This window comes from Sminthopsis crassicaudata, chromosome 1, assembly GCF_048593235.1.
Source record: "Sminthopsis crassicaudata isolate SCR6 chromosome 1, ASM4859323v1, whole genome shotgun sequence".
NCBI classification, from domain to species: domain Eukaryota; kingdom Metazoa; phylum Chordata; class Mammalia; order Dasyuromorphia; family Dasyuridae; genus Sminthopsis; species Sminthopsis crassicaudata.
The window spans coordinates 10,314,098-10,458,276 of NC_133617.1; the positions used below are offsets into that span (position 1 = coordinate 10,314,098).

A 144,179-nucleotide genomic window follows, 5' to 3' on the forward strand; every position below is an offset into this window, starting at 1 on the left:
AGACAGCTTGGTTGTAGCTGGAGAGTCTTAGAGAAGGAATTAGAGTGGTTGTAACTCTAGTAATGAGATTTAAGAGAGGGTTAATTATTTATGTAACTGCAAAGACTTAGATGATCCTGTGGGCTAATTTCCTTTTCTATACAATGAAAGGCTTGGATGTAAGATGACCTCTAAGGTCCTTCCACTATATCTTTAACCTTCTGTGTTCTGTATTCTAAGATCCAGACCTGAATTTCTCTGTCCTTAGGGCTGTCACAGTTGCATTTAATTTCTAGCTCTGTAAGGAAACTTCCAGATTCGATATCCCACGATGTTATGCTTCCTTCTTTCCTATGCTACCTTAAGCAACTTGCAGAAACAACAAATGACATGTTGCTAGAATCAATTAGAATAACTTTTGTTTCCTTACCCAGATACCATCTGGTAAAATGCTGCAAACATTATTCTATAAATAGAGAAAGGAAGAGAATAGGTTAACAGAGAGAACGAACCATTCAGATGAGAGCTGTCTAAATGAAATCTTTGGCTTTTTCCAACTCCCAAAAGAAAATTCTTTTCTTTTCCCAACTAACTTCACTCCTTTAGATTCCATTTGGATCCTTTTGGATCCCCCAGGAAGCTTATCATCATGAAAGATCACAACAGCCTCATTACTGTCCTCTGCCTCTGGGACCCATCTGATTCTAGGTAGAATGGATAGTTCCTCCAAAAGCCTTCACTTTCACTTAAGAAGGTGTCCAGTCCAGTCATCTTTTCATTTCCTATCTTTCACCCCTTTGGATTTCGTCATCATGTCCCTGTGCCTTCCTTTCCCACCCTCCCCTCTTCCTCCTCTGTAAGAGGCTCTGGACCTGAACCTCCTGGGGGAGAGTTGAGACGCCTTTGTGTCAGGACCCGCCGGAATCCTGATCTGTCGCTGTGGCAACTGCTGAGGTAGGATCTGGGTGGGTGCAGGGGAGGCACAGTGAGAACTGGCTCACCTTCGGGGAGGAATCAGGGAGGAGTCCAAACTCTAACGGGGAAATATGCAAAAAAAGATAAATGGGCTATAAAAGAGAGAGCAGCTCGGAGAGACACTGCTGACTTGTAACTCCAATAAACATCACTGTGTTCTATCCACCTCGGCTCTCTGTCTGGTGATTCCCTCCTCCCGTCTCCACGAGGAAGGCCGGAGACGTCCAAAGCCCCATCGGGTCGGGGAAGCTGGAAGAGGCAGTCACTGTTGAGGTTTCCTGTGAACGGTCCCGGCCCCTAACACTCCTCTTTTTGCTTTTTAGCTTTGTTTTGTGTTGTCTTTCTCCATTAGATTGTAAAGGGACTGCCTTTCTTTCCCCCCCCCCCCATATTTGTCTCCAGTTCTTAGCAGAGTGGAGGACACATAATAGATGCTTCATGTTTGACTAACCAACTTCAATAAAGTTAGCTTTTAGGTCCATTTTCTCACCCAGTCCAAACCCTTGATTCTCCATTATATTAGCTATCAGACAATAGAGTCCAATCAGCAGGCTACAATGGCAAGATTACTGAATTTGTTATCACCGGACCTGGGTTCAAATTCTTGCTCTGCCACTAATTGACTAGATGACCTTAGACAACTCACCAGTTCCCTCAATCTGTAAAATGGAGAGAGTGTGATTGGACTAGTGATATTTGAGATCCCTTCCAACTCAAGAAGTACAGTGATACCTTGGTCATCATTGTTTTTTTTTTTATTATTATTATGTTTATTTTTTATAATGTTTTATTTACAAGATATATGCATGGGTACTTTTTCAGCATTGACAATTGCAAAACCTTTTGTCCCAACTTTTCCCCTTCTTCCCCCCCTCCCCCACCCCTTCCCCCAGATGGCAGGTTGATATGGTCATCATTGTTAATTGATTCCAGAAGGCATAACCGGCGGTGAAAATAATGAATGCCCAATAAATTTTTGCCATAAGGAGTATATCTCCAGTGTGCTCCCAATTCTCCAAAAAGTAGAGGACCTTCAGCTGTAGGGAAACAAATCAGCTCAGTGCAGCCAGCTCTTCCCTTCTTGATCCAACTCACTTCTGAGAAGAATCATGGACTTTTATATTCTCCCCCTACCCAACATCGTCCAAACTTTGCCATCCCCTCCATTGCCAAAGTCTGGGCAGCTCCTGCTCCTGCTCTTCCTGAACATGACAGATGCTCCGTGTCCCTTCTAGTACTACTGTTTTGGGAGTTTGGAGACTATATTCTACCGCCCTACTCTTCAGCAGTAACTGCCCCTCAAGCTACCTATCAACAGGTACAAGCTCAGCCATGTGCGCCTCAACTTGGTAGCCCCGCCTTTTTTGGGGAGGAGCTGCCCACAGCTCAGGGCAATGGCTGTGGGTGCTGGGAAGTAACCTGGACAACCTCACACTCCTACTGCTCAACCAAGACAAGTGTCAAATGCTGAAACATTTTTCTTCACCAAAATTTGTCCAGTATCAAAGTGCTGAGGTATTACTGTACTGTCATCTCTGTATTACATTATTAATTGCCACAAGGCTTCTGATAACAATTTTTTGGGGGTTAACATGTTAACCCAATGAACATGTCCTCATGAAGTCAGAGCTAAGAATTCTTGTAATCAAATAGATTGAAATAACCCACACTAAAAATCGCTGAGGAAAATGGTACTTTTTAAGTACCAGATATGAAAGGAGACAGAATACACTTGAAAGAATCACAGCACATGGGGCAGCTAGGGGGCACAGTGGATAGAGCACCAGCCCTGAATTCAGGAGGACCCGAGTTCAAATCTGATCTCAGACACTTCACACTTCCTAGCTGTGTGACCCTGGGCAAGTCACTTAACCCCAGCCTCAGAGAAAAAAAAAAAAAAAAAAAAAAAAAAAGAATCAGAGTACAGTAGGTCCACAAGCCACTTATAGTGCTATACTTCACTACAAATCCAATGGTATTCTCCAGATGAAATCTTTTTCAAAGGGAATTCTATTCACATTGTAAAGAATCCCAGTGAGTCTCAGCCATGTCTGTTAGGTAACATTTTGCTGAGAACATGCTTGCAGTACCTGACAGAATGCCAGGAAGCAAAGGAAGCACTCTCCCCGTGCATTGATTAATAAATTCCTTTATTGTTGACCTATGTTTGACCTATATGCTGACCTATTTGCTTAAAAATCCAGCCAGTTTCCTGAGTAAATACAGTCCCCCTAAAAGAACGAACAAATATTCTCCTTGGTGGGTTCCTTGAGATGGAGCACCCTGCACCGGAAGGCTACTTCATCTCAGAGTCATGCATCAAGTGAGAATACATAGTGTAGTGCCTTCTTTGTTCTCAGCTTTAAAAAGCCCCTTCGTGGGAAAGGGACTTTGAGAATCTTACCCAGTGTTGGAATACACGGGAGTTGTTGGAATACATGGAAACCACCTGAAAGTGGCTGCTGGAGATCCAACCCAGATCTGCAGAATGGATCTCCTCATGTCAGAGGATGGTACAAGGAGATTGAGAGGCCACTGCATTGTCTGACCTCTCCCCTCTTCCCTCTGCTTCCAATTTATCTCATTCCCAGTCTGCAACACCCGTGTCAGCAAAGGCAGCCCCGCAACTCCTCAGATGCTATGATCCACAGCTGTGGAGGCTCTCGGAGAACTGACCTGCCCCTTAACAATTCCCCGTTTTTTGCTGTTATTTTCCCCCACAGCATAGTCCGCACACTGAAGAATGCAAGCAGCACTATCACTTTTGGATGGTTGTAGCAGGTGTTGATCTTGTGAGATATCATGGAGGCAAACTTTCCAATGGAGAAGAGGACTATAGTCAGAACAGGCATTTAAGTCTCTCATCAGTCTCCTGGCTCAGCCCTTGGATGTACTGGCCCATTTGATTATTCCAACTAAAAAAGTCTTACTGGGGCTCTTCTTCCTTTCCTTCCCAATTTGGTAATGAATGTTACCAAAGTCTCATGAAATACTGGGGATCCCTTGTACTCTACTGGCCAAACTACAACAATGAGCATTCAAAAAGCTAGAAGACATTTGTTATTAATGATGATATTGTCAAGTATGGTGAATGCCCAATAAATTTTTGCCATAAGGAGTATATCTCCAGAGTGCACCCTAGCATCCCTCTGCACCCAATTCTCCAAAAAGTAATGAGGGCCTTCAGCTCTAGGGAAACAAATCAGCTCAGTGCAGCCAGCTCTTCCCTTCTTGATCCAACTCACTTCTGAGAAGAATCATGGACTTTTATATTTTCCCCCTATCCAATACCGTCCAAACTTTGCCACTCCCTCCATTGCCAAAGTCTGGGCAGCTCCTGCTCCTGCTCTTCCTGAACATGACAGATGCTCTGTGTCCCCTCTAGTACTACTGTTTTGGGAGCCTGGAGACTATATGCTACAGCCCTACTGTTCTGCAATAACTGCCCCTCAAGCTACCTACCAACAGGTACAAGCTCAGCCTTGTGGGCCCCAACCTGATAGCTCTGCCTTTTTGGGGGAGGAGCTGCCCACAGCTCAGGGCAATGGCTCCAAAAGAAGAAAGGAACAGACTGAAGATGCATGAGACAAGAGATAATAAGGTTCTAATATCGATAAAAAAGGAACAGAATCACAGGAACAAGCAGAGGATTTCCCTTTAGTAAGGTGAGGGAACTCATATTCCTCTAGAATAGTAAAAAGAAAAAAAAAAAAAAAGGTGATTCTAAGAATTTTGGATGAATGGAACCAGAAGGAATGAGTTCCCTATAAGATGACCACAATTTTCTCAGTCAATAGTCTAAGATTTGTGTTATATATGAGTGGAGGAGGGAGAAATGAGGGAGGGAGGAAAGAAAGTTACTTGCAAACTAGAGAGAGAAAAAAGATTAGGAATAATTGCTAAACATTAGACAGGGATTGACTTTATCTACATGTTTTCCCTTCAATTTGCATTCTCTAATTTTTCAGCTAAATATAACTACTGATGGAAATATTTCTGCTATTTATAAGCCTTCATTCCAGTATGAATTTTCTGTAGTCAGCTAAAGTATAGAGTGTAATGGAAGGCCACCCTACCTTTATTATATTCAGGTTTCTTCTCATCTTCTCTGACGCTGAACAAGATGTATCCTTTGGCAGAAGGCCTTCCCACATTCATTACATTTATAAGATTTCTCTCCAGTATGAATTTTCTGATGTTCAGGAAGACCTATTCTCCATCAAAAGACCTTCCCACTTTCATTACACTCGTGAGGTTTCTTAGCAATATGAAATTTCTGATGTTAAATTAGTTCTGTGCTCTGACCGAAGGCCTTCTCACATTCTTCACATTCATGAGGTTTCTCTCCAGTATGAATTTTCTGATGTTGAGATCGAGTTGGGTGCTCCAGCAGAATATTCATTACATGCATGAAGTTTCTCTCCAGCATGAATTCTTTGAAATTGAAAAAGGGCAGAGCTATGACAAAAGGCTCTCCTACACTCATTACATTCATAAGAATTTTCTGCAATTCGAATCTTCTGACATTGGTTAAGTTTAGTATTCTGACAGAAAGTTTTTCCACATTCATTACATTCAAAAGTTTTCTTTCCAGTATGAATTCTCTGATGTTGAGTAAGAGAGATACTCTGGCAGAAAGCCTTCCCACATTCACTACATTCGTAAGGTTTCTCTCCAGTATGAGTTCTCAGATGACGAGCAAGGTGTGGCCTCTGAAGGATTTTCCACATTCATTACATATATAAATAAGGCTTCTCTCCTGAATGAATTCTCAGATGTTGAATAAATTCTTTGCTCTTGAAGAATATCTTCTCACATTCCATACACTGATAATATTTTTTTCCCGCCTGGAGACCAAGATCTGAGTTGTAACTGAAGTATTTTCCACATTTATTATATTTAGAAAATGTCCTCTATAAGCCAATTCTATTACCATGACTTAGATCTGAATAAAGTTAATGTTCTTTCTCTGGGCACAACATTTATGGAAACTCCTTCCTAGAGATGCTCCTTCTTAGGGAAAAAGTTCTATACTGAGTCTTTGTCCAAAATCATTAAATTCATGTCCACTGGGAATGTTTGTTTGGGTGATTTTTTACTATTCTAGAATGTTTTTCCTCATCAATCTGCTGCCTCATTAACTTCAAGCCATATTTTACCAACTTAGAGACATGAGGACCATCCTTTGTCAGTATTTCCAGGAGTAATTTTTCCATAGATATGCCCAAATTTTGAGTCAACTTCATGTTCTCAAACTTTGTCTTCCAATCTGAAAGAAATGAAATATGTCAATTTCCCTGTTTTCTCTGAATTGAATTTAGCCTCCTCTTCTATCTTTCCTATTAAGAAAAATAATCATCAAATTTTAAGAGATAGAACAAAAGACAACAATAACAAATAACAACACTATCTTTTTATGTATAGAAGCAATATGACATGATGGATATAGTGTTGAGCTTGGAAGCATCATATCTCAATTCTGATACTAACTATGTGACTTTTCCTTCAAGTCATAGTCATATGTTTATGGCACCATTTATATATGTTTATGTGTATAAACATATATAAGTATATGTTTTATTCTTTAAAAGGTTTTAGTCCTGGATCAGCAAGATGGAATAACAGTTGCTTTTTTTGTTTTTTGTTTTTTTTACTAAATCTTTTTATTTTCAAAATACATGCATGAATAATTTTTTTAACATTAATCCTTGCAAAACCTTGTGTTCCAAATTTTCCTCCCTTTCTCTTTCCCCCTCCCCTAGATGGCAAGTAATCCAATATATGTTAATCATATAACAGTTGTTTTTAACATAAAGTGCCTACCCTAACTGTTAGGTACTTACAACTTATAAGGTACTTATACACTGAGTTCATACCTTTAAAGGAGCTCACTCATTGATTCACACATCAGACTTCATACCTTTAAGAGAGCATACTCTTAAGGAGCTCCCACAAGCCCAGGGAGTACCCACAAGCCCATTCTCAGGGAGGATATAAAAGCCCACTCTCTGGGAGTCTGGGGTCAGTCAATGGGAAGCTGGAGGAGATTCAGAAGCCAGGATTCAGTGGATTTGCAAGTCCAGCAGATTCACAAGTCTAAAGGAAAAGCCGGCTCATGGACTTCCAGGAGATTCACAACTAGGAATGACTTCTGGAAAACCCACAATCCCACACTCTTGGAGGCGGAGTCTGATTCATTCCCACGTCTACCTTCGTGCTGGCTGGAGGCTTTGGATTCAGAGGGAGCTAGAGATTGAAGCTGGCTGGAGACATTCTGACTGGAAGATTCAAGACTTTGAAAGATCTGGACTTTAACTCCTGGCTGCATTTTGGGATTATTGAACTGAAACTAAAACTAAGGCTGGCTCCAGAAGCTCCCCAAGAGATCTGCCCCCAGAGAATGATTACAATCTAGAGATGACAGAACATTATAGTAAACCATTCTAGTACCTTAGCCAAGAAAACTCCATAATGGATTCACAAAGAGTGGGACATCATTAAACAGCTAACAGCAAGAGGCCTATTTACTTTCAACACACATTCCCTGACTCCCAGGAATCCAAAAAGTGTGAAAAAAGTGGAGTTAAGAGAAACAGAATGATTAATACCGTAAAAAAAAAAAAATTCCCCACCTTAGAAGACTGGACACTAAACGCTGTTGATTTGACATCAGCTTTCTCTTTATCCATGAGTAGAAGGCTTTTGTCATCCACAAGGTTTACATATTTGCCAGTTGTTACATGCCATAATCTGAATGGCTGACCCCATCTGATGTGGCTCCCACTCCATCTAATTAGAAAAGTTAAGAGTAATTTCTTTTTTTTTTTTTTTTATTTTTTAAATTAATTTAATAATTATAACATTTTTTAACAGTACATATGCATAGGTAATTTTTTACAACATTATCCCTTGTACTCCCTTCTGTTCCGAATTTTTCCCCTCCTTCCCTCCACCTCCTCCCCTAGATGGCAGGCATTCATTAAGAGCAATTTCTAAAACTAAGTTATTGTGCATTACTTTAACCTCTAAAAGTCAAACCTATAAAAATATGACTTGTATAGTGAAATTTTTTTGAGACAAGTATTTTGAGATAGCTTCTTTTTATTAATTGCATTTTCATACATACACAAGCCAATACTAAAAATATCCTAATCAATACCTGATCATTAATTGGATCATATACATTGAAAATATGCATAAGATGTTGGACCCTACTTCATTTTCCCAGAAGTTTTTCTAATAGAAAGAAGAAAATGCCCAAATCTATAGTAAATAAAGGCAACAAGACAAGACAAAAACCTTTCCACTAAAGGAATGCCTTCTGAAGTAGTGGCAGAGGTGAACTACATAAAGTTCCTACCCCTTCCTCAACCACTCAGAACTACAGAACCATTATCTCATCAATTCCACCGAGTTAATATCTTGTCCTTGTTAATATCTCCAGAGTTCCAACCCTCTACAACCACATTCCCTTTTCCTCTGAGAGAAGGGTTAAGCTGTGGATGGACACAATGGCCTCTGTTAGTAATGGGCAGATCTTATTGGCTAACTTGTCTATTCAGTAAACTCAAGTCATTCCTGACTGCCTCCAGGGTCAAACGCAGCATCCTCTGCTTGGCCTTCCAAGCCTTCCATAACCAGCCTTACTCCCTTCCAGACTTCTCCCACTTTACTCCCTTCTACATACTCTGCCCTGGTTTTCTGGTCTCCTTGCTGTTCATCAAACCCGCCACTTCATCTGCTGCCTCAGCATTTTCACTACCTGTCCCCTAGGTCTGAATTACTCCCTCTCTTCCTTTTCACATCCTAGCTTCCCTGGTTCTCTTCAAGGCTCAGTTAAAATCCCATCTACTACAAGAAGTCTTCTTCAATTCCCCCTCAATGTTGGTGATTTTGAACTATTCTTGTATATTTCAGAGTTGTTTTTTTCCCAATAGACTGACAGCTCCCTGGGAGCAGAAAGTGGGCATATTCTGGCCTTTGTATCCCCAACACTTAGCACAACACTTTGGCACTTAATAAATGCTTTTTCACTTGCTGTAGGTCCCACCTCTCTCTAACCTGCCACAGTGACCATTCTATAACTCCTCTATCTCCCTATTACCTCTAGAATTAAGTAAATTCTTTTTTAGTATTTAAAATCCTTCACTACTTTTCTAGAGCTACTACACAATATTTCCCTTTACAAACATACTATGGGACAGCTGGATTGGCCTGCTTGCTGCTTTTCATTTATGTGTCTCCTGAACTTCTCCACCTCCCTCTAAGAGAATTCCTAATTCCTGTATGGGCCAAAATGTTTGTGGCAACTCTTTTTGTTGTAGCTAGAAACTGGAAGTTGAATGGATGTCCATCAATTGGAGAATGGTTGGGTAAATTATGGTATATGAAGGTTATGGAATATTATTGCTCGGTAAGAAATGACCAGCAGGAGGAATATAGAGAGGCTTGGAGAGACTTACATCAACTGATGCTGAGTGAAATGAGCAGAACCAGAAGATCGCTGTACTCTTCAATGCTATATGAAGAGGTATTCTGATGGAAGTGGAAATCTTCAACATAAAGAAGATCCAACTCACTTCCAGTTGATCAATGATGGACAGAAACAACTACACCCAGAGAAGGAACACTGGGAAGTGAATGTAAATTGTTAGCACTACTGTCTATCTACCCAGGTTATCTATACCTTCGGAAGCTAATAATTAATGTGCAACAAGAAAATGGTATTTACACACATGTATTGTATCTAGCTTATATTGTAACACATGTAAAATGTATGGGATTGCCTGTCATCGGGGGGAGGGAGTGGAGGGAGGGAGGGATAATTTGGAAAAATGAATTAAAAAAAAGATAAATAAATAAATAAAAGAAATTCCTTGAAACAGAAAAAAAAAAAAAAAAAAAAAAAAAAGAGAATTCCTAATTTCCCACAAGGTTAAAGTCAAATCTCACTATCTACATGGAAGATATTCCTGATAGCCCATAACACTCAGACCCTAGTGACTGTCCTCTTGACACATATTCATTTAAAATTTCTACTAATGGATCACAATTTCGCTGAGGGCCGGACTATTTGATTTTTGTCTCTCTACACTAAATACTTGGCATAATATCCAGCACAAGGTAAGTGTTTAGTAAATGATTGTAAGGTTTGATGGATTAGAATTAAGGGGAGTTGTGTGAAAGAAAATACTGTGGAAATAGGAATTTATGCAGCTGCTCAACAGAAACAGCAGAGTGTTCACAGACAGAGGAAAGAAAGGTAGATGGAAACACAACAGAGTCTAAGAGCTGGAGACTTTATGAGAAATAAAGGAGGAGGAAAGGCAGAAAAGAGGGCAGACATGTGACAGCAGAGCACCAGCATCATGGGACAGACAAGAAGAACTGGTTAATGAAAAGCAAGAGGAAAAGTAAGGGAGACGTAAGAGAGAGAAGAGATATGACAATGAGGAGGAAGAAAGAACCTGGAAGGGGAGGGGGGAGGGAAATGACAGGCGAGGAATGAGAAAAGAAATTCTTTCCAAGGTGAGAAGGGTGAGGCTAAGAGGAAAGGTGCAGAAAGCGCCAGAAGGGAGGTGGGGAGGGCCAGGAACACGACGGGATGGAAAGAACGGAAGGAGGGAGAACTGAGACCGGGAGACTAAAGGGAAAGGAAGGGCACGGGCAAAGAGGGAAGGGAGAGGGCGGAAGAGGCATCCCGAGCAAGGGCAGCATCGGGCTCAAGCCAAGAGAAAATGTACAAGAGGGAACCATGGACAGAGATTAATGTCAAGTCTTAGGAAGGTGCAAGGAGAAAATTCACCACCAGAGGGAGGAGGCGGCACGAGGGCATAGCCAGAGTGCGCGTGCGCCACGGCTGCTCCAGAACCACTAGCCCAAGAAAGTGCGCCTGTGCAAAACTACAGTACGACGAGTGGAAAGGCATGAGGGAGTGGCTGCGCCTGCGCAGACAAGGCCGACAAAGTCCTTAATAGGCTTCCTCTGGGGAAAGGAGGCTGAGAAATATGGTGTCGAAGGCTTCATCCCCACCCCCGCTGTCCATTAACCGTAACTTTCCCGGTCTCACCTCTCCGCGCTTGAACAGATCCCAGCACACTGCAAACAAGGCGAGGATAGCAGAGCCAGGCAAGGGTTTGAGTCCGGGGGCGAACGTGAATCTCGTGGCACGAACCGAACTCTCCTCCTGGGTCGGCAGCCTTCTGGGAAACGTAGTTCTAAAGCCTACGGGTTGTGCGCATGCTCAGGAAATCCCCATCTCATGCCCTATACCCGGAAACGCTCTCTCTAGGTCTGGGTGTTCCTGACCTAAATACGTTTACATATAGACCCACATTTACATATATATATTTATATACATACACACAGTACATATAAACATTGAAATATATAAATATACGCACGTGTCACTATATCGTATATATAACTAGTTCTTTCCAGTTGGATTCCTACATGGTTTTATTTTAATTTTTGTTTTGTTGTATACATTTAAAAACAGGAGTCTGAAAAAGGTTCCATCCACCGGCTTCATCAGACCTCCAATATAAGAGGTGTGAGGTGGTTCCTCAGAGATGTTTTAATTTGCATTTCTCTTAATCAATAGCGATTTAGAGCATTTTTTCATATGGCTGTAGATAGGTTTTAATTTCATCATATGAAAATTGTCCATCTCCTTTGACCATTTGTCAATTGGGGAAAGACCTGTATTCTCACAAATTTGACACCGTTTTTCATATATTATAGAAACGAGACCTTTTTCAGAAACTGTAAATATTTCCCTTTTAATCTTGTTAGTGTTAATTTTGTTTATGCAAGAACTTTTTAATGTAATCAAAAGTCCATTTTGCATTCTATAATGTTCTCTAATTCTTTAATAAAATAATAATTTAATAATAAATATAATCATATATTTTATAATATGTATTACTAAAGTATTATTTAATAACATTTAAAACAATGTTTTCTAATAAAACATAATTATTCAATAAATATATTTTTAAAAGAAATACAAATTAAAAAAAAAATCCTGTCCATGTTTCTTTTAGTTTTAAGGCAGTATAAACACAGCTGTGTGTGTGTGTGTGTTTCCCCAATATGAATCCTATTTCTACTCTCAAGGAATTTTTTCTCAAATGTGTACATTTATATTTTTTCTCCAGTTTGAATTTACTGATATTGAATAACTGTTTTACTATCCAGGAAGACACTTCATTTATGAGATTTCTATCAAGTAAGCCCTTAAATGACATTAACATTCTCTATGATGGAAGGCTCTACAAGATATAACTGAGGGGTAGAATATTAATCAAATGAGGGATACTGGTGATTATGGAAGAAAAAATACTTTCATTTTGATGAAGTTGCAAGGCTTTTTCATAGACTCATGTTTAAGTTATAAGAGGGTTGAGTGAATAATTCATAAGATACGTGAAGAGAAAGAGGACAAAGGCTTAGGAAAAATCTTAGACCTTATTCCAATTTCTCAAAAAGTTGAAAAAGAGAATATAGACAACTACTGATTTATATGCCTACTTTTTCATTGATATAAAATACATTTTCTTAAGAATTTCAGACACAGAAATCATTTTAAAAGAGCCTCTGAATCACTACTGATCAAAGAGATGCTTATTAAACAACTCTGAGGTACCATCTCACACCTATCAAAATGGCTAATATGACAAAAGGGGAAATGTTGGATTTTAGAGGGGATATGAGAAAACTGGGACATTAATGCACCGTTGGTAGAGTTGTGAAATGATCCAACCATTACGGAGGGCAATTTGAAACTAAGCCCAAGGGTTATAAAATTGTGCAGACTCTTTATTCCAGTAATAGCACTGCTAGGTCTATATCCCAAAGATAGCCTCCAAAAGGGAAAAGGACCCATTTCTACCAAAATATTTATAGCAGTTTTTTTGTGATGGCTAAGAATTGTGAATCAGAGAGATGCCTATCAATTGGAGAATGGCTAAACAAGCTGTGGTACTTCAGTTGATCAATGATGGACAGAAACAACTCCACCCAGAGAAGGAACACTGGGAAGTGAATGTAAATTGTTAGCACTACTGTCTATCTACCCAGGTTACTTATACCTTCGGAATTTAATACTTAAAGTGCAACAAGAAAATTGGATTTACACACATATATTGTATCTAGGTTATACTGTAACACATGTAAAATGTATGGGATTGCCTGTCATCTAGGGGAGGGAATAGAGGAAGGGAGGGGAAAATTTGGAAAAATGAATACAAGAGATAATGTTATAAAAAAAATTACTCATATATATATGTACTGTCAAAAAATTTTATAATTATAAAATTAAAAAAAAACAAGCTGTGGTATATAGTTGTGATGAGATATTATTGTTCTATAAGAAATAAGCAGGATGATTTCAGAAAAATCTAGACTGATATACAATGGATTGAACAGAACCAGGAGAACCATCATACACAGTAGCAGCAATATTGTACGATAATCAACTGTGAATGACTTAGCTATTCTCAGCAATTGAATGATCCAAGACAACCGCAAAGAGCTAATGATGAATACTGTCCACCTCTAGAGAAAGAAAATATTGAATACAGACTGAACCACATTATTTTTTCACTTTTTTTTCTTTTATTTGAGTTTCCTTGTACAAAATGACTGTTATGGAAATGTTTTACATAATTGCACATGTATAACCTATATCTGATTGCTTATTGTCTCAGGGAGGGGGAAGGAGAGGAAGGGATAGAATTTGGAAATCAAAACTTCAAACACATTCTTCATAAAAGTATTACTGAGGAAATAAAACAAAACACTCCTAGAGATCTTAGAATTTTTGACGGATTTCAGTATTCCCCTAATCCAGATGACTTGCAAAACTTAATGTCCCTTCACTACCACAAATCTGACAAATAGTTTCATTTTGGCAAAAACATTCAGTTAGGCAAGACTGATCACTTTTTTCAAGACAACCCATTTTACTTTTGGACAGCTCAAATTGTTAGGCTTTCCCTAACAACAAACTTTTATTTACCTCTTTACAACTTGCTCCTCATTCTACCCATTTTACAATGCATAATGTTTTAGTAAACGATTATGGAAGGTGGATAATCGGGATCGGTGGTGATACATTTGCTGCCCAATATAATATTCCTCTATATCAAATTTTTCATACCCCTGGTTTGACACTTCAAATTTTTCCTCTTAAGGCGAATTATTAGAATTCAATTTTATGCTACTTGTGCAGCATAAAGAGATTTTCTTTCAATTTAAGTTTTCAAATTTTCTGTGTGTTTATTGGCTAAAATACTATCCATGTTCCTTCGTTTTGAAGTTGATATCTAGTACAATAATCTCCAGTGTCTATCCTGTTTGTTCTCAAGGAATACCTTCTTTCTTCTCAGTATCTATTAACCTAGGCACCCATTCTTGCAAGAATGTAAATAAATCTTTCCTGCATCCATCAGTGAGTCAGGGAGTTCTTGCCTTCTGAACACAAGCAGACTGACTCAGAAAAATCAACATGATACAAAACTTGATGAATTTTATTTCCTAGGAACATTTAATATGGACTTTCTCCTCATGATGAACCTGAGTGTATGGATGCTCCTGTGACAACCACAAATTTGCCTGTTTCCATCATCGATGCCAGTATAGACATATTGAAGTATACGCAGAAAGAGATGGATGTGGTTGTAGAAAAAGTCAAAGTTAAAAAAAAACAATTAAAAATTCAAGAACTGGAAAAAAATATGCAAAATTCCAGGTAGAATATTCAGATATGAGAAAAATTGTGGAAGAATATGAAGGAATAATAATTCAGCTGGTGGCGTATATCAGAAACTGAAGGAAGTTACAAAGGCTAAAATCTAGAAGGTTTTATCAGAAAAACAGCAAATTACAACAGACCTGAATTCCAAGGAAAAGTGTTTCTCTGATATCTTCAAGCTACTAGAAAAACAAGTTTTAGAATATCGAAAAAAATTTAAAAGAATTGGAGAAATATGTTGAAGTTTAAGTACTAAGAATTGAAAAGAAAGAAAGGAGGTACCAAGCAATCAAGAGATATGCAGAAGGGAAGTTAAATCTAGCAAATGAAGAAATTGCCCAGGTTCAAAGCTGAGCAAAAGCTGAGTCTAATTTTACAAGCAAATTTGTGAAAGGAGCCCAGTCACTAGAGAAAAGACTGGAACAAAAAACTAAAGAAAATCATAATGTAACCAAAATCTGTAATGAGTTGATTTCAAAGATGGAAAAGAATTTTTAATTGTTTTACTTTTTGTTCACCCTAATTTATCCTTGTTTCAATGTTGTCACTTATGTGTATGTAATGTTTGGTTATCATGTGAATTTTCTTAATCTTCATTTTTTCCATGTTGTAAATATATTAAAGTGTAACTTTTTTAACTTAGAAAATTGAACTGTTTTTTAAAAATGTTCTTGAATAAAATTTAATAATTTTTCCAAAAAAAGGAATACCTTCTCAAGTTTGTAATAGTCATATACTTTTTTTCCCAACTTGAATCTACTGATACAGAATAAAATTCACCATTTAGAAAAACTCTCCCTCATTTCTAATTTTTCTATGAAAGACTTCGGTAATAAACTTTTGTATATTTGTATATTTGCAACCATTATATTTGTACAGCAGTCCAGCATAAAATTTCTAATACTATTTTGCACTATTGGAAGGTTATATGCATTATATTCATTAATTTCATCATCAGCTAGATGGAGCAGTAGATAGAACACCAATCCTGAAGTCAGGAGGGCCTGAGTTCAAATATGGTCTCAGACATTTAACACTTCCTAGCTGTGTGATCCTGGGCAAGTCATTTAACCCCAATTGCCTCAGGGGAAAAATCATTTTTGATATAAAATCTGTAATGTTCAATAAGTTTTGACTTCCAATGGTTGACAACCCAAGATATATTACATTCACAAAGGTTTCCTTTTGTATGACTTCTTTGATATTCCATAAGATCTACCTCCTTCACAAAGCCCTTCCGACAACTATTTATATAAAGCTAGCATTTATAGTGTTTTAAGGCTTGCAAAAGGAACTACATATTTTATTTCTTTGGACTTTCAAATGAACTCTACTATTATCCCTCATTTACAGATTGGGAAACTAAAGTTGAAAGAGATTAATTGACTTGCCAAGAGTCACATAACTACTGTCTTAGGCAGAGTTTGAACTCGGGTCTTCCTCACTCCAAATCTAATATTCTTATATATTTTATTATCTAAATGCCTTATCACTGTATAAGGTTCCTCTTTAGTAATTTTTAATGTTCAATAAGTATCTTTTTCCAACTGAAGATTTTCCTGAAATTATTAAGTTTCTCTCTAGTATAGATTATTATTTTGAGCAAGTTCTAAGTTCCCCTGGCTTGCTGTCCCAAATTCATTAAGTTTCCTCCCATTTCTAAGATTTAATAGGATACAATTTAATAATAATTTAATACAATAAGGTTTAATAATATGTCTTCTCTGCTAAAAGAGCTTCATTATATTCCAAAAGTTTCTCTCCTATATTAAATTTCTGATATTCAAGTGTTGTCTTCCAACTGAAGGCCTTCCTACATTCTGACAAAATCTTTCCCTGGTGGATTTTCTGATGTTCAGTAAGAATTGTCTTCCTACTAAAAGCCTTCCCACACTGATTACATCGATATGGTTTTTCTCCAGTATGAATTTTCTGATGTTGAGTAAGACTTGTCTTTTCTCTGAAAGCTTTCCCACATTCGTTACATTCATATGGTTTCTCTCCTGTATGAATTTTCTGATGTCGAGTAAGCCTTGTCCTCCTGCTGAAGGCTTTCCCACATTGATTACATTGAAATGGTTTCTCTCCAGTATGACATTTCTGATGTTTACTAAGTCCTGTCTTCTGACCAAAAGCTTTCCCACATTCGTTACATTCATAAGGCTTCTCTCCAGTATGAATATTCTGATGTTCAGTAAGTGTTCTCTTCTGACTGAAGGCTTTCCCACATTCTTTGCATTCATAAGGTTTCTCTCCAGTGTGAATATACTGGTGTTTAGTAAGTCTTTTCTTCTGATTAAAAGCTTTCCCACATTCATTACATTCATAAGGTTTTTCTCCAGTATGAATATTCTGGTGTTCAGTAAGGGTGTTCTTTTGATTGAAAGCCTTCCCACATTCATTACATTCATAAGGTTTTTCCCCAGTATGAATATTTCGATGTTCAGTAAGTGTTCGCTTCTGATTGAAGGCCTTTCCACATTCATTACATTGATATGGTTTCTCTCCAGTATGAATTTTTTGATGCCTCGTAAGTCCTGTCTTCTGACTGAAGGCTTTCCCACAATTATTACATTCATAAGGTTTCTTTCCAGTATGAATATTCTGATGGCAGGTAAGTCCTATTTTCTGACTGAAGGCTTTCCCACATTCACTACATTTATAAGGCTTCTCTCCAGTATGTATTTTTTGATGTTGAGTAAGGATTGTCCTCCTGGTGAAGGCTTTCCCACATTCGTTACACTGATAAGGTTTCTCTCCAGTATGACTTTTCTGATGGTCAGTAAGAACAGATTTCCTACTGAAAGCCTTACCACATTTATTACATTCATATGGTTTCTCTCCAGTATGAATTTTCTCATGGCAGGTAAGTCCTGCCTTGTGACTGAAGGCCTTCCCACATTCATTACATTGATATGGCTTCTCTCCAGAATGAATTTTCTGATGACTCTTAAGTCCTATCTTCTTATGGAAGACTTTCCCACATTCGTTACATTCAAAAAGTTTCTCTCCAGTATGAATTCTCAGATGATAGACAAGTCCTGCCTTCTGACTGAAGTTCTTTCCACATTCATTACATTTATAAGTATTATTTCCAGTATGAATGTTCTGATGTCCATTAAGTCCTGCTTTCTGACTGAAGGTCTTCCCACATTCATTGCATTCATATGGTTTCTTGACGTTAAGAATATTTTGATTGTCAGTAAATGTTCTCTTCAGCCTGAAAGTCTTTTCACAATCATTACTTTCATCAAGTTTTTCTCCAGTATGAATTCTATTATGGATAGTAATGTCAGCTTTCTGTGGATAAATCTTTTTATACTCATTACATGAATAAGGTTTTTCTCTAGTATGAATTCTCTGATGTTGTATAAGCTCTGACTTCTGACTAAAAACTTTTCTACATTTGTTAGATTCATAATATTTTTCTACAATACGAATTCTTTGGTTCAGAGAGAAAGTCTGACCACATTCATTTCCTAAATGTGCTTTCTCTTCATTCTGTTTGCTATGATTCTTATTAAGGTCTGAATCAAAATTAAGTAATTTTTCATCTTCATTATACCTAGAAAACATCTTCTTCAAGGAAATTCTCTTCTGTTTATTCAGGTACGAATATAATCTGACTCTTCTTTGCTCTGTGTCACAATGATGAAGATTCTTTCCAAGAGACAACTTATCTTGTGGAAAATGGATTGTTCCTTGGCAAAAGCCTCCATTATATTTTTTACATGCGTGTTCACTACCTTGATTGGGAGTCATTTCAAATATTTGTATATGTCCAAAAAGTTTTTCCTCACTGCTCTGCTGTTTTTCTAATAAACCACAAAATTCCTTGGCTTTGCCAAACTTGGACACATGAAGACTGCCTGCATAAATTCTTTCTTGGAATGATTCTTCCATGGAAAGGCCACTTTTTGGACAGGATTCCCTAGTTTCAGGTCTAGTGTCCCAATCTGAAAGAAATTTTTAATAATATAAACATCCCTTGTTGCCCATGCGTTATACTTAGCCCAAATTCCCTCTCCTTCATCAAAAATATTGTTCTCACCTACTTTTTCAGATTAATTACACATTTCTTCCTTTCAAAGACCATATATGGTCTAGAAAAAGTGGACTCCAAAAGCTATCCCCCATATCTCAATTGTAGCCCTTCTTCACTTCTGCTTCTTCAAAATTCTGATTTCATCTGAAAGGATGACTTCCTACATAAGGCCTTTTGCAGTGCCTCAGAAATTAGCATCTCTGCCTCAGGAAATACCATGCTTTATGTATATTTTCAAATTACTGTTATGTGTACACATTTTTTCTTTTTAAAGAATGGGAGAGATCCTTAACAAATGCTTGCTTGACTCTGTAGGCTATTTTCACATAGTTGACTTGTAAAAGGCAAGTCTACCGTTAGATTCAAACCAAGGTTTTTTGAATTCACATTTTGGGTTCTTTCTGTTTTGACTGTCAGTAGAGTAACCAATTCTGTTTAACATTAAATAGCAGACCTAGGAGCAATGAACAGAAACTGTAGGAAACAGCTTTGAACATGTACAAAAAGTATTTTGACAAACAGTTGGGCTAAATCAGATAGTTTGCCTTAAAAAATTATCAGGCTTGGAAAAGACCTTAGAGATTATATTCTGCAATTACCTCACTTATTAGGCATCTGTGTTGCAAAGAGTTTGTTAAAAGTATTGCTTAAGTCACAAATCTAATTACTAGCAAGTAGAGTAAGTTGGTTTTCTCACCTCATAATTTGAACACCATTTCCCCCCCTCCCCTCCTGAGGCTGGGGTTAAGTGACTTGCCCAGGGTCACACAGCTAGGAAGTGTTATTATTATTTTTTTTCCCCCTGAGGCTGGGGTTAAATGACTTGCCCACAGTCACACAGCTAGGAAGTGTTAAGTGTCTGAGACCAGATTTGAACTTGTGTCCTCCTGAATTCAGGACTGGTGCTCTATCCACTGTGCCACCTAGCTGCCCCTCACCTCATAATTTGAACCTGAACATAAATGTACTCATCTCTCAGAGAAAACAGACTATAGGATATATCCCTTTTCTCATCATCAACACAAATTCTGTTTCCATATACAAAAAAAAAAAAAAAAAAAAAAAAAATATTGGTAGAAATCGCCAGAACCCAAGGCAAATGTGAAACAATTTTAACAAAAATCAAGGAATAAAGTTATGCATGCTCCATGGCTAGGTAGAAAATATAAAGTAAAAATAACTATTACCAGAAATTACTTGTTATATTTATTAAATATGTGGGACCTCTTTTTATGGGAATACCTACCATTCAAGCACAAATTTCTATTATTCTATTATTTCACAGATAAATCCTACAGACTTCCCTGAGCCACAGAAATGTTAACTAACATCAGAAAAAACCCGCCAATCAAGGGAAACATTAATGACAACCACATTAATGGAACACTCAACAATAAAGTAAACTAAATGAAAGTTGGGAGATTATCATAACCAAGTTGGGTTCTAAAAAAAAAAATAACAAGAGGCTTGAATCAAGAATCAGATCTGCATTCAGTCCCTGCCTCAGTCATATATGACTAAAGTAACTATGAATTAGTCACTTGGAGGGATAATGTTGTAAAAAAAAAAAAAAATTACCTATGCATATGTAATGTCAAAGAATATGTTATAATTATAAAAATTAATAAAAAATAAAATTAAAACAAAAACAAAACAAAACAAAAAAAGAATTAGTCACTTGGACTTTCTAAACCTCCATTTCATCATCTGTACAATGAGAGGCTTGGATCAGATCAACTCTGGGGTCCATTTTACCTTTATCTTAGATTCAGTGACATTCTTTCTTTGCAAAGATGAGAGACTACAGATGTTGAATACTACATTACAGAACTGTTTGTTTTCTCTTTATTATTCTTTGTTAAAATGGTTAGACTGTCTTGGAGGGAAATGGGAAGACTTTGCTGCGAAATTCAGGTGATATTAAAGAAAATTTACCAATAAAAAGATCAACAGGCATTATTGACACTCTCTAGTAATAAGAAAAACAAAAATAAAATCAAGCCTGGGTCAGTCACTACCTTATACTTAGAAGGAGATAAAATCTCCATAGTGACATAGCTGTGGAGAAACAAAAGGCTGTTATTCTGCCGAAGAAACGGGTACAAACAAGCCACGATGAACAGGAAATCATCAAAAGAGAAAAGATGCTAGAATTAAGAGGGCTAGGAAAGAATTATTGTAGAACATGGGATATTATCTGAGATGTGAAGAAAGCTGAGAAACTATGAGGAAGAAGATACTGCTCTAAAGGAACATGAAAATATACATAATAGATTCAAAGCAATTTCAACAGACTTGAGATGGAAAATGCCATCCACATCCAGAGAGAGAACTCTGGAGACTGACTACAGATTGAAGCTAATGTTTTCACTGTTTGTTTTCTTTCTCCTGGTTTTTTCCCTTTTGTTCTGATTTTTCTTGTACAAGATGACATATATACAAATATATTTAAAAGAATCGCACATATTTAACCTCTATCAGATTACCTGCTGTCCTGGGGAGGAGGGAGAAAAATTTGGAACACAAAGTCTCACAAAAAACAAATGTTGGAAATGATCTTTATATGTATTTGGAAAATAAAATATGATTGAAAAATTAAAAAAAAAAACCTTTAGTTGGAAGTCCTTATGGGAAAAAAAAAAAGAAATATAAAGTTGTTCATAACCACTCTCTTCAGGATCTCTACTAAGAACAGATTCTATCTACAAGGAGCAACACCTTCTTCTATTAAAGTACTCATAACAGCTATCAGTAAGTTAATATGCATTTACTAAAGAAGTAAAATGATCCCTGGACAAGTACAAGGAAGAGAAGGCAAAAGAAAAACAGACCGTTTTGAGAAGCTCACAGATGAATGGGAGAGCCGACACTCAGATAAACAGGCACAAACAAGCCACAATGAACAGGAAATGATCAAAAGAGGAAAGGGGCTAGAATTAAGAGCGGCTGGAAAAGGATTCCTGTAGAACATGAAGAAAGCTGAAAAGCTCCAGGCAAAGATGAGGAGGGACAACATTTCAGGCATGAAAGTCAGCCAGAGAAAATACCTGGATCTGAGAGATGGAGAACAACATGAAGGCCAGTGCCGTTATATCAAAGAGTGGCTGCAGGTGTGTAAATATATAAAGATGGCTGGACTATGAAGCTCTTTGACTGCCAAAAAGGTGATTCTGATATCTGAGTTAGAGGTGACAGAGGGATAGACCTGTACTTGAGGAAAGTCATGAGTGACAGAATGACATGGAGTAGGAAGGGGCTTGAGGCAAGCAGACTCCCCCAACAGCTACTACAATCACCAAGTGATGAGGGGATGAGGGCCCACAGGCCCACAGCAGGATGGGGGCAGTGTCAGGGACAGAAGGGGGTGTATTTGAGAGAGATTTCGACCGTGAAATCAACAGGTGGTGATAGAAAACTGAATATGGGGGGAGGGAAGAGAAATAGTGGAGAGGCAAGGATGACAAATGAGTTGTGAGTCAAAGGACAATCAGGAAGGGAAGAGTCTAAGGGCAGAAGATAAGAGGAAAAAGTTAATGAACTCAGTTTAAGAGCTAACCTACCTCCTGGATATCCATTCTGAAATGTCTGCTTAGGCAGTTGGCGAGAAGAAGGCTGGATAATCACAGGCATAGAGATGATAATTAAATCCAAAGAAATGGATGAGACCACAAGAGAACTAGTATAAGAGAGAAATGTGTAGGGACAAGTGATCAGATACAGAAGGGGATGACTAAGAGAGAGCAGTTTCCTAAAATCAAAAGAAAAAAAAAAAAGTGAAGGAAAAAAAGTGAGCAATAGCATCAAAAGGTACAGAGAGAAAAGGCAACTGGATTTGGCAACGAAGAGATCAGTGAATAGGCTGGAGAGAACATTTTTGGTTGAATGATCAAGCAGAAGCCAGATGATCGAGAACAAGACAAATGAAGGAGCCCACGGCCTCCTCAAGAGCTTGACCACAAAGGGCAGACAAGATATGGGATCACAGAGAGCAGACACAGAAGACCCCAAGGAGAGTTTGGGGAGGAGTCTGTAGACAGCGGAGACTGAAAAGCAGTGAGACAGTAAGAGACCGGAGGGGGAGCTTCTCCTAGATAGAAGGGAGGAAAGGAGATCATGTCTGAAGGGAGAGCAGCCCACTTTGGCAGGAGGGAGGTAATGACCAAAGACAGGAAATAACAAATGTTTCCAATGACTCTGTTGTAACTAAAAAAGTTTGGGTTCTTCAGAAATAAAATCTAATGACTCAAATAAATATGGGAAGCCATTAAAAAGAACAAAAAGTTAACTTATTTTTAAAAAATAACAGGCGAAAGATGAGTTTTAAAAAACATGGGATAAAAAGCAGGAGCAGCTAGGTGGCTCAGTGGATAGTGTCAGTGGCTCATCTTCTGGAATTCAAATCTGACCTCAAGCCCCTCCTGGTTGTGTGACCCTGGACAAGTCACTTTACCCTATTTGTCTCCCTTTCCTTATTCATAAAATAAGCTAAAGCAAACCCAAATGGGTGACAAAGTGTCAGACATGACTAAAGAACAAGGAATCCAAAGGGGACATCACAACAAATGAGCTGGGTCCAGTCCTGACTTTACTCCAAATAACATCCACATAACAACAGACAAGGAAGCAATGTTCATGAGAGGAGAAGCCGAAGGGCTAATGAAGATCAGGCAAGACACTAAAATGGCAAAAAAAGAAAACTCTCCTTTCTCAACCCCTTCCTCTGAAACTGGAGGGACAAAACAACAGGAGAGATGTGCAGAGAACACTTGGCTGAACTGAAGATCAGGCTCTTGGGAGCAGTTCATCCCAGAGAGTCTCAGCTCGGAGCCTCAGGAGCTGGGAGAAATCCCTGGCAAGACTGACAAGGTCCTTTCTCCCAACAGCCAGCTGTGATGTTGCTGGTAAGGACTTACCTGCTTCTCACCTACTCACTCACCTGAACAGATGCTTCTTGGGCCATCTCCCTCTGAAATCCAAACTACTTTCCCTCGCTCCAACTGGCTGATCACATCTGGTTTGGAAATCGCTAGTCCTGAACATTGGAAATGCAAAGACTCTGGTTCAGAATGTGATCTGTCCCTCACAGGGAAAACTGGAAATGCCAGGAAATGTCCCCTTCTAAAGAGAGGGAACCTGCCCTGCTCTTAGGAAGTACATGAGAACGCATCAGGAAGTAAAGCTGGCTCAGAAAGGACCCTCCAACACCAGGGAACCGTTCATGTCTCCAGTCTCTACAGTGGAACTTCAGGGAACAATCTCAGACTTGAAGAGAAAGGGACCAATGGAGAAAGAACCTCGGGGGGGCACATTTTCCCACAATTTCCACTTGTACAAACCCAAATTCTTTCAGTTGGACAGAGGCAGATGTGTCCTGTGACACGGCCACAAAAGGAAGAGCAGCTCATGTTGACAAACTTTTGCTGGCAAACACTGGGAAAATTCCCCAGTGTTTATTTATTTAATTTTTTTATACATTTCTTTTTTTTTTTCTTTTTCTTTTTTTTTTTTTGAGGCTGGGGTTAAGTGACTTGCCCAGGGTCATACCGCTAGGAAGTGTTAAGTGCCTGAGACCAGATTTGAACCCAGGTCCTCCTGAATTCAGGGTTGGTGCTCTATCCACTGCGCCACCTGGCTGCCCCCCCAGTGTTTATTTTTAAGGGAAGAAGCCACAATCCTACGGTGAGAAGTCTCGGTTAGCAGGGGAGGCCTTACCCAGGCAGACCAGGTTGTGGTAGTTCTCCAGCATCACATCCCTGTACAGCTCCTTCTGAGACGGGCCCAAGTGTCCCCACTCCTCCAAGCTGAAGTCCACAGCCACATCCTCGAAAGTCACCGATTCCTAAAATATCAAAGACATTTCTGCATCTTCAGGTTCCCTTCCCAATGTGGCCCCAAGAGGACAACGCTGGTCTTCACAAAACTCAAATGAGAGAGAAGGGTCCTCCAAGGCCGACCCACACCTGATAAAGGGCTGGAGCCAGCACTTCCCCAGTAGATGGCAAGGCAGCCCAAGATGGATTGCCAGAGCTTAGGACTTTTGAGAGACATTAGGATTAAAGTCAGGCAGCTCTTCCAACTACACACCAGTAGAGCAACACCCAAAATCAGAACTTTGCACTGCTCCTCTTAATTCAACACTACAGAGCTTTATTTGGTGACTCTGAAGTTCAAGGCAAAGGACACACAAATAAATGACTGATGAGCTTTTCCTTCAAGGGCCTCAATTTTATGTCAGATAAAAAGAAATGCAATGCGGATGTAGGCAAGAAAAAGCGGGATCATTTGAGGAAACCATGCACTAATGGTCAAAAGGAGGTGGCAGATGACCTGAGCCTTACAGGACAACAGAGGATATAAGGGATAAAAGGCCACAAATGGACCTCCCCCAAAGCAGGCCCTGAACTGTACACTGTAAAGGGCTAGAACTGAGCAATGCACTTGGATGATGAAGCACATGAGACAAAGAGAGGGAAGTGACTTGTGTGGGAGGAGCAAGAGAAACTTGGGTGGTGGAACTCACGCTCACTTGCACTCATGATCTGGCGTTGGAGGCGACGGTAAAGATCTAGAATAAAGACGTTTAGTGATCCTGACTCCTGCTGATTTCTGGAAAGATAGAGTTCCAGCAGTACACTAAGGATACAAAGACAAGCGACATGGTCCCTGCCCTCAGGGAGCTGATACTTTAGTAAGGAGAGACAACACGGGGAGAGGTGACGAGGAAAGAAGTTTGGGGGATCATTCAGAAATGGTAACAGCTAAGATGCTACACATTCCCTCGATCCATGACAGATCATTAGTGACAATGTGAACTGCGGCTTGGGGAGGGTTACAGTGAGCGTGTATTCCTGACTCGTTCACCAGTGAGTAGAAATGATTTGGATAAAGGGCCATCTGTTCAAATGTGACCTCAGACACTTACTGTGACCCTGTGTGACCTGTGTGTGTGTGTTTGAGTTTCCCTCAGTTTCTTCATCTGTAAAATGGGCTGGAGAAGGAAATGGCAACCCCCTCCAGGATCTTTGCAAGAAAATCCCAAAAGTGGTCACAAAGAGTCGGATATAGCTGAAACGACTGCCCGACAACAGCATATGACAGAGTGACAAATGACATATGAGTTGGGGGGGGAGGGGGGGACAGAGGAAGGCCATGGTCTCTGGAGGTCAGGTCCATAGTGTGAGGACAAAGATGTGATTTCAGGAACTCAACAAGCTCACATACCTGGTGATCCTTGCTGGGCAGGAGTACAGGAGCCATTCTTCTGCTACCGCTGCCCACGAGAGCACTGAGCCCTCAAAAAATCGGAGCTGGAGAAGAAAAGGAAAGCATAAGCAGGAGGAGTGGCTCTCTTGTAACCTCCCAACCATATGCAAGAGTTGCCCCTCCACCACCCTGCTGAGTCTGAGATCTCAGGGCTGTTCCTTACAATCATGGCAGACCAGTTGATATTAGCTGAGCACTTGAGGAAAATGAATTCTGGGAGCCCGAAGTAATGAGAATATATCAGGTGAGCGCTATTGAGAATGGAGATGAGGATGAATTATTGAATTATATGCAAGCAAGGGGATGGAAGGCTTCCCTTAAAAGGGAGCTAGTCGTTTAGGTCTGTATATAGTCTAAAGTTCTTTCTGGAAATATTATGTTGGGGCAGCTAGGTGGCGCAGTGGATAGAGGATCAGCCCTAAAGTCAGGAGGACCCGAGTTCAAATCTGGTCTCAGACACTTAACACTTCCTGGCTGTGTGACCCTGGGCAAGTCACTTAACTCCAGTTGCCTCAGCACCAAAAAAAAAAAAAAAAAAAAAAAAAAAAATTATGTTAATGAACAACACTTTTGGGTTCTACATAGATTGGGATTCAATGTCTATTAATGGGGATAAAGTCTGGATAGATTGAGGGGAGCCAGAGAAAAATGGGCCTCGAACACCAGGCTGAGAAACTTGTACTCCCAAGGAGCTGCTAAATGTCTGGGAGTACAATCAGATTCACTCCAAGGCCTTAGGAAGGCTCTTTTGAGGCTCTCAGCAGACTGAGAAGTAGAAGCAGGTAAGTCAGGTAGGAAGCAGCATGAACAAGTGACACAACACAAAGGCCTCGACCAAAGTCCTGGCTGTGGGATGAAATAAGAGGAGGATGGGAGAGATGGCAGAAAGGTGCCCCGCCCCCCTCAGGCCCAGATGGTCACCCTCTCTGTCATCCCTGCCCATTCATTCACCCTGCTCTCACAAACCCCATCAGCTGCCAAGTCTTAGAGATGATTATTCTACACCCTGGGGCACCACTTTTCAGTCTGCCTTTACCCCCTCATCGCATCTCCTCTTCATTTGCCCCTGCAATAGCCCAAGGTTTTTCTCTTCCAGTGTGGGTCTGACCATGTTACATCCCAAATGCAGTAAACTCCAGAGGTTTCTTTACTGTTGAATGGTTTCTTTCGTGTCTGACTGTGTGACCCATTTGGAGTTTTGGCAGAAATCTGGAGGGAGTGACCATTTCCTTCTCCAGCTCATTTTATTGATGAGGAAACTGAGGCAGACAAGGTGAAGTGCCCAGGAACTATCTGAGGCCAGACTCGACTCAAGAAAATCAGCCTTCTCGATTCTGAGCCCGGCTCTGTTCACACTGCCACTCGGAGGGAGTTCCTTACTGCTTCAAATATCAAATAGTTCCCTCTGTCTGGTGTTTGAAGCTCCTTAAAATGTGACACCCCACCCCACCCTTCAGTCTTCTTATACCTTACTCATACACACTCCACCTTTCAGGACCTTTGCTCCTTGCTGTGACCCCACCCAGCAGACCATCTGCCAACCAGCTGCCCCGTGCCTAGAAGAACTTCACCGAACAGCCACAAGTGTCTCCTCTCTCTAACCTGTCTTCTCCATGGACAAATCTAAATGCTAATTCTAAGGCTCCTGTCCTTCCCTTTCACCTCCAGGATTAGATAAATTCACAGGCCAGCTGAACACCCTGCTGGCTTCCTCGTCTGGGACAATCCTGTCAGCCTGAGTTCCTTCTTTCTTTCTTCCTTTCTAGCTTCCGGCGAGGCTCAAAGTCAACATGCTTATTAGTCTGTGAAAAGCTGCATGATCCCTCTGAAACCCGGAGTCCGGGCCTGCCCCGTTCACATAAGAGATACTTTTTACTCCGTTCCACTTTTCTAGTGACACATGCATGTACGTGATGGATCCCGGCATAAACCAGAGTTCTGTCAGGGCAGAGATGGCTTATTTTTGCATATCGTGCACCTGCATAATGATTGCACAGGAGAAGCATTTAATAAAGAATTGTTTGATGGCTGCACATTGAGGAGACATCACTCCCTGAATGGGGGCTCGGGTGGGAGATAAAAAGCTGAAGGAAAGAAGAAGAGACAAGGACCATCCTGAGGTCAGAAACCGAGGCAGAAGGGCTGTGCTATCGGTTCCAAGGCAGAGAAGAGAATGATGGGAGAATGATTTCTTTAGAAATGAGGATCAAAAACAAGGTGGGGAGGGGAGAGGAGAGAAAGACGGGTGGGAAGGACGGCGGAATGGAGGAATTGCAAGTAAGGGGAATAATAGGAAAAGTGGAGAAGCGCAGATACAGGACAGCGGAGCAGGACCATCAGCCAGCGGGCCAGAGGAGGGAGTGGTCGGAGGGACTAAGGGAGGGATGAGGGGGAGACCAAGAAGAGAAAGATGGGACAAAGAGGAGCGAGAGGGAGCCTAGAGGAAGGCAGGGAAAGGGAAGGGGCAAGGGGAGGAAAATTACAGGAGAGAAAGGAGATGAAGAGGGAGGGAAACCGTTGTGTTCCCTTTAAGGAACTATTTCCTTTTGATCTGTGATTCCTTTGGAGTCCCAGCCCCTCCTGGGGAAGACATATTCCCCCCCCCCCATAAGTTATCTTTGTGGGATGCCAGAGCCTTTGATTGGATTAGAAGTCCTGGTCAACAAGCCCCCCTTGGAAGTGCTGTTAATCTGGGCTGAAAACGGCTAAGACTCTAAGCCCAGAACCTTGGCTCCTGAAGCTCCCAGACTCCTTAAAAAGGGCGGTATCTGGACTAGCTCCTTGCAGGTGGCCCTGGGTAGCTTGCTCAGCCGCCAGGACTCTTCTGCCCGAAGAGGAAGCATTTCATTTCCCACAGATCTTTGCCACTTGGAAGTCAGTCCCTCAGCAAACTGGTTTCTATCCAACAATTACACTTTCATTTTGCAATTAATGACTCGGGAATGACTGCGGCCGATCCACAGGGGATATTAACACTCTCTTGTTGTCAGTAACCTTGACCACTAGGAATTGAGAGCATTCAAACCGCATCAAAGCCAGAGAAGGAAAGAGGAAATGGGCAGAAAGGTCAAAAGGGGAACTGGGAAGCCACAAGTGAGGGGAGGGCCAGAAACAGATCAGTGGAGAGGGGAAGAAAGGGGGGACAACAGATGGGAGACAGGAGGGAAGGTGAGGATCTGGGGGAGGAGGATGGAGAAGAAGAGGGAAGAGGAGGAAAAGGGAGGAGGGTGAGAATTAGGGGAGGAGGGAGAAGATAGGAAGGGAAAGGACAGGAGGACTCCCAGGAGATAAAGAAGCAGTTCAAACCCAGAACCTGCACTGGAATCGCGGCCAGGGGTGGACCCAGAGAAGTAAGAAGAGAATTCCAAAAGGAAATTGACCACCATAGAAAGGAGGAGGGGCTGGCCAGGAGAGGACAAGAGGGCTGCGCGTGCGCCAGGACCTGTGAAACAGTGCCAATACAGCAGTGCGCATGCGCCGTGTCCCAAGGCGGGGCAGAGAAGGGAATCGGAAAGAGAACGACTGCGCAGACGCAGATCCACTAGCAGGCGACAGAACAGCGTACCTTCTCCCCAGAGTCACCTCAGGAAAGGAGAATATAGAGAGGCATGGCTCCGCGCCTTCTCCCGACTCTCTTTGCCCATTCACTCTGCGTCGATCTCTACCGGGTTGCTTGAAGAAGGAGGGTTCCACATCCCCTAGTGCCCTCACTCAAGGCGAACTACGGAAGCCTGGAGACCTCCGAAAATGGTTGACTTCCGGGAGAAAGCGTAGCCAAGTGGGGCAAAAGTGCCCGCCCCCTCCATTAGGGAGGCAGCGCATTCTGGGAAATGTAGTTCAGGAGAAAGGAAATTGTGCCCAGGCTAGAGAAAACTTACTTAGAGGCCAGATGTTTGAGTGAAAACATCGCTTAGGGCCAGAGGTCGTCCGCCGCGTCGCCGTGACCTTTCTACGTATGAGTTTTCGTTTATCTGATAGGTAGCTAGATCCACGTCCAGGGACAGAAGGACAGTGACTCCTCTCGGTGCCGTCCTTTGGTGGGCAGGGCCCATAGGGACTTGTAGAACCTCGGAGCCGCGTCCTCCTGCACCAAACTGAGCAAGCCCCAAAGTCAGTGCCCTTTAGTTACAGTGAGCCAGGCGGAGGAGGCTGGTAACCACGGGCTCGCCAGTGAAAAACACGGCCGCCTTCTGAGCTACAGCTCTGCGCCTGAGGCTGTCTCCGGCCCGTTTATTTTAGAACACCGTGTGCACGGAATGTAGGAGAAACCTCTGTGAGCTACTTTTAGTGTTTTAGGCCTTACACTCCTGAACAATGAGGAAGCCCCGGCGCGCCAAGGCAAAGTTCCTTTACAGCCAAGGAAGGATGTTCGTCTGACTAGAGACGCGCTTCTAAGTGTCGGCGTTCACGCGCGACCCCCACGGGTCCCGGCAGGTTGCCAGGTGGCTCAAAGGGCTGTGACCCGGCTCCAAGTCAAGGGCCAAGTTCATCAGTACCCACGGAAGCAGGCCAAGCTCCACAAGAATTTCTCCAAGAACCGGGAGCACGAAGATAAAGTTATGGGGGGGGAAAGACGAGGCGTTTGCTGCCTCAGGCCGACAAGGAGTGTGGAGCCCGCCCTTCCCAGTGGGACAGACTGAGGGGGAGACGGTGACAGAACCGGGGAGATGGTCTCAGAATCGGGTAGATTCAAGTTAATAAGTAGTTGGAATTTCATGGTTTAGAAGCAAAGCTTACAAGAGTATTAGAAATGCAGGGGTCAAAGACAGTCAAACAAGAACAACAAATGAAGTTGGCGTTAGGGCTGCAGTCGCCGGGTATCCCAGAGGAAGACGGGGGAGGGGAGAGATGAGGCTCCCATGAATTTCTCCCGCCAGCCGGTGTTTTCTAGGATCCTCCCAGGACAAAGCTCAACCCTCTGAGGTGTTGATGTACATATAGCGGGGGGTTTCGGCCAGAGCACAGACGCCACCGCTAGGGGCAGGAGTGCAGTCCGAGGCCGACGGTTGTTTAAAACCACGTAGGCGAGATTTCTCTGGGCGAGCGTGCGGTTTTGGCGGCCAGGTGGTTGATTATGGCAGCCATGTAACAACCCAGGAAACTAGCACTGCGGGCCTTTCCTCAAGTACAAAGAACGGTTCCCCCAATCCCTGACTTTGTGTCTCAGAGGGAGGAGGGCAGACAGTGGCAACATACACAGTGAGGACTGCTCAGGTGGCCCAGGCTGCGAGCACCCCAATGTTAAGTGTGAAGCGCTGGGCAGAGAGGATGACGGGCAGAATGCAGAGGGGAGTCTCAATGCCTCAGCCACGCCTGGGTTATTTGAGAAATGAAGGTTGTGCCTTTGTTGCTCTGTAAAGAGCGGGGTGGGTCAAACCGAGGTATGGTCTCCTCTAGCAGAAATTTAGCCTTCTCAGGTCTGCAAGGGGAGGCTTTTACGCAAATTGGTAAAGTGCCAACAAAAATCAAAAGCAGTTTGAAGCCTCGACGAGGGGGCAGATGTGTAAAATCTATTTGCCCGTCCTCCCCTGGGGATGTACTCCTCCTCTGGGTGGGTTTCAAGATGGGGGGGGGGAGGAATTAACAACTCCTTTAGGATTTACCTGGACACAAACCCAGAAGACCTAATTGTTTCTCCCTGCTTGTGATAGTGAAAATAGCTTTCACAAGGGATTGGAGGACCTTTCCTCATTCTAAAGCTCAGGCCAGGGCAAGGAGTTCGATCCTCGGGGCAGAGACTCCAGGGGGATTGGCTTAGCCTCCAAGGGGCTATGGAGGCTCACCACAGAGTAGCCTACCTTCCTTTCCCCATTTTCAAGAAACTGAACCCATCAGTAACCATTCATCGACTGGGTTGTGAGAGGAATGTTCCTCAAGTCAGGCCGACTGGAGAAGATGAAATCTAAAGCTTCCTCACAGTGGTGAATGAGGTCCCTCGACTGAGAGCAGGGCTGAAAGTGTGGTCTACCTGGATAATCAAGCCAGGGGGTCTAACAGGGGAGCCTGATACAAGCAAGCCACTGGTGACCCTCAGCTTCCAAGATTTTCTTAATCTGGTGGGGGGTTAGACCCCCAGTATGAGTTTGGAGACTTCCTCTATTAGAAGAGCCACTGATCTAAGGCAGGAGGGACACCCTAAGGACAAGAGTCAAGTTGCTTTCAGAAGTAAGCAACAGGCCTGGGATGGGGGCAAGTAATTGAGTCAAGACCCTTAAGGTGTCTTTCATCAACATACAGAGTAAAAGGCTTTTCTAAATTAGGCAGGGCTACTGCTGGGGCAGAAGTCAGTTTTGCTTTCAAGATCATAAAAGCCGTAGTCTGATCAGGACCCCGATGGAGCCTTGAATATCAACAAAATCTAGCCAGGAAAGTTGTTTCTTTTTTTATTATTATTAAAGTTTTTTTTTTTTTCAAAACATGTGCATCCATAATTTTTCAACATTGTACCTTGCAAAACCTTGTGTTCCAAATTTTCCCTTTCTTCCCCCCGCCCTCCCTTAGGTGGCAAGTAATCCAATATATGTTATACATGTTAAAATATATGTTAAATCCAATATATGTAATCATTTATATAATTGTCTTGCTGCACAAAAAAAAGTCAAATCAAAAAGGAAAAAACGAAAAACAACAAAAAGACTGAAAATGTTATGTTGTAGTCCACACTCAGTTCCCACAGTCCTCTCTCAGGGTTCAGATGGCTTTCTCTATCACAAGGTCATTGGAATTGGCCTCAATCATAGCATTGTTGAAAAGAGTCAATTGATTAGAATTGATCATTGTGAAATGGACAAACGACTGACCCCCTCATCCTTGGGTCAAGGGGCCTCAGGCTTATAGGAAAATGTTGCTTAAACTAAATTAAGGGAAGTGTTTACAAAGTGCTTGCTCAACTATGTTCAGAAAGAATACTTGCCTAACAATGTCAGACATCCTGTAAGCCCCTTATTTTAACCCTTGTAAGCGGAAAGTCGAGTCACTGTAACCGCAAGGCTGAACAAGGATGCTTATAAGGCTTTCGGGGCGGTACTCTACTGAGAGTCCTTGCAGGCCAGTAAATAAACACTCTAAATTACAAACACCTTGGCTGTCCTGAATTTTATTGCCTGGGCTATCTCAGAAAAGGAATCAAAATGATTTACAGAATAAACAGGGAGCAATAGGATATCAAGAAAAGATGTATCCACTGTTCTTTTAAGGGTTGGGGTGAGTAAGGAAAAAAGTGATGAAATACCTAATTCCAAGCAATATCAGATGTACAAAAAGCAAGGGCCAGCGGAAGAGACTGGAAGAATGGGGACGTGAAAATAATCTCTCCCTCCTCCCACCTTCCCCTTATCCCACCTTAGAACATATCAAGGAAGATTAGGATGCTGGCCAAGTCTCCTCACAAATTCAGGAAGTACAGAGGTGTGAAACTTGTTCTATACTGGAAAAATGGCTCAACTACCACTCCTAAGGCCTTAATTAACCCTGGGGCAGAGGCCACCCTTATATATGGAAATCCCACTAAATTTAAAAATGGGACCCCAATTATTATAACCCATTTGGGTGGGAAGGAAATACCTATCAAGCAGATTAAATTGATACTGAAAATTGGACAATTATCTAGGAAAGAATATCTGGTGGTCATGGTCCCCATCCTTGAGCATATAATTGGTATAAACATATTAAGAGGAATAACTGATATCAAACTGTGCATAGCCTTTGATCCAGCGGTGTTTCTATTGGGCTTATATCCCAAAGTGATCTTAAAGGAGGGAAAGGGACCCACATGTGCAAAAATGTCTGTGCCCTCTTTGTAGGGACAAGGATCTGGAAACTGAGTGGATGCCCATCAATTGGAGAATGGCTGAATAAGTTGTGGTATATGAATGTTATGGAATATTATTGTTCTATAAGAAACAATCAGCAGGAAGATTTCAGAACAGCATAGAGAGACTTACAGGAACTGATGCTGAGGGAAGTGAGCAGGACCAGGAGATCATTGTACACAGCAACAACAAAACTATACAATGATCAATTCTGACAGACTCGGCTCTTCAACAATGAGATGATTCAAACCAGTTCCAGTTGTTCAGTGACGAAGAGAGTCAGCTACACCCAGAGAAAGAACTACGAGAAATGAGGGTGGACCACAACAGAGCATTCTCACTCTTTCTGTTATTACTTACGTTTTTTGTTTTCCTTCTCAGGTTTTTTTTTTTTTTCCTTTCTAGATCTGATTTTTCTTGTGCAGCAAGATAACTGTATAAATATGTATACATATATTGGATTTAACATATTTAACATGTATTGGACTACCTGCCATCTAACCGAGGGGGTGGGAAGGAGGAAAAATTTTGGAACAGAAGGTTTTGAAAAGGTTCAATGTTGAAAAAATTACCCATGCATATGTTTTGTAAATAAAAAGATATTTAAAAAAAAAAAAAAAAAAAAAAAGAGGAATAACTGACCCTGCATCTACTCGAGGGGAAATACCAATTTGCAGTCAGGAAATTTGAAGTACAGATGATGTTGGTAGGGGAAGTGTATGTTCTTCCCCTCCCCCCCTTACCCTATCTAAGCTTTTTCAAACCATTGCAATGAAGCAGTATAGGATTGGGGGGAGGGGAGGAACAAGAGGAAATTACAACTACTATAAAAGGATACATGGAGGCTGAAGTTCTGATCCCTCCTAATGAATGGCCCATTATGGCCTGAATGTCCAGTATGGCCTGTTAGAAAACCATGGAGCATGACTGTGGATTGAAAGCTTTCGCTGCCAAACCAGACACAATTACCCTAATAGAAAGGGTATAAACCTATGCTGGCTATTGGTATACATTCCTAGATTTTGTAAATGCCTTTTTTACTATTCCTATTATATTAGATTCCCGAGCATGTCCTAGTCACACATTTGGGTTAAATATAGAAATTCTTATATCAAGTTACTAAGAAGAAATATTAATTTTCTTGGGGAAATCGTTCCAGGAAGCTAAGGCTGCAATCCAGACAGCCTTGGATTTATGGCCTATGCAGGATGGCCCAGTGGATTTGCAAGAATCCACCCTAGGACAAGTATACAAATTGGAGCCTCTGGCAAAAGTGGCGGGGAAAAAATGTACCATTAGTATTCTGGTCAAGGAAGTTTCCCCCGAACTGGGACAAATTATACCCCCTTTGAATAACAGCTACCGGCTGCTTATTGGGCATTAGTTGAAACTGAACAGTTTACTTTAAATCATGAAGTTATTATGAGCTCACAAATACCCATTATGAGATAGATAATGGACTAATTTTAATTTTAAATTTTTTTATTCGAGCTTTTTATTTTCCAAAACATATGCATGGACAATTCTTCATCATTATCCCTTGCAAAGCCCTGTGTTCCAATTCCCCCCACCCCTTCTCCCATACCCTTCCCTAGATGGCAAGTTTACTCATACTTTAGCTGATTGCACAAATTGTGATCGTGGACTTGTATGTGGAATAGTCATGCTACAGACAGGGCCCTCTCTATTAAGCCATTCCATAAATGTGATCTTACTCTGTATCCCATGTCCAGTTTCTCTATGTTATATGAAGTATCTGTTCAATCTATGTGCCTAGTCTCTAATACTCAAACTGATTAAAACGTGTAGGGCAAGTACTCCCATTTGCTTGTTGCATACTAAATGTGTTTTCTCCATTTTCAGGGTGATTATTCCTACTTTTCCCCTGACATAGTGGATGATGTTTATCTGTCTTGGGTACTCAGACTATTACTTCTGCCTTATATGTATTTATCTTTGGAACCTTTAATTTTTATTCTAAGTTCTAAATTGCAGCTATTTTAGAGAAAAACCAAAGAGCTCTTAATGATCAAATACAAACTCATATTGTTGCTGAGAAATTGATAGAGACTTCTCATGTAGTTACTTGTGAGACTAACCATCCTTGGTATGACTTTCTATTTAGATCTGCTTTATGCAGAAATACTTTTTCTGTAATAATTCACCCCATGTTAATTTTTATTACCCTGCTTATTATATTATGCATATGTAATTGTTACATGTTCTTCCAAATGAAAAATATATACACTAAATCGATCCCTAAAGTCTCCATGGCTTTTAATACGTCAGAACCTAAGGCCAAACGAAGGCCCTGCATGTAGGTTGTGTCCTCAGGGTGAACCCAGATCTTGAAGACATGCTAACTCCTACACAAACACGGAACATCTGCTGCTTTGGGAACCTAGCCGGTTCTCAGAGAATGAACATCGCACGTGAACTCCATCGTGAGCTTTGGCTAGCCTCTTGATGGATGACACATGGGATGGCTGATATTTAGCTCTTTGTTGTCAGTCAGTCTCCTTTGTTTGGAAGGTTTGTTAGGTCTCTGTTCAAGGAGAACTTTGGAATCTCACCCATGGAGAGGATGTTCCCAATCTGGACCTTGAAAGCTGTATTCCAGGATTCCCCAGTTGGAGAAACTTGGGAGTTGGTGCTTCCTTGGATTGTGTTTTCTATTAACTCCTAGATCTAAATTGGTATTGCTATAATCATCTAGTACTGGGATTATTAGTTACCATCGTCACAAACTGTGCCTTCACCGTTTCTGTAAATCAATGAAATATTTAGCTTCTTAAGTGTGTCTTATTTAAGTGTGAATATGAACCACACTTTCCTTAGTCATACTCTTTTTAGGAGAGGGAATTGAAGCCTTCAGAGAGGAGGGACTTCCCCAGAGCCGGAGTGGAGATCTCAGCCAGCCCCACATGGGGCCTTGTTTGCCTTGCCTAGTGTCCATCGCCTCTCCATTCCCGTGGCCATTTGCTCATCTGGGACAGGATTCAGAACTCAGAACTATGCCTGACCTCTGAGGAATACAGAAGAAATGTGAATACAACAGCAACAGCAAACACTGATGAGATATAAAACATCAGTCTTCAATCAACATTTATTAAGCACCTCCTCCCCCCATGTGCCAGGCACAGTGCTGAGTGCCAGGAACACAAACAAAAGCAAAACACAGTCTTCAACCTCAAGAAACTAATGATGGAGATTAGAGGCAAACAAACCTTTTCAATACAAGTTGTGTGCAGGAGGAAACAGAAATATTTAAGGGAAGGAAGGCTCTGGAAATAAGAGGGGTTAGAGAAGGTTTTCGGTAGAAAGTGGGATTTAACTGGGAAGTGCAGGAAGCCAACTAGGTCAGTGGTCAGAGAGGAAGAGGCAGAGGCAGGAGCTGAGGGATGGAGGCTCTTTTTGGTGGAAAAACTAGGAAGTTGGGGTCACAAGTATGAATCAGGCTAATGTGTAAGAAGATGGTAAAGGGAAGAGGCTGGGCTCTGAAGAGCTTTCATTACTCATTACAATATTGTATTTGTTCCTGGAAGTAATAGGGAGCCACTGGGGTTTGAGTGGGACAAGGGGGTGACACATTCATACTTGTGCTTCAGGAAAATTGCTTTGCTTAGTGAATGAAGGGTGATGGGGTGGAGAGAGGAATGAGGCAGACAGATTTCCCCCCCCTCCCCGGAACCTAATGAAGATTACTGGACCTGAGGTGATGAGGGTCTATACTAGGTTCAGAGCAGTGTCAGGAGAAGAGGGGACATATACAAGAGATGTTGTCAGGAGGAAAGAACCTTAGCAACAGCTTGGCTGTGGGAGGCGAGTGAAGAGTCCAGGATGTTTTAGGGGTCCCGAGTCAGAGGGACCAGGAAGAGGGTGGTTCCCTGGACAGTAGTCGGGAATCTGTGTCCCGAAGAGATCCCAAGAAAAGGATCCATTTGTATCAAAATGTTTCTAACGGCTCTTGTGGTGACAAAGAAGGGGAAATGGAAGGGACACCCATCCATTGGGGAATGGCTGAACAACTTGTGGTGTATGATGGTGATGGAATAGTATTGTGCTAGGAGAAATGCTGAGAGAAATGGCTTCAGAAAAACCTGACAACATATGAACTGACAATGGGGGGAGTCTTTTGGGAGTGTCACAGTCGCCATTTTGGCAAGCAGAGGTCAGACGGTTCAGAGAAGCCCTTTGTTCTCCCTCAGAAGGTCCTGCTCCTTCCCCAGTAGAAGATCTTTGGTTTCCATACTTGGAAACCGGCAGTTTGTGTTGGCCACAGGCTTATTTCTTTCCTGCTTCCTGCTACTTCAAGTCAAAGATTCCCTCCTAAAATACCAGGCCAGCTTCCTGAAGGGATTCTTACTCTGGAGTCTGGAACTTGGTTGTTTTTTGTGGGGAGAGGGGAAAGGGTTAGATTTTTTTTTTTATACTCCATAAAACATTAATAATATATTTTAATGAAAAAAATCCTAGCCTCATGTTTCTTTCCAAAGACAGTCAAAACTAGTGTTTTCCTGCCCTGTTTTTGCCTAACTGCACCTCAACTTTGGACCTCAGTAAGGACCAGTTTGGAGAAATTATTTAAATACAGGAACTGATGCCGAGCAAAATGAGCAGAACCAGAAGATCATTGTACGTGGCAGCAGCAAGACTATACGATGATCAGTTCTGATGGACAGGATTCTTTCCAACAATGAGATGATTCAAACCAGTTCCACTTGTTCAGTGATGAAGAGAACCATCTACACCCAGAGAGAGGGCCATAGGAACTGAGTGTGGATTACAATTCTCATTCTGTTTGCTTGCATTTTGTTTTCTGTCTTGGGTGTTTTTTTTTTTTTCCTTTCTAGATCTGATTTTTCTTGTGTAGCAAGATAACTGTATAAATATGTGTATATACATATATATTTATATTATTTAACATATATTGAACTACTTGCCATCTAGGGGAGGGGGTAGGAGAAGGCAAAAATTTGGAACAGAAAGTTTTGCAAGGGTCAATGTTGAAAAATTATCCATATGTAACTAAAAAGTTTTAATAAAAAAACACACACACAAACACACACACACACAAACACACACACACACAAACACACACACACACACACACACACAAACACACACACACACAAACACACACACACAAACACCACAAGCTTGATACACTGGTTTCCAGCATACAGATAGCTGTAGTTTGAAGTAATAATGTAAACTTAAGTTTAAGGCAGCTGATATTAATGTTATTCATAGGCAGAGTCATCATCTCTTAACAAAATGTGGCAGTTAAACTCTTTACAACAAGAAGAGGATGGGGAAATCACAGCACTATCTGACCACAATGATATGTCAAAATAGCTTCCCTTTCACGTAAACGATGAAATATTTGAACATTATTCCTATGGGAATATACCTAATAAGTTCATGAACCATGACGGTGTCTCGGGCTCATCACCATTTGCTTTTCTTTCAATTGCTTAGCTACATCTTTGGCTGAGGAGCCAGACACCTTTATCCACATCTAAGAGAAAAATGCACAAGTTCTTAGTGTAAAGTTGATGTAAACAGCCATATGAACAGGGTCAATATGGCACCCAGACTCTGGAAGAATAATAAAGGGATCCAACTGGGTAGGAGCATGTGGAACCTCTTCCACCAACATCAACCTGCTGCTCTAATAAGTTGCCATTGAATTGCATCTGGGATATAAGAGAAGTTGGAAATCAAGGCAGACTGCAGAATGATGGAAGTGTTGGAGGTATGGAGGAGCTTGATGAGAGGACATTGTCCCCAGTGCTGAGCAGACTTGATGGATAAGGCAGCAGGAAATCCTTGAAAACGGATAATGACATTGAACAAGAACTAGAGATGAGGTGCCAGAGATTGGGCAAATTCTGATGCTAGAAAGCCTCCCTTGTCCTAGTGACCAATAAATGGAATAGTGCAATAGCAGCACCCTCAAACTCAGAGCCTCTGCCATTGTTAATGGTAGGGGCATTTAACCTTTCAGACAATGGTCTCGCAGAAGTTGTTGGCAATAAAGAAGTACCAGAGCCCAACCTTTAACCCTTTGGTAGAAGTCATCTTCTACAATCAAACCAGCAACCAACAACTCAGTGATTATAAGTAGAGAGTCCAGCACCCATTTCAGTAGGATCTCCACACATCAGTTGTGACATATACAATGGCTTGCCCGATAATAAAAATAAAGCCAAATAATTTCTGGGCCCACTAAACAGAGCTCAATCTTTTGGAGTATCTCCTACTTCAAGGATTTTAACTCCTGCTAACAACTGCATAATTAAACTGGATGTTACCATTGAAGAGAGACCCAATCCCATTGAAGTTCCTCTGTTAAAAGCAAGACTAACTCATCCGGTAGAAAGGATCTGCAAAATCCAATGACATGATTCTAAATAATAGAAGTAGAAAAGGAATAAGTTATAGTCATCTATAATACCTTCTTTCTAAATTAATCTTCTTTTCAGATTTCTGAATTTCTAGTAAAACTGCACAGAAATGCTTTATAATTTTTTCCCCTGAGGCAATTGGAGTTAAGTGACTTGCCCAGGGTCACACAGCTAGGAAGTGTTAAATGTCTGAACCTAGATTTGAACTCAGGTTCTCCTGACTTCACGGCTGGCGCTCTATCCACTGCACCATCTGACTGCCTCCCCCCCAAGGTTTTACAATTTCTAAAAATTTAATGCACATAGTGGTAGTTTGGAGCACTTGATGATAGTAAGACAGATGAGCAGCCATTTGTCACTCCCTTCCTTTTCTGCTGGTCCTGCTACTTCCTCCATGAGGTTTTGCTCACTTGAAATTCTAAAGATTTTGGGACCGCTAGCAGTAAGAAGGCAACAGAGTTGCCTGTGCCTATAACCTGGTTTAAATCAGAGGTAGAAATTACCTTCCAGTGGCTGGGATGGCAGGAATGGAGCTGAAATATGGAGGTGGGAAGAATCAAGAAGTTGGTGGGACTGGTAATGGACCTCATTTTCTGTACTCAAACTTGATTGTGACTAATGGATACAGAGGCTGTAGAGAAAGGTAGTGAATGTATAGGGAGATGGGAGAAAGCACTGCTAGAGGAGGGGAACCTGGGAAAGGAACCTGCAGACTTAAAAGCAACCTTTCCAAAAAGCATTTTCTCATTATTTAACCCTAGCCTTACCATAGAAGTAATAGCAGCTGCCTTATTGTTCCTTTTCACTGGAAAAAAAAAAAGTTAACTGGAAAAATTAGATGCTGTTAGCTACACCAGTTGAGTTGTTTTGCATATGACTAAACCAATACCTATTTCGAGATAAGACTGCCTTCTCTTCATTTAAAATCATTTTTTAAAAGTAGGATTTTTTAAAAATAAGAAAACCACTATTATTCAGAATTTCATTTTTAGTTTTAATTTTTTCAGATTTTCTATTCTAAATTCTCTCTTCCTCCAGATCCTCCCCTGCCCACTGAGAAGGCAAGCAATAATATCAGTTATACATTTAAAGCCATGAAAAACATTTTCATATTAGCCATGTCACAAAAATTAAAAACTATATGGGAAAAAAGTGTGCTTTAATCTATACTCAGAGTCCATCAGATCTTTAGAAATAGATAACATTTTCATTGTGAGTCCTTGGAATTGTCTTGAACCACTGTATTGATCAGAGAAGTTAAGTACCTCAGTTAAACAGCATTACACTATTCATTCAGCATCAGTTTATATGTATTCCCATATTTTTCTGAAACCATCAGTTTGGATGATAGAATTCTGATTGTTGCCCCCAGACCAAACCCCACCCAAATCCTTAATCACTCCCTGAGAGGTACAAGTCTAGGTGGTCTCTGACCCCATCATACATCTAGTTCAGCCATACTAAATTCCATAGAAATCAGCCAATCAGAAAATAGCACTAACAGGATGCAGAACAGAACATTGAACCAAAAACCTCAATAAATCTTTCCCAGCCATTGTGTCGGTGCATAGTCCTTGTTTGCTGTACTTTGGGTAAATATATGATGAAGTCAGGCTAATTATAATATTATTAGAATACATTAATAACCTCACAGTGCTATTTTCTATAGTATCCTGGGTAACCACATGCAGAGTTCCATCAAGGTTAAGTCCTGACGGCCCCATGTTAGCAAATTCCTCCTGTACATATCTTGTGATGTAATCCGATTCCATAAATATTTTTGTCTTGCTTTTCTGGGCTGCAAACTCCCGCTACACTCCCTGAAGGAACACAGCCCACTCTGAATGTATAATTCTCAATAAATCTTAATATATTCCTGGACCATATTTGGAGACAACCTGAATTTCTAACGACACTGCGGATTATCTGCTCGATCCCCAACAAGGGCCTTTCGATCTGATTAGATGTTGTAAATACAATTATCTTTTCCCTTCCAGTTCTGGCCAAGTGAGAAGATAGAGGAGAGAAAATGAAGATAGGAGGAAATCTAGTCCTTCTGTTCCCAAGATTTTGATGCATTAGAATAAACAGGAGAAACTAAACATGTGACTAAGTCAAATGGGACATTTTTATGTGGATTTCCAAATTGTGATGAGGATGAATTTTGATTTTGATGTGCTGAATAGAAATAGCCTCATAAAGATATCAATTAAAGACCCCTTTGTTAAATTGAGGATCTTGTGAAGATTGTGCATAAATCTCCCTTCATCCCCTCTCTCAGAAGAGCCCGTTGTGACAGAGATGAAGTTAGGCCACAGGAGATGGACCACTTCTACCTAATAGAAAATCATTCATGTTTATCCTATAGGACAAGAATGGAAAAAGCACTTGACTGGATTAAATCCTAGAAAGGTATAATTTATGACCATGTAAATCCACGGCACCTCTCCACTAGAGTAATTTTCCACTTATCTAAACACTACCAAAAATTGGGGAACATTAGCAATGGATGACTCTTTGGTTGAAGTTTATAGGCCGTGTAAAAACTGTTGTGTTAAAAATACAATTAAAGTGGGGGCCAGCTAGGTGGCAGAGTGGATAGAGCACCAGCTCTGAAGTCAGGAGGACCCCAGATACTTACACTTCCTTCCTAGCTGTGTGACATTGGGTCACTTAATCTCAATTGCCTGAGCAAGAAAAAATTATATATAATTAAAGATTTAGAAAAAGTACAAAATAAACTGGACAAGCCTGACCATCTGTGACAGGTTTTGGGAGAGCAGTCCAACATAGTTTATTCCATTTTATTATCTCTGTCTGAGAAAAGATCACATGCAGAAGAGTGATCGTAGGAACAAAAATAGTTTGTGATCTTTGAATATGGACCAGTAATAATATTATCGCTGTCCTCCAATAGTAAATTAGCCTTGGAATAAATGGGAAAGTATTAAGTGCTTGCTATCTGCCATGCATTGGGCTGAATTATGGAGATACAGATGCAAGCCTGCAAGGCAACCCTTGTCCTCGTGGAGCTTACATTCTGAGGGGGAAGACTATCTGTACGTGTACGTACACACACACATACACATACACATACACATACACATACACACACACACACACACACACACACACACACGGCAGGGAGAAATGCTTTGGACTGAGCATCCAGAGGAAATGGTGGTTGGTATAATAGGGTCATTGATTGCATATCCTTAGAGGAAGCATTATCTTTAAAAATTAGTATTGATTTCTAATGCAAACAAGATTAGAAGGGAAGTAACAAATTGGGAAAATATTTTTAAAAGTAAAGGTTCTGACAAAGGTCTCATTTCCAAAATATACAGAGAACTGACCCTAGTTTATAAGAAATCAAACCTTTCTCCAATTGATAAATGGTCAAAGGATATGAACAGACAATTCTCAGATGATGAAATTGAAACTATATCCACTCATATGAAAGTGTGTTCCAAATCACTACTGATCAGAGAAATGCAAATTAAGACAACTCTGAAATACCACTATACACCTGTCAGATTGGCTAAGATGACAGGAACAAATAATGATGAGTGTTGGAGGGGCTGTGGGAAAACTGGGACACTGATACATTGTTGGTGGAGTTGTGAAAGAATTCGGCCATTCTGGAGAGCAATTTGGAACTATGCCCAAAAAGTCAAACTGTGTATACCCTTTGACCCAGCAGTGCTACTACTCGGCTCATATCCCAAAGAAATACTGAGAAGCGGAAAGGGCTGTATGTGCCAAAATGTTTGTGGCAGCCCTTTTCGTAGTGGCTAGAAACTGGAAGATGAATGGATGTCCATCAGTTGGAGAATGTTGGGTAAATTGTGGTATATGAAGGTTATGGAATATTATTGCTCGGTAAGAAATGACCAGCAGGATGAATACAGAGAGGCCTGGAGAGACTTACATCAACTGATGCTGAGTGAAACGAGCAGAACCAGAAGATCACTATACACTTCAACAATGATACTGTATGAGGATGTATGCTGATGGAAATGGATTTCTTCAACATAAAGAAGATCCAACTCACTTCCAGTTGATCAATGATGGACAGAGGTAGTTACACCCAGAGAAGGAACACTGGGAAGTGAATGTAAATTGTTAGCACTAATATCTGTCTGCCCAGGTTGCATGTACCTTCGGAATCTAATGCTTATTGTGCAACAAGAAAATGGTATTTACACACATGTATTGTATCTAGGTTATATTGTAACACATGTAAAATGTATGGGATTGCCTGTCATCGGGGGGAGGGAGTTGAGGGAGGGGGGCATAATTTGGAAAAATGAATACAAGGGATAATATTCTAAAATATATATATATATGTATATATATATATATAAATAATAATTTTTAAAAATTAGTATTGATTTGATTACAGTTCTCCAAAGTTACAGGTAGAATAGGAAGGGGGGGTACATATGGTATGAAAATGGCTTTGAAGGAGTCTGGAGCGCCTGAGATTGAACAAGATAAGGAGACATGTTTCTCAATCGGGGCCCCAGAGTCATAAGGGCAGGACTTTCTGTTGTAGATAGACTGGAAAGAATATCATAGAGATTTCTGGGTAGGAGATTTTGGACTTTTAAAAGCTTCAGATGTTTCATTAAGAAAAAAATTATATTGATGTATTTAAATATAAATTTGCTTCTGCAATTTTTCTATACTGAGAACTCAAGAACGGGGAGGGAGTCTTACATGCCCATGCTGTACCCTTCCCTCTCCAGACTCCAGAGTATCAGGGATGGGAGTATTGATGAGACTTCATTGTGTTCATGGGCAGATGTGAAGAAGCTTTATGGAGATTCAGATCAAAATGCACAAAGGAAAGGATGGATGCTGGAATACAATAACAAGAGATCAAAAAAGGGTTCAGAGATTGGACTCAACTTTTTGAGGGGAGCAGGGTTATCTCTAAAAGCAAGAAAGGAGGAGAAAGTAAGAACAAGATAATGCTATAAGTGATTATTGATTATGAATTACTGATTACTACAGAATCTGTGGACAATAACTAGACAATTATTCTAACCTGTTGCCATTATAAAGTCTCTGATTTGGAGTTACAAAAATTAGTTAGAGGGTCTTTAGAAATAAGAAGCAGGGGTAGCTAGGTGGTGCAATGGAGAAAGCACCAGTCCTGAAGTCAGGAGGACCCGAGTTCAAATCTGATCTCAGATACTTAACACTTCCTAGCTGTGGGACCCTGGGCAATTGCCAATTGCCTCAACAAAACAAAACAAAACAAAACAAAAAAAAAAGAAAGAAACAGCAGAACATTTATGCCCATTTGATGGATAGCTTTCAGACACTGACATGTGTAAGGATTTTCATTCCCAGGCCTAATTTTTCCCTAGATTTTTCTCCACTCCAAGCTAACTAAAGAAAGAAGCCATCTTGAATCTAGACCTTGTTAATGTTGCTGTGTTAAAGACAAAGGGATCTTAAATCATGTATCTACACACTACAGTTTAAATCATTTTAGCCCTCAAGAGATTGATCTACAAGGACTTTGTCACTCATATCCTTCACCAGTTAGTGCCTCTGAGGTTCAGAGCAAGACCCTGGGACTTTTTTGTTAGCCATCACAGGCTACCCCTAGGAAGCTTTCTCTCCCTTTTTTGTTATTTTAATAAAAATATTTTTTTGCCGTTACTTTGATTCTCTTTGCCATAGACTACTTCTACCTCCTACAAAGTTTGCAAATAAGGAAGTTCTCCTCACATCAAATCTAAATGTATTTCTTTACAACTTCCACCTGCCAGTCTCACTTCTGTGTTCTCTAGATGAACAAAGGCTAGTCCACAGATTCTCTTGATCTCCTGGAGCCTCAGTTTCCTCATCTGTAAAAGGGAGAGATTGGCCTTTGAGACCTCAAATGAGATGTTGGTAAAGTTCTTAGCACAGTGCCTGGAACCTAATAGGCCTTTAAAATGTTCCCTTCCTCTCTTTCAGGCCCCTTCAAGGTCTACCATTCTAAGCTCTAATAGGAATATTCGCCTAGCTTTCATGTATCTCTAGCCCTTAAGCTGCACCTCTTGCCCAAGTTTTCCCATGGAATACTGTTTTCCCTAAACCACTTGTGAAACTCCACCTAGAATTTCTATGGAGTCTTAGCCTGTATCTTGTGCTTTCATTGGCCTGGATCATTCACCTGCTTTTAGCATCCTCGCTTCTTGTCACCCTGCATCAACTCTGGTTACAGGCCTCAGTTTTTGTCTGAGTTTCCAGTTCTCAGGGGATATTCCCAGACCAAACCATCTCGAACTGCAAGCTCTTACTTGTGAGCTGAGCTGTCTGGACCTCAGAACTCAACATCACCACCTGCCGCAAGGTTAAATATTGAGAGAGGGTTCTGACGTTTAATCCCCATCAAGGATTTTCCTATTCCTGCCTGAACTCATTCCTCAATGGTTAGCATCTTTTCACACCCTTAAACTTCTCCATCCTAGTGACTCTGAACACCACTGTTTCCTTGCATAAACCTGGTTCCTACTCCCTTATTTCCATTCTCAAGATTCCACTAGAGATCTTCTCACCCTTTGCACTGTGCTCTCTGGCATGCTTGCTCCATAATTAAGAAACTTTCATTAATAATTAAGAAATATTAAGAATAATTAAGAATAATTCATCTTCGACCTTTTCCTGTGTCCTTCCATTTTTTATTCCCTTAGACATGGCTTCCTGCTCAATACACATCCCTCCCACCATTTCTATTTTTGGTGGCCTTGGCCTCATTCCCTATAATCCAGTGGTTGTAGTAGAAGAGTCGGAATACTCCCTGCTCCCCCATGTCACCTTTAGACTTTCCCTCTACCACCATCATTCAGTAATCTCTTCTTTGGAATTCATTCATGTTGTCATGACTTTTCAGGTAGTTTTTGTCTGCTGATTTCTAGGATGCCCTTAATGAATTTTGCTCCCCAACTCCTGCCCTCCTATTAGGGTGAACCAGCATGTTGATATCCTCTCAAATATCTTCGCATTCCAGTTTTGCTCATTTTCCCATGACTTGTTCCACCCCATTTCAGTTATGCTCAGAGATGATCTTGACATCGCCCCCAAATAATCCACTTCCATGTTTGTGAACTTTGTCCTGCCAAGTTCTACCCTTCTACTAACTCCGCTTTTATTCTTGTTCTGATGTGTGGAGAAAACCAGAGAAAATTAAGCTGAGTTGTTTAGATATATTTGTCCCCTCATCTCCACTGGACCCTCATTATGGCAAGGGAATAATTTATATCTTCTTAATTGATTGTCTTTTTTCATTCTGTAGTTTTTCCAAACTTTCATCCCTTCTTGTAAGAGGCTCTGGACCTGAACCTCCTGGGGGATAGTTGAGACGCCTTTGTGTCAGGACCCGCCCGAACCCGGATCTGTCACCGTGGCAACTGACATGGTAGGATCTGGGTGGGTGCAGGGGAGGCACAGTAAGGATTGGCTCCGCCTTCGGGGAGGAATCAGGGAGGAGTCCAAACTCTAATGGGGAAATATGCAAAAAAGATAAATGGGCTATAAAAGAGCGAGCACGGAAGGGCTTGGCGGAGACACTGCTGACTTGTAACTCCAATAAACATCACTGTGTTCTATCCACCTCGGCTCTCTGTCTGGTGATTCCCTCCTCCCGTCTCCAGGAAGAGGGCCGGAGACGTCCGAAGCCCCGTCGGGTCGGGGAAGCTGGAAGAGGCAGTCACTGTTGAGGTTTCCTGTGAAAGGTCCCGGCCCCTAACACCTTCTTAAACCTTTTATGACTTCCATCCCCTCAACTGAATCTTGCCTCCATATTTCACTTAAAAAAAAAAAAAAAAAAAAAAAAAAAAAAACTTCGTATCTCACATTAGATACCTTCCCCCCATTCTCACATCTCTTTTCTCCCATGAAAAAAAAAAAATGGCCTCTCTTCCCAAGGCAAAGCTCTATCTGAAAATCTTTTCCCACATTTTAAAAATATTTCATTTCTAGCTGTCTGCTTCCCTGTCACTTTTTGAGCATGTTTAGGTCTCCCCTGTCCTTAAAAAACAACCCAACCCCCCCCAACTTCATTTGATCCATCCGTTCCTAGCTATCACGCTGTAGCTTTTCTCCCTTTCATGCCTAAACTCCTTGAAAAAGCAATAATTAGTAGTACTTCCTTTCTTCCAAAATCTGGCTACCAACCTCTTCATTCAATAGAAAAATGCTCTCTCTTCCCAACAATTCTTTTTGTTCAGTCATTTTTTCAGTTGTGTCTAATTATTTTTTAGATTTTTATTTTCAAAATACATGCAAGGATAGCTTTCAATATTCACCCTTACAAAACCATTTTTTTCTCCCTTCTTCCCCACCTCCTCCCAAGTAATCCATTATATGTTACACATGTGCAACTCTTACTCTAATTTTCACATTTATCATGCTGCATAAGAAAAATTACTTCAAAAAGGAAAATGAGAAAAAAATCAAATAAAAAGCAAACAAACAAAAAAGTGAAAATATTGTGTTGTGAACCACATTCAGTCCCCACAGTGTCTGTCTGGGTGCCGATGACTCTCTCCATCCCAAGTCTATTGAACTAGCCTGAATCACCTCATTATTGAGAGGAGCCCCATCCATCAGAGTTGATCATCCCATAATCTTCCTGTTGCTGTGTATAATGATCTCCTAGTTTTGCTCATTTAGCTCAGCTTCAGGTCATGCAAGTCTCTCCAGGCTTTTCTGAAGTCATCCTGCTGGTCATTTCTTGTATCTAATTCTTTGTCTCTGCATTTTGGGGTTTTCTTGGTAAAGATACTGGACTGGTTTGTCATTTCCTTTTCTAGCTCATTTTATGGAAATAAAGACAGGGTGACTTGCCCAGGGTCACACAGCTAGTGAATGTCTGAGGCTGAATTTGAACTCAGGTCCTCCTGACTCTGAACCTACTTCACTATCTACTATGCAAAGTAGCTGTGCCACAAAGCTTCTAATGATCTCTCTCTCTCTTTCCCCCCCCCCCAGGCTGGGGTTCAGTGACCTGCCCAGGGTCACACTGCTAGGAAGTGTTAAGTGTCTGAGATCAGATTTGAACTCTGGTCCTCCTGAATTCAGGGCTGGTGCTCTATCCACTGCACCACCTAGCTGCCCCTTCTAATGACCTCTTAATTACCAGATCTACTAACCTATTCTTAGGGATATATATATTTTTTTTACTTTTCCATATCCATTGATATTTTCTATAATTCTTTTCTCTTTGATTCTCTATTCTCTCCAGAGAGACAGTACTGTCTCTTGGCTTTCCTCCTACATGTCTGATCACTCCCTCCCTGTATCCTTTGCTGGATCATTATCTAGATCATAACTGCTATGAGTATTCTGGAGGGCTCTATCCTGGACCATCTTCTCTTCTCTCTATATACTATTTCACTTGTGATCTCATCAGCTCTCATAGATTCAATTATCACGTCTATGTAGATAGCTCTCAGATCTATTTATTTGGCTTTAATCAATAATGACAACTAGTATTTACATAATACTTATTATGCACCAGTAACTGTGCCAAGAACCTTGCACATATAATCTCATTTGACTCATCTTCTTCAGGGCATCTTGAATTGGATGGCCCATATACATCTTACACATGCCTAAATTTGAACTCATTATTTTTTGTTGTACCCTCTATCTCCTGACTATATTTTTACTGATGAACTCTTTTCCTCCTCTAACCTGCCTCCTGATTATTTTCAGGTCTGAGATAAAATCCTACCTTCTAATCTAAAACTTTTCCCCAACCTCCTTATTGTGATTACCTTTCTGTGGTGATACGGGAGCCACCTGTCAGTGGCTGCTAGAGGTCTAACTCAGACCTGTAGAATGGATCTCTTCATGTGAGAAGATGATGATGATACAAAGAGACTGAGAGACAGTTGCTGTTCTCCGACCTGTCCACTGAAAAAGCTGTTTTCGTCTGACCTCTCTCCTCTTCCCTCTGCTTCCAATTTATTTCATTCCCAGTCCACAAGCAACACCTGTGTAAGCAAAGGCTACCCCAAAACTCTATCAGGTGCCATGATCCCACAGCTGTGGAGAATCTCAGAGATGAGATCTTCTCCAAAGTATTCTTACATAGCAGCTTACATGTTGCCTCCCCCATTAAATTGTGAGCTCCTTGAAGAGTGTCATTGATATTTAATCAAATTGAATCAGTAAAAGAGTACTTTGATCAGAGGAGGTAATTACGGCTGATAACTACAATCTTTTGCTAGTAAAGAAATATTGGAACCACTATCTCTCACAGCTGTCTGTCCCTATCTATGTATCTACATAAAGTTAACCTCTGCCAATATATTAAGATGAGCTTTAGAATATCATTTGCATGAAGAACTAGAGTACATTATGAAATGCAATGGGTAATTTTGATTATATTAAGTTTAAAAGTCTTTGTACAAAATTAATATAGACAAGATTAGAAGAGAAGCAGAACACTGGGAGGAAAATTTTACATCCAAGGATTGTGATTAAGGCCTCATTTTTAAAATATAGAGAGAATTGATTCAAATTTATAAGAATATAAGACATTATAAAGAAAATAATGAAATAACTATATTAGAAATATTAGTAAAGTAGTAAGTTCTTTTAAACTCTAGATTCTGTCAGATTATAAATTAAATTGTTGTGGATTCAATTGTTGAAAATTGGTATGAATTTTTTTAAACTGTTTAGTTAGAAATGAATAAGAAAATAATCATTTCAATGTGAATTTTGTATAGCAGTTGTCTTTTTAAGATGCCCTCATATGTGTAATAAAGAATTTTAAAGATCTTGTCAGCCCTATGAGTAGAGTGAGATATTTTAACAACATTAGCTTATAATATTTAGCCCTGCATATTTTGAATTAGCACTGAATTTAAACCAGTAAAGTCTTCTGTGATTTCTTTTGGCATATGTATTTGTCACTTTTTTACTAATTGGGTCTTTGTTGAATAGTGTTTTGTGCTAATGCCTTTCCAGACTACAAAGATTGTGATATTAAAAGCTACTTATGCTAATATGAATGTTTTCCTGTAAGAAGGTAATTTGAAAATGCATTTGTCTAAATTAATGCTGGCTGATTGCTGATGTTGTGAATATTATTATCATGTTTCTAAATTTTCTTGTATTACTAATCCCAGAGAATACAAGATGCTGTTCAAGGGATGGTAATGATATCACTGGAGATTTTAATTCTTTTTTTGACTTGGGTACTATGAAATTATTGATTAAGTTTTGGAAATTATTGTCCTGATGTTAAAAAACAACAACTACAAAGCCTTTAATTTGGTATGTTTTTAAAGGACCAGATAACAATTGCTTATTTTTTGGAAAAGAAAGGGGGAATGGAAAAGAGACCTCGTATAAATCTTATTTGTATATGTGCCAGCTTCTGCAAGGTCATGAATTATTATCAGCCTGTGAAAGAATTAGCGATCTGATTTATTTAGGGAATAGAATCCCCATCCCCTACTATAAGTACTCCTTGAATAAGGGAGGGAGAGAGATTTTTTTTTTAAGTGTATTTACAGAGGCAGCTAGGTGGCGCAGTGGATAGAGCACCAGCCCTGAATTCAGGAGGACCCAAGTCCAAATCTGGTCTCGGACACTTAACACTTCCTAGCTGTGTGACCCTGGGCAAGTCACTTAACCCCAGCCTAAAAAAAAAAAAAAAAAAGAATTTATAGTATAGAAATTATTTGTGTGATGACTTATGACTATGGAGATTCTGAAGTTATATTTGTAATACTCTGAACTAACATATCTTTAACCAATTTGAGCTTAACAGACCCAAGTCTTAGAGATTTTATTTTGTTTTGGGGGCTAATATGTTAGGATTCTTACAGGTAGAATGGATAGAGACAATAATTATCTAATTTAGCATGGTTCAGTAGGGTTGATCTGATCCTACAAGGAGATGTTATGGCCAGAGTTTGAAACAAGGTACTGACTGGAATTGAGGAGACAGTGGTTAAGTCTAATTTAGCATTGATTTAATCCTACAACAAATAATGGTTTCCTAATGATGTAATGATTGGTATACTCAGTGGGCAGCATATAAGCAAGAAGCTTTCAGGGTCAAAGAGGACTTCGGGAGATTCAGAGTCAGGATTCAGTGAAGAAGATTCACAGATCGAGCAGAACGAAGGAAGACAGAGAAGTGGGGGCAGGCTGTCCTGTGAACAACACTGAAACCAAGATTCGGAAGGCCTCCAGAAAACTAGCTGAGCCCCAAGTGAAAGAGAGAAGATTTGTAAAGAGACAATAAAGGATTTAGACTCCTGGCTCATTTGAGGTGATTATTGAAACTGAACTGAAGCTAAGGCTGCCTCCAGAAGCTCCCCAAGAAACCTGCTCCAAGAGAACGATTACAATTTAAAGAAGAGAACATTATACATCTGTGTACATTACAGATTACATGCTATATATAGCATACATTCGTAACAATGGACAGATAGAAAGCACTAAAATTAAGGAAAATTGGGAAAGATGGGATTTTAACTGGCTACATTCAGGTTGTTCTTTATTATTACTAGTCAATACTTGGCCCACAACTCCTAAAAGAAAAAATGGAATCTGAATCCAATCATATTAGTTTATCTTTATCTAAATAAAAAGCAGTCAGATAATAAATAGTCCATTTATTAGCACTTATTATGTGCCAGGCACTGGGCTAAATCATGGAGATACAACACAAACAAAAAGACAACTAATGTCCTAAAGGAGCTTATATTCTAAGGGGGGAAGACAAATCATACTGAGAAGTTGGAAATTGGACGGTGTGGGATATCATGAACCTGTGGACTGCTAAAGAAATTTCTGGGGGAAATAATCTTCTCCCAGGCATAATGATAGCTACTTAGAGAGGTGATAGGTCATGTAAAGGGAACATACAAAACCTGTACACTGTGGGTTTGGGGCAACATTTACCCAGAAATAGTCAGCTGAGAGATCTATAAAAGGTAGCCTACAGAGTTATATAAATAAAGACAGAGTCTCGATCTGATTCCTGCTCACCTCTCCCTCCTACCCAGCAGGTTCTGATGAGATTAACTAGGGGGGAAGAGGGGAAATCCCTATCTGAATAGCTCTGATCTTGGAGGACATCAAGATTACTCTAAAATTAAGCCATTTCCTTTCCATTGAATCAACTGACCACCTGTCCCTGTGAAGGTTGAAAAGGAGACCCCCAAAAGGTTGGGATGCAAACTGGTATTGCAAGGTATCTCAAAAGAACTCACAGGCTTGAACCCATTTCCAAGTCAAAGGGCAAAGTTTATTATAATTGTAACGCCGATTGAAGCGGACTAAATTTCGAAAAGATTTAGCAAAGAACCAAGAGTAAAAAGACAGATTTATAGGAAAAGACAGAGAGCCAGTTGCTCATGTCACTGATATTTATAGATTAGGGGTAGAACTGAGGAGTGGTCTGGTATGTACCTCAATATTGAATTTTATGGTTTTATGGTTATAGTTGAGGAGTAATCTGGAATGTACTTCACCATGTGTCTCAGAAACCCTGCTATCCCTGACCAAGTGATTGTTATCTGGCAGTCAGCAATGTTTGTGGGATTGTATTAAAGTATTCCTAAGGCCAGGAGACAATACATACAACATCCAGTCCAAGGGGAAGAGTTGGGAGGAATTATTCTTTGGAAGAATCTTAAGATCCCAGGGCTGGAGAATTTCCCAACAATTTGGTGTCAGTAGTGGGATGATGAAGAAATGCCTACTGGGTAAGATTTCTTACTCAACTTCAGCCTCATGGACCCTACTGAGTCTGATGTTCCTCCAGGCAAAAAGAATCTTTTTCCTCCAATCCCTTTTTTTTTTTTTCTAGTGTAATTTCCTAATTTTTTTGATTAGGTAACTATCAGGTTTTTTAAAATAGTATTTTATTTTTCCTTATTTTTCAAGGCTACTGGAAAAGCCTTGAAATTCAGCTAGAAATGTCCCGTGGGGATTTGTTAGTGAGGCAGGTGGTAGTAGGTATTCTTCTGTTTCTCCCTGTTCTCTCTGGCCTTATGACATATGACCTCCTCTCCAAATAGTCCACATTCTAGCCAACCTGGCATACTGCCATATGGCAGGCAAAAGAAATTTTCTCCTCTCTCTGCACCTTTGCCTAAGTTGTGCTGGATGCCTTGAATGCCCTTCCTCCTCATCTCCACAGCTTAGTGTCCTTATCTCCACCAAAGCTCGAACTTGGTCCTTCCTCCTCCCTGGGGCTCATTCCAACCCCTACTCCTACTACCTCAGTCACTAGTGTGCAGGCCCCCGGATTTTCCCCTGTCCATATTGTCCGTACTTATTGATATGTATCCAAGATGTGTGTATAACTCAGCTACTTTGGGAGGCAGTAGCTTCCTCCTGCTTGGAGGTCTTTGAGCAGAGATGGAGGACTTGACCATTAACCAGTGATGTTATAGTGGGGCTTCCTTTGCAGTCATGGGGTCCAAAATTGTCCAATCTCTAAGAAAACCCACTGAGGCGGCAGAGCTCCGAGTGAATAACCATTTATTAAAGGGACGGGACCCCTTCAATGAACAGGACGTCGGGTCTTCCTCGTGATCTGAGATGCCATGCTTCTCCAGGGCCTTACTTTTGTAGGCCTTGAAAATTGGGCACTCGGAAAAGGCAAGCAGGAAAACAGAATTGTTGGACTTTGCGGGTGACCCTGGGGAGGATAATGTATCCGTAGGATGTGGAGGGGGAGGACGTCACGGAATCAGCAAGTTAAGTCTTCATGCGCTGGTAGGTGAGAGACTTTTTTCTACTTTTAATTTGTCCAGCCAACATTCTTACCCAGGGAACCAAGCGTAATTGCATGACCTGGGCACGGCATGGCTTTCAACATATACTGTCTTTGCAATATTTTTCAGCAATTGGGCTAAAATAATTTGAAAATCCCCTTTAGAAAGCCACGTGGGGGGGGGGGGCAGCTAGATGGCACAGTGGATAGAGCACCAACCTTGAATTCAGGAGGACCAGAGTTCAAATATGGTCTCAGACACTTAACACTTCCTAGCTGTGTGACCCTGGGCAAGTCACCTAACCCCAGCCTCAGGGGTGAAAAAAAAAATTTAGGGAATGAAAGCTGAGGTTAGAGAAGACATTGGGGCAGTCCCGAGAAGGCCATCGAACTACATCTCCCAGAAGTCCCTGCGGCCTATGAAGGGTTGGGCCAGTCCCCCCCAAAGCGACTTCCGGAAAGTACGCCCCTTCCAGATCCTATCTTCTCCTTCCTGGTGATCAGCTCTGCTTCGTTCGGGCCTCGCCGCAAGCGTGTGGCCGGGGACTGGCCAGGCCGGGGAGGGACGAGAAGGAGGTAGGCCCGGGCAGGCGCAGGTGTGCGAGGGTGGGGGAGAAGGCGGAACTTCAGCCTCCAGGCTTTTCACGCTCCTTCCCTCCCCCTTGGCTTAGGAGGAGAAGAGGAAAGGGCAGACGCGCAGGAGCATGCGCAGTTTCCTAAAATCGCCACCAAAAGTCCACGCCCTCTATTTGAAGTCAGTAGCCCATTGGCTAAGGCGGGGCGGAGTTAGGTCTGAGGCCCAATCAAAGGCTCCGCAGCTGCTTGAGCAGGCCGGATTCTAGCTCTGCCGAGAATGGGATAATCTGCATAGTTTCTCCCACCCCCCTCCAAGATGATCGCTCCGCCCCTTCCTTAGTCTAAACGCCATTGGACAGAGCACAAGGATTGGGTTAAGGTCAAGATCCAATCAGATGCCACTGTCGCCCTGGCAGCCTTGATTCTCATTCTGAGAATGGCAAATCCGTGAGAGAGTTTTTCTCTTGAGCCCTGTCGAAAGATTGCCACACCCTGCGTGACTTGACTACCATTGGACAGTTAGGGGGCGGGATTAGAGTTTTTGCCCAATAAGAAGCGTATTTGCTATCCTGTCCCGCCCCCATCCCATTCTAGGTGTTCTACTAGGTGACTTCCCTCTGCTCCCCTCCTACCTCTCTGTCAATTCCTCAGGCCTTTGATAGGCTGCCCAAGTGCTCGTCCTGAGCTTGCTGCATTTATTAAGTGCCTGTTGTATGTCCCAGCCCGGGGCAGTGCCAGCTGTGGGGATGTACCCTATGCATGAAGCAATGAGCCGCAGGATAAAATGGTTAAAACTGGGAGTCCTGGATTCAGGTGCTGCCTGAACACCTTCAGAACAGTTACCTGCCAGTGTCCTGTAGGGGGTATTTAAAGAAAGAAAAATACCCATGCAATATGTGTGTGTGTGTGTGTGTGTGTGTGTGTGTGAGATGGGGGTGGGGGAAGGAGGTGGAGAGCAAATGGGTATTTCAGGAGGCCCGATGAAAGTCTGTCTGTGGGCAGCTGGCTGGTGGAGAAGTGGCTACGGCCCCGCCTGGAGTCAGGAGGACAGTTCAAATCTAGCTGTGTGACCTGGGGGAGCCACTTCTGCCTGTTTTCTCAGCTTAAAATGGGGGTAAAAATTGTTCCTCCCAAAGTTGTGAGGCTCAAAGGAGAGGCATTTGTAGAGGAGAAGTGCTAGCTGCGATTTTCTACAGCCCTCATTTTCTCTTCATTTTCTCCTGTTCCTCTGTCTCTCTCCCTTCCTCTTAGCTCCTTCCCTTGTTTTTTCCCTCCCATTTAATCTACCCTCAGTGGTTTCTTAGGTGCCTTTCCAGTGTTCAAGTTAATTATTCTCCTTTCCCAGCATTTTTCTCTCTTCCTAAGTTTCTTTATAGGTACAGGTTGACCTAGATGCTACTGCTGCTGTGGCAGCTGGCATAGAATATATAATAGGACATACAGAGTATAGCACAGACATCATCTTCTCTGAGTCTCTTATGAGGTGTTATTCCCATTTTATACATGAGGAAACTGAGGTTTTAAGAATTAAGGACCTGGGGCAGCTAGGGGGCGCAGTGGATAGAGCACCAGCCCTGAATTCAGGAGGACCCGAGTTCAAATGTGGCCTCAGACACTTAACACTTCCTGGCTGTGTGACCCTGGGCAAGTCACTTAACCCCAATTGCCTCAGAGAGAAAAAAAAAGAATTAAGGACCTGCTCAGAGATGCCAGAAGCAGGGTTTGAAGCCAGAATTTGTGGCTCCAAGGCTGGTGCATCTTAGATTCCTTTTGAATGGTTGAATTTTGTGCTTCTGTGGTTTCTCTCCTCTCCCTTTCCTCATTTTTCTTTCCCTTTCTTCAAATGCTTCTCTGTCAGTCCTAGGCCCTAGCAATACAAAGGTGGAAATAAGCAGTCCTTCAGAACCCTCACATTGTCCAAAAGGGGTGGGGAACGGGACAGAAAACGTGTGTGTCAGTAATGAAACACACAACACAGGCAATGCAGGTTTGGGGGAAGAGCCTCAACCCCAAGATGACCCTGGAGCTGAGCTCTGAAGGGAGCTAGGGTTCTGAGAGGTATTTGTGAGAGGGAGAGCATTCCAGGTCCAGGTGGAAGATGAACCATTGTGTACAGGGACATTTTGTCTAGATTTAGAGCATACAAACGGGAGTCATAGAAAGAAATACAAAGAAAGCATGGGTCAGCTGATGAAGAGCCTTATTTGGTTGTTGACCTAAATGACATCATTTTCTTCGGGTCAGAATACAGTGTGTCCCATTGTGATGAATCAAACTGGTACGAGCTCCAGAGGCTGTCCCACAGGCTGGACACAGAGAGCTCGCAGAAGATCTGGGCTGCAGCTGTCTCTCAGTGTGTGCATCATGAAGGGCCCTAAATGGCTGATAGAGGAATCTGTATTTTATGCCAGAGGTAGCACTCTGAAGCTCTCTGAAGAAAAGGATGCTTAGGAATATTGGTGCAGACGCTGTGTGGTAATGCAGTGGAGTCAAGGAGGTAGTTAGAAAGTTATTGCCAGAGGAGCAGGAAGTGGCCTGAGTTCTCCCCAGTATCCCTTGGAAACAACATTAAATCAAACCTCTAAAAGAATTCTGGAGCAACAGAACTACAAAAAGATGGAGTAAAACAATTTTCTAGCCCAACATGACTTAGAAGGACTTCAGGAAAGGAGAACACAGCCCAACCCAATAGTGTCGTGGCAATCCACAGAGCAGATCAGCAACTGAGACTCCCTCAGGCCTGGCTTAGCAGGCCATGGCCCGGCAGGCCAGCTGTGAGGTCCTCCCAGGCTTGGTGCAGAAGGCTGGTTGCCTTTGTGCTCTGTGCCCCAAGTGCAGAGCTCAACTTAAAAAGCCATTTAAAAAAAAAAAAAAAAAAAAAAAAAAAAGATGAGCAAGGAACAAATAAGAACCTTAACCATAGTTACTATGTTGACAGAAAAAAATCAAAACAAATTCAGAAGTGTCAAAAGGCCTTTGTATAAAACCTCAAAGAGAAATATGGTTGGTCTTGGCTAAAAAGCCTTCTTGGAAGAGTCAAAAAGAATTTCAAAAGCCAAGTTAAAGATAGAAGAAAAATTAGGAAAAAAATGAGAGATATGCTGCGAAGGTCTGGTCTAGCTCTTCTTGTCAGGATAAGCAAATGTCCTTGCCCCACGTTGGGCGCCAATTGTAACGAGCTGTCGTCTCCAGAAGCTGCTGGATCACTCTCTGGGAAGAGATCTGCTGTGTCTACTCAAATCTCTCCGACAGATTCTTCTTCCTGTAACGAACCGTTGTCTCCAGGCAGTTGCTGTTAACTCTTGTCCAAAGAAGTGACTTCCCTTCCTGCAGAGAGCCCCGTCAGGCCTGATGTAATGCAGAGAGTCTTCTCTTCTTGGTTCCTGGCTCTGAATCTCCTCCAGCTCTTATCCTTCTCCAGGCCGATCTGCTCTCTGCGCCCAGTGCTATCTCTTTTTATCCTCCCAGAGAATGGGCGTGGGATAATGCAAGGGCTTCTGGGAAGAACCACCCCAGCCAATGAGCTTGCCCCCTCTATCAAGTCAACCTGAGTTCTCACCTTGTAATTGTCCAGAAAACCTGAGTTCTCACTTAGTAATCCTAACAATATGCGCGACAGAATCAATAGCTTGGGAAACAAAGGACAAAACTTGACTGAAGATAATAATTCATTAACAATAAAGATTAACCAAATGGAAAAGGAAGTAAAAAAGCTAACAGAAGAAAATAATTCTTTAAAAGCTAGAATTGGATAAGTGGAAGCTAATGTCTCTATGAGATATCAAAAATTAGTCAAAGTCAAAGGAATGAAAAAATAGAAAAACACACACACATATATATGTATATATGTAAAATACCTCTTGGGGGGGGGGGGAATCAAACAACCTGGAAAACAGATCCAGGAGAGATCATTTAAAACTTATTAGATTACCTGAAGGCCATAATAAAAAAAAAAAAAAAAAAAAAAAAAAGCCTGGAAACATCTTTCAAGTAATAATCAAGGAAATCTGCCCTGAATCCTAGAACCAGAGAAGAAAAAAAGTCATTAAAAGTATCCACCAATCGCCTCCTAAAAGAAATCCCAAAATGAAAACTCCAAGTAATATTGTAGTCAAATTCCAGAATTATCAGGTCAAGAAGAAAATAACTGCAAGCAACCAGAAAGGAATAATTGAAATAGCATGGAGCCACAGTCAGGACTATTAGGATTTAGCAACTTCTATATTAAAGGATCACAGGGCTTGGATCATAAAATTGCAGGAGGGAAAGGAGTTTGGATTATATCCAAGAATAAACCACCCAGCAAAACTGAACATAATCTTTTAGGAGAGAAGATTAATAAAAATAAATAAAAATTTAATTAAAAAAAATTCATTTCTCATGAAAAGATGAGGCTGAACAGAAATTCCCCCCCCCCCCTGAGGCTGAGGTTAAGTGACTTGCCCAGGGTCACACATCTAGGAAGTTTTGTGTCTGAGACCAGATTGGAACTCGGGTCTTCCTGAATTCAAAGCTGGTGCTCTATCCACTGCACCACCTAGCTGCCCCTGAACAGAAAATTTAAACTTCAAATACTCAAGAGTATTTAAAACTCCAGAGAAGCACAAAAAAGTAAACAGGAAAGAAAAAAAATCAAACAAATCATGTTATTCAATAAGATTAAACTGTTTACACCCCACATAGGAAGATGGTACTTGTAACTCTTGAGAACTGTATTTTTATTATGGCAGTTAGAAAGGGTATGTGTATATATATATATATATATATATATATATATATATATATATATATATATATATATATATATATATATATATATATATATATACATATAAAGGGCATGTCATTTAAGTAATGATGTGGAAAAAAGTAAGGGATAAAAAAGTCTTGTACTGGAATAAGAGGAAAGGGGAAACAAAGAAGGTAAATTACATCTCATGAAGAGATACAAAAAAAATCTATTATAATAGAAGGGTGATTATTGTGTTTGACTCTTACTTTCATCAAATTTGGCCCAAAAAGGGAATAACATACACACGAAGATATAGAAATTTATCTATATATAGTAGAAGGAGAAAAGGAAGGGAATGGCTAGAAGGGAGGGCAGAAGTAGGAAGGGAGAGGGGAAAAGAGGCATGGCTGATAGAATAGAGGACAAATTGAGGGAGGCTGTGGTGAGAAGCAAAATATTGGTGAGAGAGACAGGGTGAAAGGAGAGAGAAAAGTATAAATGGGGGGGGGGAGATAAGATGAAGAAAAATACATAGATAGTAATTATAACTGAATGTGAATGGGATGAATTCTCCCATGAAATTCTCCCATGGATAGTGGATTAAGTCCTACAATATGTTGTTTACAAATGGATTAAACATGTTATTTAAATATGTTATTTACAAGAAACACATTTGAAACAAAGAGAAATACACAGAGTAAAGGTAAAAGACTGAAGAAAGTTTCTTAGGCTTCAGCTGAAATTTAAAAAAAAGAAGGAGTAGCAATCCTGATTTCATACAAAGCAAAAGCAAAAACAGATTTAATTAAAAGAGATAGGGAAGGAAACTAAATCTTGATGAAGGTACCATAGACAATGAAGTGGCATCAATATTGAACATATATGCACAAGGTGGTATAGCATCCAAATTCTTTTCTGAAGGTTTTTAATTTAAAACTAAAATAGAAAAAGAAAAAAAAGTGCCGTATGCACAGCACAACATGAGAGGATTCAAAATATGAGACAATAAATTTCCATTTCAAGAAAGCCTATATTATACTACACATTATATTCAGAGCTGTCTACCTTTTCTTTGCTTTCCTATAGATTTTTTTGTTCTCAGCTGTGCACTTTTTCCTTTATTATTTTTCACCCTTTCCTCCCTCACTACCTTTCTCAAGAAGTATATAAATGTGAGATATACATATATATCTATATCTCTAATCATACATATAGCTATATTCATGTATATTTATATAAGGCTGTCCTCTGCTTATTTAAAGCTCTTTCTCTGAAGGTGGGTAACACCATCTTTCATAAATCCAAATTTTTCTAAATCCCTCAACTCATCATTTTCTACCACAACAATATACCAACCTTATATGAAGCAGTTTAAAATAGCTTTGATTAATATGGCTGACATAGTATAATTTACCTATTTTTTCTCCTTTGATTAAATTTATTTTAGCTTTAACTTTGAGGTCAATGATTGCTATTCCTACCTTCTTCTAATCAATTCTGCTCCTGGTCATTATTATTATGTTTATATATACCTCTTATTTCCTATCCTCGATGACTCTTTTGCTTCACTTCTACTTTCTTTGGTGTTACTAAATTACCCTGCCTCCAAAAATCACTCCCTTATTTTTTCCTCCCAGTCTTTCCCTCCCTCTTTACCCCATTCCCATTAATCTGTCCTATTTCTGTTACTGTACATTCTTTTTTATAATCATTTCCTTATCCTATACCCCGCCTCTTATTCTTTATACATTTAAAAGACTTTTATACCCTTGTAGATGTTCCCTCTTTAACCCATTCTTTCAACTAAAAGAGCTAGAAAAAGAAACAAGTTTTAAATCTCTAAATATCAAATTAGAAATTTTGAAAATCAAAAAAGATATCATAAAGTTGAAAATAAGAAAACTATTGAAACTAATAGAAATAAGAGCTACTGTTTTTGAAGAAAAAAACCAATGAAATAAATCAATTTTAGGCTAATTTGATTAAAAAGAAAAGAAAAACAAATTACCAGTATCAAAAATGAAAAGGGTGAATTCAGTACCAGAAAAGAGGACATTAAAAGAATAATAAGGAGCAATTTTGTCCAACTGCATGCCAGTAAATCCGACAATCTAAGTGAAATGGATGAATATCTACAAAAATATAAATTGCCCAGATAAACAAAAAGGGAAATAAAACTCTTAAGCTCACTTTAGATGAACTCAAGAAAAAATCTCCAGCATCAGATGGATTCACAAATGAATTCTACCAAACATTTAAAGAACAATTAATTCTAGTACCACATAAACCATTTAGAAAAATAAATAAAGGAATCTTCCAAATTCTATTTATGACATAAGTGTGATGCTATTCCTGGTTCAGGTATCAGCCATCTGGTGTGAACCAAAATAGAGAAAGTTTCCCTAACAAATATTGATGCAAAAATTAAAAAAAAAAAGCTTTTGGCAGTGAGATTGCAGTAATTTATTATCAGGAAGGATAATAAACTATGACTAGGTGGGATTTATATCAGGAATGACTGGCTGGTTCAATATTAAAAAAAATAAATAAAACCTGTCAGCATAATTGACCATATCAATAATAAAGCTAAGAGAAATTATATGATTATCTCAATAGATGCAGAAAGAACTTTTGACAAAATACAGCATCCCTTTCTATTAAAAATCCTAGAAAGCATAGTAGTAAATGGGGTTTTCCTTAAAATGATAAAAGTATCTAAAACCATGTAGCAAGGATTATATGTAATGAGGATAAGTTAGAAGCCTCAGTATGATCAGGGAGAAGCAAATATGCTCATTATCACTACTGTTATTTAATATTGTACTAGAAATGTTAGCTTCAGCAATAAGGGAAGAAAAAGAAATAGAAAGAATTCGAATTAGGCAGCAAGGAAACAAAATTGTCATTCTGCAAATGGTAGGATTGTGTATTTAGGAAATCCTAGAGCATCAACTTAAAAAAATTGAATAATTAATTTTAGCAAAGTTTGGGATATCAAATAAACCCATAATAAATGATCAGCAATTCTTTAGATTACTTATAAAGCCCAGCAGCAAGAGATAGAGAAATTCCATTTAAAATAACTGTAAACTAAATAAAATATTTGGGAGTCTACCTGCCAGAACAAACATAGGAACTATGTGAACACAATTACAAAACATTTCACTCAAATAAATCCAGTTCTAAATAATTGGAAAAATATCAGTTACTGAGCTATTATAATAAAAATGACAATTCTACCTAAATTTATTTATTCAGTCCCAATCAAACTAGCAAAAAAAAAAAATAGAAAAAATAATAATTCATGTGGAAAAATAAAGCAAAGGAAAGTGGCCTAACCATATTGGATTTAAAATTATATTACAAAGCAACAATCACCAAAATTATTTGGTTGAAATAGAGTGGTAGATTAGTGAAATAAGTTAGGAACACAACATATAGTAGTAAATGATTGTAATACTCTACTGTGTGATAAGCCCAAAGATTCCAGCTTCTGGGATAAGAATTCACTCTTTGACAAAAAGTTCTGGGAAAACTGAAAAAACACTATGGCAGAAACTAAGCAAAGACAACATCTTACTTATATCATATACCAACATAAGATCAAAATGGGTATGTGATTTAAGTATAAAGGTGATACCATCAGCAAATTAGGAGAAAAAGGAATAGTTTATCTGTCAGATCTATGGAGAAGGGAAGAATTATGACCAGAGACAGAAAAATTATGTAATGCAAAATAGATAATTTTGATTACATTAAAAAGATTTTGCACAAACAAAGCCAATGCAAACAAGATTAGAAGGAAATGGAAATCTGGGAATCAGTTTTTACAGTCAGTATTTCTGATAAAGGCATCATTTGTCAAATATAAAAGAGTAAAAAGGTAAGCCACTCTCCAATTAATAAACAGTCATAAGATATGAAACAGGCAGTTTTCAAACTAAGAAATTAAAGTTATCACTTTCTCTCTACCAAGATGATTCATAAAGTAATGTGTATTAAAAGTAAATACATTTTTAAGAAATTAATGTTTAAAACTATCATTACTTTGGAAAAACAAAATACTATTGATGAAAAAGAAATTAAAGCTCTGTATAGTCATATGTAAAACTCTTGATTAGAAAAATGAAAATTAAAACAATTCTGAGGTACCACCTCATAACTATCAGATTGGTTAATATTAAAAAAAAAAAAAAAAAAAAAAGGAAACTGGTAAATGAATTACACCCATTGCAGATGAGAAAACTGAGGCTGACTGACACAGTGAATTTTAAGGATGGGCCCAGATGGAGGGTGGTGGTTCCTAGGCCATCGAAGAAGAGACTATTTCCTTTCTGCCCCCCATAGTCAGTGTGTGGTCTGCCCTCCTGACATTTTTCTAATTCCCATCTAACCCTGGAGCTGTGGGGGCTTCCCAGGCCAGACCCTGTGCTCATTGCTCCCTTTTCTTCCCCAGCTCGGTCTTCTAAGGAATCTGCCCTTCCTCCCCACAGAGCAGCATCTGGCACGACATGGCCCCTGACTACCTGACTTCCAGGGCCCAGCAGGTGAGTTAACTTACTTTTGAAGGGACTTCATATGGACACATATCTTTGCTATATCCTGGGACCCGAGACATTGGGGCCATTCCTGACTCAAAGAGGAAGGGCTGGAAGGGCTCTCTGAGGGAACTGAAGCGTGAGGAGGGGAGGCACTTCCCCAGGGAGAAGTAGAGCCAGAGCGGATATCTCAGCCAGCCCCACATGGGGCCTTGTTTGCCTTGCCTAGCATCCATCGCTTCTCCATCCCTGTGGACATTTGTTCATTTGGGACAGGGTTCAGAACTCAGGAATATGGCTGATCTCTGAGGGATACAGAAGAAATGTGAATATAACAGCAACAGCAAATGCTGATCGGGGATGTGGGGCAGACAAAAACACAGGCTCATCATCAGGGAAATTGTCCAAGCATTGGAAGGAATGCTGACCCACTGAAATGGTCACTGAGCCCTGTGGGAGATGTTTGGTCAGGAGCAGGTTAGACTGCAGCAGGGGCCTGGATGTGGGCTCCCAAGTTTGTTTTTGTTTTTTTTACCATTTTGTTAACTATATTTCACTGTCACTGGTATCCTTGTTCACTAACCATCATTGTGAGAAGGGTCCAGGACCCCCAGGTTAAGAAGTCCCGGGCTAGGTAGATGATATCAGTTAAATTGTGGTCAGCAATGTTTATATCATGTTACTTCTGGACTTGGGAACCAGAAAGGTAGGGAATTGTCACCTCCATCATTCCTTCCACATCTGGGCCACCAAGCAGGAGCTTTGTGGCCTGCTTTAGAATCCAGGGCAAACTTAGGCACACAGTAGGTGCCCACTAAATAACTGGCCTGTGGGCTCTGAGCTCCACTCCTCCCCATCCCCCTTCTGTCTTCCCAGAACCATCCCCCAGCCAGGTGTAGGGTACCCACTGGATGTCTGTCCTTTCAGGAGTTGGTGACGTTCCAGGATGTGGCGGTGGACTTCACCCTGGAGGAGTGGGGCTTTCTGGGCCCTGCTCAGAGGGAGCTTTACCAGGAGGTGATGCTGGAGAACTACTGGAACCTGGTGTGCCTGGGTGAGGACCGCTGGCCCTGGGCTTCCTCCACAGCAGGAGGCTCAATTCCTTCCTCTCTTCATGCTGGGGGGGGGGCTGTCACGGTGGCCATTTTGGCAAGCAGAGACCAGACGTTTCAGAGAAGCCTTTTGTGCTCGCACAGAAGGTCCTGCTCCATCTCCCAGTCTTTGGTTTCCACACTTGGAAACTGGCAGTTTGTGTTGGCCATGGGTTTGTTCCTTTCCTGCTTCCTGCTACTTCAAGTCAAAGATTCTCTCCTAAAATACCAGGCCGGCTTCCTGAAGGGATGCTTATTTTGGAGTCTGGGAACTTGGTTAGGGATTTTTTTTGGGGGGGAGGTGTTAGATTTTAGGCATCATACTTCACTAACACCGGTTTGGTTTTTTTTTAATAATTATTTTATGCATTTTAAAATACTCTTTTCAGAAGAGCTCAACAGGTTTCAGCAAACTGCCAGAGGCTCCTAGACCCGGAAGCATTAAAGAACGCTATAGTTTCCCATCCTCATAGTATTTTCTATCAGAGCCCAAATCAGCTCTAGAACACCTTCCCACTGAACTTCCTTCTGGGCTCACTTTCCTCCTCTCAGGCCCGCTCAGCAGCCTCCCCTTCCCCCCAAATCTGAGAGAGGGGGAAAGATGACATTGTTATCTGAACCCAGCACTTTCCCATTTGTATCGAGCAGGGCTTGTGATTTCCAAACCAAACATGATCAATCTGCTGGAACAAGGCCGGGCACCCTGGACCCTTGAGGAAGAGGTCCTAAGCGGCACCTGTGGAGGGGAGCCAGGTGAGTCAGGGAGGAAGCCTGTGGATGGGATCAGGGAACCCCATGGGGAAATCCGCAGGCACTGTCTGGGCTCAGCACCCTCAGAGAAATGATCTAGCACCTAAGCCAAGCATTTTCCCAACATCTCTTCACTCATAATGTTTTTTTTTTAGTCTTGGGTCAAGAGGTACTTTCCACAAGAAACCGGCCTTTCTCTTCCCTTTTTCTTTGGAGAGAACATGAGACAAACATCTAGAGCCCTTCCTTGAGCCACTGAGTCATTCTTTGAATTTTTTCAGGAAAAATTTCTATTCGATGCAATCATTTTCGTGATTCATTTTTAACTTTAATATCAAACATTCACATAACTTATCTGCACAAATTATGTTAACTTGGCAGCTTTAATATTCAGCATTAAAAGAACTAGGAAGATGAATATATCAACATATTGATATTAATATTCAACATTGAAAGAACTAATTAGATTAATATAGCATCAATATTTTGACATTAATCTTAATATTCGGCATTAATATGGTAAAGCTAATTTCAAAGCCGTTTGTATCATCTACAAGGAATTTCAGTGCATACAATGCCCTCCTTCTCCAGCCCACACTTAGCTGTCTTGTTCATTCATTCCTCGTCCCCTTTTGCTTTTATGTGGCCTCATGTATCCTGTGGATTTGCTGTGTCCTTTTTGCTACTTTGCATGATTTCCAGATATTTTTCTCCAAGACATTTGGAATTAAGTGCTTTTCCCAGGGTCACACAGCTATATATATATAATATATTAAGTGTTGGAGGCCAGATTTGACCTCAGCTCTATCCACTGCACCATCTAGCTGTCCCACAGATTTCTTTATATTCTTTCTGCTTATCCACTTGAATTACACTGTAGTGTGCTGTAATTACATTATCTTGCAGTTGCTAGCACACTAGCGTTTTCCTTTCATGACCAGACTCCCAGGATAAAGGCTCATCACCTCCATTTCTTTCTCACTTCTCAGCCCTTTGCACTGTGCCCTAATAGCAGATCACCGTCTCCTCTCTACCACAAACATACTGTCTGTTTAAAAGTTGCTAATTTAACACAATAGTGGCCACAAATGCCCGTTTGGTTCTGTATCTCCGTCCAGCCATTGTGGTCTGTGCAGCCAAAAGCTGGCCCCCAGTCTTTTCTTTATGAATGTACTCATTTTCTCCGGGGCTAATACCATTTAATGTGCTCAGAACCATTTCCTTTGTCTCTTGTCCTTTCTTCCATTTGGGGACAGGCTGTAGCTTTTCTTCTAATCGGATCCAACATGAGAAGAATTGACAAGTCACTTACTAGGCCCTGGGGACACAGGTAGAAGTCGAGAAGGTTCTGTGGGAGGCAGGAAGGTTTCAGCAGATAAGGAACAAAGCAGTGTGACAGTTTCAGCAACAAGGAGACTGTACTAAGAGCTCAGAGCAGGATCAGGAAAGACTTCCTCCAGGAGCTGAGCCTTCAAGAAACCATGAGAGGTTTTCCCGTTTTTATTCACAACCAAATTGCTTTCATAAGTTGGTCTAACCTTAGAACCGACAATAAAGGTCTCTCTCTCTTTTCCCATTGTTTCCCATGGCATTCTTGTTCATGTGGTCTTCCTTTGCATATAGCTTGGTGATGTTTGGGCAGCTCATCACGTCCTGAAACAGCTTGATGTTCAGAAACATTTCCTGACTTCACGCCTCATTGGGCCTCACCTTCCTGCAAATGGTGCCCAATGTTCCTGAGTTGGCCCCCGTGCCCTTCTCCCTTACAGCCCTTTAGACACTTGCCAAGAAATTATCATCTTTACCCAGTATAAGGAGTATGGCTGTTTTTTTGGGTTTTTTTTTTTTTTGTACAAGACTTGCCCTCTTTTAGCTGTCTTGTTTCTTTTTAATAAGGTAGATCCATCAAGAACCATCTTTAGGCTACCAGGTTCATCCCATTAAGTTTCAGTGTTAGGCCAAATATGGTCTCCTTGGATTGGGTCCTCTGGTCCGTTCCTTTTGCATGTTGCCTCCGCTTTGGACATGCCTGTTTGGAGGCCATGAGTTTGACCACTCTCTCTTGTATTTTGACTCCTGTGAACTGGGTATCTCCCCTATCTTCCTTTTTTAAATGCTACTTTCTATGGCACATCACTGGAAGGATCTACATGGTTGGTCTTCCCTTTCTCTCTTCCATTTTGTTTTAAAAGCCTTTCAGTTTAGATGTGCAAGTACCTGATTACCAGCCTTTGTGGTACTCAGTCTGTGGCCCGAACATTGTCATGCTTGTGTTTTAAGTAGTGAAAGTCCACATCCCACTCACAGAAAGTTTCCTCAGTGAGCCATTGACTTTTAAAAAAATCCATTTTTTTTTCATTCTTGAACTTCTGAGACTAAGCATTAGGAACGTATTGCAATTTTATATTATTATATATTAATATAATATGTGTAATATATTAATACAATATATATTAATATAATATATAATTATATATAATATACATTGTCTAATATATATTAATATAATAATCTAAATATAATAATGTTGTTATTATATTTAGATTTGGTGAATATTGATACATGGAGAAGGTATTAGCTGAGTCTAACTTGGATACTTTTAGAATAACTGAGGCCCTAAGTGCCCTAGATAGTAAGAAACATGTTTCTGTCTTTGGGCAATAGAAGCAGATATTTCCAATCAAAGAGAAAAAGGACTCCATAAGTACTTATGCAAGGGTACGGGTGTACACATCAGTTATCTTGTGATATTATGTACCTACATGATCTAGGTCTCAATTGTGCTGCATTATACTTCAGGGAATGATACTAGAAAACATTTCCAACAGTACCTATTAATAAATTGACCCAAGGAACGTGATAGTTATCATGGATGAATTATAGCTTTAACCACCCCTCAGCCCAGTGGCATTGGTAGGCCAAAAGAGAATGATCATTTTAATAACTGTTCTTGAAAAACTCCCAATTGTTATCTAGAAGAATTTATTAAATTCCCAGGACTACCAAGATCTTATTGATGTACCTGTCTTCCCTCATCCCCTACAAATTTAATTACTTTAAAAAAATTTTTTTTACAATTTATGTCAATTTAGTGATACCCAAGTAAAATAGTATGGTCTTATTTTGTATTTCTTCTATGATTAGTATTTGGAATGTGTTTTTATATAATTGTTGATAATTTGTGATTCTTTTCAAAACTATTCCTGTCCTTTGACCATTAATTTTTTCAGCATGATTTATTCTCAGGGTTCTCCATGAAGCCATGCTGCCTCTTTGAGATCACTGTTTCCTTTTCTAAAAGGTCTCTGACCTTTGGATCATCCTTGTAATGATACATTCTAGAATTTTGCTGGGAATTAACATCGAGCTTACTGACCAGTCATTTCCTGGGGTTGTCCCACACTCTTTGCATTGTTTTGCAAAGCACTGACAGGGACTCTACAATGACAGTTATCCCTTCTTTGGGTACAAACAGTTCTTACTTTTAAAATTTTACATTATACAAATTAGATTTTACATAAAAAATTGTGAACGAAATTCATTCATTTTTTAAAAATCTGTTAATTTTACTATGTACTACTCTCTTTCCCTCTCCCTCTTCCTCTCTTTCTCTCTCTCTCTCTCTCTCTCTCTCTCTCTCTTCCTCCCTCTCTCTCTCTCTTACTCTTGTTCTCGCTCATTCTCTTGCTCTCTTTCTCCACACCTGCATTTCAACCTGGTCTCCCACCCCACAACAATAACAAGAAAAAAAAATTTTTTTTTTAAAAACCCGTGTGTGAAAGCAGCACCAATGGGACTTGGCTTGAGATCTCCAGTTCAAAGAGAGGAGACTCTTTGTTCCCCTCTACCCACATGTCCAATCCCTGCTGGGCTGTCTTCTTTCACTCTGCACTGAAGTGCTGAATGTGTGTCCCCCATCATTGCATGTCCCCTGTGTCTCCTTTCTGTAAATTTATCCAACCTCCACATATCTGCTTATTCTTCCTCTCAGTTTTTGCCAGTCCCCCATATGGCTGGCCCTGGCTCCCACTTCCTCCCCTTCCTCCTCTGTCTCTGGCCTCTTCCTTTCATGGGTATATAGTCCCATTTCTACCTCCCTCCCTTTCCTCTGTTCAGCGCTAAATTTGCATTATATAAAAATTGTTTTACATGGAAATCTGAAGAATGATCCACTTACATAAAGTGGATCCTCTGTCTTCTATTATATAGTCTCATTATCTGGAACCAGTGGCTTCAACTCACAAACTTATCATAGCCTTTGGTTTCTATTTTTGTAAATGTGCAGAGTAATGATGTATAGAGAAGTATCATAGTTAGAAAGATTATTGGATTTGGAGCCATAAGATTGACACTTATTAACATGATGACACTGTGCAAGTTACTGAATCAGTCTTAGTTTCTCTGTTAGGAAAATGTAATAACTCCTTCATTCTGATATTTTGAGGATTAGTGTAACATACTTTTGTAAATTTTTATTGACTTTGTAAATATTCAGTGTCACTATAAATGATTGTTTTACCTTAAAAAAAATTGATAGTCTTTTGATGAGGGAGACAGAAGATAAGACTGAATATAATGCAGAGGAAGCAGAAACTTCTTACATTTTTAAATTTTTCTTTCAGAGTGGAAGACTGAAACTGAAACTAAGTATTCAACTCCTAATCCATTCATTTTTTGGGAACAGTCATCCCAGGAAAAACTCATAAAGGATGCTGCCTGTGTCTCCAAATTGGGAGACAGCTCTGAATGTCACTCCAGCTTAAAGAGGAAGGAGAAAAAGGAGAAGAAACATTCCAGGCAAGTAAAAATCACCCAGTGGAAAATTTTTAATGAAGCAAGATGCCATGAATTCAATCAGAATGGCAAAAAGATTTAGGACAAGTCCTTTTTTAGCTATACAGACTGTCTGTAAAAAAGAGTCTCCATAAATGTAATACAGAGAGTAAAAGTTTCAGGCAATATTCTGACCCAAGTCTATATTGACTATACAATTGCTTTTTTCTGAAAAAAAAAAAAATTTTTTTTGCAGTTTCTTCAAAGAAATTTGATAGGCAGTCCATCAGGGATAATTCAGGTCTTACAGAAAATTATGTATTATTAGAGGAAAAATTTATGAATTCAAAAGATGTGGGGAAATTGACTAGCATTCATTATTTGTTTCTTCTCATAGGGTTCATATTGGAGAGAAACCATATAAATGTAATGAATGTGGGAAGAGTTTCTGCTGGAGCATACATCTTACTCGACATCAGAGATTTCATACTGAAAAGAAATCTTATATATGTAATTATTGTGGGAAGGCCTTCTTCAAGAGTCAAGTACTTATTCAACATCAAAGAATTCACACTGGAGAGAAACCCTATGAGTGTCATGAATGTGGGAAGACCTTCCGCCAAAGCATACACCTTATTCAGCATCAGAGAATTCACACTGGAGAGAAACCTTATGAATGCAACACATGTGGAAAGACTTTCCGCCACAAAACAGGACTTATTGAACATCAGAGAATTCATACTGGAGAGAAACCTTATGAATGTAGTGAGTGTGGGAAGGCCTTTAGTCAGAGCACACAACTTAATGTACATCAGAGAAGTCACAAAAGAGAGAAACCATATAAGTGTAATGACTGTGGAAAGACCTTCTGCCAGAGCATACAACTTACTCAGCATCAACGGATTCATACTGGAGAGAAACCTTATAAATGTAATGAATGTGGGAAGAACTTTACTCAGAAGTCTGGATTTGCCTACCATCTGAGAATTCATACTGGAGAGAAACCTTATAAATGTAATGAATGTGGAAAGACCTTCCGCCAAAGCATACACCTTATTCAACATCAGAGAATTCACACTGGAGAGAAACCTTATGAATGTGATACATGTGCCAAGACCTTCCGCCATAAAACGGGACTTATTGAACATCAGAGAATTCATACTGGAGAGAAGCCTTATGAATGTAATGAATGTGGGAAGGGCTTCTACCAGAGCAAACAACTTGTTCAACATCAGAAAATTCATACTGGACAGAAATCTTATCAATGTCATGAAGGTGGGAAGACTTTTCACCAGAATATACAACTCACTCAGCATCAAAGTATTCCTACTGGAGAGAAACCTTATTAATGTAATGAATGTGGGAAAATTCCACTAGAACATACCACTCAACATCAAAGGATTCATAATGGAGAAAAAGTTTATAAATGTAACAAATGTGGGAAGGATTTTACTTGAAAGTCTGGATTTGCCTACCCTCTGAGAATTCATACTAGAGAGAAACCTTATAAATATAAAGAATGTGGGAAAACCTTCCTTCGGAAAAGAAATTTTCTCAACATTAGAGGATTCCCAATGGAGAGAAAAGTCATGAATGCAGTAAACGTGGGAAGGTCTTCTGGGAGATTACACAACTTAGTCAAATCAGAAAATTCATATTGCAGACAAACCCTATTGAAGTAATGCATGTGGGAATGCTTTTTGCAGAGTGTCCACCTTACACAACATCATAAAGTTCATTCTAAAGAAAAACCTCACAAATATAATGAATGTGGGAAGACCTTCCATCGAAGAAAGGAACTTACTCAACATCAAAGGGTTCATACTGAAGAGAAACGTTATAAATTTAAGAACATGGGAAGGTTTTCATTGGAGAAAGGAACCTACTTGCTGTTTAACTATTAACACTAGCAAGAAGACTTATGAATATAAAGTCTTGTGAAGGTAATAAACATCAGAGAATAACAGGATCTCAGGGTTGGAAAAGAACTCAGAGGTTATCTAACTGATAACTGAAAAAAAAAGCCTCCCTTTTTCAGCATGCTTATCAAGTGCTTATCTAGGCTTTCCTAGAAGACTTCCAGTGAGGGGGAACCCGCTACCTCATAAGACAGCCCATCCTATTTTTGGGTAGCTCTAATTGTGTACCAGATGGCATTGTATACTTTTATAAATATATGTCATGTATATTTACATTATAAATATATAAAGGTACTCATATAAATATGCCACATAGTATATTTATATAAAGACAAGTTTTAAAAAAAGGGTCTCTCTGAGTTTCAGATGTAGAGTGGCCTTTCCATGGCACCAGAATCCCTTATTTGTCCTTATGTGTTTGCTAACACCCAAGTGCTAACCCATTGAGGGATGTGATGAGAAAGATCAGACTGCTGAGCTGGTTCTCTGACAATGAACTCGATTTCATCTAAAAGTACCTTTCCAGAGTTGAGGGACAGCTATGTGCTGCCACAGTAGATGGAGCTTTGGGTCTGGAATCGGGAAGACTTGAATTCAAATCCATCTCAGATGTTTAGTAGCTGTATGACCTAGGTCTTCCCCTCTGCCTGTTCACTGTAAAAATGTGGGTAATAACAGCGCCTCTCCACCAGGGTTGTGTTGAGGATCAGATGAGATCAGTGTAGAGAGCGGCATAGTGTCTGGAACATAGCAAGCGCTGACTAAGTGCTTGTTTGCTTATTCCTCTGACCTTGCCAGATCAGAGCTGGGAGCTAGGAGTTCTCTATCTAGTTAGTCTCCTCCTCAGAAAAGTTACCCAGCCCCACTGCCTAGAAATAGAAATACTTCCCCTCCTAGAGATCCTCTGCTACTTAAAAAAATTACCTTCAGTGTTATTTTGTGATCTTCAGACCAAGGTGCTCCCCATGATCCTGAACTTGAACCCCATTTTGCTGTAGATGAGATGCAGTTGGGAGGATCATCAAGACCCTCAGAAGTGTTCCTTCTTATTGATCAGAGCCAAAGAGGAAAGGAAAAAAACCCCAGAAACTATTGCCTAGGCGATCTTAGATATGCAGGGTGTCCCCAGTGTCTTAGTTCAGATTTGAACAATTAAAACTTCATGATGGCTTCCTGTTTTTGAAGCATTACTCACTTAAAGTTACAGGAAAGTTTCTGGGACCCCCAGTGACAAGAGGAAGCAGTGGGGCTGGCTGTGCCCACCATTTGACTTTAATTTGGCTTCCAGGTAACTGAGGTAGCAGGAGTGGAGCTGGAGTATGGGGTGGGATGAATCAAGGAGGTGTTGGGAGCTGGTAATAGATCCCACTTTCTATACCCTAGAACCTGATTGTGATGTTGAGCCTTTAGAGAGAGGCAGTTAACACATAAGAAGGCAGCAGAAAGTTGATCACTAGAGAGATGAACTTGAGGGAAGAACCACCAATTTTAAAGGCAACCGATGCCTGTTTAATGAGAAGACTGTCTCCTCTTCATTTAGTCATTTTAGGGAAGTAGGATTTTTTTTTCCCAATAAGGAAACCTTTCTTTTAGAATCTATTCATTTTTAGTAGTTTTTTTCTTTCAAATTTCGAGTCCCAAATTCTCTCTACACCCACTGAATAGGCAAACAATATAGTATTAATTATACATGTAAAGTTGTGAAAACATTTTCATACAAAACTATGTCACAAAAATTAAAAATGAAGAAAAATAAAGTGAAAAAAGTGTGCTTTAACCTACATTCCGAGTCTATCAGATCTCTTTCAGGAAGATAGCGTTTTTTTATTATGAGTCCTTTGGAGTCGTCTTGGATCATTGTGATAGAGTAGCTAAGTCTCGATTGACATCGTTACAATATTGCTGTTACTATGTACAATATTCTGATTCTGCTCATTTCATTCTGCATCAGTTAGTATAAGTTTTCTCATGTTTTCTGAAGCCATCACTCAGGTCAAGTCAGATGGGACATTTCTATTTGGTTTTCCAAATTAAGAGGAGAATGAATTTTGACTTTTAATATGCTGAATGAAATAGCTTAGTAAAGGTATGCATACACTCTTTGTGTGAACAACAAAGTTACACACATCTTTATTAAATTGAGAATCATCTTGTGGAAATAATTGTGCATTAATGCATCAGATCAGAGAACATTCTCACATTTCATTCCTCTCCCTCAGAAGAACCTATTGTGACAGAGATGGAATTAGGTCACAAGAGTTGGGCCATTGATTGTCTTTTGCTTCAGCCTAATAGAAAATCATTCATGTTTTCAACATGTAATTCTGTCCGGTTGGCCAAGAATGGAAAAGGTATTTGATTGGATGAAATACAAGCAAGCAAGACATTACTTGTCTTCATGGAGCTTACATTTCAATGGGGAAAACTATATATATATATAAAATCAATGGGGAAATTATATATATATGGGGAAATTATATATATATATATATATATATATATATAAAATCTCAGGGATCAGTGTATTAGAACAATTGATTGTCATGTCCTTAAAGATATTGTTGTCATTAAATGGTAATATTGATCTGATTACAGTTCTCCAATCTAGATTAGAATAGGAAATGGGGGTATGTATAATATGAAAATAGCTTTGAAAGGATTGGGAGCACTTGAGATTGAATAAGAAAAGGAGATATATTTACTAGTCAGAGCCCAGAGTCACTAGGGTTGGAGAGCATATTATGGAAATGGCTGGAAAGAAGATTTTGGATTTGTAGAAGCTTTGGATGTTTTAAGAAAGAAAATGTAAGTTGATATATTTAAATATAAACCTGCTTCTGTAATTTTTCTATACAGAGAACTCAATTGTGGGGAGGGAGTCTTACTTACCCATGCTGTATCCTTCCCTCTCCAGACTCCAGAATATCAGAGATTGCTATGGGAGTTTTGATGAGACTTCATTGTGTTCATGGGCAGATGTGAAGAAGCTTTATGGAGATTAAAATTAAGATGCATAAAAGAAAGGATGGATTAAAATTAAGATGCATAAAAGAAAGGATGGATGCTGGAATATAATAACAAGAGATAACGGGTTCAGAGACTGCAGTCAGCTTTTTGAGAGGAGTAGAGTTATCTCTAAAAGCAAGGAAGGAGGAGAGAGTAAGAGCAAGATAATGCTATAAATAATTATTGATTATGAATTACTGATTACTATAGAATCTGTGAACAATAACTGAACAATTATTCTAAATTGATATATTACAAATTCTCTTGAGTTGGAGTTACAAAAATTAGTTACAAGGTCTTTAGAACTAGGACGAAATAAATAGCAGACTATATCCATTTTATAAATGTATTAAGTCACAATAGCTTTCAGACATTAGCCGGACTTTCATTCCCAGGCCTAAAATCTCCATTCCAGGCCAATTAAAGAAAGAAACCATCCTGAGTATAGATCCTAAAATGTCAACACTGCTATGTTAAGGACAATGGGCCCTTAAATCTTGGATCTTCAGACTGCAGCTTAAAGCATTTTTGCATTTAGGAGATTGATCTGCAGGGACTTTGCCATTCATAACTAACACCAGTGTGGGGGAAAAAAATCACCCCAGACGATCAAAAAGAGAAGCTGAGGCAGAGCTCCAAGCCCAAAACCCACTTTGAGCAATCTGGCTTCCTTTCAACTAATCATTCCCCAGACCTCCTCCTCGATCTGAGGCACCTCCTTCCCTCAGGGCTCTATTTTCATAGGGTTGCAAATATGCTTTAAAAAAAAAAAACAAAAAAAACCCAGCATTTCATTGGTTGCCATATAATGCATATAATTCCAGATGGGCAGTGGTTGGGCAAGAGGTGCATTCTGCTGATTATGAGCTGGATGAGCCTCTCTTGGGTTGGGCAAGCAGAGGAACTTACTTAGGGGCTGTCTATTATGCCAGCATGGAATGAGAGTGTAAAGAAAAGAAATACTTTCTCTTTTTTCTTTTTTTTTTTGAGGCTAGGGTTAAGTGACTTGCTCAGGGTCACACAGCTAGAAAATGTTAAGTGTCTGAGGCCAGATTTGAACTCGGGTCCTCCTGAATTCAAGTCTGATGCTCTATCCACTGAGCCCCCTAGCCACCCCCAATACTTTCTCATGATATTGTAGTTACACAAGTAGGCCTCATGCCTGCTACACAAGTAATTTCTATTTTATAAACATGAAGTTTGCATCTATATTTCTATAGAACTTATATAAACTATGAATTAGTCTTATACTTACTACTAGATGATTGCCTATTATTATTACATAATTACTTTCCGTCATTGCCTCCCAAAATCATAATGGACTTATTAGGGTTTGAGTAGTAGTCCCCAATAAATGGGCTTTTTTCGCCAGTTATTGCCTCTGGGATTTGGAGCAAGACCCTGAGACTTCTTTGCGAGCCATCACAGGCATAATTATCCCAAGCCCTCATAAGCTTCCCTTCCCTTTTCTGTCTTTTAATAAAAATCTTTTTTTTTTTTTGTTTTTGCTACTACTTTGATTCTGTTTGCTATGGTGTTCCCCCTAATCCTGGATTCAGGACTTGCTCCTTCCTCCACCTTACAGTTTGTAAATAATAAACAGGAAGTCCCCCCCTACATCAAGCCTAAATGTATTTCTTCTCAACTTCTACCTACTGCTCCCACTTCTGTGCTCTCTGGACAAAGCAAGCTAGTCCACTGATTCTCTTGTTCTCCGTTTCCTCATCTGTAAAAGGAGGGGATTGATCTTTGAGACATCAGATGAGATATTGGTAAAGTTCTTAACACAGTGCCTGGCACATAGGAGGCCCTAAAATGTTCCCTTCCTCCCTTTGAGGCCCCTTCAAGCCCTACCATTCATTGATCTCATAAGAACTTTCATTTAGCTATCATGTATCTACACCTTATAATATTGCTACCTGTCCCCTTTTGCTCTTGGGACTTCCTGGGAGTACAGTTTTACCTGACCTTGACCCTACCCACCTGGGGAACTTTTTGGCATTCTTGTTCCTTGACTCTTTCCAGGGTGCCCTGAATCAGGCCTCTCTTTTTGTCCCCGGATTTTCAGTCTTCTGGGGACATTCCCAGACCAAAGCCATCTCAAATTGCAAATTGTCGGCTGTTGTGAGTTGGCCTATATAGAGATATATATGAATGTATATGTGTGTATGGATATGACTATAGATGCCTATGAAGGTATATATATATATATATATATATATATATATATATATATATATATATGTGTGTGTGTGTGTGTGTGTGTGTGTGTGTGTATGAATATATATATATATATGCATGTATAATGTATGTATAAATATATCTGTGCCTAATTGTGACCTTCTTGGGGTAGGTAGGGCAGGGAGAAAAGGGGAAAAAAAGAATGAAGTAAAAAGTGCACGGCAAAAAAACAAAAGAAAACCTCCAAAAAAGCAAAGAAAAGATGAACAGCTCTGAACAGAAAAGTATAGTCTATGTCATATGGGCTCTTTTGAAATGGAAATTTATTGTTCCATATTTTAAATCCTTGCTTATGTTGTATGGTGCACATGGCAATGCTTCCCCCCCCCCCTTTTTATTTTTAATGTTCTATTTTGTATTGTTTTAAGCTTTAAATAAATTTCTTAAAAAAAAAAAAAAAACTGCACAAGACCTAGCAGCTACTACATTGAAGGACCATAGATCTTAGAATACTATATTCAGCAGTGCAAAAGAAATGGGGTTACAACCAACTTACCCAGCAAAGTTGAGTATAATCCTGAATGGGGATAGTGGGGGAAGGATATTTAACAAACTCAAACACTTTCAGTGACAAAACTTCTAGAATTATATGACATATAATATCCAGGAGATATATAAGGTATACATTAAAGTCCAAATTATAATTGAGACTATAAATGGAACAAATTTATGCATAAAATGAAAATGGATAGCAAGTTAGAATTTTGAATTCAACAATATGTTGCTTTCAAGAAACATAAAAATGAGAGATACAGAGATAGAATAAAGGGCAGGAGTAGAATTTAGTATACAAATAAACTCAGATCTAAATAATTGAAATAATATTTATTCTTCATGAATAGGTAAAGCCCATATAATTTTTAAATGATAATTTTACCTAATATATTAATGAAGGTCATCTCAATTCAATTACTAAAAAAAAAACAAATTACAGTTAGGAAAAAAAAAAACAAAAACTAAGAACAAAGTTCACTTAGAACAAAAAGTCCGGAATTTCAAAAAAATTAGAGGAAAAGATATAAAGGAAGTACATTCAGCATTAGATTAAACTATATTATAAAATGAGAGCATTGTTGATGTGTAAAAAGGATAATTTTATTTTAAAGTTTTAAAGTTTAAAGAACAGAAGGAATCTAGAAAATGGTGTGGGTATGGGGGTACTTTAATAGACAATCTCTCAAATTGGATTTGATTAGATTAAATTATTGCTGTGGTATAAGAATTGATAAACTAGTTAACTTAGAAAAACATGGGAAGATTCAGACATGAACAAAGATGCTATTCACCTTCAGATAGAATGAGAAACAGGAAATAAGTATAATACTGTTTTACACATATACATGTGTGTATATGTGTATGTTTTTAGATACCTGTGTGTGAGTGTGTGTGTGTGTATGTGTGTGTGTGAGTGTGTGTGTGTATGTGTGTGTGTGTGTGTGTGTGTGTGTAGCATTCTTTAGGGATGGGAAGAAGAGAAAGGGGAAAAAATAAAGCAAAAAGTATATAATAGAGAAAAGAATACCAATAAGGAAGCAAAGAAAAGTTGGGCAGCTTTGAAAACAATATAATGTTTATTATATAGGTTTTCTTGAAATTGAAATGTATTGTTTTATACCGAATCCTTTCTTATGGTCTGCTGTATTTTTTTTTCTCATTTTGTATTTAAGTTTGACATTTAAAAAAATTTACCCCCAAAAAAATCATATTGCTTTCATTAAACTGTTTACATTAACAAAAAATAAAGTACCATAGATGGAAGTCAAGGGGAAAAAAAGAAAAATGGGGAAAACATGGATCAAGAATAATGAATGAGGTCACGCCTTGTACTCTATATAGGAACTTCAAGCCTATATATCATAAGAACTTTCTTCAAGTTTTAGGACAGGGAGGTACTGGACAAGATAATCACTAAATTCCACATGGCCAAAATACTGATTCTATTTTAATAGAAAATTGCTTATTACTGATGTAGAAATCATGTCTAAATTTGATATTAGATAGGGCTTTCAGCAGCCATCTAATCCAACCCATTGGCAAAGAGGAATCTGTGTTACAATATACTTCACAAGTGTGTTATTTTAGACCTCCAGTAAGAGAAAGCTCACTGCTCAGTTAAGGAAATTTTTCTGGAAGGCTTGCATTGTTAGGAAGACTTTCCTAATATCACACTTAAATTTGCCTCTTTGCATTGTTTGCTTCTCTCTTTTTAAGATCCAAATAAAGATTAAGCTGGTGAAAGTTTTCTACAAAAAGTAGAGGAAAAAATTGTTACTTAAGATATCCCTTCTCTGTGCCATATTTTTCCCACTGGCCTCTGACACACCTTTGACAATCCTTTCTCAGTTGATTTCAACAAACATTTGTTACTATGTACCAGGTTAAGCCTTGGGGAATAAACGACAAGCAAAAAGAAAAGGTCCCTGGCCACAAGGAGCTTACATTCTAATGTAGGAAAGCAAAATATAGATAGGAAAGTGGGGAAAAAAAATTGAAACTTGGACGGAGGAAGGAAATGCCAACTTGGGGGAATTGTACTTTAGTCTAGAGAAAGAGTAATGGCTGGTTTGGGCCTTCCCCCAATGGAAGTTCAATGAGATCATCAATAAGAAAAGTCACAAGAGAAAAAAAAAAGTCCAAAGGAAAAATCATGGGGAAATATTGCCCTTAAAGCTAAAAATCATAACAATAACCAGTAAAGGGGAGGGAGGAATCACATAAAATCACAAGAATCAAGTAAGTATACTGTTTCTGAAGACAAGGAGAGTGTATTCAAAAGGAGGTAGCAATTAATAGTGTTCAAGGCTTCAGAGGGAAAGAGCTGAAAATATGGCTACTGAATGTTGTAATTAAAAAGTCCATGATGACTTTTAAGAGAGCAAACTCAGGTGAATGGTAAAGATGGTGGTGGTGAGGAGGAAGAATTAGAGACATGTGTAAGAAAATTTTTTAAAGAATTTTGGAAGTAAAGAGTAGAAGGCACATGGGATGGTAAATGCAGGGAAAGCATAACAGCATTAGAATGATGGGTTTCTGTTATTGTTTTGGTATTGGGAGAATTGGGTTAAATCTGTGCATAGATAGGAGCCAGTATAGAGTAAAAAAAATTGGGGAGAGGGAGGAAGAGAGAGAGAGAGAGAGAGAGAGAGAGAGAGAGAGAGAGAGAGAGAGAGAGAGAGAGAGAGAGAGAGCGCACATGTGTACTGGAACAAAAATCTGGAGTAATAAGGAAATAATAAAATTAAAGGCACAAGCCAAAGATTCAGTCTTAGAATATCACAGATATTCTTCTATGAGAAGACAGTTTGGAGTGATAGCTCTAGGGATTTTAGAGGATTGAGAGTTAAGGGTGTGCACAACTATGAGATAGCCATATATTTTCTCAGTAAAGAGCATATTATACTGGCCTTAGCAATAAAGATTCGAGATATGGAAAGGGCTCTAAAAGGAAAAGACTGCTAGTACTTGTCATATAAGTAGCATGTGTTTCCTTACTCCTATTATATTCTAAGTTGGTGGTCACTATTTCCACAAACACAGTCTAATTTTGTAAATGAGCATACTCCAGGTTGTTTTTTTTGTTTTGTTTTTAATAGCCATTGTTCTTACTATCTTAATACCTTTGCTATGAGCTAAAAAAAAAAAAAAAAAAAAAAATTGTTCTAATTTTAAAGAAATACATGCAGTATTAAGAAGAAAGGTTTGGAAACAAGACAGGAATTTGCTTCATTTATATGAATTTGCTTTTATGTTCTTTAATATTAAGTGATCATGTGCTTTGGCTGAAATCTTGCTCATGCTATTTAAACACAAAATTATTGCATTCACAAAACGTCCCTCCACTATAATTCCTATGATATTTATTTTCAAGAAAGAGCTTTCCATATTTATTACAGTTTCCCCTAGAGCAAACCCACTCATGTTGAGTAAGCAATTAGCTAATCTTGGAAGCTCTTTCCTCATTCCTGAGTTTTGTCTCCAGTATGAATTATCTGATTTTTCTAAGCTTTCTGTTTTGGCAAAATGATTCCCCACATTCATTACATTCCTAAGGTTTCTCTCCAATATGAATTTTCTGATGTTTGGCAAGAGGTATTCTATGGCAGAAAGCCTTCCCACATTCTTTACACTGATAAGGTTTCTCTCCAGTGTGAATTTTCTGATGTTGAGTGAGATGTGTGCCTCTGTGGAAGGCTTTCCCGCATTCATTGCATTTAAATGGTTTCTCTCCAGTATGAATTCTCTGATGTTCATTAAGTCCTGAGCTCCAGCGGAAAGCCTGCCCACATTCATTACAGTTATAAGGTTTCTCTCCAGTGTGAATTCTCTGATGTTGAGCAAGCGGTGCTCTCTGACGAAAGGCTTTCCCACATTCTTTACATGTATAAGGTTTCTCTCCAGTATGAATCCTCTGGTGTTCAGTAAGGTCTGTGCTCCACCGAAAGGCCTTCCCACATTCGTTACAATTATAAGGTTTCTCTCCAGTGTGAATTCTCTGGTGCTGAATAAGACTTCTTCTCTGGCGGAAGGTCTTTCCACATTCTTTACACTGAAAAGGTTTCTCTCCAGTATGAACCCTCTCATGTTCATTAAGTTCTGTTATCCACCGGAAGGCCTTCCCACATAGATTACATTCATAAGGTTTCTCTCCAGTATGAATTTTCTGATGTTGAGTCAATTCTGTGCTCCGGGGGAAGGCCTTCCCACATTCCTTACATTCATAAGGTTTCTCTCCGGTGTGAATTCTCTGATGTTCAATAAGGCGTATTCTTTGGCGGAAGGCACTCCCACATTCTTTACATGTGTAAGGTTTCTCTCCTGTGTGAATTCTCTGGTGTTGAGTGAGTCCTGTCCTCCGGCAGAAAGTCTTCCCACATTCATTGCATTTATAAGGTTTCACTCCTGTATGAACCCTGTGATGACGAGTAAGTTCTGAGCTCCACCGGAAAGCCTTTCCACATGACTTACATTCATAAGGTTTCTCTCCTGTATGGATTCTCTGATGTTCAATAAGGCGTATCCTCTGCCGGAAAGCCTTTCCACATTCATTACATTTATAAGGTTTCTCTCCATTATGAATTTTTTGATGTTCAGTAAGTCCTGTCTTCCGGCTAAAGGCCTTTCCACAGTCATTACATTCATATGGTTTCTCTCCAGTGTGAATTCTCTGATGTCGAGTAAGTCCTGTCTTTTGACTGAAGACCTTTCCACATTCATTACATTCATTAGGCTTCTTTGTAGTAGAAATTCTTTGATTAAGGTTCATGTTATTAGGGAAGGCCTTATTACATTCATTACCTCCAAATGGTTTTACTCCAAGATGTATTATATGATTGTCATTAAGGTCTGAATTATAATTAAAGAATTTCTCACATTCATTCAACTTAGAAAATACCTTATTTAAGCAGTCAGTATTACATTTATTCAAGTGTGAATAGAATCTGTAGTTCTTTTTGTGAACGTCACACTGACGGAGGGTCTTTTCAACAGATACTCTATGTTGAGGGAAAAGGATTGGTCCTACGTAGAAACCTCTATTATATTTATTATATAAATGTCCTGTCCCTTTTTTGAGAATTTTCTTTGAGGTGTTTTTAATTTTTCTTGACTGTTTCTCCTCACTTCCCTTTTCTAAGATGGCATTACATTCCCAGACTTTTCCAAACTTGGAAAAAAAGAGACTACTCCTTGTAAATTTTTCTTGGAATGATTCTTCCATAGAGATGCCCATCTCTGGAGTTGACTCCATGGTTTCAGATGTAGTATCCCAATCTAAAAGAAAATTTTAAAACGTAAATATCTTATTTCTTTTGCCTAACACTTGGGTCTTTATTCTCTCTCCTCCATTAACCAAAATTATTGTCACAAACACTTGTGAAATCTTGTTGACTCTACCTCCACAAGATACCTTTGAATTGATCTGACTATATCATTCTCTAACCTAGTGTAGGGTCTCATCACTTCTCACCAGGATTTCCTGGTGACAGCCTTATAACTGGTCTCAATTCCACCAGTCTATCTTGTCTTTTTTCCCCATACATCACAAGTTATCAGAATGATATTTTGAAAGTACAAGTTGGACCATTTCACTCCCCAACTCAAAAAATTCCCAAAGTTCCCTTTAATTTTCTAGAATCATATCCAAGTTTCTGCTTGGCACCCAAAGTCCTTCATATTTCACATATTATGTGGAACATATTATTACAGTAGCACAACCTTTTTAAAATGCTCACTAAGAAATGGACTAGAAAGTAGCTTGTAAGCCAATTGGATAGCTTTATCACAAATAATACACCAAAATATGCATTTTGTGTTAAGGGACACATTAAAAAAAAGAACAATGAACAAATAAAGAAGGGAAGTAGAATGGCTATTGAGAAAAAACAAATGATGGAAATTGGAAAAGAGCAAGTTAACTTTTCCTAAAAACACTCTTCATATCTGAGAATGGAGGTCCATATGAGTAAAGGGATGTCAGGAAAGTTTTTCATTTCAAGCCAAAACAGTTCATCATGGACTGCCTCTGCTGATCTTCCCAGGCAGTGGGAGTTTGAGGATCTTCTGATCCAACATTCTCAAAATTAGTTCCCTCAATGATTAGCTATAGTGGTGTTGGTAATGACTCACCTAGATAGGGAGTTCTTGGAATATCATCCTCTGACATCCAAGGTACTTTCCCTTGTTCCAACTGGTAAATCACACCTGGTTTGGAGACTGATAGTCCTACCAGTGGAAAAAGGAAACGTGTTAGGTTGAGCTCAGAATGTGAAGGGAAGAATCTGGGATCTACCAGATCACAGATTGAAGGCTGGAGCTCAAACTGCCTCCTTCCACGGATACAAAACAAAACATGTTAACAAGTTCCCGATCCTGAGTCCACAAAAGAATGGATAATATCTATTTTCTGCAAGATGAGAATCACCCTTTACTAAAGAATCCTACAGCATGTGTGGCATGCAAGAATGCACAGAACATTGGGTCTGAAGTCAGGAAAACCTGACTTATAATCCAGCCTCAGACACTTATTATCTGTGTGACCTGGAGAAGGTTACTTCATACCTGTTTGCCTTAATTCTGTAAAAATGGGGATAACAGAGTCACTCTCCCAAGGTTAAATGAGATAACATTTGCACAATGCTTGGAAAACCTGTATAAATAGTGATACATACATGCTAGCTATTAACAAAGGAAACGAAATCTCTCCAATGAGAAGAATAAGAAGCAAAGGGGGAGGCTGTTCTTACCCAAGCAGACCAGGTTCCTGTAGTTCTCCAGCATTACATCCCTGTACAATGCTTTCTGAGAAGAGTGCAGGTGCCCCCACTCTTCTGGGGTAAATTCCACAGCCACATCCTTGAATGTCACTGGTTCCTGAAATACCAAATATAGTTCTGTATTCCCAGTTTCCCTTTTTTTTATGGACGTGGAAGGATGAATACAATTGGTTTTTAACAGAATCACTAAGTCTAATACATAGATGGACACTCAGAGGCCTTAGAATCCCTTCCGCTCCTTCCCCAAAACATGGGGCTACAGCTTCCTCCTGAAGACCTCCAAAGCAGCCCATTCTACTTTCAGAAAACTCTGATTATTAGGAATTTTATTCAGAGGCTGAACATAAACTTGGTTCTTGGTAACTCCTCCCCATTGTTTCTCCTTCTGTCTCTAGAGACCAAACATTACCAGCCTAATCTTTCTCTTGCATGTTGTTGTTTTTCAGCTTTGACTAACAGTCCCTGACCCCATTTGGGGTTTTCTTGACAAAGATACCAGAATAATTTGCTATTTTCTTCTCCAGCTCATTTTATAGACACAGTGAAGTGACTTGCTCAGGATCACATGGCCCATCAGTGTCAGAGGCTGGATTTGAATTTAGGAAGCCAGTCTTCCTGATTCCTAGCCCAGGGGTCTGGGGACTATGGCACTCCCCAACCCTGTGCCCTCCAAATGACCACTGGGCAAATACCTGGAGGGTGGAACCCTCCCTTTTCCAGGATTGAAAAACCTCACTCTTCAGGTGCCCTTTTTACCCTTGCTCCTCCAAGGCCCTATGCCTTCTGCTGGATCTGTGCCACTTGATGACCATGGGTGACTGCTGCACTTCTTAGCTGAGGCCCAGGCAGATGGCAGTGAAACGCTTCTTCCAGATGCCAGCCTTGGCAGGCAGCTTTTCTGGAGGTCCCATCCCAGGCTATAGGCTTCTCTATTTAAAGTCCAAGACTCCTATTTCCTGAGGATTTATTATCTCATTCCTAGCCTTCTCTAGCCTACTTTAGGGAAGGTGACTTTGAGGCCAAGAGCTTTAACATCATAAAATCCATCTGGAGAAAAAAGGTCAAAAATCCCAAAGGAAATCATGAAAAAAATTAGGAATGAAAGGAGGTCCTCTGGCAATACACTGTTTGCCTCAGTTTCCTCATCTATAAAAGGAGCTGGAGAAGGAAATGGCACATCTCATCCACCCTTAGCTTCACTCTCAAGACCAAGGAATCCTTTCCTCTGCTCTAAAAGTATGGTCAGGATGTGAACTCCCTGAGAATATGGATAATTGTGCTTTAGTATTTGTATACTCAGTGTTTAGCAAATAGTAAATGTTTAACAAATGTTTCCTTCCTTTCTTCATTCAATCCACAAAACTAATTTGTACTGGTTAAAAAACAGAACATTCAATTATTGAAACAAAATGGTAGTGTTTCATGTAAAATGTATGGGATTGCCTGTCATCAAGGGGAGGGAGTAGAGGGAGGGAGGGGATAATTTGGAAAAATGAATATAAGGGATAATGTTATAAAAAAAATTACTCATGCATATATACTGTCAAAAAAATTTATAAATAAAATTTTTTTAAAATGGTAGTGTTTTCAACAACAATACTGTATGAGGATGTATTCTGATGGAAGTGGAAATCTTCAACATAAAGAAGATCCAAGTCACTTCCAGTTGATCAATGATGGACAGAAACAACTACACCCAGAGAAGGAACACTGGGAAGTGAATGTAAATTGTTAGCACTACTGTCTATCTACCCAGGTCACTTACACCTTCGGAATCCAATACTTAATGTGCAACAAGAAAATGGTATTTACACACATGTATTGTATCTAGGTTATATTGTAACACATGTAAAATGTATGGGATTGCCTGTCATCTAGGGGAGGGAGTAGAGGGAGGGAGGGGATAATTTGGAAAAATGAATAAAAAAAAAATTAAAAAAAAAAAAATGGTAGTGTTTAATAAACCAAGACACCAGTGACTGGGTTAGGATTCTTTCACTAACAAAAAAGATGGCAAAATTGGAAAGTAATTTGGTGGAAATTAGGCTTAGACCAACACTTCCCAACTCTTCCTGCCACCAAGCTTAAAATGAATACAAGACCTAAACATCAAAAGTCATGTCTTAAGTAAATTAGAGGAAAAGAGTAATTTTCATGATTATGGGGGGGAGGGGGCAAATATTAAATAGAGATGATCATAAAAGTAAAAAGGAATTTTTGAAATTCAGAATAAGCAAAATAAATGCAATTAGGATTAGAAGGTAAATGGTTAACAGGGAGAAAATCTTTTAACAAAGAATCTTGGCTCTATCAACAAACTTTATTAAGCACCTACCGGGAGACAAGACCCTGCCCCCCAGAACTCCCAGTTTTACTGGAGGAGACAATAATAAATATAATAAATATATATAAATATATAAATAAATATATATAAAGTGATAATAAATATAAATAAATAAATAAATATAAAGAGTAAATGGGAAAGTGTAATGAAGGGAAGCACTGGAATTAGAAGGGCTAAGAAAATCTTGCAGAATATGGGACTTTAGTTGGAATTTAAAGGAAACTTCAGAGCTGAGGAGGGAGCATCTGCAGGGGTGGGAGACAAGTTCATACAACAGCTAGGAGGCCAGTGCCCCTGGAGCAGAGTACCTGTGGGTGAGTGACAAGGGACAGAGTCTGGAAAGCGGGAGAGGGGTAGATCATGAAGGGCTTAGAACGCCAAACAGAGCACCTTGTGTTTGCTCCTGCAGGCCATAGGGGCCACCAGAGTTTAGAAAGTAGGGGTGAGATCAGAAGACCTGGGCTATAAGGAAATCCCTTTATGGAGGATGGACTGTATCAAGGAGAGATTCGGGGCAGCCACGTATGTGTTTCCCTGTTTGAACATAAGCTCCTCTCATATTCTGATGGAAGTGGAAATCTTCAACAAAAAGAAGATCCAACTCACTTCCAGCTGATCAATGATGGACAGAAACCACTACACCTAGAGAAGGAACACTGGGAAGTGAATGTAAAATATTAGCACTACTGTCTATCTACCAAGGTTACTTATACCTTTGGAAGCTAATAATTAATGTGCAACAAGAAAATTGCATTTACACACATATATTGTATCTAGGTTATATTGTAACACATGGAAAATGTATGGGATTGCCTGTCATCTAGGGGAGGGAGTAGAGGGAGGGAGGGGAAAATCTGGAAAAATGAAAACAAGGGATAATGGTATATATAAAAAATTACTCATGCATATATACTGTCAAAAAAATTTTTATAATTATAAAATTAAAAAAAGAAATTAAAAAAAAAAAAAAGAACATAAGCTCCTCGTAGGCAGGGACTGTCTCATTTGTATTTGTGTCTTGGGTGGTTAATGCAATGGCTAGCGCTTAATATGTTTAATGAATGCATTGTCATTCTTTGATCCGGTGAATGTAAGAAATTTAGAAAGATTGAGGACAGACTTCTTTCAAGGTAGAGAACACTGACAGGCTTGCCCGAGGCATTCGCTACTTTGGCTTAACCAATCTCTTTGCTAGAATGAAGAGTTTGCCTAATTGGGTTGGAGATGGAAGGAAAGGGAGATGCTGGGGATTGACAGTGATGTTCAAAAAACCCAAAACACACTTGAAAATAAATTTTTAAAAAGGAAATACAACAAAATATGGAGGGTTGGATTAAATCTACGAGTCTTTGAAAGGCCAAGTTTATTGGTTTATAGGAAATGGAAAAGAAATGTATATAAAGGGAAAACCAAGATTTTTATTTCAGGAAACAGGAAACTCTCACATACTTGGTGATTCCTGGAGGGCAGGAGCACAGGAGCCATTTTGTTCACCTTTAGCAGAGTTCTCCGAAGTTGGACCTAGGGAGAAAAGGGACGCTGTGAGCAGGGCTGGCCCTTCCTTGTAATGTCCAGAGCTCGGACCCAGAAGCGCTCACATACCAACCTGCTGAGGCAGACCAGAGGGAGCTTGTGAGCTGTTCCCAAAATATAATTGAATTCAGAAACAACTGAATCAGTAAGCACCTTTTATGTGCAAGGACACGTAGGGGAAATAAGGACCCAAATGAACAAGATCCTGGTTTCCCAAAGCTTACGTGCACAAAGTAGACACTAGATAACTTGTGGAAAGAGAGAGCGCTGACCACTGGGAGTGAGAGGGAGGGGCACCTGAGGAGCAGACATCCAAAGGGCATTCCAGGCCCTGAGGGTGTGGGCACCTGTGGGAAAGCCTGGAGACAGAAGGTCACGTTTGGGAAGGGGGAGCAGCTGGGTCTGAAATCTGTGCAGGTCACATTTATGGAAGGAAAAGCCCGACTGAGTCATAGCTGACAACATTGGGCAACGGCTCAGATTGGTAACGAGCAATGATGGGAATTAAGTCTGGATCGACTAGAGCGGCTAAAGTGAGACGCCCCTTCTGCACCAGGCTGAGACACTTGCGCTTCGAGTACATGCGAGCAGGGAAGAGACTCACTTTCAAAGCCATTTTGAGGACGGGTCGGGGAAGGCAATAACACAAATGAGAGGCCATGGAGGCACTTCCCTGCGCATCCCTCAGGGGCACACCATGGGACTGGATGCCAGGCCTTAACTGCCTCCACCTGCATGCCCACCCATTCCCGAGTCTAGATTAGAATGCCACCATCTGTCCTCCTTTCTATTCTATTTAACCATTTCTTGTGGACTACTGCAATCACCAACTTGTTTCCCTGCCTCAAGTTTCTTCCTCGTTACCCCCTGCTCCAACCAACTGCCAAAGGGCCCTTGCTAAAGGGCTCACCACATTGATCCCGTCTAAAAACATCCCAGTGGTTCTCCAGTATCTCTAGGATAAAACCCACTTTTTCCTCACATGTGCCTTGTAGAATCTTGAGCTTCCTTCAAAGCTAAGCCCCCTCCTATTTTTTTTAATGATCGCTTCTTTACCCCCTACTCCACATGGCTCAGTTACTTTTAGTATAAAAATTTAATTTACTTAATTTGGAGATTAGATCTCTCTAGCTTGCCCAGGCTAGAAGTAGCCACTTAGAGGTCCAATCCTCAGAATTACTGGCATGGCAGCTTTTACCCTGCTCCATTTCCTGGCTGGGTAATCTGAGCCCTCCTGGAGCAGTGTGATGGCTCTCCACCTCTAGAGGCTCACCATACTGAGACCGGACTTCACGTGGATCCCCCCTCTGCCTCAGCACTCCTGAAGCTCCAGACTCCCAGACTCAAGGGATCCACCAAGTTCGGCCTCCCCATCTTCCTGCTAGAAACTATTATAAACTACTTTGAGTGTGGACAGCTAGGAGCAAGATGGCTGGAGCACCAGATGTGGAGTCGCGAAAAGATAAGACCAGACCCTGGTTGATCCTGGGCAAGTCACTTTCCTCTCGATTTCGTCTTCTGTAAAGTAAGCTGGAGAAGAAAATGGCCGACTACTCCAGCATCTCTGCCAAGAAACTCCAAATAAGGCCACCAAGAGTCAGACACAACTGAAAACAATTCTGAGTTTACTGCCATGGTGCTTCCACTGGCAGAATGTGAATGGCAGGTGTCTTTTGCCTTAAGCATGTGGGCTGGCTTACGAGGTATTCTTTCTGGCATGGTGATACATGACTGGTTCTGTAGTCAGAGAACCATTTCTAAATCTATGGGCCAAGATTTAGTTATCGACTGGTCAGAGAGGGGAAGGAAGGAGACGGGGCCAGAGGTGCTTTGAGGTTGGAAATCTTCCGGTGTGCTCCACAGAAATAGTCACGTTTGTAGGAGAGAAGATAATGACTTTGGGTTTGGAAAGGAAGATGGCAAAAGGGAAGGAGGAATGTGTGAAGGAAAGGAGAGTAAGAGAGATGGAAACGCAGGCTGTAAGCCTGGGAAAGGATTCCAGAGGGTCTCTGGAGAGTACAGGTGAGGGGGAGAAGAGGAAGAAGACAGGAAGGTAAAAACACCATGGGGTAGGCCAAGGTGGAGGGGAGAAGAGGCCTGGCCGGTGTGGGCAGATGAAGGGGGGTGGATAAAAGGGAAGGACTAGAGGAAGGACATGAGGGAGAGGAGGGGGTAAAGCAGGTGGGGAGAGAGGTAAGAGACTGGCGAGGAGGCTGGGGAAGGAAGGGAACAGGACGAAGAAGGGTGGGGGAAGACGGGAGAAGGTGTAAAAAAAGATGGGGCAAAAGGAGTAAGTGGAAGAGGAGGAAATGAACTGGCAGAGCCAGAGAGAGGAGAGAGCCAAGGGGGGAGGGGGACAAGAAAAGGAAGAAAGGGGGAGGAGAGAGAAGAAAGGGCAGCGGAAGATGGATCATAGGACGGCTGAGCTGCAGCTACTACTGGGACACAGGCAGAGCAGGCAGAGTTCTCTCCCGGGAATCCAGAGATTAACATCAGAAGCACAAGGAGCGGCGGGGATGCCGGGGAACCCGGCTTGTTAGAATCTTCTGCACGCGTTCTATTTGACTGAGAAATCAGTGTGGGTCAACAAGCGCTGACAGGGCGCTCCCGCTCCCGCGCTCCTTCCGTCCGACTGCTCGGGTGTCCGCCCGGGACACGGCTCTTCTCCACGCCCGGAACGCTTTCCCCACTGGCTTCTCTCAAGAACCAGCTAATCCCGCCTTCCTGGGGCTTTCCCGTAGGGCTGTAAACTCCTGGGGGGAGGGGCTTTCTCTAGTACTGAAAACATCCCTTCGCACACAGCAGGCACTTAATAAATGTTTCAGTCAGTCTGTATTTTAGTTGTCCACGGGTGTATCCTGTGGTCTCTCCCACCTCGTATTTCTCTGTGTTGCCAGGACTTAATCCCATAAGCGCTTTTGTGACTGTTCTGTTTTGTGACAGAGAGCAGAAGAAAATGGGAGGGGGGAGGGGGTGTCACAGCAGGAAGCTTCAGGACCCTAAAGAACTGCCTCGTGGCACCAAAGTTAGCCTCCTTTTCATTGGCCCAAAAGTCAGATACCAGGTATCAGTTACAAAGGAGCACGAGGCCCGTGACGCCAGTGGTGACGTCATGGAGATGGGGGAGAGAGAAGGCGGAGAAAGAAGCGTGAAAGAGCGGCAGCCACTTCTGATTGGATGAGGCGTTTAGCCCGCCTCCCCATGCGTCCAATGGAAGCGGCAAGCAGACAACGCCCGCAAGCACGCCGCCCGCCTTGCCCCCGCACCTTTCTATGCAGCGGGAGGAAGACCGGGAAACTTGGCGCCCGAGGCTGCACCGAGACCTACCTCGCTCTCCAGCGGGATCAGCCCTAGGCCTGTCCCGGAGCCCTCACCAAAGAGAGGCCTGAGAAGAGTCCAGGTAGTTGAGAGCGATGCGAGATCCGGAAGTGGCTAACTTCCGGTGCCAACCAGGAGGCTAGAAAAGGAAGTTACGTAGGAAAGGGGGCGGAACCATGGTGATCACTTCCTTCTGGACGCAAAGCCTTCTGGGAAACCTAGTTCGCCGGCTACAGATTTGTGAGCATGCGCTGGGCCTTTACTTCCCAAACTGCTAAAGTCGGAGAGATGGGAGGGACCAAACCCCATCCCCACTCCCTCCCCCCGGGATCTCTCCCCACCTCCTGCGGCCTCCACTTGGGTCTCGAGGGCCTCTGGCCGCAGCGTTTTCCGCTTGTCCTGGAGCCGCCTGGGCTAAGGAGCTGCCTTCTCCCGGAAGTCTCCCGGGATCTCCCCAGCCTTTGTCAGGGCCTGCTTCAGGCCGGGATCCTGCCTGCAGCCCCGGACCTTGCCCAGCTGCTCGGGGAAGGGAAGGGAAGCAGGGCTGCGGTGAGCTTGGAGCAGCAAAAGACACCCCGGGCAATCCCCATATATATGTATATATATATTTAAAAGGTCATTTCGGATCTCCCTGGTGATGAGTGATCCCTCAGAACTGACATATTCCCCCCCCCCTCCACCTTAGGATGAGGTGTGAGAATGCAGAAGTTGTGAGCGGTTCTGAGTCATCCCAAGGCAACACCCACGACCCTGAAGGTCAGAAAACAATCTGGAGGTCAGGGAGCTGTGGAACATCCTGGTGGAAACTACCCCATCCCTGTCATGATCAATAAAAACAACGACAAAGCTATTCCGTGGGAAACAATCTTTACAGCCGGCGTTTCCGATAAAGGCCTCATTTCTCAAAAAAGATACAGAACCGAGTCAAATTGATAAGAATATGTCATTCCCCAATTGATAAAAGGTGAAGAAATGCTCTAAATCATTTTGATTAGAGAAATGTAAATTAAAACAACTCTCGAGGCATCACCTCGAGCCCATCTGATTGGCTGACATGACAGCAAAGGAAAATAATCAATGGAGTGGATGTGGGAAAATTGGGACAGTTACATACTCTTGATGGAGTTGTGAACTGAGCCAACCATTCTGGAGAGAGCAGTTTGGGACTATGTCCAAAGGACATTACCCTTTGATACCCTTTGATCCATCAATACTGATGAGGTTAGTGGCAGTCAGAGAGTTGTTAAAATCCCCTTTTAGGTGAGCTGGAGTTTGAGAAAACCAGATACCTCTTCTCTAGAACAGGGATACTTCAGTTACTGCCAAAGGCCAGTCTGGCAAATCCTCAAAATGCATGAAACAATAATGGCTCATATAAGAAGTGTCAAGTTTAGAGATCATGTATGTGGCAAAGGGGTAACTCATAGCTGCTCAGTGCCTCAAGTAATTTTCTCCTTTTGTGAAAACCTCATAACGTTTCCCCAAGTATGATTCTGCTGGCCCACTTAGGGAACTGAGAAGCATTCTTGATCTACCATTTTAATGACATGTCAAAGAAAGAAAACAAATACTCTGCCAGGGCCTGCATTGGGAAAGCCACACTGATTCAGATCACCACTTTCGGTGTTCCTATGAATCACCCTTTTAATACTCCACTCTAGAATTCTGATGGGAAATCAAACTCAATGACCAGCAGTTTTCAGCATCCATCTTATTCCTTGTTTTGAAACCTGGGACACTTGCCTACTCCCCATCTATGGTGGTACATACAATTTCTTTTCTTCATGGCCCCCCAAAAATCAAGGACAGTGTCTCTTAGTTGCATATGAAAATTCTTCTGGTCCTGGAGGTTATATATATTTTGCTGAGGCAATTGGGTTAAGTGACTTGCCCAGGGTCACACAGCTAGGAAGTGTTAAGTGTCCGATTCCAGAATTGAACTTGGGTCCTCCTGAATTCAGGGCTGGTCCTCTATCCGCTGCACCACCTAGCTGCCCCAGGTTATATTCTTAACCAGCATGCTGCAAACTTGTTTTCAAAAAACTTTTTGACAAATTTCATATATTTGGTTTTCTTTGGAATTTTTTATTTTACAACAACAAACAGTTAACATTTGGATAACAATGTTTACAAAGCACTCCAAGTCTTATTTTATTTATATATTATATTATAATATTTTATCTTCACAATAACTCTGGGAAGTAGGTGTTATTATTATTCTCATTTTACAGCTGAAGAAACAGGCAGACAGAAATGCGTATGTGTGGTGTGATTTGAACTCAGATCTTCCTGGCTGTATCCAGGATTCCTTATAATGGACAGTGATCCAAAGGCTTCACCAAACTGCCAAAGTGGTATAGGGTAGAAAAGGGTAACGGTCCTACTAGAGTTCATCATATCTAGACACTTGAATTCTTAAGATACCCAAGCACTGTCTAACTTTCTTTTGCAATTGTCCCTGCCCTCAAAGAAGCTTACAAAGTAATGGGACATAACTTGTTGAAGAGATGTATTTATCCTTCAGTGGCCCAGGCCACCAGGCTTAGATTAAATAGCATGGCTCAGGCTCCCATCTTAGCTCAGGTACTTTTTTTTTTTTTCCCCTGAGGCTAGGGTTAAGTGACTTGCCCAGGGTCACACAGCTAGGAAGTATTAAGTGTCTGACACCAGATTTGAACTCAGGTCCTCCTGAATTCCAGGCTGGTGCTCTATCCACTGTGCCACCTAGCTGCCCCAGCTCAGGTACTTCTTACTGCTATGGGGTCCTCAGCAGGTCCCTAGCTCTCTCTGATCCAGAAGCCACATCAGAAGGTTGTCGTGAGGATTAAAGGAGATGACATTTATGAAGCAGTTTGCAAATGTTAAGGAGTTAAACCATTACTATTACTATCTGCACATTTTATTTTTATTAGCATCACTAACAAGCCAGTCACATTGCAGAACGGGGAAGGGTCAGCATTCTCAGGGACTTCTGGTACTAGTCTAAGTAAAATCTCAATAAAGACACAATTTTACCTAATGGAAGTATTTAATGGGGATCCTAAATGGAAATTTCTAACTCAGAAGAAAACTATCAGAAGTGCCCCCCTAACATGATGAGATTAAAATCACTAACAATAATCTTAAATATATGACACACAATTATTTCTGAAGAGGTTCAAAACTGATTGTTAGCTTGCCAAGAAGTACTCCTCAGCCTATCAGGGAGAAAAGAGAAGAGGATACAGAGAAATCTGCTTTCCTGGCCATTCAAGGGAGCTCTTTCAAGGAAATGAGCCAAGTCCTTATATTCCTATCAAACAGAAGAAAGTAAAAGGGACTAAAGTGATTCTAGGATATAGGGCTGAAAGACCCCTATCAACTAAATCTCAAGTGTTAAGATCCAGGCTTGCTCCTCATCAACCCACCTCAAAGAAGGAAGCAATCTTTCCTACATTGTGCAAATTGTACCGGATCAGAAGGACAATGGGCATCTCTTTGCTCACTACTTTCTCCAAGACCTTGTTACTATAAAGAAGGGGAAAGAGCCAGTGACTGGAAGTGCCAGCAGGAAATAGTGAAAGGCTTCTAAGCCCTCAGCAGTCAACAAGGAGGTGAAAGAGAGGAAACAAAGTCAAAGAAGAAAACTCCAGAAAGTGCCTTTTTAAACTGGGCTTATTTTTATCTTCCTGTTCTCTCCTGCTAGGGCCTTAGGCTCTGTCTTAGTCACATCCTCAAGCATGACACAATGTCCTCTTTCGAGATTCCTCAGTGAAAGGAGTTTGTCCTAGTAAAATGAATAGAATGTCTCTTTTGTCCAATCCCTATGACCACTTAAAGGCATCGTTGAATCAAGATGGTCTTGTGTTAAAGGACAGCTGTGGATCTTAACATCTGAAGACATTGCAGGGCAGCTTTGCTGACACAGGTGTTGCTGACTGGGAATGAGATAAATTGGAGGCAGAGGGAAGAGGAGAGAGGTCAGACATGCAACAGCCTCTCAGTCAGAGAACAGCAACTGTCTCCTTGTATCATCCTCTCAGAAGAGGAGATACATTCAGCAGGTCTAGGTTGGATCTCCAGCAGCCACTGTCAGGTGGGTCCCAGTAGCACAACAGTCCTGCTCTACTAAATAATGGAAATCACCCCATAATTGATTCTCTGACACACCTCAGGACAGTCCTAGAAAGGCAAGGAAGAGGCAGGATACTTTCCCTTCCCATTCAAACAGCTGGAGCATATCAAGGCTTTTAAGCATTGACTAAATTAACAAGAGTGGGGAAAAAACCATAAACATAAAAGGAGAGTAGCATATTTATAGCCAGATGATAAGGAACCAAAAGAGGGGAAAGAAAGAAAATACATGGGAGGAGTGTCTGCTAGAGGAAGGGCCTGAAATATGTTGGAAAAAATGGGATAAAGGGCACACACGGAGTATATTTAGTCTCATCTACCAGAATGAAGGAAGAAGAAATTGGTGATGATTCTCAGAAGCTTAGAGTCAAGAAACTGAGGGAAGAAGCACTTAATGTTCTCAGTGAATCATCTAAGACACTTTCTGTAACCATAAGAAGGGAAAAGAGTGGAGGCTTAAGAAAAAGAAAGTTTAGAATAGCCAGATCTTAAAGATTTTCTTTTAGTTTAAGTTCTAAATTTTTGAGTGAAATATTTATGTACTTTGGCTCAAATACTTCTGATAAGCATTACTGTAATAAAACTTTATACTCATGAAGTTTCACTCTGGTAGAAATTCTATGATATCAAGCGAGTGTTTTGCTCTTCAGAGCCATTTCAAGATCAAAAGGTTGCTCTGCCATATGAATTTTATGATGTTGAAAAGGTTATGCACTCCAGTAGAAGACCTTCCCATATACATTTCATTCCTAAATTTTCTCTCAAGTATGAATTTTCTCATGGTGATTAAGTCCTGTCTTCCGGGAGAAGGACTTTCCACATTCATGACACTTATGAGGTTTCTGTTCAGCATGAACACTCTGATGTTGAGCAAGATGAGTGCTCTGACGAAAAGCCATCCCACACTTCTTACATTTGTAGCGCTTCTCTCCAGTATGAATTGTTGAATGTTGGGCAAGCCCTGCCTTGCGAGAGAAGGACTTACCACATTTGTTACATTCATAAGGTTTCTCTCCAGTGTGAACTGTTTGGTGGCAAATAAGGCCTGTCTTCCAGAAGAAGGCCTTTCCACACGTATCGCATTCATAGGGCTTCTTTCCAGTATGAAGTCGCTGATGTTGAGTAAGGGACTTCCTCTTGAAGAAGGCCATCCCACATGTTTTGCATTCGTAATGTTTCTCTCCAGTATGACTCCTTTGATGCTGAACAAGCGATTTTCTCTCAAAGAAAGCCAAGCCACACACATTACACTCGTAAGATTTCTCCCCAGAATGAACTGCCTGATGTCGGAGAAGTCCCGTGTTCCAGCGAAAAGCCATTCCACATGTATTACATTCATAAGGTTTCTCTCCAGTGTGAATTTTTTGGTGTTCATTAAGTCCTGTCCTCCTATGGAAAGCCTTTCCACACCTGTTACATTCATAAGGCTTCTCACCAGTGTGAATTCTCTGATGTCGAGTAAGATGTGTACTCCGACGGAAAACCTTTCCACAGACGTTACATTTAAAAGATTTGATTCCTCTGTGGACTTTTTCATGATTAGTAAGTCCTGTCCTCCGTTGGAAGGCCTTCCCACAATGCTTACATTCATAAGGTTTCTCTTCATGATTTGGTTCATCTAAGCTGTTGCCTTCTTCCCTGGTGTTTCCTAGCTTGGTGACAAAGTCAGCACGATTCCTGAATCTTTTCTGAGATGATTTTGCCACAGAGTTGCTCTTCTTCTTGGCAGCTGACTGCTTCGTTTGGGGGCTAAGCTCCCAATCTGAAAGAAAAACAACATGAATATCCTTCATTTACCACTACATTACACTGTGCCCTATCTTCTGCCCTTCCATCAAGAAAAATGTCACATTTTAAATAATAATACCATCTTACAAAATGGTGATCATTGGTGTCTGATTCTGTTTGACGCCTGGGGACTCTGTCCATGGGGTTTCCTTGGCAAAGATAATGGAGTAGTTTGCTCCTTCTAGAGAGTGTTTTGTTTGTTTGTTTGTTTGAAACAGATGAGGAACTGAAGCAAATAGGGGTCAAATAACTTGCTCAGGGTCCCATAGTCTCATAGCTAGCCAGCACCCTGCTGTTTGAAATTCAAATCTTCCTGACTCAAGGCTCAATGCTCTATCAACTTTACCACCTACTTATATATCTTATAAAAGCTCTCACTTAGACTTGACTCTTTTCAACAATGAGATGATTCAGGCCAATTCCAATAAACTTGTGATGGAGAGAGCTGTTGGCCTCCAGAGAAAAGACTGTAGGGACTGAATATGGATCACAACACAATATTTTCATCTCATTGTTGATTGCTTGCTTGTTTTTTTTTCTTTTTTCTTTCTCACTTCCCCTTTTTGAGGCAATTGTGCAGCATGATAAATGTGGAAATATGTATAGAAGAACTGCACATGTTTAATCTGTATTGGATTACTTGCTGTCTAGGAAGGTAGAGAAGGAAAGGTGGAAGAAAAATTTGGAACATAAGGTTTTGCAAGAGTGAATGTTGAAAATGTTGGAAAAACAAAAAGCTATTATTATTTTTAAAAAATAAAATAAAAACTCACTTTGAGCTTCAAAACAAGTTTGTAAGGTATATAGGTCAGTTAGGACATTTAGCTTTAAAAATAATAATTCTTAAACTTTTTTTTTTTTAAGTCTCAGGATCCCTTTATGCTCTTTTAAGTTATTGAGGAACCCAAGGGGCTTTTGTGTATGTGGCTTATGCCTAATCAATATTTACCAGATTAAAAATTTAAACTGACAAAATAATTTTAAATATTCACTTAAATAAATCCTTTACAACATAATATTTTTATGAAAAATAATAGTGTGCCAAGACAAAAAAATTAGATGAGTGGCATTTTTTTTTTACATATTTTTGTAAAGCTCTTTAATGTCTGCCCTAAGAGAAGACATTTGGTATTCTCCTCTCAGCTTCTGCATTTGGTCTGTGGTGAAATTACTGTTTTGGCTGAAGTCAGTTTCATGTGAAGAAAATCTGGTCTCACATAGATATTTTCTCATATAACTATAGATGGCTTTAATTTCATCATCTGAAAATTTATCTGTCCATATTCTTTGACCATTTATCAATTGGAGAGTGACCTGTATTTTTATAAATTTGACACAGTTCTTTATTTTAGAAATGAGACTTTATCAGAAACACTGGCTGTAAAGTTTTTTTTTTCCAGGTTTGTGACTTCTCTTTTAATCTTATTTCTATTGGTTTTGTGTTAAGTTCTTACTAAGTGCTAAGTTGGTACTTAACAATTCTCTAGTTCTGGTCTTTACTAGGAGTTTAACCCCTTCGAACTCCTGGGGAGGAGCTTGCATGCTTAGGAGGAGCAAGTTCATTGGTTGAAGTAATTTTTCACAGAAGCCCTTGTGTTAACCCACGCCCATTCTCTGGGAGAATAAAAGAGGGCGGCACTTGAGAGACTGAGAGTCTCTAGTCTGGGCAGACTTGAGGCTGCTTTTCAGAGGAAGAAGAAGTCACTACACTGGACCAGAGTTGGCAGCAACTGTCTGGAGACAAGGGCTCTCTACAGGAAGAAGAATCTATCAGAGAGATTTGAGTTGACACAGCAGATCTCCTCCCAGAGAATGGGTGTGGGATAATGCAAGGGCTTCTGGGGAAAATTACTTCAACCAATGAACTTGCTCCTCCTAAGCATGCAAGCTCCTCCCAGGAGTTCGAAGGGGTTAAACTCCTAGTAAAGCCCAGAACTAGAGAATTGTTAAGTACCAACTTAGCACTTAGTAAGAACCTAATATCTCATCTCATTAGCACTTAGTAAGAACCTAACAGTTTTGTTTGGGCAAAACCTTTTTAATTTAATGTAATCAAAATTGTCCATTTTATCTTTCATAATTTTCTCTAGTTCTTCTTTGGTCATAAATTCCTCCCTTCTCCAAAGATCTGATAGATAAATTATCCCTTGCTCTCCTAATTTGTTTATGGTATCTTCTTTATATCCATTTTGATCTTATTGGTATGGAGTGTGAGATATAGGTGTGAGCCAAATTTCTGACATAGGATTTTCCAGTTTTCCCAGCAATTTTTGTCAAATAGTCCTCATCCCAAAAGCTGGAGTTTGGGGGTTTATCAAATACTAGATTATTATAGGCCTTGATTATTGTGTCTTGTGTATCCAATCTATTCCACTGAACCACCACTCTATTTCTTAGCCAATACCAAATGGGACTACTGCTTTATAATATAGTCTTAGATTTGATACTGCTGATCCACCATCCTTTGTATTTGTTTTCCATTAATTCCCTTGATATTCTTGACTTTTTGTTCTTCCAGATGAATTTATTATTATTTTTTCTAGTTATATAAAATAATGTTTTGGCAGTTTGATTGGTGTGGCACTGAACAAGTAAATCAATTTGGAAAGAATTGTCATTTTTATGTTATTATCTCAGTCTAGCCTGAACAACTGATATTTTTCCAATTATTTAGATCTGACTTTATTTATGTGAGAAGTGTTTTGTAATTGTGTTCATTATAGTTCTTGTGTTGGTCTTGGTGGAGACACCCAGGTATTTTATTTTGTCTATGGTAATTTTAAATGGAATTTCTCTTTTAATCTCTTGCTGATGTTCAGTAATATATAGAAATCCTGATGATTTGTGTCGGTTTATTTTATATCCTGCAACTTTGCTAAAGCTATGAATTGTTTCCAGTTGGTTTTTGGATGATTTTCTAGGATAGATAATTTTCAAAAGAGGAAACACAAGATGCTAAGAATCATCTGATAATCTGCTTAAATATACTATTTGTCAAACAGATGCTAAATGAAACCATCTCACTCCCCTTCCCCCATCAAATAGGGAGAAAAAAACCAATGGAGAAACATGTATATGCATTTACCAATAGAAGAACCGCAATTCTGTCCAAGCCTTTTGGAAGAACAATAGGGAAGTATGAAGTCAAAGTTGTAAGAACATACAAAAAGATCAAATTCATGGATTTTAAAGGGAGTGGTACATTAGTGGCCACATGCTTTAATTCTACATGAAGAAATCTTCAATCTTCCATTCCTGCTGAGTGATGATCTAGCTTCTGCATGAAGACCTCCAAAGGGAGAGAATCCATCACCCTTAGGAGAGTCCCCTGCAACTATTGGCAGTTCTCACTGTTCCCTACTCCTGGTTTGGTCCTCTCAGGCTAGACAGAATCAGTCTAGTACTTCCTCCAGAGGACAGATACTTGAAGAAAGCTATCATCCACCTCCCCAATCCCCATTTCAAGCTCTAGGCTTTTCTATTCCAGGCTAAATATCCCCAGTTCCTTCAACCAGCCATCACACATTATAGACTCAAAAGCCTTCATATTCCTGGAGATTCCTAACTCGCTGTTGATTCAGTGATTCCATGGTGGAATATGTGCTAAGAGAATTATCATTGTTTTTTGCATTTACTAAAGGCCTACTAAGTGTCAAGCACTGAGCACCGTGTTGGGTGCTGAAGGGAAATCTTTCCTGCCCTCAAAGAGCTTACTTTTATATCCCAAAACTAAACAAAAAAAAGGCTAGCTATACAATCTATCTTACAATGATTTTAAAGACAACCTTCTTTATAACTGGAAAAAAATGGAAGTGATCTAATGTCTAATGAGAAGAGACATTGTGACATTAACATCTTGGAACACTATAATAACATCAAAATGGATCCCTCATCCATGGATCCACAAAGAAATCTGCAACAGATCAAGAACACCCAGTGGGGAAAAAAAATTTTTTTAAATAAAAAAAAAGACTGTCAAATGAAAAGAAGGGCACCAGAAAAAACCAGTGCACATAATGGTCACATGACTAGAAAACTGAGCGAGTATAAAGGACCAAGTATTCTGAGGAAGGCCTGGAGGCAGAGACAGAAAAGGATCGGGACATCTGGACTACTCTGACTGTAGTTTTGCAAGGGGCTATTTTCTGTCCTTACCCCAGCCCTGTGCCCTCTGCCCTCTGAAATTATATCTGCATGGCGCGTATTGTCGATCTACCTTTACTTGTACATTGTCTCCCCAACAAAATGTGAGCTCCTGAAGTGGAGGGGATGGTTTTGTGTTTTCCTTGCTGTTCTTCCAACAAGACCCTCCATCTCCAGACACTCTCCCTCAAGTCTCAGCTACAATTTTCCAACCACCCTTAATTCCTGTCTTGTTGGTTAGTTATTTTCTATTTATCCTATCTATTTATACTTTATTTGTACATCACTGTGTGCATGTTATCTTCTTCATTAAACTGTGAGCTCCTTCTATCTTTTGCTTTTCTTTGTATCTTCCAGGGTGTAGCATGTTGTCTGGCACATAATATTTTTTTATTAAAAGTGTGTTGACTGATAAATAATTGTAAAATAGGTTTAATAAGTTGTATTGATGGCTAACATTAACTTGAAAAAAAAGTTACTTTAAAAAACCTTCAAAAAGAATAAGGTCAAGAAGGTTAATTGGAAAATGTGCTAAATGTCAAGGGATCAGTTTATATATAAAGTTTTATATATAAAGTATCAGAAATGTTAAAAGAAAAGAGAGGAGAGGGGCCCACCATTGTGAAAGCCCAGCGGGCCCTGGAGTGTTTAAGCAGAGAGTTTTTCAGAAAGCCCTTTGTTAGGGTGACGATTAGACTCTGACAAAGGCTCTCATCCCCGAGAGCCTCGGCTCTTCACTACAGGCCTGAGGGGTTGGAGGGGAGCTCTCCACCCAATATTCTTGGTGTTGCTTCCAAATAACAAACCAGAATATTTTTGCTCAATACCTATAAACTTGGCTTTTATGCACTCACCTGGACGGGAGCTTCTTGGGCCTTTCTCTGGCATCCAAAGTACTTGTCTTTGCTCCAGTTGGTGAATCACATCTGGTTTGGTATCTGTAAGTCCTGAAAAAGGGAAAGTGCTTCAGAATCTGACTCTAGTCCGTTCTGTCTTTGGGAACAAGTGGTCATGCTAGAAAAACCCAGAGGAAAGGACAATGGACTCCTGAAGGGTATGGTATTGTGTCCCCGGGAATCTGAGAAGATAAGTCACAGAGCTGATTTGAGTTAAGACAGAAATTTACCTCATTTAATCCAGGACCTGGGGTTTTAGGGGAGAATCTCAAACTTGAAGGAATAGTATGAGGGAGGGACAACTTCAGGAGACACATAATCAAGTGCACTTTTCCATTCTACAGACAAAAGACCATTCTTTGGGAACAGCCAGAAGTACTTTGGACATAAAATGTAAAAGATAACTAACAAATATGTGGGAAAGCCCATAGCATGTACAAAAGAAGGCAGCAAAAAATCTCCACCAGGAATATTCTAGGACCTAAAGGGCCTCCATACCCAGGCAGACCAGGTTCTGGTAGTTCTCCAGCATCACGTCCCGGTACAGCTCCTTCTGAGAAGGGACCAGCTGCCCCCATTCCTCCCGGGTGAAGACCACGGCCACATCTTTGAATGTCAGCAATTCCTGAAATAATCAAAATATCTCTGCTAACCCAAGTCCTTTTCTCATGTGCACCTGGGAGGACAAGGGAAGTTGACTGGAGCTTGGGGTGCAGGAGAGGGAATCACCTGGAGTCAGTTGGGAAGTGTTTGCATTTAATCCTGGATGTAGCAGAGAATCAATGGGGTTTAGGGAGCAGGAGAGTGACAAGTCAAACCCATACTTTAGGAGTACCAGTTTGGCAGTTGGGAAGAGGATAGGTTGTACAGGGAGAGACTAGATGCTCAGAGATTAATGAGGAGGGGACTGAAATCACCTAGGTAATAGACCAGGAGGATCTAAATGAAGGTGGGGGAGAGAAGACAAGAGGGATCCACTGGGAAGTTAACCTGCTGAAGAATCAAGGATGCTTGAGTTTGCCAACTTGAGGTACCTGAAAGGCTTGGGAAGTGAGCAGGAGGAGAGAAATGGGAGTTCTGTTCTAGACATGTTGCGTTTGAAATACCCATCCAACATCCATCTAGAGATGTCCAAATGGCAATCAGTGATATATAAATTTAACTCAGGAGAGAGATGGGGCAAGATGTGCAGGAAGCAGGGGGAGCTGACAAGATCAACAAGAAGAATGAGACAAAAGGGCAGAGTCCTGAGACTCCCACATAAAAAGGAGACACAGGTCAAGATTAAGCAAAAAAGCTTGAGAAGACATGGTGAGCTAGCTAAGACAGCATCACAAAATCTAGGGAAGAAAGGACATAGAAAAGGGGGCAGTCAACTATGTTAAACATGGCAGGGGGGTGGAGAAAGATGAGGGCTCAGAAAAAGATTTACAATTAAGTGATTATAAGTAATCTTGTAAGACTATGAGAAGAGGTCTTAGAGTTGAGTCTTGGCTTTCCTTCCTGACAAGGTTGATCTCTGCTTATCAGGGACACCCACTTTTCTAAAGATATTTAAGCATTTGATGATCTCCATGATCTTTGATTACCAAGAGAGACCAATGATCATCAATTTATTTACTACACTGATTAATAAAGTGATTGCCCATGTCCCATAAATTTTGGCTCTAATGCTTTTAACTCACATCAAAGGAAAAAAGAAGGGAATATACTGGTATAGAAAGATGGAAGAAGGCAGTCTTTGATTGGAAAAGAGAGAAATTAATAGGATCTATCAGAGGTCATTTCCTCTTTGAAATTTCCTTTTTTGCAAAGTATTTTTTGTGACTTACACTTTAAATCTTAATTGATAAATGGTCAAAGGATATGAACAGACAATTTTCAGATGATGAAATTGAAACTATTTCTACTGAAATTATTTCTACTCATATGAAAGGGTGTTCCAAATCACTATTGATCAAAGAAATGCAAATTAAGACAACTCTGAGATACCACTACACACCTGTCAGATTGGATAGAATGACAGGGAAAGATAATGCAAAATGTTGGAGGGGATGTGAGAAAACTGGGGCACTGATGCATTGTTGGTGGAGTTGTGAATGAATCCAACCATTCTGGAGAGCAATCAGGAACTATGCCCAAAAAGTTATCAAACTGTGCATTCCCTTTGACCCAGCAGTGTTACTACTGGGCTTATATCCCAAAGAGATACTAAAGAAGGGAAAGAGACCTGTATGTGCCAAAATGTTTGTGGCAGCCCTCTTTGTAGTGTCCAGAAACGGGAAACTGAGTGGATGCCTAGCAATTGGAGAATGGTTGGGTAAATTATGGTATATGAAGGTTATGGAATATTATTGCTCTGTAAGAAATGACCAGCAGGATGAATACAGAGAGGCTTGGAGAGACTTACATCAACTGAAGCTGAGTGAAACGAGTAGAACCAGGAGATCATTGCACACTTCAACAACGATACTGTATGAGGATGTATTCTGATGGAAGTGGATATCTTCGACAAAGAGATCTAATTCAGTTCCAATTGATCAATGATGGACAGAATCAGCGACACCCAAAGACTGGGAAATGAATGTAGACTACTTGCATTTTTGTTTTTCTTCCCAGGTTATTTTTACCTTCTGAATCCAACTCTTCTTGTGCAACAAGAGAACTGTTCAGTTCTGCACACATATATTGTATCTAGGATATACTATAACATATTTAACATGTATAAGACTGCCTGCCATCTAGAGGAGGGGGCGAAAGTAGGGAAGGGAAAAGTGGCAACAGAAGTGAGTGAGTGCAACGGATAATGCTGTAAAAAATTACCCATGAATATGTAATGTCAATAAAACGTTATAATAATAAAAAAAAAACTGTTGATATGATATGAATCCTCACACAAAGGCAGAAAAGCAGAAATAGTAAACATATCATTTTCAAATCATAATGAAATAAAAATTGAGCAATGGAAAGAGAGATTAAAACTAATCTAATCCTTAAAAAAATAAGTGGGTCAAACAACAAATAATAAAAACAATCTGCAATTTCATTAAAGAAAATGACAACAATGAGACAACATACCAGAATTTATAGGATGAAGCCAAAGAGTTACTTAGAGGAAAATTTGTCTATCTACCTACCAAAACAAACCCAAGAACTATATGAATACAACAATAAAACACTTTTAATACAAAGTCAGATCTAAATAATTGGAACAATATTACTTGCTCATAGGGAAGTTAGAGAAGCTGCTCCAAATGTCCACAGGGACTATTTGTGTCTGACCTGTGGCAGAGCATTTTGAGTTCACATTGGTCTGAGCAGCACATTGGTCGGACACACCGTAACTCTACTCTAAAATACTCTAAAACAAAGAACAACCACCATCCACCATAAGGAAAGCAGAAAACTGGGAGGAGGGGAAGAATCTGTGACAATAATTTGTGATAAAGGACTCAAGAATTGAGTCAAATTTGTAAAAACACCTTCCTCTCTTAAAATCGCACAAATCTAACCACAAAATAAACAAGAAAGAAACTAGGAAGATTAAGAGAATCCTAGAAAACCTAGATATGATCAATTTCTGGAGAAAACAAAATAGGGACAGAAAGGAATACACCTTTTTCTTGGCAGTATATGGCACTTTCGCAAAAAGTGACCATGTATTAAGGCATAAAAAACTCACAATCAAATGCAGAAAGGCAGGAATAGTAAATACTTCCTTTTCAGTCCATGATGCAATAAAAATTATATTCAAAAAAGGAGCAGTGAAAGATAGGCTAAAAATCAATTGGAAATTAATCTAATTCTAAAAAATGAATGGGTCAACCAAACAACTTATAAAAACTCAAGTCATTCCCCCATTGATAAATGGTTAAAGGATATGAGTAGATAGTTTTCAGACAAAGAAATCAAAGCTATCTATAGTTATATGAAAAAATTCTCTAAATAACTAATGATCAAAGAAAGGCAAATTCAAACAACTTTGAGGTACCCATTCACATCTATCCGTGGCACTAATATGAGAAAAAGGGGGAAATTGGATGTTGAAGATGTGGGAAAACTGGGATCCCAATGTACTCTTGATGGAGTTGGGAACCGATTTAACCATTCCAAAGAGCAATTTAGAACGATGCCCCAAAAGTTATAAAACTGTGCATACCCTTTGATTCAGCAACGCCACTGCTAGGTCTACATCCAAAAGACATACAAAAAACGGAAAAAGATGTAATTGTATAAAAATATTTCTATGGTGTCTGAGAATTGAAAATTAAAGGGATGCCCATCAGTTGGAGAACAGATAAACAAGATGTGGTTTGTTTTGTTTGTGGTTTGTGGTTGTTACTTAATTCCTTGATTATAATGGAATATGCTATAAGAAATGACAAGCAGGATGATTCCAGAAAAATCTAGAAAGGTTTCTATGAACTGATGCAAAATGAAATAGGAAGAATCAGGAGACACAATAAGAACTTTATTGTTCAGTGAAGAATGGTGAATGACAACTCTTCTCAGCAATACAATGATCCAAGATATTCTCAAAGGACTAATGGAAAGGTAATATATTTTTGTTCAGTTTTTTGAATGTATTGGTGTAGGGGAAGTCCTGGTGTTGAATTTACCTCCAGTAATGCAGATCAGCAACTCATATGCAGAATATGACCCTAGGATATTCCCTGTATGTGTCAAAGGCAGGATCCAACCTTGGGTCTTCCTGACTGCCGGGCAAACCCTTGAGCCACGGCGTCATGCTGCCTCTTGTGCAAGAAGTATTTTTTACCGTTGTTTTAATTATGATGCTCCTTTTGCATCCCTCCTAATACTGAGGTCAGTCAAGTCATAATAGCCTTGGATGCTATAACAAATGAAGGAAGGTGCATTAGGTGGAGAAGTGATGGGGTGAATATGAGGTGAACAGGAAGAAAATTCCCACTGGAACATTGTCTAGGGAGGTCACCTGATAGGGGGCAGAGAAGGAGCTTTGGAACCAGCCTGGCCATTTACAACCTGTAGAACCTAGAAGTGGCTTTTCATCTCAGGAGGATGCAGGGGTCAAGCTAAAAATTATTCCTAAACTCTCTTCCCATGCCCTATCTATGACCTTCTGATTATCCCATTCACTAGGTCAGGACTTATGAAAAACAAATTCCTCCGCAAATTTCTGTCAGAAAAAGGAAAGTCTCACTCACCTGGTGGGGAGCCTTAGCAGTCAAGAGTACAGGAGCCATTCCCTCATTCTCAGGCTTCCTCAGTCTTAGAGAAAAGCATAGTCCTTCAAAGGTGGAACTGGACAACTGAAGAAAAAGGAAGGATGACAGCGCCAGCCCTCCCTCAGCTCCCAGGCCCACGGCATCCACTTGTTTCCCTGCTGAGGTGGACTACAGGTTGCTCCCAGCATTCATTCCAACAGATAATGAGTGTACATGAACATGCACTCTGGAGAGCACAGGGACATGTACAGTTCTTTCCTTTAAAGGGCATTCTGTTCTTCTCAATCTATAAGGTAAACTCTTTAAAAGACAATCTATTCTTATTCTATAAGGTAACCTTCTTTAAAGGGCATTCTATTCTCTTCATCTATACAGTAACCCTTTAAAGGGCATTCTAGTCTCATTTTGTAATGTTACTCTCTTTAAAGAGCACTCTTTTGGTTATCTATAGATAACTTTCTTTAAAGAGCATTCTATTCATCTATAGTTAACCCTTTAAAGGGCATTCTATTCTAATTCTAGAATACATCTCTCTTTAAAGGACATTCTATTCTCGTAATTCTAAAATACATCTCTCTTTAAAGGACATTCTATTCTCTTCATCTATAGTTAACCCTTTATTAAAGGACATTCTATTCTAATTCTAGAATACAACTCTCTTTAAAGGACATTCTATTCTCTTCATCTATAGTTAACCCTTTAAAGAACATTCTATTCTCCTAATTCTAGAATACAACTCTCTTTAAAGGACATTCTATTCTCTTCATCTATAGTTAACCCTTTAAAGAACATTCTATTCTCCTAATTCTAGAATACAACTCTCTTTAAAGGACATTCTATTCTCTTCATCTATAGTTAACCCTTTATTAAAGGACATTCTATTCTAATTCTAGAATACAACTCTCTTTAAAGGACATTCTATTCTCGTAATTCTAGAATACAACTCTCTTTAAAGGACATTCTATTCTCTTCATCTATAGTTAACCCTTTAAAGAACATTCTATTCTCCTAATTCTAGAATACATCTCTCTTTAAAGGACACTCTATTCTCGTAATTCTAGAATACATCTCTCTTTAAAGGGCATTCTATTCTAATTCTAGAATACAACTCTCTTTAAAGGACATTCTATTCTCTTCATCTATAGTTAACCCTTTAAAGAACATTCTATTCTCCTAATTCTAGAATACAACTCTCTTTAAAGGACATTCTATTCTCGTAATTCTAGAATACATCTCTCTTTAAAGGACATTCTATTCTCGTAATTCTAGAATACATCTCTCTTTAAAGGACATTCTATTCTCTTCATCTATAGTTAACCCTTTAAAGAACATTCTATTCTCCTAATTCTAGAATACAACTCTCTTTAAAGGACATTCTATTCTCTTCATCTATAGTTAACCCTTTATTAAAGGACATTCTATTCTAATTCTAGAATACAACTCTCTTTAAAGGACATTCTATTCTCGTAATTGTAGAATACAACTCTCTTTAAAGGACATTCTATTCTCTTCATCTATAGTTAACCCTTTAAAGAACATTCTATTCTTCTAATTCTAGAATACAACTCTCTTTAAAGGACATTCTATTCTCCTAATTCTAGAATACATCTCTCTTTAAAGGACATTCTATTCTCTTCATCTATAGTTAACCCTTTATTAAAGGACATTCTATTCTAATTCTAGAATACATCTCTCTTTAAAGGACATTCTATCCTCTTCATCTATAGTTAACCCTTTAAAGAACATTCTATTCTCCTAATTCTAGAATACAACTCTCTTTAAAGGACATTCTATTCTCTTCATCTATAGTTAACCCTTTAAAGGACATTCTATTCCCCCAATTCTAGAATACAACTCTCTTTAAAGGGCATCTTATTCTCTTCATCTATAGTTAACCCTTTATTAAAGGACATTCTTTTCTAATTCTAGAATACAACTCTCTTTAAAGGGCATCGTATTCTCTTCCTTCTACAGCCGAGCACACAGTTAAGAAAGGCCCGCAGATTTTGGAGGGAAGTAAAACCTTGCAGGGACGTCAGCGTCCTATGAGCCCTGCGCACTAGACTGCAGTCAGGAGTCCTGGGTTCGAGTGTCTGCCTTGTCACTCACTATCCCGGGGACCGTGGGCACGCTCCCTCCCCCGTCCTCAATTCCTCATCTGGAAAAAAGGGAGATGAAATTTGAGGGAGTCAGGGGTCCTTCTAGCTCTGGTACGCGGGATCCTGTCATAATATCAGGAGGGAGAGACGATGGACATTAGGAGTTCAGGCCGAAGAAGACAAGAGGAAAACTGGGCAGGGAGGAAGACAACGGTTCCCAAGGAAAGAGGAGATCAGGTGAGAGGAGGAGGGGGAGATCAGGTAGATCACTGCAGGGAGGGCACAGTGAGAAGAGGGAGGGGGACGAGATGAGGTCATTGGAGGGAGAGGAAAGATAAGGTAAGGAGGGGGAAGGGAGGTCGCTGAGAGGAGGGGGGATGGAGCTCAGGTCTCTAAAGGCAGAAGAGGAAAAGGTCAGAAGGGGGCGGTGAAGGGACGTCTTGGTTAGGTAGGGGGGAAGAGGGAAGGGGATTTGATAGGGAAGCTCCATCACGTTACAGGAGGAGGGGGTCTAGCCTCGGGAGACAGCAGGAAATGAAGCTGAGACGAGGCAGCAACCACCCCTTTGATTGGGTCACTTCCTATCCCCGCCCTCCCTCAGGCCAATGGGCATTCGAGCTCGTCTAGGGGGCGTGGCTATCGGCAGCGCGTCAGAACATGAGTACACACGTGCGAAGAGTCCAGCCCCGCCCCCCGCCTCTGGTGGGGAGGGAGCCCGGGGAAAATGGCGCCTGAGGCTTCATTCCCCACCCAAAGCCCCGCCTACCTCGCGGCTCGCCGATGGGATCTGTGAGCCGGCGCTGGAGCCCGCAGGGCGCTGGGAGTGGCAGCCCGAGGGGCTGGAGAAGCGGAAATTCCTGATCTCAGGATCGGAGCAGGGTAGAGGGAAGGAGTAAGGTCACATGGGCCCGGGAGCCCTCCTTCCTTTTTGATTACACGGGCTTCTGGGAAAGTAGTTCTCGGGCCCGGCGGCTTGTGCGCATGCTCTGGAAAGATGGTCCCGTGCCACCGTCTGGAAGTCTCCCCCTCCCCTCTTTTCCCCTCTCCCCTCCCCCCCCCTGCAGCGGCGTTTCCTTTCCGGGAGCCCCAGTTTCCTTCCTGCAGGAGCCGCGTGCTCGTCCCTGCCCTTTCGGAGCAGTTGCTGCCACCCCACGTTTAGACGTGCGATCCAGCATCACGGCCAGTTAGACTGGAAGCGCCTTGAGGGCGGAGGCCGGTTCTGCCTTTCTGGGCCCAGCTTTGGCGCGGGGCTCGGCACCGGCGGCGTGGTGCAGGCGACGCCTCCTCCTGAGCGGGGCCGCCCGGGCCGTTCCTTGTTTCTCGTTCCAGGCGAGCCCCAAACTCTGAGTCCTTGGACTTAATGGGGCTTGGGTGGAGGCGGCCGATGGGCGCGAGGTCCTCGGTACCAGAGGGGCGGGTGAGAGACAGGCGACTTCCGGGACGAACTCTGGGCGCGCGAACCTTGGCGGCGCCGAGTCTGCGGACAGGGGGCGATGGCGGGGCTGAGCAGGAGACGCCCGACAACACGAGGCCCCGTCAGGCCGCCGGGCAACATTCCGAGGCAACTCGGGCCGAACCAGAACCCGGGACATAATCATAGAAAGAGAACAAAGCGCAGGTTGTTCTGCTAACGCTGTCTCAGCCGGACCATGGAGGAGGGTCAGGGGGGTCTTTTGCACCTTCTGGTGAAGTCACTATTTAAAGGACTTTGGGGTAGTTTCGATGTGACTCCTTGGTCCCCTGATCTGTAGGGGGGGTCAGAAAACCCTGAATCGCTGGGTTCTGGCCCACAACCCCGGTTCACCTGCCTCGGAAAACTCCTAAAATAGTCCCCACCCTCAGTTCCCGGGGAAGCCCCCAGGATAATCCCCGCCTTAACTGACTCCCTGGACCCCACCCTCAGTCATCGGGGGAGGTCCTTAGCCTCTGGCCACAGAAGGCGAGATAAAATTGAATTCTGTCTCCCAAATCTTTGCTGTCTCCCTAACCAGGGCCTAGCCCGACGAGAACTGCGGCCTGGGGACCCCCAAAGCTGCTTGGGAGGCGCATCCCTCGACAGTTTGGCTGAGAGGTTGGCCAAGCTCCTGCCCTTATTCCACCATCTTGGCTCCACTTCCCTTCGTCCTTCATCTTTGAAGAGAACCAGTGACATTGAGAGGGGAGCCCCGAAACTCTCACTCTCTCAGACTTTGGGGGACAAACTCCCCCAGAGACCTGCCTCAGAGACCTGCCTCAGAGAATCAAGACAAAGTGGTTCCATTCTGTTTCTGGGCGGGACTCGTTGAGTCCAGGACCACTCCTCCTTGGCCTGAGCTGGAGACTGAAATTTCTATCCAACCCTATTGAGTTGGAGACTAGTCCAGGGACACTCATTCAAGTAGGAGAGTCTCTATTCTGATTCCAACTCAAACTGCTCCCAGCCCCCACCCGGAGCTGCCCATAACAAGCTTCCCTCAGCTCAACTCCTCGCAGAGGGCAAAAGCAGGAGTCGGGCCAAGGAACCCTCTCTCTCCTTGGAACAGCTGCGACCCTCTTTATCTCCCTCCCCTTCTTCCCTAACAGGACCTTATTTACCTCTCTGTCCGGATTTCTCTGCTAGATTTTTACTTCTCTGTCAGGACCCGTCAGCTCTAATAATAAACTTCTTTTGCCAGTTTAACATTCCAGGTTCATAAATTCATTTATGAAGGACCTGCACCCACCAGAAGGGGGTTCCCACAACTCCCTGCCCTGCGCCAAACCTCATCAACATCAGAAAAAAATACCTTGGCTTGTGAGTAAATTGGACCTAAGGGAGGTACAGTTGTCGCTTTTTCTTCTAGAATAATTGAAATCCTTGTTGTTCAGTCATGTTCTGTTCTTTGTGACCCCATGGGCCAGAGAACACAAGCCATTCTACCCTCCACTATCTCCCAAAGTCTGTCCGAACTCATGTTTGTTTCTATGACACTCACCACCTCCTCCCCTGCCATCCCCGTTTCCTTTTCCCTTCAATTTTTCCCAACATCAGGGTTTTCTCCAAGTCTGGTCTTGTTATGTGGCCAAAATATTTAAGATTCAGCTTAAATTAATTCTTTAATTATTAATTTCTTTAAATATTGACTGAGGTGATTTCCTTGCTATCTGAGGGACAGCATCCCATTTGAAAATGTGCGTCCTGCAGTGCTCAGCTTTCCTCGGAGCCCAACTCGCCTAGCCGTAGGTTGCTACTGGAAGAACCATAGATTTGACTCTGGGGACCTTTGCCAGCAAGACAATGTTTTTGCCTTTTAGTAGACTGTCCAGATGTGTCATGATTTTCCTTCCAATAAGCAAGCGTCTTTTAATTTCATGAGTCTGATCAGCATCTGCAGTGATCTTTGAACCCGAGAATATAAAATCTGAAATGGCTTCTCTCTCTGTTTGCCAATTGGGATCTTAGTGGTTTTAATGTTTAAATTTCAAGCCAGTTTTTACACTCTTATGTCACTTTCATCAAGAGCTTTCTGGATTCTTTACTTCCTGCCATCAGTCGTATTCTCTGAGATCATTCCAATTTTTCAGTGACCTTAATTGCAGCTTTTGGTTCATCCAGCCTGGCATTTCCTATGATGTATTCTGCATATGAGTTAAATAAATAAGATGACAACAGACAGCATTGTTGTGCTCCTTTTCCAATCTTAAACCAATCAGTTCCTCCCTTCTAACTGATGCTTCCCGGCTCACATACAGATTCCTTAGAATACAAATATGATAAGCTAGTACCTCTGTGTCATCAAAATTCATAGTAAGAAAAAAGTCAAGATGGCTGGTGATGACCCAGCATGCTAAGGATGACCTGCAGAGACTGATTGTGTTTTAAACTCTTCACAATATTCGCTTCATGGCCATTGGAACAAATTGTTCTCACCTGCCCATTCTGCTGGGAAAGTCTTCAGGTGCTTGCAGTAGACATCAACCTAACCCACTAATGGGTTTGAAGGCTGCCAATTATCCTCAGCCTCGTTTAGTCTGTCACCAAGACAATTTACTGGTGTGTGGTCACTACTCATCCTATGCCCTCTTGGAGCCACAAGTGACAGGTGGGTGAAGGTAGACACCAAAGAGGATGAGCAGCCCTGAAAAAGGCTCAGCTAGTGCCCCCTGAGCACCTCATTCACCTACAGATAGGAAAGACATGTCAGTGGATATTACTAGTGTTCAGTCGTTTTTCACTCATATTCAATTCTTGTGACTCCTTTGGGGTTCTCTTGGCAAAGATACCCGAGTACTTTGCCATTTCTTTTTACAGATTAGAAAACTCAGGGAAACAGGATTAAATGATTTGCCCAGGATCACACAGCTGGTAAGTGCCTGAAGCCAATTTGAACTCAGAAATACCAGTCTTCCTCCATGCCCAATACTCTATCCCTTGTACCACCTAGATACCCATAACAATGGATAAGTAATTACAAAATGAATGTACAGTGATTACATGGTGTTGGGAGAACTAAAAACTAGGGAATTGAGTACTTGATCTTTTCTTTTGACTAATGGACCACAGCTTTACCATCTCATTGTTGACTGAAAGATGAAAGTATAGAAGATCCCATTGTGTTTATTTTGTTGATGATCTAAAAATGAATAAATAAATAAAAAATAATTGACTCAGTAGAAGAATCTCCTGGGGAGACCTATAATTACTCAAAGGAATTTGCCTGATCATCTGTACAGGAAAGACCAAATGGATAAAAAGATAGATGAAGAGAAGAATGCCTTAAAAAAAGCAAGATTAGCCAATTGGGAAAGGAGGTACAAAACTCATTGAGGAAAATAATTCTTTAAAAATTAGAATTGAGGGGGCATCTAGGTAGCACAGAGGAGAGAGCACCAGCCTTGAATTCAGGAGGACCCGAGTTCAAATCTGATCTCAGACACGTAACACTTCCTGGCTGTGTGACCCTGGGCAAGTCACTTAACCCCAAGCTCCAAAAAAAAAAAAAAAAAAAATATATATATATATATATATATTAGAATTGAGCAAATGGAAGCTAATGACTATGAGAAATCTTGCAAGATACAATAAAACAACTAAATGGATAAAGAATATCTATTATTCAGATTTCAACAGGCTTATGAATGGATAGCAGTATATATGTCTGAGATGGGGGAAAATATGGATAATGAATTAGGCCCACAGCTGAAAAAGAGAGTGAGACAGGTCGTTTTTCAGGAAATTTCAAAGCATCTTTGCTGGCCTGATGGCACTGCAATGGATAAAGTGCACAGCCTGGAGGGAGACTCCTCTTCCAGACTTCAAAACTGGCTTCAGACACCTACTAACCATGTGACCTTGGGCAAATCACTACACCCTGTTTGCCTCAGTTTCCTTATCTGTAAAATGAACCGGAAAAGGAAATAGCAAACCACTCTAGTATCTCTGCCAAGAAAACTTCAAATGGGGTCACAGAGTAAGACCCAACTGAAATGAACAACAACAAGGCAACCTGAAGGCAGCCAATAGAGAGGGATAGATGGAACATGTGTAAGAGAGAAGGGATCAATACTGTAGTAAGGAAAGGTTTGCTGTAAGAAGCTGCCACTAAAATCAAAGGTACAGGCAGAAGATTTAGGCTAACTAGTATGAGTTAAGCATTTGCTTATTCCTCCTATGTTCCAAGTAGTGTACTAAAGCCCCCAGATTATGGAGAGGAGGGAGGTAAAAAAAAAAAAAATCTTCACTCTCCAAGAGCTCAAAGTCTAATGAGTTCAGTTCTGAGATTTTCCAAGAAGCAATGTTCATTTAATCATTCATTTGTTTATTTATTGGTTTTTAGGTGAGGGGCACGCTGGAGCCAGAACTGATTGTTTTCAATGTGAGTATTTACACCTCAGAATTCAGCAGATGCTTCAAATCAAGACTTGATTGATTATTTGTTGATGGTCTAAACTTAAGAAAATGATGGAAAAAATGTTAAGATGTATTCCATGTTCTTTATATGCATAATATCATATATCCAATTTTATTTTATCTTGATAAATGGTGTAAGATAGTAATCTATAGCCCATTTCTGCCAGCCTGCTTTCCCAACAATTTTTACCAAATAATATATTCATACCCACAAAGCTTAAAGGACACAGATGGCCCAGGCCATAACATTATCCCACTGGAAACAGCAGTGGGATTCAGCAGCCCCCTGAGTGTCTGAGCAAGCTTTTAAGGATTGTACCGCTCACCTCCATGTGTGAGGAAGGGGTTAGAAAGGATGTCCTAAAAATTGTCTACCTATCCACCTCTAGTCTTATTACTGCAACAGGCAGGGATCCCACCCTGTTGTGGAAAAAAAAAACAAAAAAAACAAAACAGTAAGACTTCTGCCAAGTTGATTCCACTCATCATTGGTACATGAAATGTGCTATTTATAGGCAACACAAAATCCCATAGACCTGAAAGACGAGCAGCCCTTGTGGTGAGAGAACAAAACAGGTGTCACATTCAAATAACAGCCCAGAGTGAAACAAGGCTGGCAAATGGAGACGTAGGATTGGGCAGCCCTCTTGGGTGTCTAAACAGCCTTCTAAGTATCACACTACTCACCTCCCTGTGTGAGGCAGGGGCTAGAAAAGTGGAGGGAACGTTGGTGCGTGATTTTTGTTTGCAGATGATTGTGCACTCAAGGCAGCCTCTGAAGCTGAGATGCAATATAGGATACTGTTTGTGCAAATTTTGACTAGCATCAAACCAATCAAACATGGGTCCTCCATCAGCTAGCACCACACCATCCAGATGTGGAACCATCAATTACAGTAAATGGTGGAGTTTTGGATGCTGTGGATAAGGGCCCTTACCTTGGCAGTATACTTTCCAGGGATGTCCATGTTGATAATGACACACACATTGCTGGAGCTAGCTCAGTGTTTGGGAAGCTCCAAAGGAAAGTGTGGGACAGGAGACGTATTCGACTGACCACCAAACTGAAGGTCTGCAGAGCCGTTATACTGACTGTGTGCCTGTGAAACCTGGACAGTTCAACGATGCCAGGACAGGAAAGTGAATCATTTCCATTTGAATTGTCTAAGGAAGATTCTGAAAATCATCTGGCAGGGTGAAATATTAGACAATTGAGGTTCTTTCTCAAATTAGACAGCCAAGCATTCCAACTCTACTGCAGAGAGTACAACTCTGTTAGGCTGGCCATGTTGTTCAAATGCCAAAAGGTTACCAATGGACACCTCCCACAGGGTAGATGCTCACAGGATGGTCAGAAAAGGCAATACAAGGATTCAAGGTCTCTCTGAAGAGCTTTAGAATTGATTGTGTGACATAAGAGACCCTGCCCCAGCACTGCCCAGCATTGGGTCCCCAAATGTTCATATGGACTACTTGTGTCTGACGTGTGGCAGAGCATTCTGGACTCGTATCGGTCTGATGAGCCATGCTGTAAGTAGGCTCCAACATAGTGATGTCACTCTGCTCCTCTTTGAGAATGAAGAACAACCAACCAATTTCTTTGGTGAGTATAAATTCTGTGTCCAAGAAGTTGTGTCCTTCCATATAAACAGGTTCATTCCTTTTATAAGGTTCTCTCTAATGAGAAATATCTGGTCTTTTATAAGACAAAGACTCCAGCAGAAGGCCTTCCCATGTGTATTTATTATATTCATAAAGTCATTCTCCTTTATGAATCCTTACATGATAAGTAAACACTGTCCTAAGGTGCAAGGTTTTTCTGTATTCATTATATTACCTTTGTAAGATTTCTCTCATATAAATTAAGATGTATATATATATATATATATATATATATATATATATATATATATATATATATATATATATATATATTTTTTTTTTTTTTTTTTTTTTTTTTTTTTTTTTTCCTCAGAAGAAGCAGGTAGGGAATGCCATAACACACAGAGTGATGTCTAGAATCAGGGAGACTTCTCTTCCTGAGTTCAAATCTGCCTTCAGATACTTACTAGCTGGGTGACTCTGGGCAAGTCACTTATGCCCATTTGCCTCAATTTCCTAACCTGTCTTTGCCAAGGCAATCCCAAAAGGAGTTACAAAGAGTTGGACGTGACTGAAAATGACTGAATGATAACAATAAAACTTCCTCAAAAGGGCTTTCTTGCGAAGGTCTGGTCTAGCTCCTCTTGTCAGGATAAGCAAAAGTCCTTGCCCCACGTGTGGACGCCAATTGTAACGAGCTGTCGTCTCCAGAAGCTGCCGGATCGCTCTCTGGGAAGAGATCTGCTGTGTCTTCTACTCAAATCTCTCCGACAGATTCTTCTTCCTGTAATGAACCGTTGTCTCCAGGCAGTTGCTGTTAACTCTTGTCCTTAGAAGTGACTTCCCTTCCTGCAGAGAGCCCCGTCAGGCCTGATGTAATGCAGAGAGTCTCCTCTTTCTCTGAGAGTCCTCTTCTTTTATTCTCCCAGAGAATGGGCGTGGGATAATGCAAGGGCTTCTGGGAAGAACCACCCCAGCCAATGAGCTTGCCCCCTCTATCAAGTCAACCTGAGTTCTCACCTTGTAATTGTCCAGAAAACCTGAATTCTCACCTTGTCACTGTCCAGACAACCTCAGTTCTCACTTAGTAATCCTAACATCTCCCCTTTTCTTTTGATTTAGAACATAGGACAGTCATGACCTTGAAACATAAATCCATCAATATGGGAAGTATTACAGATAATTACATAAATGACCTTGAAACATAAATCCATCAATATGGGAAGTATTACAGATAATTACATAAATTACATAAGCATATAGTAACATAGTAACATAACACATGCTAGAAGTATATAACATAATCAAATAATCATAAATTGAAAATTTATAAATGTCCATAAGTCCATTGTCCATTAGTCTCATCTTGTGTGAGGAAGTCCAATGATTCCTGCTGGTTTTTAAAGTTCTTTAACAGTCTTCTTATTATCCATGCTCTTTCAGTGTCAGATGTTTCTTAGATCTTCTCCTTTATTTGAGGCCTTTCTCTTTTTCTGTCTCTCTCTGATGGACAAGGCGAATATGACTCGTTGGCACCCATCTGATTCCTTCTCCTGCTGAAGAAATACAAGCAAACCCTCTCCCCCAGGCAGTTAACCTATCTGGTCCCTTCCATTCACCACTTTCTGGATCTCTCCACATCACCTGGCGATTATCTAAGGACAGTGGAGATGCTCTCACTGGACACTGCCCTTCTGGTGGGTTATAAAACCTGTCTGCTGGAGCCAGCGCATCTTTGTCAAAAATTAGAAAATTAATGGTATAGAGAACTAAATTTAGAAGTTCCCTAGGGCTACCTGTGGCTCCCCCTTTCTTTTGTTTTTGGAGGAGTGTCTTAATATCTCTGTTTCTTCTCTCTACTATTGCCTGCCCTTGAGGATTAAAGGGTATGCCCGTGGTATGTAAAATCTTATACTGTGCACAAAAGTGTGTAAAATGTTTGGACGTATATGCAGGTCCATTGTCTGTTTTTATTGCTTGTGGCACACCCATAATTGCAAAAGCTTGTATAAGGAATTCAGTGACCACTCGGGCTGTCTCTTTTGCTGCTGGCATTGCAAATGTGAATCCTGAAAAGGTGTCTACCACTACATGGATAAAAGATAGACGACCAAAAGATTTATAATGGGTCACATCCATTTGCCAGATTTCATTGGGTCTCAAACCACGAGGATTCTTCCCTGGAGGGAGTGTAGGAGCATGGAAAGGAAGACAAGCTGTACAGCTTTTTACTATGCTCCTAGCTTCCTCTCTTGTGATTCCAAATTGTAAACGTAAAGCTCGAGCAGCCTGATGATATTTAGAATGAGATTCTTGTGCTTCCTGAAATAAAGGACTACTAGCTAACATGGTTAGAAGGCTATCTGCCTTTGAATTTCCATCAAAAATGGGACCTGGAAGTCCACTATGTGAGTGGACATGCAAGATATAAATCTTGCCTGGATGTTTTCTCACTTGCTCTTGAAGTTCCTTAAAGAGCTGATAAATATTGGAGGCTGCAAATTTTATTTGGGCTGTGGCAATTCTTTGTACTACACCTACTGAATAGGCTGAATCAGTAATTATATTTACGTCTCCTGGGTAATAAGTGAGAGCTAGCATGATAGCAAATAATTCATTCTGTTGAGTGGATTGAAAAGGAGTCCTGATTACTCTCTTTATGGTTAAATCATGAGAGTATATGGCACAAATATTTTCTTTGGAGGCATCTGTAAAGATTGTTGGTCCTTTAAGAGGAACCTTAGAAACCTTTTCTTCAAAAATCCATCGCCAATTATGTAGTAGCCGGGTAATCTTTAATGGAGATCCATGTGCAAAATTTGGAGCGGTGGCCAATAAAATTTGCCATTCTGGGATGTTCTCACAGCATACATTAATCTGTGCGTTAGTATAGAATGTGTATATTTTTTCAGGACTTATCCCAGATAATTGTGTTACTCTCTTAATAGCCTTTAATAAAATCCTAGCCACAAGCACTGGGTAAGGTGTAAGGCTTTGTTCTGGTTGTGCTGGGAGGTTCACCCACTCAATCACTCTGTCTCCTTGATGAAGGACTGCTGTGGGTGCCTCTTTTGTAGCAAAAACTGATATTTCCAAGGGTTTTTGAGTGACTCTTTCAACCACATTGGATAAAGCCAGTTCAACTTCTCTCAAAGCCTTTTGTGCTTCTTTTGTAAGCTGGCGTGGTGAATTTAAAGCACTGTCTCCCCTTAAAATATCATATAGTGGTTGCAATTGACAGGTAGTCAAGCCTAGCACGGGACGCATCCATTGGATATCTCCTATCAATTTCTGGAAGTCATTTAAGGTGTTTAGCTTCTCTGTTCTTAAGGAGAGTTTTTGTACTGTAAGCACCTTAGGATATACTTCATATCCTAAATATTGAAAAGGAGCATGTCTTTGAATTTTTTCTGTAGCTATATGCAGTTTGTAGTACTTTAATGTTTCCATGGTCCTTTGTAGACATGCCTCTAACATTTGTTCCTCAGGTGCACATCCCAAAATATCATCCATATAATGTAACAATATTACTTTTGGAAAGGCTTTTCTTACTGGAGCAAGAGCAGCTGCAACATACATTTGGCACATAGTAGGGCTGTTTTTCATTCCCTGTGGCAAAACTGTCCATTCATATCTTTTATAGGGCTCAGCCAAATTAACACTAGGCACTGAAAAAGCAAATCTTTTCATATCCTCCTTATCTAGAGGAATAGAATAGAAACAATCCTTAATGTCTATAACCCATAGAGGCCATTCTCTTGGCAACTGAGTAGGAGATGGAAGTCCAGGCTGAAGAGTTCCCATAGTTTCCATCTGTTCATTTACTCTTCTTAGATCAGTTATCATCCTCCATTTTCCAGATTTCTTTTTCACCACAAATACTGGGGAATTCCAAGGACTTAGAGAAGGCCGCAAGTGTCCTTGGTCAAGTTGTTCTTGCACTATGTCTAATAAGGCCTGAATTTTATCACTTCTTAAGGGCCACTGTTCTACCCACACTGGTGAATCAGTTTTCCACTGAATAGGAACTGGTGAAAGTGCAGGTAGGCCTTCAACAGCAGCCCTGCCTAAAAAGCCGAAGTGCTTATTTGTAATCCTATCTGCTGTAAAATGTCTCTTCCCCACAGATTGATGGGGATTTTTTCAACCACAAAAGGAGTAAAAGCTCCTGTTTCTCCTTCAAATACCCATCTCAAAGGCCTAGCACTAACTTCTGCTGCTATTGATCCTCCCACCCCAGACATATAGGTGTCTGCTTTAATCTTTGGCCAGTGACCGGGCCAATTGGCACCTCTAATAACTGTACGATCTGCACCCGTGTCTACCAATCCTTCAAATGGTATTCCGTTTATATAAATAGTAAGCATAGGTCGGTCAGCTGTCACAGCTGCTGTCCAATATATTCCTGGATTTTGTTCATTGGAGTCAAAATCTAGGCGACTATCACTAGATTGCTTATTAGGGGTCCGTAACAATAAGGCTGATGCTACTACTTCTCCTGGTTGATAAATCACACGTTGTCTGCCTGTGTTAGTGACTGGGATATTAGATACACATTCTCCAGTCTCCCACATCAGTGTATGGATGGACACTGTTTTGTAGGCACTCTCAGAAGGTGAAATGGTCAAGCCTACTGTGCCTGGAGGCAAAGGATCCATAGGCTCAACAGGAACAGATTTCACTTCTCCAGGGAGTATCTCGGTAGTCTCTACTGCACACAACTCTATTTTTCCTAATTTCAATCCCTTTCTTCCATCTGATTGCCTTTTGGCTGATTGATCATGTCTTAAAATTCTCTGGATGTAACCTCGGCTGCCATCATGCCCCACTTGGGGGGCTGAAGCTGGGCCCATCTGTCATTTCCCTGGGTCAATCTACATTCGGAGGCCCAGTGGAGGCCCTTGTGACATTTTGGACATGGAGTTTTAGGTCTTCTCTCACCCTGTCTTCTCACTGTATCTCCATATCTACACTGAGCTCTTAGATGCCCAATTTTTCCACATTGAAAACATCGCCGAGTTTCTCTAGAAGGCCCTTGCCAGGAGGGACCCTGCCTTTCCACATTCATCATAGTCCGGGTGTAAAAAGCATTTGTTCCCACTGTAGCACAGCGTCTTATGATCTCCTCTAAAGGAGCATCTTTGTCTAATCCCCATATAATTCTTTTGCAAATCTCATTGGCATTTTCCTTAGCCAGATGTCTGGTCATTATTTCTGTAGCTGAATTTTCTCCAATAGTTCTTTTGACAGCAGTTTGCAAACGTCCCACAAAATCTGCAAAAGGTTCATTGGGACCTTGCTGTATTTTAGTGAAAGCCTCTCCACGATCTTTCTGTCCAGGAAGGACACCCCAAGCTTTTATTGCAGCCTTAGCAATTTGTTCATATATTGTCATGGTATAATGAATCTGTTCCGAATTCTCTCCATACTGACCTTCACCAGCTAAGTGCTCAAAAAGTGAATTGTGTGTTAACTCCTATTTCCAAATTGCATCTGACTTGAATTTTACATAATTCATGAAATTCCGCAAGCCATAATAAATTTTCTCCAGGTTCCAGACATGTCCTTGCTATGGATTTCCAATCATTCGGGGTTAGGACTTCATAAGACAAACCATCTAGTAACATTTTGACATAAGCTGATGTAGCCCCATAAAGGGTACAACCTTTTTTCAAATCCTTAATTTTATTCAAATCTAAAGGTGCATATCTTCTCCTTTTTTTACCTACAGAATCAATCTCTTCAATCACAGGATATGCATGTATAAAATCACTTATATCCTGTCCTTCTCTCTTAGCTTTAACCAATGCTTTTTCTAATCTTGTCATAGGCTTAGGCTGCTTCACAGGCAATTCTGTTTGTGTTTCTGCCTCTTCCCCCTCTTTCTTCCTCCATCTCTGAAGGTGGGGTTGATGTGGGCCTGTCAATAATCTGTTCTCTAGGCAGAGTTGAAGCTTCTTCAAGAGAATCATACCATAATTCCTCATTTAAATCTTCTTGCTCTAGGGCAAGATCTTGATCTTTCCTTTTTTTCTCACACTTCCTCCTCTGTTCATTTTTAAAACTTTTCCTTCTCCTACAACTTGCTTGATAGTTTAAGGCTAATTGAACTATGTTGTAGATATAAAATACTTCTGCAGAAATTGAACGAGGCCCATTTTTTGCTTGAAATTCTTTCATTTCATATCCCACTAGTTTCCATTTATCTACATCTATCTTTTCTTCCTCTAAGAACCAAGGGGATGTGCGTCTTAATGCAGCCAAGAGTTTAGCAATCTGTACCCAGGTTACAAGTAAACTCTGCTCCTCAATTATCTTGATTATACTCTCTATAGTACCACTCCTGAATGGGGGTGGAGCTGAGGTTGCTTCTGGGGCTGGGGTTGAGTCGGCTGAGGTCCAGGGATTGAATTTAGCTAACATGTGCCCCATTTCAGCTATAAGAGATTCCTGGTTTAGCCCTTAACAAGTTAAGTTCCTTATTTATCTATTAGCACGCTCACTTAATCTTTAACAAAGTTTCCCTCGTTACTCACGGTTCTGGGTCAGAGAGACTGAGATCTAGATTGGAAGCTTTTCCACTGGAATCAGGACTGTGTCTGTCCCTGTTCAGGCGCCAAATTGCGAAGGTCTGGTCTAGCTCCTCTTGTCAGGATAAGCAAAAGTCCTTGCCCCACGTGTGGACGCCAATTGTAACGAGCTGTCGTCTCCAGAAGCTGCCGGATCGCTCTCTGGGAAGAGATCTGCTGTGTCTTCTACTCAAATCTCTCCGACAGATTCTTCTTCCTGTAATGAACCGTTGTCTCCAGGCAGTTGCTGTTAACTCTTGTCCTTAGAAGTGACTTCCCTTCCTGCAGAGAGCCCCGTCAGGCCTGATGTAATGCAGAGAGTCTCCTCTTTCTCTGAGAGTCCTCTTCTTTTATTCTCCCAGAGAATGGGCGTGGGATAATGCAAGGGCTTCTGGGAAGAACCACCCCAGCCAATGAGCTTGCCCCCTCTATCAAGTCAACCTGAGTTCTCACCTTGTAATTGTCCAGAAAACCTGAATTCTCACCTTGTCACTGTCCAGACAACCTCAGTTCTCACTTAGTAATCCTAACACTTTCTCATGTTCATTGCAGACATAAGGTCTCTGATGTCGAATAAATTTTATGCTCAGATAGAACACCTTTCCATGGTGATTACATTCAAAAGGTCTTTCTCTAATCTGAACTTTTTTCTGAGAGTTTAGCACAGTAGCAGATAATAAGCACTTAGTAAATGTTTATTAAGTTGATTTCATTGATTGGTTGATTTGTGTTGGATAAGATACATACATAGAAGGAAGATAATTCCCAGATTCCTAACATTGATCTGATGTCTCTCCAATATGAAGTCTCTGATGATGGGGCCTTGAAATATATTTTGTTATTCATTAAATGTATAAGGTTTCAAGAAGCAACTAGATGATACAGTAGATAGTATATTAGATCTCAAGTCATGAAGAGCTCAAATCCAGTCTCAGGCCTTTATTAATTGTTTAACCATTGACAAGTATCACCATCTGTCTGCCTCAGTTTCCCCAACTGTAAAATAACACCCACCTCCCAAGTTGTTGAGATCAAACAAGATAGTATTTTTACAGTACTTTGCAAACCTTAAAATGCTTATAGAAATACTATTACTATTATTTTTAATGTTTAGTAACATTTCTCTTCTAGCTTAAAGCTTTCCCATATTCTTCCATCCATAAGATTTCTCACCATACTTATTCTATGATTCTTAATGAGATCTGACTGTAATTGAAGGGTTTCTCGGTTCAACAATTTCCTACTAAATTTATCTGTTCAGAAAGAGTGCTGGCCCTGAGCTGCATCTTCTCCCATATTTATCATGTTCATGGCCTCTCAGTTGATTGGGAGTGTTCCTTTCAGTGATTTTTATTTTTCTGAAATGTTCCTCCTCATTGATCTGCTGCACGGTCTCTACCCTGGCACTGCATCCCTGATTTCTCACAAGGTAGAGACATAAAAACCATCCTTATCAGTGTTTCCTGGGAGGACTAACCCATAAAAATGCATAGCTTCGCAGCTGACTCCCTGATTTTCAAAAGGTTTCTTCCAACATGCAAGGCAAAAAATACAAACCCCCATTCTCTCCAGCATAATTTTTATCCCTGTATCCTGTCTCCTTTGTAAAGAAAAAAAAATAACTGTCAGATTTTAAATGATAGAAGAAATCATAACAGAACCTTATGTTTATAATTCCCTTTTCAGAGTTTATTAAAAAAAAAAAAACGGTTTAAAATTGATTCTTAAAACGACCTTGTGATGTGAGGTCAGTTATTATATGGGAACATAGGTCCAGAATGATAACAATAATAGCTAATAATAATTTGTTGTTGTTCAGTTGTGTCAACTCTTATGACCCCATTTGGGATTATCTTGGCAGAGATACTGGAGTGATTTGCCACTTCCTTCTCCAGCTCATTTTACAGATAATAAAACTGAGGCAAACAGGTTAAAGAGACTTGCCCAAGATCACACTGCTAGTAAGTATCTGGAACAGAGTTTGAATTTAGAAAGTTGAGTATTCCTGACTTCAAACCCAGTGGCATATTTATTCTAGTTGATTTTAAAGGGAAGAATTAGGACCATTTGCCAGGAACTACAAGAAAATACTTTTCAGTGCCAAGACAGAATATTCTGACAGTCAGAAAATCTTAAAATCAGCTCTTTCAATCAATTTAGCATTGATAGTAGATACATTTAGCACCAGAAGACCCAGTATTAAATTTTGATTTTGCATCCCCCACTTTTAGCATAGCACTCAGTACATGTAAGTCCTTAATAAATATTATCTGATTATCTTTTTAGTCCTCACTATCTCTGTTTAGATAAGAATTTTTTCTCTAGCCATACTTGCAAACCGTAATTGATCTCATTTTGGTCTAATTTTTTTTTAATGGTATGATTTTTTTTTTAAATTCCAGATGAAAACCCTTTGTGAGCTTATTGTGGTATGAGGTATAAAATGTTGACCTAACTATAATTTATATATATATATATATATATATATATATACATATATGTATATATACATATATATACATACATATATTATATATATGTAGCATATAATATATCTTCTCTATATTTTTCTCAATAATTATTGTGAAATAGGGAATTTCTCTTCAATAAGTTCCTATTCTTATGTTTACCTGAAATAGGGGTTGTTGGATTCATTTGGATCTGATTCTTGCTAATTTAGTCTTATTGATCTACTTTCATATCTTTTAACCCCTACCAATAGTTTTGATAGTTTACCACTTTATAATATGATTTAATATCATATTATTATATTGATTTATATTTAATATTATTATAATATCATATTAGTCATTCACACTTTTTCCATTTAGGGAGGATTCTAGTCACTTTATCTCTCCAAATGAATATTAGGATTTAGCTGTATAATTTACCACCTTGGTAATTTAGGTTGCATGACAAAAACATGTAAATGAATTTCACTAGCATATTATTACATTGGTTTGGCACAACTAGGAACAATAAATATCCCTTGAAGTATGTATCATCCTTAAAAAAAAAAAAAATGGAACACAAGGTTTTGCAAAGATAAATCTTGAAAGCTATCTATACATATGTTTTGAAAATAAAATATTTAAATAAAAAAGACCAAAAAACTCTTTAAATAAAGTTTTTGTGAATGTGTGTTTGTACATTGTAACTATGTTTGCCTTAGTAGTTTGACTCTGGGATATTTAATTCATGTGATAGTTTATTTGAATGGGATTTCATTTGATCAATAACCACTTCCTGAGTGCTAAGTATATGCTAGGTATTGAGATGGGTGTTTGGAATTTTTTAAAAAAGTGAATGATTTAGTAAGTGGGGACAAGACGTAAAAATGTAGATTTTATTCAAAATATATTTTAATGTAGATATTAGGTCATTCTAGTATGGAATGGCTAGAATTGGGAATCAGAGAAGGCTTTCCATATAAAGTGATGCTTGAATTGAATCTTAAAGAAAATTAGAAAATTTTAATGGCAGAAGTGAAAAGAGAATTTATTCTGATGGACCGTGCCTGGACATGGAGACAAGAGGCCATTTCTTTGTTTATTTATAATATAATATATTTATGTGTAAATAATATTATATATAATATAATATAATAATATTTTATTTTTCCTAATTAATAGATAAGGACCATTTTTAACATTCTTGTTTTTCCTTTTGAGTACCAAATTTTCTTCCTCTTCTTCCCTTCTTTCCCCACTCTTCTTGAGATGGTTAGCAATTTAATGCAGGCTATGTATGTGCTACCATGCAAAATATATTTTCACATTAGTTATGTTTATCAAAAAAGAAACTGTCCAACGGGGGGAAAAAAACCATAAATAATAAAGGAAATGAAACTAGTCTGCTCTGATCTGCAATCAGAGTCCATAAGTTCTTTCTCTGGATCTGGATAGCATTTTTTTTATCATGAGCCCTTTGGAATTAAGACATTGCCATTTGGGAAGGAGAGTAAGAAGATAGATTTGGTTGAATTGTACCCTAAGCGAAGAGGAGTAAAGTGAACTAAGTAAGACTGGAAAGATTGTTTTGGATGGATTGAGGCAACTAGTTAGTGATGTACAATGAGAGCTTAGGAGAGAGCTTGGGCTGCATATTTTGAGCATGATGAAGTCACTGAGAAAGTGGAGAGAGAGAGGGAGAGAAAGAGAGGGAGAAAGAGAGAGAGAGAGAGAGAGAGAGAGAGAGAGAGAGAGAGAGAGAGAGAGAGAGAGAGAGAAGATGGCCTAGAAGAGTGTTGTGCAGAATAACAACAATTAAAAGGACATGATATGGGCAATGATCCTGTAGACATGACAGAGAAGGAACAGCAGACAAACAAGCAGAAAGACAGCCATGAGAGAATAGTCACATAGGGTCCTTTTTTAGTCCCTTCCCCACACCAGAAGGTGAGCAGTGATGCCCCTAACTCAGACACCCAGAGGGCTACCAAATCCCACTGCTGCTTAAAGTAAGAAGTGGGCCATCCATGTGCAGGGTGTGACTATAGCTCTCAGGGTATCCTCACCTGCTGCTTGGTCACTTGCTCATCACCACAGGACTTTGAGGTAGGTAAAAATGCTAAAATGGCTTGAATGATACTTTTTGACTTGAGCATAAATTAGATTAAGTGAGACAGAGCTGCTGTTGTTCGTCTTTTTCTCTCAGTGGCAAGATCAAAGTCATGTCCCCTTGGTGTGCCTTGGGATACATGACGTGGAAAGTGCAACTCCGTTTGGCTGGCTGCAATGTTCGAACGCCAAATATCCATTTGCCTAACAGACTATTTTTGGAGAACTCATGCAAGGCAGGAGCTCACGTAGAGGTCAGAAGTGATACAAGGACACCCTCAAGGTCTTTCTGAAGATATTTGGAATCAATCATAAGACGTGACAGACTCTGGTGGAAGACCACCCAGCATGGTGTGTCTACAATAGAGAAGGTGCTGTGCTCTATGGACAAAGCAGCATTGATTGCAGAAACTCAAAAGAAACTGGACATGTACACATTTAGAGCAATCTCCACTCCAACTGATCAGACTATTTGGGCCTAATCTGTGGTACAGCCTGTCAAGCTCTCATTGGTCTGATCAGCCAGAATCACACACACGCTCTACCTTGACCCCAACATAGTAATGGTGTTTTGATATACTTTGACAATAACCAATCTGGCCATTACAAGCTTTGCTTGTCTGAATGCTTTCTTTGCCTTTATAGAACTCGGCCATATCCCTTTGCACCCCTAATTTATATGCCACAGTTCCACAATGATCACAATGATCAAGGTTTCATGAAATATTTAATGCACTGGTTGCATGATTTAATTTTGCTTTATATATTACCTTTTGATTTAAAAAAAAAAACAACTTGCTTCATATATAAATATCTCATTTAAAAAAATGTTGGTTTCTATAAAAAACTTACTATTATTTGAGAGCAGATGGTGTCTCGTGTTCTTTGCTGTTGTCCATAATGCTTAGCCAATACTGACATATAGTAAATACTTGTTGACTTGAATGCATTCACTGAAGAATCTCAAATCTCTTTTGAATCACCATCTGGTAAACAAGAGGTCAATTGATCAACAATTCCTGATTGCCTTCTCTCATTTTTGGAGATCTTTTTCCCCTTTATCTTTCTTTATTATTATTAATTTATTTTTAACTTTTTTTTTCTTTTTTCAATTTTGAGTTTCAGATTCTCTCCATCCCTCTCAATTCACTTACCGAGAAGGAAAATAATATGATATCAATTATATGTGTGAAATCATGCAAACATGTTCTCATATTAGCCATAGCAGAAAAAAGCAAAAAAAAAAAAAAAAAAAAAAAAAAGATGAGAAAAATTATACTTCAATTTTCACTTAGAATTGATCACTTTCTATCTCAAGATGGATGCCAAATTTTTTTTTCCATTATGAGTCCAAAGGCAATGGCATTGTCTTGGATCATTGTATTGATCAAGTCTTTCACAATTGATTATCATTGTAACATTGCTGTTACTGATAATTATATACTGGTTCTTCTCACTTCACTTTGAATCATTTCATATAGGTCTTGTCATGTCATATAGATCTTGTCATCTCCCCTTGTCATTTCTTATGCCACAATAGTATTTCATCACAATCATATATCATGGCTTCTTCAGCCATTTTCCAATTGACGGGCATCCCAATTTCCAATTCCTTGCCACCATAAAAAGAACTGCTGTAAATAACAAATGGTTTTCCATTCATTTATTCAAAATCCCAGTTTTTCATCCTTTGAAACCAAATACATTGATTTTATTTTTGAAAAGCTATTATATTTTATATTATTTATTTTTGTGTATTTTTGTACATATAAGTCCTTTTCCTTTAGTCTTTTTGGGATATAAACCTCACAGTGGTATTGCACGGTTTTTATAGCCCTTTGAACATAGTTCCAGATTGTTCTCCAGAATAGTTGGACCAGTTTACTATTCCACCAACATTCATTAATGTACCTATTTTCCCTCATCCCTTCTAACATTTACAATTTCTGATAATTGGGAGGTGTTCAATATCTTTTGCTCACTAGACTCCTAGGAGCTGATACCCCAGGGATTTAAATTTGGTATTTTTCTTATTATTGGTGATTTTGAATATTTTTCAGGTAGTTATTGATATGTCTTCTTTTGAAAAAATTTTGTCATAATTTTCAACCACTTGTCCACTTGGGAATGGTTCTTAATTTTAGATATTTATGTCTTCCCTATAAATGTAAGTTGTCAGCTTTTTATTTGAAAATTGAATGCAAAACTGTTCCTTCTTTTCTTCATTCCTTCCAACCTTCTCCATGCTGAAATTATCTAATTCTATTTAGGGTACCAAAAGAAGCATTTTGTCTAATTCCCCTTCTGCAACCTTGGCTCAGACCATCCAGATCTCATCTGTGTGTCAAAGCAATGTCAGTGTGGCCCCTTCTTTCTCAACTTTCCTTCCAATCCCTTCTCCTTCTATTCTAGATAGCCTACCCAATCCTTGCCTCAGTGGAAGGGAATGTAGAATCCATACACTATGGAGTCCATGAGCTCAGTTCCTCCGCTCCCTACTTCCCAGTGATAGTAGGTCAAGACCCTGCCCTAAAGAATGGACAAAGCTACTCACACCACTTAGATGAGCTGGTAGCTATCAACTACTGACTTTATGATTAAGACTCACAGGGTCTTGCCATCCTCCCTGCAGCTGAATCCTAAAGCCCTCTGAGCCTTACCATACTCCTGTACATTGTCCTTTGACCTACCAATGTATTCTAAAGATCCTAGGGCCTTGCCATGTTTCCCTCAGCCAAATCCTTAGAACTTCTGGATCTTTCTGATTTGCACCTAAACTCTCAGCTGAGCCAACCCCCCAAACCAGAGTGAGTATTTCTTGAGAGCAGATACTCTTTTGCTTTTTCTGTTTGTGTCCATAGCACATAGCACAGTGTAGGCACTTAATAAATGCTTTTTCATTCATTTATTCAAAATCCCAGCTTTTCATCTTTTGAGTCTTAATACATTGATTTTATTTTTGAAAAGCTTTTATGTTTTGTATTGTGAATTTCCTATTATCCTTCCCTTCCATACATTGCACAGGTGAGCCATTAGTATGGGTTGTTGGTGTTGTTTAGTTGTGTCTGACTCTTCATGATCCTATTTTGGGGTTTTCTTGGAAAGGATGCTAGAGTGCTTTGCCATTTCCTCCTCTCACTCATTTTATAAATGAGGAAACTGAAGCAAACAGAGTGAAGTGACTTGCTCAGGGTCATATAGCTAATAAGTGTCTGAGGCTAGATTTGAATTTATGAAGATGAATTTTCCTGATTTCAAGCCCAATGCTTAGTCCACTGCACCACCTAGTATGGAACCCTCTCCTTGTTGATAGAGGTGAAAGTCCTGCCTGCAGAAAGACAAGGCAGAGTTGGTGAGACTAAGAGAGTTTCAGTTCTTATTCTCATCCAGTCTTTTTTCTGATTCTCCTGGCTTCCAGCTTTGAGAGAAGAGACAAAAAAGACCAATCTCATTTCACACTCCTGAGGGAAAAAACTCTGAGAAGACATGAGTGGAGCTCTCAGTCTCCATCATGTCACTCTCCCCAGTTTGCTGCTCTAGAGGTTTCAGGATAAGATCTAGGACTCTCTCTCTTGATTGAGCAGAATGATCTCACTTCCAATGAGGAAACTCCTTCACTCTGCATCATCTGGCACATATTCTCCTATAGCAAAAATTCTTAAACTGTGGGTAAAGACCCAGTGAAAGGTATCAGATATTTCACTAAGATTTAATTCTTTATGTAAAGATAAATATTCTATTTCATTGATGTGCAAATTTGCTTTCATATAGTAAAATTATATGTATACCAAAGAATTATTTTAAAATAATATTTAATTATTATCAGTAAAATTTTGATTTGTATACTTATTTTGCATGCTTATATATTTTACATATATACAAATATATTATATCTATATACCCAGAATCATGGGAAAATTTCTCAGCAAAAAAGGAGTAATGAATGGGAAAAGTTTAAGAATCCCTGATCATAGATAATTTCACTGATTTCTGCTTGGTTATGATTTGGATAAATGGGTTTCTTTGCTACTTGCTACTCAAGTTCATTGTGAAACTGGTGTTTGATGGCAAAGGGGTCAAATCTTGAATAGAAAGCTTGGAGCCCTCCTTTCTTTTTTTTTTATTTTTTAAAACTTTTTATTTTCAAAACTTATTCATGGGGGCAGCTAGATGGCACAGTGGATAGAACACCAGCCCTGAAGTCAGGAGGACCTGAGTTCAAATTTAGCCTTAGACACTTAACATTTCCTAGCTGTGTGACCCTGGGCAAGTCACTTACCCCCAATTGCCTCAGCAAAAATAAAACAAACAAAACATATGAATGGATACTTTTTTCAACATTGACCCTTGCATAGCCTGGTGTTTCAGATTTCCCCTCCTTCCCCCCACCCCCTCTCCTAGATAGCAGGCAATCCAATACATGTTATACATGTTAAAATATATGTTAAACTCATTATGTGTAAACATATTTGCTACACAAGAAAAATCAGATAAAAAAGTAAAATAAATGAGTAAGAAAACCAAATGCAAGCGAACCACAACAAAAACAGTGAGAATGCTCTGTTGTGATCCACACTCAGTCCCCATAGGCCTCTCTGGGTGCAGATGGCTCTCTCCATCACAAGATCATTGGAACTGGCATCAGTCATCTCATTGTTGGAAAGTCACGTACGTACATCAGAATTGATCTTCGGATAATATTGATGTTGCCATGTACAAAGATCTTGGAGTCCTCCTTTCCCCCATTTAGTGAAACGGTGATGAAAAGTTATATTGCACCTGATCAAATCTCCTACTAACAATATTCAAGTGAGTAGATGGGTTGAATTCTAGTGCCCCCTTTGTCTGAGGAGCAGTGTGGCCTCTGGTCCCCCTCCCCACCCTGCCTCTTGGCATGAATTACTGTCTCTCTTGGAGAAGAGGAGGAAGGGGCTAGAATGTCTGTTCTTCCTTCCTCCAAGCCCCACATAGCTACATCCCCACGTTACACCTCACCACACGCAGAGCCTCAGTCTCCCTTTCTGTAAACTGGATGGTTGGGATTAATCGGATGATCTTTAATGTTCCTTCTGATGCTAAACCGAGGGAAACATTCCCGGCGGCCATTTGGTGCAAAGACCCCAAGGATGGGCATTGACATGTGAGATGGTCTAGTTTGAGGGTCAGAGACTGTGTATAAAGAACGAGTCTGGAAACTTAGGCGAGAACCAGACTAGAGAGTTTGGGGAAATTTACAGATCACCACCAGGTGGCGCTGGAGTCCCTAACCTGGTTCTATTCATCAGTATGGCTCAGTTGCTGGGCCAGTTTCAGCTGCTCCTCCTAGTGGTCACAGCATGTCACTCCACAACCCAAAGGGCCCCTCCAAGGGCCTTTGCTCTCCTCCCATCCTCCTCTCTTTGAGTGTCGTGTCCACAGCAGCTCACTATCTGGTTCCTAATCACCTCTTCTCTAATACCCCGTTCTACTTCCCAAACACCATTTCCTTCCTCAGCTTGCCCATCTCGTGTGATGGCCGGGGAGTGTCACCTCCTCCATAGGGATTACAGAGCTCTATGTGACACTTTGCTCCTGGCACTGGATTAATTAAAGCAGCAGACAACTTCTAGTCCATCTTCTACAGCTGGGCCGCAGCCCTCCAAGCGCTCCCAGAACTGGGCAGTTTTCAGGCAGAATCTAGGCCGCCCTGACCCCAGGCAATATAGGACAGACAGAGTAGGGGGTGATCCCCAAAGCCACTTAACCTGGAAATGCACAAAGGGTGTATGACAGCACTGGGGGTTGTCCAGTCATGACATTGCCATCCTATCCATGGAGGGCTCGGGGGCAAGAATCCTGGACGGATTTGTCATCTTCTTCTCCAGGGGATTAAGGCAAACTGAGGTTGAATGATTTGCCCCAAATCACACACTTAGTGAGTGTCTGAGTTGTTCTCAGGTCTTACCTACTGCAGCCCCAGAGCTCTACCCACTGAACCACCCAATTGCCTCAGGGTGGCGGAGCCTAAGGTGCAGAGCCGTGGTGGCAAACACAAACAGAAACAGAGACCAGAAAACTGTACGTAAGGATCCCTGTGGACTTCAGGCTGACTTCGATCATCTTAATATATGGTTACTACAAATAATGTTAATGTGATTTTCCATATTTTATTGCATTTTATTTTGTTAAATAATCTCAATCTGGTTCTTAATCATAGACTTCTGTAGGCAACATAGCAAAGGTAAGCTACTGGGGTTCAATCCATGGATCTAACCAGGGCCAATCTTTAGATGAAGACTCAGAAACTCAGTCCATGAGACTCTGAAATCCTGAGTGACAGACTTAGGATCTCCTAAAAACCGAAAGTCTTGAAGGCCGTTGCTTTTGCTTTTGGTGTACGGCCAATGGAGGGTACTTCTAACTGGTTTTAAATATAGCCTGCTCATTTGGGAAGTTAGCAAACTGCCTGTTAGTGGCCAGGATAGTGGTGGAACTGGGGAGACTCAAATTAAACCTCAGCCTCCTCCCCAGTCTCCCCCAGCGCCATCAGGAACTGTAATGAATCAAGTTGTAAAACATATCTGAGGCAAGAAGAGCTAATTTTGCCCCCAGATGCTGAAGAAGACTTTTGAGAGTCTCTTGGACAGCAAGGAGGTCAAATCAGTCAATATTTAAATTAATTCAGAGGATACACTGGCAGGTCAAATACTGAAGCTGAAGCTGAAATACTTTGGCCACCTAATGAAAAGACGGGACTCGTTGGAAAAGACGGGATTCGTTGGAAAAGACGGGACTCATTGGAAAAGACGCGATTCATTGGAAAAGATGGGACTTGTTGGAAAAGACTCTGATGTTGGGAAAGATTGAAAGCTAAAGGAGAAGGCGATGGCAGAGGATGAGACAGAGAGAGAGCGTCATGGAAACAGTGAACATGAACTTGGGTAGACCCTAAGAAACAGTGGAGGTTGGAAGAACTTGGTGTGCTATAGTACATGAAGAGTCAGATATAATTGAACAACCAAGAAACAATAAATACAATCTGGAGCCTGGGAGTGTAACATTTGAGTGTTTTCAGTGAACTCCTGATCCAACAGGGAACACTCCTGTTTTTGACTGCCTTGCCAGTAGATTTTATCTTCCTGGCCTGACCCTAATTACCCCAGAGACTACTTTTACTTAGGATATTTGAAGATTTTTTTCTGAAATGGAATGTTAATTTTAATCCTCAGAATGCATTGTTCATTGCACCAGATTCTGGGACCCTGCTCTGGCAAAGGGAATGTGTTGCTCTTCCCTGCTGGTGTTCCCATCTGTAAAAGGCTGAAACTCTGAGTTGATGCACTGAGGTCAGACAACCAAGCCCTTAAGGCTAATTACTGATTGGACAATACTCCATTAGAATATGCTTGGAAAATGGCCCTTCCCACTATTCTGTGCTGGCCCAATCGTTTGGTGTATACAGAGAATTGTAGGAGGGACTAGGGGGTGGAGTAATACTAGCCAGAGTCACTTTTTGGGCGGAAGACAAAGAGGAGAGGTCTTGGAGATCCTGCGCGTCCATTCCCTAAAGACCAAGAATAAAGACCAAGGACTTTTGCTTATCCTGACTGCAGCTGATTCTAAGGTATCCAGGGGCTAACTCAGTCTTTACACCCATCTCTTCTCACTTTGTGACTTTTTAGACTGAGACATCTCCTTCCTTCCAAGTTAAGTGCCTTCCTTTCACATCTTCCTCTCTCTACTCTAAAAGAAAACCCAAGTACTCTAAGAAGGTGGAGTGGCAGACAGTAAGAAGGACCTGAAACCTATTATTTGGGGCTTTCCAAGATAGGGATTGTCCCCAGAGATTAGAAGAGCTAAGTATGGATCCCTTTCCCTTGGAAAACTCCTGCTAAGGAGAGATAAACATAGTTAATCTTCTATGATCCTCCTCAAGAAGGTCCCAAGAGACTACAGGGAAAGAGCCTTGGCCTGGGAAGCTTGAATTCTTACTCCTGTGATCTTCCACAAGTCATTTTCCCTCCCTAGATTGAGGAGATAAGAGTAGAAGATGGCCAAAGTGCCCTATGCTCCTAAAGGGTCACTCCAATGACCCGGGGGCAGACAATGCTGGGGCTGGGATTTTAACAACCAAGGATCCTCCAAGGCTAAAGAGCCTAATTTGGATAAACTAGTGAATAGAAGAGTTTAAATGATTTGGCCAGTCATACAGCCGGTATATGTCAAAGGCAAACCTTCTATTCAGGTTCTCTTCATTTCAAGGCTACTTCTATATCCCTTCTAATACTTGCCTCTCTGGTTTTTTTTTTCTTTCAACTCTTGAGAGTGTGGGTGATCTGGAAAGAGCCCTCAGTCTAGATGGCTCCAAATTCTGGCTCAACCTAACCATATAACCTCAGGTCTGAACATCTATTTCCTACTCTTTAAAATAAGACAACTGGACTATGTGCTAAAGTGTTTTCTAGCTTTAAGTCCTTATAAAAATGATCTAAGGTTATTATAGGGATTATTATACCCTTTTTGCATACAGAGACACTGAAGTTCAGAGAAGTTTGGACCTTGCCAAGACAGCGATTCAGTATTTCTGAGTCTAAACATTGTTTCCTTAAAAAATACAATTTCTGATTACTTTGTAACCATCTAAGAGCTTTGGGCACTAAGAACCTGAAACCTTGTCTCAAATCTTAGGTACTTTGTCTCTAAGAGGCTGATACTTTGTCTCTAAAATAGTCTATTTCTAGATTTCTAAGATAGGGCATAGTGAAAAGCATGCTGGGCCTGGAGTCATCTTCATGAGTTCAAATCCAGACTCAGACACTTACTAGCTGTATGACCCTAGGCAAGTTTGCCTCAATTTCCTCATCCAGAGAATGAGCTGGAGAAGGAAATAGTAAACTATCTTTGCCAAAAAACCCCAAATGGAGTCATGAAGAATCGGATATGACTGAAGAGGATTTTAAGACTTTAGTCATGTCAGTTCTAAAGTTCTGACCCAAGCAGAAAAGGCAGATGAGTTAAGTGACTTAGAACCATGAATCAGCAGTCCTCAGTGAGCCCAATTCAAGTGACTAAGACTGGCAAGAGGCTCCATGAGGCTTCTGGTCTGAGGGTGGGCAGTGGAGAGAAGGTAGGGACCTAGGGAAGGTTGTTCCATTTGAGCTGGCCAGCAGGAGACCAGAAAGGTGATCTGCACAGAATCTGCCCTGCCCTCATTCCTAAAGGGACGGAGGAGAGAACACAAGTCATTAATGGAGAATTCACACAGGACAAGCACTCACAAGGTAGTCAGAAAACGCAATACTAGGACGTTCTCAAGGCCTCTCTTAAGAAATTTAGACTTGATTGTGTGACATGGGAGACATGGGGATCACCCAGCATGGCGTACCTTCATTAGAGAAGGGGTCATGCTCTTTGAGCAATTGAATTAGCCCCAGAGAAACACAAGAAGCCAAATGTTCATAAGGACATTTTGTGGCTGATTTGTGGCAGAGCATTCTGAGTTCCTATTGGTCTATTAGACACAGTCAGACACACTGTAACTCAACTCTAACACAATGATGTCATTTTGGTGCTCTTTGAGAACAAAGGACAACAACCAATCAAAACATCCATCTTAAAATCTCAAACTTTGTCATATGATGACATCTGCTAGTTGTATACATTTCTAGGGGGAGGGAAGGAGAGTTGCTCAGATAATATGCTCTTAAAAAGACAACCTGAGTGTAAATACTTAAGCTTGGAGTAGGAGTTAGAAAAGCCTGAATTCTGGTATATGAAGGTGATGGAATATTATTGTTCTATAAAAAAATGATGAATAAGCTGATTTTAGAAAGGCCTAGAAAGATTTACATGAACTGATACTGAGTGAAACAAGCAGAACCAGGACTACATTGTACCCAGTAACAGCAAGATTATATGAAGATCAACTAGGAAAGACTCGGTTCTTCTCGGTGGTTCCACGATCTAAAGCAATCCCAATAGACTTTGGACAGAAAATGCCATCTGCATCCAGAAAAAGATCTAAGGAAATTGAATGCAAATTTTAAAAATCCTGAATTCAAATCCTGCCTCATCTCTATCTATGACCATAGTGATGTAATCTCTCTCTGCCTCAGTTTCCTCATCTGTAAATTGGAAATCGTAATAACACCAATGTTACAGGCTCATTGTGAGAACGAGATGAGTTACTATTTGCAAAGTACATCTATGTGGTGTATTATCATCTGATTCATTTGACTATAAGATCTTCAGGTTTTGAAAACTGTTAATTAAGGTCCATTCATAGCTGCTCTGGGACTTGGAGGCTCTCACAAAAGGACCAGGCTGCCCCAAAAAGCAGCAGGCCTGAGAACCATTTCCACACTGACAACAACAGGACAATAGAACTTGGAAAAATCCTGACAGAAGCAATGAAAATCCAAGAGTCCAAAAGAAAGAAATGCAAGCAGTATAGTAACCTCCTGCTAGAAAGGTAATGAACACAGAGAGACAATCACTGTCAGAGCCGGCCAATGCGGGATTTGTTTTGACAGATAATGCATGTGTATATTGAGGAAATTGTGTAGTGATGGTTGTTTTTCAATCTTTTCAATGGGGAAGAAGGAGTTTTGGAAGGGTCAGCTAATAAAGGAAAAAGGTAAATCATCAAAAATCCTTTAAGTGCCTAGCACTGTGCTAAGTGTTGGGTATGCAAAAGATAGTTAAAAAGAATTCCAGCTCTTCCTCTTCTAATGTACTAGATAGTGGTATCAAGAAGACAAAATATTTTGGGAAATATCACCAATAAAGGAGTTCATCCCGTACATTAATATTAATTAATGTTATAAATTATATATTCATACATATACAAATAAATATATAATATATCTTATATTTATTTATAATATATTTACATAATTTTATATTATATATTTCTATAAATATATATATATTTATATATACACATATAAATAATAAATGTATATATACAAATAAATAAATATAAGTAAAGTTATAAATCAATTTAATTAATTAATGTTATAAATATGCTTCTCTGCTACATTATTTTATGTTTAAGATTGGTTTATATGTTACTCATATTATTGTAAATATGACAAAATTTTATGTAAAATAGTTAAATAGTGCACATTTATATTTATGAGAAGTGGTTGTTTTTTTTTAATTCAACTAAAATAAAAACCCAAACAAAGACAAACAAAACCTGCTTCTTCCTGAGACTCATAATCCTGACACTTTTTACAGTGAAGGGGAATGTGTGGAAAAAAAAAAAGGAAACAAAAACAAAATATCAATCCTCCTTAAACAGAACAATTGTTCACATTGCTCTCTACCCTGGACACAGAAATTCCAGTGGTAAGAGTTGTTTCTAATTCCCATGTGCTGTTGGGAAATTTTTTCCTTTGCTTCTTCGCCTTTTGTAACTTTACCAATTCTCTTCTTGTTTTTGGATCTTCTTTTGCTTAGCCTTCTTGATCTTTGGGGACAATCTTCCAACTTTGCCCCAGGGCAGATGTTCAAACTTAAGCCACCAATCCTTACAATTCAGGTATGAATTTTGGAAGGGCTACCACTAGGTGGCGCAGCAGATAGAGAGTGCCAAGCCTGAAGCCAGAAGATTAAGTTTCTTTCTTTCTTTCTTTCTTTCTTTCTTTCTTTCTTTCTTTCTTTCTTTCTTTCTTTCTTTCTTTCTTTCTTTCTTTCTTTCTTTCTTTCTTTCTTTCTTTCTTTCTTTCTTTCTTTCTTTCTTTCTTTCTTTCTTTCTTTCTTTCTTTCTTTCTTTCTTTCTTTCTTCATTTCTTTCTTTCTTTCTTTCTTTCTTTCTTTCTTTCTTCATTTCTTTTTCTTCCTTCCTTCCTTTGTTTCTTCCTTTCTTTTCTCTTTCTTTCTTTCTTCCTTTCTTTCTTTTCTTCCTTTCTTTCTTTCTTCCTCTCTTTCTTTCTTTCTTCCTTTCTTTCTTTTCTCTTCCTTTCTTTCTTTCTTTCTTCCTTTCTTTCTTTTCTCTTTCTTTCTTCCTTTCTTTCTTTTCTTTCTTTCTTTCTTTCTCTCTTTCTCTCTTTCTTTCTTTCTTTCTATCTTCCTTTCTTTCTTTTCTCTTCCTTTCTTTCTTTTTCTTTCTTCCTTTCTTTCTTTCTTTCTTTCTTCTTTTCTTTCTTTTACCTTTCTTTTCTTTCTTTTCCTTTCTTTTTTTTCTTTTTTCCTTCCTTCCTTTCTTTCTTTCTTCCTCTCTTTCTTTCTTTCTTCATTTCTTTCTTTTCTCTTTCTTTCTTTTCTCTTTCTTTCTTTCTTCCTTTCTTTCTTTTTCTTTCTTTCTTTCTTTTCCTTCCTTTATTTCTTTTCCTTTCTTTCTTTCTTCCTCTCTTTCTTTCTTTTCCTTTCTTTCTTTTCTTTCTTTCTTTCCTTCTTTCTTTCCTTTCTTCTTTCTCTCTCTCCTTCTTTCTCTCTCTCCTCTTTCTCCTTCTCTTTCTCCTTCTCTCTCTCTCTTCCTCTCTTTATTTCTCTCTATCTTTCTTTCCTTCTTTCTTTTTTTCTTTCTTTCCTGAGGCAATTGACTTAAACAGAGTCACACAGTTGGGAAGCCTAATTTTCTTGAGTTCAAATTTGACCTTAGATATTTACTAGCTGTGTGACTCTGGGCAAGTCACTTAGCCCTGTTTGCCTGGTTTTTCTTATTTTTAAATTATCTTTGCCAAGAAATCCCAAATCGAATTACAAAGAGTTGAATATGGTTGCAAAATAACTGAACAATAAATTGTATCCCTAGACTATCAATATTCAAGGTGTGGTAAACAGACATCATTCTAACCTGATGCCCCTCTTGGAGATAGGTGAGGGAAGGAGAAAGCACCCACTCATACCTTTCCTATTGTTCCTTTTAAAGACAGAAATCAGACTTTCTTAGAAGTGAGTCAAATTCTAGATTAAATATCTACTCGTGGCACATAGCCTATAAAGCTGGGTTTATATTTGACCAGCAACCACACATATCTGACCTGAAGTAAAGCCCTCTGGGTGGAGTGGGAAATTAATGTGATGGTAAAACAAAAAGTATTCATTTTTAAATATGTGAATTTTTAAAAAGATCTGGGTTAGCTCCATGTGGTGGCCAAGGCTCCCATCATCCTTCCTGTCCATATATAAAGGAATTGGGGATATTTAGCCTGGAAGATAAAAAAAGCTTGGGATGGGGGTGGGGAAGAGGACTGGGGGAAGGGGAATGAATGTCCAGTTCAGGTATTTGAGGGACTATTAAAAAAAAAAAAAAGAGGGCAAAAAATGTTCTCCTTGGCCCTCACTAATAAAACCAGAAAAAACAGGTAGAAATACTAGGGAAATAATTTTTGTTTGATATGAGAAAGAATTTCTGAAGAAATATAACAATCCCAAAGTGGAATTGTCTGCCTGGGATCATACTGGGCTCCCTGTCACTGGAGGTATTTAAACAGACATTAATAGGTCCTTTAAGAAGGCAATCAAGATTCCCATCTCAGGGCTGCCTCAGATTTGAAATCTCTGAAGTCTCGAGAAGTTCCCCCACTTTTTGAATCTGCCAGTGTAGTTTTGGCAGGAGTTGGGGCTTCTGTCCAAAGGAAACTCTGCAGAGTTTGGAGAAGGATTCTTGTCTTTACTCCCAGCAGTAGAGAGGAGGGAGAGGAGGGAAAAGTGTTTATTAAACACCTACTATGTTCCAAACATTGTACTAATCCATTTATTGATATTATTTCATCTGACCCTTACAAAAACCCTGTGAGACAGGGCACTAACTCTGTAATGCTATTATGCTCCTCATTTTACAGTTGAGGAAACTAAGGCAAAAAGAGAGGTTAAATGACTTGCCCAGGATCATAAAATTACTAAGTTCTGAGGCTGGGTTTAAGCTCAGGTTTTTCTGACTTCAAGCCCACTACTCTATCCATCGTACTTCCCAGATTCCCAGGAATATATTAAAGTCACTATTTTCTTTTTTTTTTTCTTTTCTTTTTTTTTTTCCCCCCCCTGAGGCTGGGGTTAAGTGACTTGCCCAGGGTCACACAGCTAGGAAGTGTTCAGTGTCTGAGACCAGATTTGAACTCAGGTCCTCCTGAATTCAAGGCTGGTGCTCTATCCACTGCGCCACCTAGCTGCCTCTTAAAGTAAGTATTTTCAAAGAATTAAATACTGAATCTCTTCCCCTTCACTGCAAGATGGGGGCTATGAGTATAGAATATTAAATATGTTGTCAGATGTTATTAATAAGTTGGCTAGTTTTGCTGCTTTTTCCCTATCTTTTAAA

At 40.2% G+C, this 144,179-nt stretch overlaps 3 protein-coding genes and 1 pseudogene across 6 annotated transcripts; 1 reads left to right on the top strand and 3 right to left on the bottom strand.

Moving 5' to 3' along the window:
• Positions 1-1,835: 1,835 nt before the first annotated feature.
• On the bottom strand, positions 1,836-29,848 carry LOC141557238 (KRAB domain-containing protein 4-like). Of its 4 annotated transcripts, XM_074292658.1 has the most exons (6): positions 29,584-29,848; positions 25,977-26,062; positions 24,468-24,594; positions 23,692-23,787; positions 7,587-7,743; positions 1,836-6,223 (listed from the first exon to the last, which is right to left on the bottom strand). In XM_074292658.1, exons 2-5 carry the CDS (start codon positions 26,010-26,012, stop codon positions 7,691-7,693), a joined length of 312 nt encoding a protein of 103 aa, XP_074148759.1. In that variant the 5' UTR covers positions 26,013-26,062; positions 29,584-29,848; the 3' UTR covers positions 1,836-6,223; positions 7,587-7,690. The 4 variants fall into 4 exon arrangements, with proteins under 4 accessions (XP_074148759.1, XP_074148740.1, XP_074148731.1 ...); XM_074292639.1 differs by lacking the exons at positions 1,836-6,223; positions 7,587-7,743 and adding an exon at positions 15,268-18,666 and having other exon boundaries at positions 29,601-29,847; XM_074292630.1 differs by lacking the exons at positions 1,836-6,223; positions 7,587-7,743 and adding an exon at positions 15,268-18,666 and having other exon boundaries at positions 29,584-29,846.
• A 9,330-nt stretch (positions 29,849-39,178) lies between these two features.
• LOC141543524 (protein transport protein Sec61 subunit alpha pseudogene) lies at positions 39,179-40,342 on the bottom strand (annotated as a pseudogene).
• A 15,116-nt stretch (positions 40,343-55,458) lies between these two features.
• On the top strand, positions 55,459-75,156 carry LOC141557255 (uncharacterized). Its single transcript, XM_074292666.1, has 6 exons — positions 55,459-55,570; positions 64,759-64,849; positions 65,768-65,894; positions 66,580-66,684; positions 71,304-71,478; positions 71,852-75,156. Exons 2-6 carry the CDS (start codon positions 64,814-64,816, stop codon positions 72,801-72,803), a joined length of 1,395 nt encoding a protein of 464 aa, XP_074148767.1. The 5' UTR covers positions 55,459-55,570; positions 64,759-64,813; the 3' UTR covers positions 72,804-75,156.
• Positions 75,157-80,003: 4,847 nt separating this feature from the next.
• On the bottom strand, positions 80,004-111,245 carry LOC141543582 (uncharacterized). The gene is given in 11 exon segments (XM_074269094.1): positions 80,004-82,620; positions 82,623-84,389; positions 85,245-85,340; positions 85,862-85,988; positions 89,685-89,756; positions 93,096-93,200; positions 96,494-96,593; positions 97,962-98,961; positions 103,985-104,077; positions 104,525-104,651; positions 109,213-111,245. Coding segments are annotated over 11 exon segments (3,591 nt in total). The 5' UTR covers positions 109,252-111,245; the 3' UTR covers positions 80,004-82,555.
• Positions 111,246-144,179: the final 32,934 nt, after the last annotated feature.

Bases quoted from the DNA above. Each gene is read 5' to 3' on its own strand.
- LOC141557238 (XM_074292639.1), bottom strand. From the start codon at position 26,012: ATGGCTCCTGTACTCCTGCCCAGCAAGGATCACCAG. The intron at 23,788-24,467 runs GTAAGGCCTCCC...TCCAATGTTCAG, and splicing joins CCACAACCTGGTCTGCCTGG to GACTAGCGATTTCCAAACCA. The intron at 18,667-23,691 runs GTGAGTGAGTAG...AATTTCTTTCAG, and splicing joins CCCAAGAAGCATCTGTTCAG to ATTGGGACACTAGACCTGAA.
- LOC141557255 (XM_074292666.1), top strand. From the start codon at position 64,814: ATGGCCCCTGACTACCTGACTTCCAGGGCCCAGCAG. The intron at 64,850-65,767 runs GTGAGTTAACTT...CTGTCCTTTCAG, and splicing joins TGACTTCCAGGGCCCAGCAG to GAGTTGGTGACGTTCCAGGA. The intron at 65,895-66,579 runs GTGAGGACCGCT...TGTATCGAGCAG, and splicing joins CTGGAACCTGGTGTGCCTGG to GGCTTGTGATTTCCAAACCA.